This window comes from Adiantum capillus-veneris, chromosome 17, assembly GCF_014529385.1.
Source record: "Adiantum capillus-veneris isolate H3 chromosome 17, ASM1452938v2, whole genome shotgun sequence".
Classification (NCBI taxonomy): domain Eukaryota; kingdom Viridiplantae; phylum Streptophyta; class Polypodiopsida; order Polypodiales; family Pteridaceae; genus Adiantum; species Adiantum capillus-veneris.
This window is the reverse complement of record NC_140947.1, coordinates 109,704,136-109,844,757: the sequence shown is the minus strand read 5'-3', so window position 1 is coordinate 109,844,757 and position 140,622 is coordinate 109,704,136. Positions and strand designations below refer to the sequence as shown.

Here is a 140,622-nt window from a genome sequence, read left to right as displayed (position 1 = left end):
GCTGCCAATGCACATAGAAAACGCACAGTAGTCATACGACAAGTGGGAGCAAAAGTCTCTTCATAATCTATGCCTTTTTGTTGTGCATAACCCTTTGCAACAAGTCAAGCCTTATGGCGATCGATCTCACCAGCCGGCTTGCGTTTCAACTTGTAAACCCACTTCGTACCAATGGCCTTTTTGCCAGGAGGCAAATCACATAAAGTCCATGTGTCATTCTCTATAAGTGCATCATATTCTGATTTCATGGCAGCAATCCAATTTTCTGAATTCTGTGCTTCATCAAAAGACAGAGGCTCCTCAACATCATGTAAACTAGACACAGCCAAAGCATAACAATCTGATGCATAAGATGCATGGCGAGAGCCTGAACGAGTACGACTAGATAAAGGTGCATCCAATTTACTGTCACGCAAAGTGTGCACCAGCCATTTTGGCATACCTCTAGCCTGCTCATTTTCAGCCCTTTCCTCATCAAGTACATCATGTACATCTGCATCAGTAATAGGCTGTTCTAAAACATTTTCAGAAACCCCCATAGGCTGTACATTTGCCTCATTGGAACTTACATTCGTATTTCCACCACTGAAAAGAGGCAACAAAGTGTCATAAATGTCCTGTGAGCTTACATTACTGTCTCTAGTACATGACAACAAGGGCTGAACAGAGTCTTCCACAAACACTACATCCCGTGAAACCAGAATACATTTTGTTTGCGGATGATACAACCTATAACCTTTGCTTTCAGCACTATAACCAACAAAAATACATTTGACAGCCTTATCATCCAATTTTCTACGCTGCACTTGTGGCACCAAAGCATATGCCAAACAGCCAAAAACATGCATGTGCTCAATAGAAGGTTTTCTATCATGCCATGCTTCATATGGAGTAATAGACTGCAAAGCTTTCGTAGGACACCTGTTAAGTACATAAGTGGCACACATGATGGCCTCAAGCCAAAAAGAATGCGGCAAAGCTTGACTTTTGACCATACATCTTGCCATTTCCGTTAGTGACCTGTTTTTCCTCTCAGCAACACCATTTTGATGAGGTGTATAAGGCACTGTACATTGGTGTTTTATCCCACGACTAGCCAAAAATGCATTAAATTCATGAGACATATACTCCCCCCCTCGATCGGAACGGAGGGTGCCCATAGTACATTTTGAGACATTTTCAGTCATAGCCAAAAATTGTTTGAAGCACATAAAAACTTCGGACTTCGCTTTAAGCGGAAATACCCATGCATGCCTGGAGTAATCATCAATGAAAGTCACGAAGTACAGGTAATTGCCCAAAGACGGAGTTTGCATGGGCCCACAAACATCACTATGCACAAGCTGCAACCTGCATGTGGCCCTAACTGAACCATCCTTTGGAAACTTAGAACGCTGCATTTTACCTAGAATAGAGCCTTCACAAACATGTTTGACAGGTGCTTCAAGAGGCGGCAAAGAAGCAACCATATCAGATTTCTGCAAACGCAGCAAACTGGCAAAATTCAGATGACCAAAACGTGCATGCCAAAGTTTTGCATCTAAAATAGCCCTTGAATCTACAACAGCATTTGCAAAATTTTGTCCACACTTGTCATACAAAGTGAGGTTATACAGCCCACGGCACAAGAGCCCAGATGCAACAATTTCATCACCAAAACTGAGATCATGAACTGTACATCTGTCATCCACAAATTTGACTACAAGTCCAAGTCTAGCAAGTGCGGATACAGACAAGAGATTCTTCTTGATCCCAGGTACATAAAGTGCATCAACAAGTGTGAAGGAACTGCCATTAGCAGCAGTGAGCACAATCTTTCCAACTCCCTGAACTGGATAAGAGGCGTTGTTGGCACAAGTGACTGAATTCCCATGAGGGACAGACTCGAGAGAGGTAAACAATTCACGATGTGAGGTAATGTGCTTTGTAGCACCACTGTCGAAATACCACACATGTGAATCTGCAGCAACTGACAAGCATGCATCATGGACAACAGGATTGTAAGTGCACTCTGCGCTAAAAGCCCATTCTGCATCAACATCAGCATCACAATCTCCTTTCACAGAAGAATCAACAATGGCTGCATTTGTAGTGGAACCAGCATTTGCAGTGGAACCACCCTCTTTCTTCTTAGCCTCTTTGGCCTTCAACTTAGGACACGACTTGATCAAGTGATCATTGGCTTTACAATAATGGCAACGCATCTTCTTTTTGCCCTTATCACCAGAATTGCCAGACGAAGTGTTGCCACCAGAAGCATTAGGAACAGAATTTTTGCCACTCGCAGCAGAACCATAAGAAGTGGCTGCATTACTGTTACCACCCTTTCTTTGAGAAGCAATAAAAGCCTGTTCAACTGCACGCTGCCTAGTCCTGTTTTTTCTAGAAAGTGACTCTTGCAACAGCAATGTGCATAATGCATCAAACTTGACAACTTCAGGATTTCCTTGGGTCATCAGTCTCCAAGTACTAGCAAAAGTCTGGTAGGAATCTGGTAAGGCATCAAGAACAGTCTGCACAAGGGAACTGTCCGAAATGACTTCACGTGCAGAAATGAGTTTCTCATTGATATCCTTGACACTAGCAAGGAAAGTGTCCATATCATCTTCCTCATGCATAATCTTCGACTCTAGCTCTTTACGCAGCAAAGCAATTTTAGCCTCATTGCGGCTTGCATAAAGACCTGCTAGAATATCCCAAGTCTGTTTTGCAGATTTTGCTGAACGGATGTGAGGAATAATGGTGCGCTTCACAGACAACGCAATCAATGCATGAGCCTGCGCATCCTTAACATCCCAACGAGCTTGTTCTGCCGTAGGCAAAACAACTCTAACAGCTGCAATCCTTGCAGCAAGACCTGCAACATCCTCAACATCGCCTACATCTTTAGAACCAGGACGTACATCAATGCCCTGCACAATGTTCCAGACACCTTTTGACACAAGAACATGTTGCATCATATAAGCCCACATAGGGTAGTTGTCCCCATCCAACCTGTCCTCAGCAGCAAACATCTTGAACACATCTGTGTTGTTGTTGTCAGCCATGGTAAATGCTGCACCTGATGTGAAAACTGCCCGAAAATAGGAGAAATGGAGTGGGAACAACTTGTGCTATATAGCACAAACCGTAGAAGACTATAAGGCACCTGTTATGCAAAAAACGGCACTGACAGAAAATCTGCACAAAATGACGAAATAGCCTGTGCAGTACTGCTCGTAGTGGAAACGGAGGCCAAAATGAGCCCAAATCAAAATTCTGAGCAGACCGAGCTCTTCGAGCGCACCCAAAATATTTGTCGACCTGCGAACGCTCGCCAAAGCTCACTGAAATCGGAGAAAGTGAGCAGGCGTGTGCTGGAGCAGCTAGCAACTAAGCCCGGGAGGACGTGACCTGCTCTGATACCAATTGTTGGAATTAGGGTTGCAGAGAAACACACACAGCTTGGAGAAGACGAAGGAAGCTCAAGGCACACAATAGAGAGTGTGTTACTTAGTGTGCAATGGAAAGATAGATAGCCCTAGAGTGATGGGCGTATATACAATGCACGGGGGAAAAAACCTCCTAAAGAGGGAAAAAATGCCTCGGCGGTCCTAGTGTGTTCACACACATCACTACCACATGTATATGGTAACAGAGCTTGTGAGACTCGATAAGGAGATTTGTTAGGCGGTGAGGTTCCTAGAAGGAGCTCAATACGATGGTCATCATCCCCTCGTTTTGGAGGTAGGTCCATAGGGATATCATCGATGAACACATCTTGGAATCCTTTTAGAAAAGTAGACAAGTCTAACTCTTCTTGATTCCTATCATTTTCATTTGATGAAACATTATTAGCTTTTAGAGACTCTTTGACATAAATCATGTACGCAGAAACTGAGCTCTTCATTGATTTATCAAAAGAAAGAGGATTTACAAGTGGAATAGTGCGACCACGCTCACTAGCATCTATATACATGTTCTTTCCCCTGTAGGTGAAGTAAATTCTCCTTTCAGGGAACTTCATGTTGGCAGCCATGCGATCAAACCATGGTGCCCCTAGGATAACATCCTGATGTTGGAGAGGAGAGATGAAGAAGTCTTCTTTGTCGACATAGCTTTGGACATGAAGCCTCAACTTCCCAATCAAGGGAGTAACGGAGGCTTGTTGTCCCTTGAAAGCTGCATCAGCTGTTACTATATCTCCCATCTCAAAAGCTTGAATGCCCAACTTGGTGGCCAACTCTATTGATATGAAATTGAGAGTAGAGCCAGGGTCAAACAAGATGAAGGCATCATGCTCTCTTACCTTTCCCCAAGCATAGGAGAGTGATGATCCTTTGCAATGAGCATCCTCTTTTGGAGCTTCGATGGTGGAAGCCCTAGGAGTCTCATTGCGAGTATTCTTCTCGGGGCAAGAACGATAGCCATGTCCTCGCTCCCCACACTTGAAACATTTATGGTCCTTGCGAAAAGCTTCAAGCTCTTCAGGAGAGAGTTTGTTTTTACCTTTGTAAACTCCCTTCTCCTTGGACCGATTGTTGTTGTTGGAAGTGCCTTGGGAATTATTTTGTGCCTTGGATTTCCCCTTTGCATCATTTTTATCTTTGTTTTCCATGGGCTTGACATTACGTCTAGCCCCTTGATGGAAATTGATGCGTGAAGCAACCATGGTGTGATGGATTACTTCGGTAATAGTACCAGGCCGTTGAGAGTTGATGTATTCGGCCATCTCTTCAGGTAATCCCGCACAGAATTGTTGTCTTTGCTCGGCAAAGTCTATCTTTTGAAAGACAGTAGCTTTGAGATGTAAATGCCAAAACTTGTCTACATACTTGTTGATAGACTCATGAGAGAGAAGCTTCAAGCCGCGCCATTCGGTAAGAACTTTATCTTTAGTATCGCTTGGAAGAAATTGCTTCATGATGGAAACTCGTAGAGTTTTCCATGTCTTTGAGGCTTCTCCATTGCCACGAAGGCTAGCCCACCATTGACGAGCTGATTTTTGGAAGTGCATAGCTACATGGCGTAGCTTGGAGGACTCTGTGAAGCCCTCGTCCCCAAAGGCCGCATCAAATCGCTGGATGAAGGCCAACACTTTGTCGGTAGCACCAAAGGTGCCATCGTAGGTGAGAAAAGAGATACTCTTTCCTCCCTCCTTGAACTTCTTTAGCTTTTGTGACCTTCGCCATGCAGGAAATGATTTGCGATGTCCTCCCCTCTTGTATTCTCTAGGAGAATAGCCATAACTTTCATCGGAAGAGGAGGAAGGTGAAGAAGAAGGAGAAGAGGGTGACCTCTTCCTAGCCCTTTTCTTCCTTTGTTTCCTCTTTTTCCTTTCAGAGTGATGAGGAGAAGGACTATAGGTTGCTCTTTTCCTCTTGGGAGGAGTAGGCGATCGTCTAGACCGCCGTCTTCGTGGAGCCACCTCTTCAGAAGAACTTAGACTTTCATTGCTTTCTTTCTCTTTGGATTCCTCCTCTCAAATGGGAGAGAGTCTTCTTTTGGGGGTCTCTTCAAGAGGCCTCCTAAGCTCTCTCTCCTCTGGGAGAGGAAGGGAAATTTCATAAGCGCGAAGTTGTTGAGTAACTTCGGCTTGCAAAGCAGGGTTGCCCATAGCTTGCTGCAACCTAGCGACGAGATAATTCACAAACATGGGAGCATCATCATTAGCACCTTCATGTGCAAAATCAAAGCTATCAATGTTCATTCTACTCTCTTGATTATTGTCATCCATGTTAACAAAATTTATGTTTATACTTAGTGTATGCTTTGGCAGTTCAAAACCTTAGTTGCCACTCCTCTTAGCCTTTGAAAATCGGCTCTTAAGTATCTACACCCACGGCTCAAAGTGGTTAATTATAGAGAGTAGAGGAGTAGGTCTAACATAGCAGAGTTGCCAAGGGCTAGCTCCTTTCGGACTTCTTATGGCTCAATAATGGTAAAGCCGTAGGCAAGTCTAAAAAGACTCCATTATTAAGTCCAAAGCTCCCGAGGTGTGCACCATCCCCCACATAGTGGGCTTAACAAAACCGATATTAGATCCCAGTTCCACTTACTCTATTATAATTAACAACATCAACCATTTATAGGCTACTTAAGGACCTCTCTTCTTAAGCAAGAAAAGAGAAACCAAATGCTCTGATACCAATGTAATGGAATTTGCCTATTCAATTTGAGAGTAGCGGAATTTAATGAGAGTACTTTCAAGAAATGATTTTGTGAGCATAGCGGGTAGACATAATTGAAGATAGCAACATAATTATAGCAATTAGTTAACTTGGCATGGACAATACTTTTGCAAGAGAGAGAATTTAGAGAACATGACAACAGTTGAGGACCGGATTTATGTGGAGCCGGTCCCCCCTCCAATAGGCATTTGTATTATGATTTCTCCCATAAAGAGAGACTTGTTACAATACATTCTTTGTGTTCCTTGTGACCTAGGTGAAGCAATGAAGATGGAAAGCTTCATGCATCACCATCATAGCATAACCTAAACTTGAAGAAAGCTTTAACTATACCAAGCCTCAGCCCCAAGACCTCAAACACCTTCGAAGGTGGAGAGAGCTAGCAAGGAATGAGGGTAGGGAAGAGGAAGAAGAAACATTTCATACGAGAAAGAGCTAGTTCCTCACTTATCATAACTCTTGTGCTAGCATACATAATAGCATAGTAATGAAGAAGAAATAGATGGCAAGCTCAAGCATTGAAGCATGGCTCTTGGATGGATTTGCACTCCATAGCCAAGAGTGTTGGTGTAGGCTCTCAACCTCTACTTGCTTGGAGAAGGAGAGGGAGCTCTTGCACTTTGCATAGTACACAATGAGAGTGTTTGTGAGTGTGTGTGGGTGAGTATGCCCCCTAAGCACCCCCCTAGCTTGCTTGGGTCGACCCCCCCTTGTAGCTCATGCTTGAAGCTCATTGGACCCCTCCAGGTCTAGCCAATCACAAGCAGGAGCCATTACAAGCAACATGGGTAGCCTTGGGACAAGTGTCCCCCTTTCCCCTTTGAGAGAGAGGACTTGATAAATGCAAAATCAATTAATTAAATATCCTAAATTATCATTGGACCCCTTGGGTGGCCAACCAATAGGCTTCAGGCACACCATGAGGGCAACATGGGGAGGAACTTGACAAGTGTCCTTGCTGCCTCTTCAAGCTGGGGCTTCCCTTGTGTGTGTGTGTGTGTGTGTGTGTGTGTGTTCTCTCTCATCCCCCCCCCCCCCCCCCCTTGTAGGCTCGCCCCCCTCCTTGTAGGGATATTTTTGACTTTGGATGAGCAAGCCCCTTAGTCATCAAGCATGACTAAGCACTTGAAGTAGGGGGTGTTCCCACAAGCATCTCATGCAAGCTTCTCAAGGCACCTCAAGCACCTTAATCATGCACCAAGTCAAGCACCTCAAGCATGGAGCCAATCAAGTACCTCAAGCATCTTAATCAAGCACCTCAAGCATGACAAGCACCTCAAGCAGGACAAGCACCTCAAGCACGACAAACACCTCGAGCTTGGGCCGGGTTCCCACCTCAAGCTTGGTCAAAGAACTTTTACACACATTATTGGAGGTCTTCAATGAAGCTAACCCTAAGGTCTTATGCTCCATTGGTTAGCCTTGCTCTTGATAGACCATCTCCCATTTGGGCCCCTTTACTATTGGCCCCGTGTTGAGATAGATCTATAAGCACATATCTATATCTTAACACTTGTTCCCATTTATTCTCTCACATTAAGTGATCAATTTAATATGAGAAAATCATTTGGGTTGGTTAGATATTAGATTTTATGACAGACATCCTACGCGTAGGATGTCTCAAAGGGGTTCTGGAGACCAAATTTGAAAATTCTGACTGCACCAGTGTGTTCATAAGGGGGGGTTTACCCTAAGTATACATTGAAACTAGAGTTTTGACCAACTCTTGACACCCAAAAGACCAAAGACGGAGTGTCAAAAACGCGAAAACAAGAAACTTACGATTCTGAGCACAATTTTGCATAAAAACTGCTAGGAATGCTTGAAAAGTAGTGCTCAAGACTTGGGGAGGCTTGTGGATGAATTCTGCCAAAATTTTCATCAGTAGACATCCTACGCGTAGGATGTCTTCAGGGCACTTTTGGCAGGGAATTTGGGGAAACTGAGGTTGCCAGTGGGTTCAGAGGGTAGGTTTTACCCTAGTAACATATTGAATTGGGTGTTTTCCCCTATTTTTGTTGACCAAAAGCCAAAAGGTGGAGTCAGAAAACGTAAAATTTCAGCAAAGGCTTAATAGAGTGATTTTTGCATGTTTTTGCAATTGTGAAGCATACTTGCACTTGCTGAGAGCATAAGGAAGCATCAGGGACACTTCAGTCTCAAAAAAATCAGCAGTAGATATCCTACGCGTAGGATGTCTACAGAGTGATCTGGTGGAAAATTTGAAAATATGAGGTTACCAGTGTGTTTAGAAGGTAGGTTTTACCCTATTTTCACCTGGAAAGTGGAAATTTGACCAAATTTTGACAGATCAAAGCCAAAAGACTAGAATTGCCAGACATCCTATCCAAATTGTGTCCAAGGCCTAATTTTGAGACCAAACCATAGAATGACTCCATAGGCATGTTCAAAATGTTGTATTGAGTGCATGTGATAAATTTCATCTCATTTGGGTCAGTGAAAGGAAGATTGAACAGACTTTAGCATTTTTGACTGAAAAAGGCAAGGATAGCTAGTTTTGGGGTCTTTTGACATCCAAACTCAAATCTAGGCATAGCATTGGGTTTCTGACATCAAGGGGAAGCTGTGGCTCAAGTTTGGGGCAATTCTAAACACTTAGACATCCTACGCGTAGGATGTCTTCACCATGATTTAGCACTCCAAATCAACCTCTGAGCATACCACAGTGATCAGCACCTTAAGGAGAGTCTGTGATTCAAATTTGGGGCAGTTCTGAGCAGTTAGACATCCTACGCGTAGGATGTCTAATGCATGATTTAGAGACCAAAATTCAAACTGTGGACATAGCAGGGTGTTGTATAGCCTTAGGCAAGCCTCCTAGTCAATTTTGGTTCAATTTGGAGTTGATTTGACTGGTGAATTCATCAGAACGGACATCAGGCTTTTGGAATAGATTCTTGATCATTTGACCAACCTATAGGTGACAAAATCAAAAAGTAAAAATAGCTGTGAGTTTAGCACATCAAGGGGAAGCTACAGTGCAAGTTTGAGCTGAAACAGAGCAAAAAGACATCCTACGCGTAGGATGTCTCCAGGGTCATAAAGTGGTCAAAATTCTACTTTGGCCATAAAGGGAGGTTCTAAGTGTCTCAAGGATTCCAGAACTTTTTTCAAAAGTGAATTTGGACCTTGTTTGACCTATTTACCAAGCAAAGACAAGAATTGTCAGACATCCTACTCTTGGAGTGCACTAGAAGCTTATGCAACCCAAATCTTGACCTATTGGCATCCAAATTCAAATCTAAGCATACCATTGGGTTGCTGAGCCCTGGGAGAATCTTGGGATCAAGCTTGGACAAAATCTGAGCAGTTAGACATCCTACGCGTAGGATGTCTCCAGCTTGATTTAGGACTCCAAACCATTTTATAGGCACACCACTATGATCAGCACATCAAGGAGAAGCTGGGGTGAAAATTTCAAGTCATTCTAAGCAAAAAGACATCCTACACGTAGGATGTCTCAAGGCCATTTTTAAGTCCAAATGAAATTCTGAGCATACCATTGTGTTGCTGGACTTAAGGAGAGTCTTTGGACCAAATTTTGTTAAATTCTGAGTATATAGACATCCTACGCGTAGGATGTCTCTAGGCCAGTTTTAGGGTCCAACTATACTTTTGACCATACAAGAGTGTTCACAGTGTCACAGAGATCCCAAATCTTCTTTTAAAATTGAATTTGGACTTATTTTGACCAGTCTAAACTGAATTTCACTACTTTGGCCATAACTTTCACAAACGGTATCGGATCCGAAAAGTTTTTATATCAAAACGTAGCCTGAGAGCGACTCTATAGATCTTAGAGCAAAACTTGAACTGAATGTGTGCATACGGCAACTTTGAAAAAAACGTCGTTTGAGGCCTCAAAATACATCCGCAAGTTAGGGGTGTCTGAAAGCGACAATTTGCGAGAATTGTGACAAAACGGTTGCGGTTTTGGACATAGTTTCGACTTTTGCCTAACAAAAGAACTTGAGCACAGTGGACTAAGTCTACTTGAACCAAGCAAAAGCTCTTAAGCCCAGAAATCATGTCTACCCTAGATTCAAACGCAGCTTACACAAGCTTGGAGATCCCGACGATAGAGGGATATCCTCCCACAATGGATCTTCCAAACTTGCAATTGATAAAGATCCATCTTGTTGCTGCCAGGTGCTAGAATGCAGGTAGAAATGAGATACATGCCAATGATGGAAGTATCAAATAAACCAACGCCAGTACCAGCTACAATGTGGTATAGCAACCAAAGTGGGTACTACCCTTCGGAGCAACAAAATATGAGAGAAACACATGGAGTGGTGAGGCCGGTACAACCTCCACCTCCTGGGTTTCAGTCGAAAGAAAGAAGGTATGAAATGGACAAAAGGACATATTGATTCATTGCAAATAGCGGCTTATCTAAGTCAAAGCTTGCTTATAGCCAAGAGGAAATGCTAAAAGAATCTCCTCAACCAGAGACAGATTGTCACAAAAGTTGTGACAACCACTTCGTCAAACAATGTCCTCATACAAAGATCACTGAAGTAAATTCCTATTGTCTTGAGTGTGGCATCACTCACTTGATCCCCGATTGCCCGAAAAACCCAAACCAAATCAAGAAAATCACGACAAATGTATTAGGGATTGTTCAGCTACCTAGTAGCTCATAAAATGAAAATGTCGTACCAGTTCAAGTGGTTATGAGAGCACAAGCTCAAAAGAAAGCTGATGAGAATCCAGAGACAAAGAACACGGAAAGTGACACGAGTCCAAAGAGAGATGAGGGACCAAAGTCAGACGCACCTAGTTAGAGCATTTGGAGATCAAGTGTGTGCACCTTACCAATTTGATGTCATTTGTAAATGAGTGCACACTTAATTGTTAGTTGAATACCATGATAGTGTCTAATTGAAGGCATAGGGAGTCATTGGCTTTACAAAAGACTAATGAACTTCAAAAAATAGCACACATTCGGTGGTCCACTTAGTGTTGGCATCCCTAAGTTTTGTCCATACCTTAGTTGAGTCCACTCTTCAAGTAATGACAAGATGAGTGTAGTGCTTGGCTAGCTATGTTGTATCATCTTAAGACCGGCTAACAATTTGAAATAATCAATCACCATAGCGCCCCATTTTCTACACTAAAAATGTCCTCTTGGCAATATATCTCATAACAAAGAATATTGGGCTACAATCGAGTCCCTCAAATTGAGTTTTCAAAGTTCGAGAAAGGGTACATATAGCTTAGAGCTACTTAAGACAGCGCACTAAAGTGGGCCAAATTGGGCAAAGCTTTGGTATAGGTAGTAGAAAGCACAAGAACCTTCTTCTTGTTATTGCATATTGATTGCAAAGTATGTGTTAGGTTTTATTGAGAGATACAAAATAATGGTCTCTTTTACGTCCAATCACTTATTCTTGGGCTACACATGATGCATATGTATGTACCACATTGTTGAACCATAAATAGCAAGCAAGAGACATCAATGCTTGGGATTGTGTATATCTTTATGTATTTCATTGTGGCCACTGTATGTGTAGTAGCTTATGGTGGAAATGACAAATTGGCATTCCTTGTTTGACTAGCAAACACTTCCACCAACAAGAGAGAGAGAGAGAGAGAGAGAGAGAGAGAGAGAGAGAGAGAGAGAGAGAGAGAGAGAGAGAGAGAGAGAGAGAGAGAGAGAGAGAGATCACCCCCCCTCACGATGCCACCGCATGGCTTCATGGCTATGCTAACAACTCCATCACTCTCCTCTCCTTTCTTATTCAAGCCACCCCCACCTTTATGCTTGGTCAATATAGGCCAGATAAAGCACACAATTCTATATCCAACAATGATAGAAAATACATATGTAAATAATATGATGTGGTGGATGAACACTACCATGATAGGGCCTCTGTTAGCTCTGTTAGCCATGCCTCCTCTACCACCCAAGAAAATGCTATCATGAGATTATAGGGGAGGAAGAGTCCAAAGCCTCCCAAATCAAAAGTTAGGCCACATCCACCACTAGTGGAAAACACTCTTCTCTAAGCACTCTACAAAAGTTGAGGATTCATTGGCACAAATGGAAGACATTGGCCGAGCTTTGCTTAACCACCTGAAAGATAACTCCATGTGGCAAGAGGCATTTGAAAACAAGTGCTTGGATTTGTTGGCTAGCACTCATGATACCATGGATGGTTTCTTAAAGCATGCTAATAATGACAACAACTAACAAGCTACTAACTAGTGAAACATATGGTCTTCAAAGCCCATCTTGCTATTTATGGCTCAAGTTGTAATATTTATTGTGTTTTTTTCTAGTGTATGTTTGTGTCTTTGCCTCTTTTTGTTGATGAGTTAAATTGCATTGGTAAATATATAGGTTATGAGAACGATGTCCAAAGAGATGGCGCTTTAGTATGCCTGGTTTTGCTCCGTAGAAATTGCAAAATTACTAAAGGATGGTCCAAACCAAGATGATGTGGCCTTCTTGCAAACATGGCTACATTTATTCTAATGTATGGGCCGATAAGTCAACATCAACATGGGTAGAAGAAGAGGTCACAAACATAGAAAGCTTGGGCTTATGTCCAGCCCAAAATTTTATTTCTTCAAGGATCTTATAGTGATAGCATGTTTAAGAAATGAACACGAGTCAGTAAGGACACCTTTCGTTACATTTATGGGAAGGTGGCCCCTTTCATGGAAAGTGCATCACTAACATGAACAAAAACCTTTCTACACGTGTGGCCATTGCTATGTCGAGGTTAGCTTTAGGTACAATTTGGAAGTCTTGGGTGACTTGAATGGGTGTGCAAAGAGCACATCATGCGGCATCATCCTTGATTTTTGTAGGCTATCATTAAATCGGAATTGTGAGAGGTCTACATTTGTTGGCCTTCTCCTTCTCACTTTGAAAATCTAGCTAGTGAATTTGAAGCCCTCCGAAAAATACTCAATGTTGTGGGTGCCATTGATGGTTCACAAAGAACCATCATTGCGCCACAAAGAACCATGTGGATTACTTAAATTGTAAAGACTTTCATTCAATCTTATTGCAGCTAATAGTGGCAACCAATTGTTCCATTTGGAACTGTGATGTTGGATGGGCACGCTCAATCCATGACTCCTTGAACTTCACCCCTAGTGATTTGGGTGAGAAATGTGCTAGAGGTGAGATGGGCAATTATTGTTTGGTAGGAGACTGCGATCATCCAATACTACCATTTATGATGGTGCCCTTCAAAGGGTGCAAAGAAGGCTTATCGTGCGAGAAGTATCATTGGAACTTCATACAATCTAGCAACAAAATGCCGGTGGAGCGAGCTTTTGGCATGCTAAAGGCAAGGTTTCACATCTTGTTGAAGAGATGTGACATGGATCAACATCATGTGCCTGATCAAGGGGCTGTGTGCCTTATGCTACACAATATTTGTATACGATACGATGATGCTTTTGACATGGAATGGGTACCAACCAGTCTAATGGTTGGTAGATCTCTTGAGGAGAACCAACAAACTGCAGCAATCTCTAGGGTGGAAATTCAGCTCTTCATCCCACAAGGCCAGAGGATGCAATTGAGCAAGCTCAATGTGGTTATAAAGTAGGTATTCAAAGAGGAGTGGAAAATGACCTTGGGTCAGGTGCCAATCACCACAACAATCTTGCAAAGACATGTTAGGTTTCAAGCCCATGGGCACCTGGCCGATTTGGCCAGGTGTCCGCCCATTCCTTCTATTCTTTTGGTTATAATGGAGATAAGGAGTGTGAGCACAGTGGATCACTAAGCTCCACCCAAGAATGTGTTGCTCCTTCTCCTTCCCCCTTCCTCTCTTGCATCCTACACTCACCAATCCTTTTTCGCAAGTGGTATCAGAGCATAGGGAGCCCGTAAGCATCCCCTCCCCTATCCGTGTGTGCAGCAAGCCTAAAGAGGATTGAAGTCGAGATTTGAGCATGAGAGAATCAAGCAGGAAGTCAAGTTGTTGAAAATAAAATCGAAGGTCACAAGTACCTCTGCGAGTGCAATCAAAGCACTGCATGTGAGCTGAGGGAAATTGGTGAGTTGCAGGTCAAATAGCTACAACATCTGAGGAGAAGACAGGAGCCAAAGAGTGAAATTGGGGGAGCTTCGAGCTCCAACTTTTTGGAGGAAAGAAAAGGCAGGGGCATAGCATTTTAAAAAGGGAGAAAATTGAGTTGCAAAGCAGCCTGGAATCGAAAGAATTGCAAGAAATTGTAGTCAATAGAGCAAGCGTGCAGGTAGGGAAAAGTTGAGCTAGCTTTGGGTGACTGAGTGTGTGTGTGTTGTGTGTGCGTGTGTGCGCGCACACACACACACACACACACACACACACACACACACACACACACACACACACACACACACACACACACACACACACACACACACACACACACACGTGTTGCACAAGAAGATCTCCCTTCAATTGCAGCCTGTGAGCTTCCTTCTTTTTTGAATATTTTTTTTAGAATGTGCAGCGCTAGCAAATAAGAGGGAGAAGTTGCAGTCGTGTAGGCCTTGCATTTACGTCACACACACCTTGTCATTGCATCAGGGAAAACCACTGAGTTGACATATTAGAGCCACAAAAATTATTATTTTTTATTTCCTTCCAATAGCGTGTTCACGCACACTCGAGTCAAAGAGTCAGTGAGAGAGATTTTCTCACTGTGGGAGAGTAGAGTTGTGTGAGAGAGACAGAGCGAGTGAGTGAGAGCGAGAGAGAGAACATGGCTTCGACATCGACACCTCATCATCGACATCAAAGACTCCCGTTTGGCGGCAAGAGGCGGCCTTGGCATCGGTGATTCACCGGCGACATCGGCAAGAGCGGATTGACTCTCGGCTAGTCTCTGACATTAGAGCCGTTTCGACACCGACTTCATGGATTTTTGACATCGATGATTTACCCCAGTGTTCTTCTCGACACCTCTCATTATGCGGTGGATTTTTGACATCCGACCGTGACACTAGCGTTCTCGCGGACGAGTGTTTTCTCGTAGACGGCTGTGCTTGCGACATGCACAAGTGAGGTGCCTCTATCATAGAGGAGTGACACCTGACATCGGCACCGAGCGCACTGATTACGCTCTTCGGCATAGTTTTTAGCTTCAACTTCTTTGGTGGCTATTCGACTATCACATTTTTGTCCGGTGGCAAAAATCGGCCCTGACATTCCTATTTTACACTGATAAGCAGGTTTAAAGGGAGTTTTCGAGCCCACATACACTAGTTTCTCCAAGTTTTCAGACACTTGCATGCACAGTGCCTTTCAAGCAATTTTGGAAATCATTTTGACAACAGTTTCTCTGTGGAAAGATACGTTGAGAGATGCATATTTGTTTGAGCATGCATAGTGCTATTGAGCTCTTTTGAGAGCAGCAGATATCCCTACAGGGATCCTTTTTATTGCACGGAGCAGTTCTTGGCGTCTGTTCGTGCGTACATTGAGTTGCGATCACTGCCTACGTATGTTGTTTGTGGCACCGATTTGGCGTGATACTTTGGCAGTTTTCCCAATAGTTTCTGAGACTTGGACCGGAAGAGCCCTTTCAGAGACTATGGCTAGTCATTTTGAGTCTACTTTAGCCTTTTTGAGGGTCATTGCTTTCTTTGAGCTAGGGTATTCTCGAATGTTGAGATACCTTCGGTGATATAGGTAGCTAGAGTTCCCCTCTTACCGTACCCTTGCCATAGGATATGTATCTGGTCGGACTTTTTTTCTTTTGACGCCGAGTTGGCGGTCACACAACAGTTGGTTTTGAGCAGTTTATGCACCATGGTTGTTTTGAGCAGTTTATGCGCTTACTTTTGTCATGTCGGGTTTGAGAGCTTGCTCCCCGTACGTAGGAGACTCTGTCGGATTTTTTTCTCGAGTCCATTTTAGGTGTTCTTGGCACATTTGGTTGTTCTTACACAATGATTTTACTACTTTTGGTTTGTTATAGGGAAAAATGTGCCAAAATTATCCTAGGAAATTTGCCATAAATTTGTGGCCACATTCTCTTGAGTCATGGCTACAAGTAATGCCAAAAGAGAAGAGTACTACATCAAAAAGTTTGATGGCACAAACTTTGCTATTTGGTGGCAGCTTATGCAAGATGTTTTGATCAACAAAGGCTTGATAGCACCCTTGGGTGAAAGAAGAGAGAATGCGTCCGTTGATGATCAGTGGGAAGATTTCAATGAGCGTGTTATGGTGACCATTTGCATGCACCTTGGTGAATCCATTTACTTTACCATAATGGATAAGACCGATCCCAAAGATTTATGGGATGCTCTATGTGCAGCATGGGATGGCAACAATGCCTCAAACAAGGTTTTCTTGATGAAGACACTTATGCGCATGAATATGGTAGTTCTTACTTGAACGAGTTCAACAACATATTTTCATAGGTTACTTCAAAAGGTCTCAATTTTGGTGATGAAAATGAAGGCCATTTTCTTGCTATGTTTGCTACCATTGTCATGTGATACCTTCAACACATCCATAAGCAATTATGCACCTAATGGAAAGCTAGTTTTTAGTGATATTGCTAGTGCATTGCTGACTGAGGATATTTGACGTCAATCTCTTGATGCGAGTGGGCATGGTGATGCGTATGTGGATAGTGGAAATCGTGACAAGAAAAGGCAACGTGGTCGTAGCCACAATCGTTCTCAGGATCGTAGGCAACATTGTAGCAAGAGTCGCGGCAAAGACATGAAAAATGTTGAGTTTTACTACTAGGGACACTTGAAGAAAGATTGTCACACATTGCAGCATGGCAAGGGCAAGGAGAAAGCGAAGTCTGACAAACCTAAAAGCAACGTGAAAATTGAAGAGCTTAATGTGGTTGAGTCTCCAGCCATTGAGACAATTTTTGACGTGCCAGATAATGTTTTGAATGATGTGTTGATTTTCACATCGGATTTGAGTCTTGATGCATTGTTAGCCCTTGACGAGTGCTATGTGTAGAATTGGATTGTGGACTCAGTTGCTAGCTTTCACGCGATTCCTCACAAGGAGTGGTTTTCTACTACGCTGCCACGCATGGCATAGTGAAGTTAGGCAACTCTTATGAGCTTGATATATGTGGTGTGGGCAGCATCAAGTTTTCTATACGTAATGGCACGGACTTTATAATGCAAAATGTGATGCACCCAAATTGACAGAGTTTGGGACACTTGGATGATTTGGGTTATGCTACCATATTTCTCATGGTTCTTGGATTATCAAGAAGGGAAATCTAGTCATGCTTAAAGGCCAGAAGTCTGGTTTATTGTACTCACTTTATCTCTCTTCCGTGAAAGAGAATTCTATTTGTGTAGCCGGCTAGGTCATATGAGTTAGAAGGGAATGAAAGTCTTGCAGTGTTTTGGTTATATCCCTGTGTTAAATTACTCTACCTTCTCTTTATGTGAGCATTATATCTATGACAAACAAATCAGGTTGATAATAGCACCGTTAAACAAGGAGTTAGGAAGTCCTCTAGATCTCATTCATAGCGACTTGTGTAGACCTATGCTAGTCAAGTCTCTAGGGGGAGCATTATACTTCTTGACATTCATAGATTACTCTACTAAAAAGGTGTGGGTTTATCTTTTGAAGAAAAAGAGTGACTTCTTTAGTTTCTTTCAGAAGTTCTTAGCCTTGGTAGAGAACCAATTAGGTAGAAATCTTAAAGCATTGCGAAGTGACAACGGAGGCGAGTACATCTCCTTCGAGTTCAAGGATTTTTGCAGTAAACGAGGCATTAGAAGACAGTTTACCACGCCTTACACACCGGCCCAGAATGGTGTGGCTGAGAGGATGAATAGAACCATTCAAGAACGGGCCACTTCTATGTTGTCTACGACCCCCTTACCTCAAGAGTTTTCGGGCAAGACTGTCATAACGGTTGCTTATTTGATCAATCGGTCACCTAGTACCCCATTGAAGTACAAGGTTCCGCGGGAGATGTGGACGGGTGAACAACCCAATCATAACAAATTACGTGTGTTTGGGGAGATGGGATATTGTCTCTGGCATCCGAAATCTAAGAAGGTTATACGAAGCTCATAGGTGATATTCAACGAGTCTAAGATGCATAAAAGACTAGTGAAAGACATTGAGTATCACAGAGTACGGTCTGAGGAAGTTGCCTCACCACCAGTTACACAGAATGTTGGACGTGCTAGTGATTCACCTTCCACTAGTGCACACACACACACACACACACACACACACACACACACACACACACACACACACACACACACACACACACACATGTAGCTCCAGAGAGAGCGGAAATCCATCAGTCAAGGACTTTGGAGGTCTACTCGTACATCTTGTACACCTGAGCATTTTGAGCCAAGATTGGACTATTTGCTGTCACTGACTGTGGTGAGCCCACTTGCTACAAAGAGGCCATTCAAATGGACGATAGCGTGAAGTGGGAAGAGGCTACACAATCTGAGTATAACTCGATCTTAGCAAATGAAACTTGGGAATTGACAGAGTTACGAGAGGGTAAACAAGCATTTTCATGAAAATGGGTGTACAAGAAGAAGTACATGGTAGATGATTCCAAGCCGAAGTATAAGGCTAGATTGGTTGCTAAAAGGTTCAAGTAACGAAAGGCATGAATTTTGATGAAATCTTTTCTCCAATGGTCAAGATGACTACATTGCATCTTGTGCTTGGTCTAGTAGCCATCAAGGACATGGAATTGGTGCAAATGGATGTGAAGACATCGTTTCTTCATGGGGATCTTGAAGAGGATGTCTACATGAAATAACCAGAAGGTTTTGTGATAAAGCCTGAGAAGCCAACGCTTTGTATGGGTTAAAGCAAGGCTCAAGGCAATGGTACATCAAGTTCGATAAGTACATTCAGTCCGAGAGTTACGTATGAAGCCAAGAGGATCACTGCTTGTACACAAGGAGGTTGAATGATGGTTCCCTCATCATTCTGATTTTGTACGTGGATGATATGCTCATAGCCGGGAAGTTAAAAGATGACATTGCACTTCTCAAGGATGGCTTAAGCAAGCAATTTTCTATGAAAGATTTGGGTGATGCAGATCATTTTCTTAGTATGCGTATCAAGAGAGATCATAAATGTGGTATAGTTGAACTCTCACAGGAAGAGTATATCTTGCAATGTTTTATTATGCAAGGGGGGAAAGCATTGCGTACCCCAATGGTTGCATACAAAAAACTTAGCAAGCATGATTTTCCCAAATCGGATGCTGAAAAGATAGAGATGGCAAAGGTGTCGTATTCTTTGGCAGGTTGGTAGTCTCATGTTCTCCATGGTTAGCACATGACCAAACATTGCATATGCAGTGGGAGTGGTCAACATGTATGTGGACAATCTAGATAGAAAGCATTGGGAAGCGATGAATCACATCTTGAGATACATCAAAAGGGTTCAACCAACAAGTGCTTACGCTTTGGGAACAATGATGCATCCATAATGGATACACTGATTTGGATTATGCGGGTTGTGTGGACACTAGGCAATCCACATCTGGCTACGTCTCCAAAATTGCACTTCATCTTCCATCACTAAGGCAGAGTATGTTGCAGTTTTTAGTTCCAGTAAGTAACCTGTGTGGTTATCTCGTATAGTGGGAGACCTTGGTATACACCAGACTCCAATGCTACATTGCGACAGTCAGAGTGTGATTGCATTAGCAAAGAATCTCGTGTTTCACTCCAAGTCAAAACACATAAGTGGTCAGGTATCATGTGGTATTGGACATTTTGGCTAGCAAACGCATTGAGTTAGCCAAAGTTCACACGGATGAAAACCCAGCTGATGCTCTAACAAAGAGCTTAGCCTCAGAGCGGTTCACACATTGCATGGAGATGATGGGCATAGGGTGAAGCTATGGTCATGCTTCACATTTTGTACGGTTGTACATAATAGCCCATACGCTCTTTAGCCACTTGGGACATGTTGGTCTTCAAGTGGGAGATTATTAGGTTTCAGGCATGTGACCGGTCTGGTCGGGTGCCTGCCTATTCCTTCTATTCTTTTGGTTATATGGAAATAAGGAGTATGAGCACATTGGCTCACTAAGCTCCACCAAAGACTGTGCTGCTCCTTCTCCTTCCCCCTTCTATCCTTCCCTCTCTTGCATCTTGCACTCCACTGATCCTTCTCCACAACACACTGTACCAAGATATGCAAAGAGCAAAGTACAACACGCCTTTGGTGATGATATGTCAGATGAGTCATCATCATCAATGTCCAATTGAGCGATTGTAATATGGGTTGGATTTACTATATGGTGTTTTATGTTTCAATGAATGCAATTTCAAATTATGAGGTCAATTTGACTTTATTGCATTGAAGTATTCAAGCATGATCAAGCTCAATTTTTTCATGGAATTGAATGATTAGTAGTGTGTTTGTTAATAGATATCTCAAACTCGAACTTGCCGTGTGAACTTTAACTTGTTAGATCTCTTCTACTGCTTTTCTATGAATGGGAGGGGTGGAAATTTGGTCAAGCTTGCTTGTACCATGCTCGTGTGAACAAAGGGATGGTAAAAATTACCTTTTTGGATACTTCCATGCCAGAAACCCTTCGTTTTTTGTCACCATCATTTGAACCCACCCTAAGGCTTGACAAAAAATGGCACAAGTGAGGTGCCCAGCCTCGTGGGTGGGACCTTGGATGACATCATTGAGTACAACCTAGAGGCAAGCAAGAGGGGGAACATTTTCCATTTGTAAAATGGGCTTTTCTACGAGGATTAACCTTTAAAGTGTTACAAAGTTGAAATGAGAAATTATGCAAGATAATGATATCCATGGATAAGTTATACATATTGGGCATACTTAACAACTCTCTCCCCTTAAATATAGCGTAGCCAACAACCCTCTCCTTAAATATAGCATAGCCAATTAATTTCAAGGGCGAAAGGTTTCTGTTGGAGTGAAGGGTTTCTGTCGACTTGCAGCCTGCGAGGCGTTGAGAGCAGGGGGGCTCATGGGGGGTGCTATGGCAGGTTGAGGTGGAGGAGTCTTTTGGCTAGAGGTTCTCTTGTGTAGAGCCTGGGGACAATGGTTGCTCTGGGGTGGGCTACGAGGCTAGTTTGCTGCTTTGTCGACAACCCTCCCTTGCCGACGGACTCATTTTTGGAGATCCGAGAGAGGGTGCACCTCCCGCCTCCTCTTGGGGAGAATAACGGGTATCGTGGTCTTCTCTATTTTTGTGGATGCTTCTATTGGGTGGCAATCGGTGGAATCATGCTCATGATGGAAAGGGCATAGCCCTCTTTGATGGCATGGCTATATGTGTGGCCATGGCATGCTGTTGGTGGATGGATCTACGCTACCTGGTGTGACCACTTCTCATGGTCCTCTTTTTATTTTTTTGTGGGAGTATTGTGCGCATCTCTCGAGGCATGTTGGTGATTGTGACAGAGGCATATATATGGTAGCACTCCATGGTGGATCTTCTGGTGATGGGAATTATGGGCCCTACCTATACGATTAGCTTTAGTCTTGTGTTTTTTTTGGAGCAAGGGTTGCTGGTGGTAGCTGAAAACTCTTTTGTAGCAGCCGATATATATATTTAGTATGTATTGGAAAGTATGCTACTATGGTTGGTGGTCTCATTTCCGAAGGGTGGCACTTTGTTTAGCGGGTTTTTTTTTTTTTGGAGAGATCGTCTGATGTTGTCAGGTTGTGGTATGGTGGCTCCCCTATAAGTGCAAGTGTAATTGTTTTTCGTCATCTTCATCCTCCATGGCTCATTTTGAGCATGGAGTTTTTGTATCCATGGTTCTATCTAATTTTATCATCAACTCTCTTTAGTTGGAGAGAGTTACTAGAAAAAAAAGCATAGCCAAACAAGCTTACAAAAGGAAAGAGAGATATGAGTGAGGTTCCACAATAAATCCCCATTTGATAGGGTACACCCCAAAGAAAATAAAATTTCCAAAATACATAAATGACAAATGTGCTTCCTTATAGGGGTGTAGGTATAATGGCCGACCTCCAAAAAACAGTAATATGAGACAAATAAAGTGTCTCAAACCACAAAATTCATAATGAAGACTTGAAATAGATCCTTATGAAAATTTTCCTTGCCTTTATCCATTGGAAAACTTCCCTTACTAGTTAATCGACGACACTTCTCACATCGTGGACACAAAAAAGATAATTCTATTCTGAAATTTCCATATCAACCTTTTTGAGCATGTCCGAAGCTTCAACAATTAATTAGAGGACACATAATGGCAAATAGAAAGATAAAATAAATTGATTAATAGATTATGTTTAGGAAATTCAACTAGCATAGGGCCTAAACATTGTTTAGTGCAATCTAAATCATTATCTAGCAATTATTCAAATTGCTTATACCTTGGACATGCTCTTTGCTTATACCTAGAGCCACTATCCTTGCTTGGGCTAGTTATTATTGATTGGTGGCTATAATAATGCTCTCTTTAACCCAAAACTCTTTGAGATTTCTTGCCAAACAAGCGTAAATCATTTTGTTTTGTTCTACCCTCTCTTTTGTGGATACCCTTGGAAATTCCTATGAGTCCATGCCTTCATTGAGAGTTCATAGGGTAAATGTTGATGATGTGAGTAGATAAATTGACCATTTTTTGTCAAATGTTTCTCTCCCCCTAGTGTTTATCAAGCCTCATAATCTGTGTGGCAAAAGAACTTCTCGAGCTCTTTCACATGAGCATTCATACATAAGATTTGGGCTTCGTTAGCCTTTCTAATCAAATGACCCAAAACCTACAAAATAAAGACTAATTTCCTATGCTTCTCCTTTTCCTTACAAAAGGGATAAGCCTTGTTCATTAAGGTAATTGAGTAAACATAGCTTGCCCCTTGGGAGGTTGTGGGCTCAAGTAATACTTGCTTTTCAAGTAAATATGTGGCCCTCCACTTGGTTTGATCGGATTGATGGCCATCCACTTTATTGGTGGGACCATTAGTTGAATACTTGGGTAGGTAATCTTTATTGTTATCGTGCATTGTCCACATCATCCATGATTGAGCAATCCATATAACTATTCAACCATTAACAATAATTGGTTCAAGTTGTAAGGTCAATAATAGGTCAAATAAAACCATGTTTTTTGTTTCATACTTGATCTACTTCAGGGTACATCAAAAGGGTTACTAGTGCAATGCTTTAGCGTGTCTAAAAATCCACTTCCTCTAGCTATTATAGTGCATTCTTGAAGGTCCTTCCCCCTAGTTAGGTGCAATAGCTACATCTTGGAGGGGATACCAAGCACACGAAGATCTACAAGGCCTCATCATAAGGGGAGTTTCTCCTTGTGAATCCATAAAAGGTTTTTTGCACACATTAGTCAAGAATGAATAAAGATAAAAAAGAGAAGACACACCCAAGAAGAGCTATTAAAATGAAGTTTGGACATCCACAAGCAACTACAAAGGAGAGCATGATTAAGATCATCATGAAGGTAAAAGCAATAAACATAATGTTCCAATCAAGTATTTATCAATAGACTAGAGTCATTGAACTTTACGTACATGATAAACAAAATCAAGCAGATCAAAATTGCTCAATTTTCTCTCTCTAATGTAACGACAATGTAATAATCATCTTGGTAGAAGGCGAGACACTATCTTGAAGGCTAGAAAGAAGAAAGGATATTGCAAAAGGTAAACCCAAACTATATTTTAAAAAACTTAGTGGTCTTCTTTATTTTGGACTTTGCTCTTGGAGTAAGCCTAACATCTATGCATGTACAATGTAAAATATATTCTCTAGTATCATAAGCTTTGGCATCAATGGGGAGTTGTTGGAGTAGATTAAAGCTTATGCCCCTTTTGCATAGGTTATTAACTCATCGGAATGAATGTAAAATAGCTAATGAACTCTAGACCTTCAACCACTATTATATCAATAATAGTGCACGACACGGCGGGGGCGGGCGCGGGCGCGGGGAGAGAGAGAGAGAGAGAGAGAGAGAGCGTCTCCATCCCCCTAACTCCAATGCTTGGTCAATGAGAGTGCCGCGGATGTGAGTCTGTGCTAAGCTTCAGATCTCTCTAGTAAGCTGTCTCTGTGTCTGTGTAACTCTAGCAAATACAATCCAAGACATTTCTAGTGCTGATAGCTCATAATTCTTGAGAAAGGTCCAAATCCTTCTCTGAATAAACAGTGGAAGCGATCCCATATCTCGTACTGCACTGTGCTTTGACATATATAATGCATTTCCGTCTCTGGCTCTCTATGGCATAGGCGGCATATCCTGTTGGCTGTTGGTACCCCTTAAAATCTACTAGTTTCAATCTCGAGCAGGTGCGAAGATGCTTGTATCTGACCAATGTCACATTGTAACCCATGAGATAGATGTGTATCCATATAGCTAGGTCAAAACACAAATCCATCCGCCATGAGTTGGAGAAGATGCTCTCTATAGACAGCCATCTTCGTGCCCAACTTTTGTGATGGCTTTATCCATGTCCTCCCGGTGTCCAATTGGTTAGGTCGTGGAGAATGAGTCTAGTAATCTCCATTCGAGTAAGAGGCAACAATGGTGCATCAAGGGAGTACTGAAAGGGCGTTAAGTTGTACATGCTGAAACCATGTGTCTGGAACCTTGTGTGTGTGTGTGTGTGTGTGTGTGTGTGTGTGAGAGAGAGAGAGAGAGAGAGAAGAAGAAGGAGGAGGAGGAGGATTAATTATTAGTGTGTGTAGAAACTTAATCTAGCATATGATAGAGCTTGCAGTTAGTATAGAGATTAGTATGTGATTTCACACCACCATGGCTCTCTCATTGAAGGTTTAGGTTCGATTAACTAAAAAATCATTCATGATGAAAGCAAGAGGTTTTGATTGCATTACTTGAATTTAAATAAGCATAAAGAGAAGCATCTTGTTGACATCATGGGATACATCATAGGCTTATACACCATGATTCTAAGATTGCATTATTTGAAATATCTATTACATTTTTTCATCATAGAGAAGCATAAGAGATAATTGTGCAAACTAAGCTCCGACACTGTTATGAGCACCACTAAGAAGTCGGCACGGTCACACACAATACAACTTGTAGAGGTCACCAACACGTGGAAGCTAGTTGCAAGATGTGTAGATGGTGACAATTATGTCTGTTGTTGGACATGAATGGAGAGAGAGAGAGAGAGAGAGAGAGAGAGAGAGAGAGAGAGAAGAAGAAGAAGAAGAGAGTTTTAACGTCGTAGGAAACTATCCCAAGAAACCTTAAAGATCTAGCCATAGTTGATGAGAGTGTCCATGGTGCTACTTATAGCCAACATGCTACATCATTGTTCCACCATAAATGCATAAAAGCTGCAATAGACGTTGCTTCTTTACTTGTAGCTTGTGCAACTATGTTGATCCCAACATAGTTACAGAACAACATGCATAGTTGTACTATGCTACTCCACTTTCATCGTGTGACCACAACAAAGGCACAATTATCACCCAAAACAACTGTTAACAATGTGTTGTGTGACCACCCCCAAAACTATCAAGTGCATATGCTTATCCTATTGTTTATAACAAGTAAGCTTACTCGTGTGGCTTTAATGAACTACAATTTACCCCTATTAAAGATGATTTGTGCAAAACCAAATGCTTTGACTTGGTCCGAAGAGTAACTTGTAAGCTCATGACTTAATATGAAAGACAAGACAAATGATATTATGTCATCTTTTGTTTGAGCATTAAAGCATTTCATGTTGGACTTCACAATTACAATCATCTTGTAAATGAGACGAGTACGATTTCAAGTCAATAACACTTGCATTGTTGAGTTATTTTACATGTTTCGAGAAGCTCATTGGGTGATCATAATCATGGTTGCTTAACTCTTTGCTTGCATGCTCTAATGAAAGGCATGTTTTTTAAATGGACCTCATGTTTTGTAAATGCATTTTCATCTACTGTGGTTAAGTTTGTTCACCTATGGAGATGGCCCAATGAGGGAGCTCTCCTTTAAGCATGAGACAAGATCCTATTGCCTACCTACAACCGATTATCAATCCACCAATTGTCTTACCCATCTATCGATCGCATTCCAGCTCGGTGGCTTATTGCTTTTCCAATCTAATGTTCCATGTTTTCTACAACTTTTCCACCCTCATATTTTAGGTATTGAAAGAACCAGTTCACTTTGTCATTGCACAGCCTGATGCCCAAATAGGTTTTTATTCAGAGACTAGCCTTCGCTAACATTTTCCCCATATTCTCCCTAACCCAACAATCCCTAGCACGTATTTAAGGTTCTCTTGACAGGCACCTATCCTTGTTTAACTTTCAAATTACCTGGCCGCATTCTACCCCACTTCTGGTTTTTGTCAAGCTCACAAACATTTTTACCATCCTTCGTGCAAAACACCATATTATAAGCCTATTGATGCCCTTCAATGATCATGAATAGTTCATCGACTTGTCATAAACAATTTGTCTTGAAGAAAATTTGATGACATACATGCAAAATGGTATACAACTCAATTGTATGACTTGCATGCATTCGATGACAGGTATACAACTCAATATGGTATGCAGTATGGTATACAACTCAATTGCTTGCAATCTATGATACCTTTGCATCTTTCAATTGGCCAATAGCTTCTTTGTTCCCCCTCCATAGAAGCACTAGCATGTGGACAACAATAACAGTGCAGTCTCAAGTGGGAAACATACTTTTAACATTTTGAAATAGTTTGACATGCTATGTCACAATGGATTCACTTTGCAAACCCTTTTCCACTGCCGAGGATCCAAGAGGAACGATACTCCCCAGGCGAGATTAGTTTGTTTTTTGATAAGTATGGCGTCTTTTTGCAGCATGTTATTCAGTTATGTACTTTAGTCCTTGCTGTTAATGTCTATTGAATGATGATTGGCAAGCTGGGAATCCGTTTCCCATTCAATCAAGCCACGATCTTGATCTGACCTTTGTGAAACAAGCCATGATCCTAGTCGTTCTTGATCCGACCTTTGTGACACAAGCACTCTAGGCCCTAGTTTCCCATCGTAGTAAGAAAATATCAGAATGGAAACAAACTAAGCAAATCTACGCGCTGGTCGGCTGTATTCTTCTTCTTTTTGTTGGGAATATTTTTATTAATGGTGGGAAACCTCAGGACGAGGGGAAAACCCACTAAGAAGTAGACATCCCTATTCTCCGGGTACATATGCTTGCTTCTCATTTTCTTTAAAAAATCCGAGAAATTTGGCTGTATGCTTTTAAAAGAAAACTTCCATGGTCAAATACAATCTGAATAGCTGCAGTAGTGGACTAAAAGCTTAATCCGAATAGCTGCCATACAGGACTAATACTAGGAGACAAAAGGGAAGAAGTCCAAACTCTGACAGAATCGTGGCTTCAAGAATGCCTACCCCAAACCATCAGAAGCAGCCTAACATCAGTGGTCCTGAATTATTAAAACAGAGCTCGAGTCAGGTCAATATGGTCAAATTTGCAACCAGTAGGTACCCTGCGACTAGAAAAACAATCGCATATTTAAAACTGGATCCATATCGACTTTGTACTATTTTACTCAAAGAACATGACTAACTCGGCTGGGCAAACGGGACCAGAATTTTTGCTGATTGTGTGCTGTAACATTAAAACTTCGAACTTTGTTTCATTTACATTTGGCTGTCCCAGCCGCAATTACATCGTCCTAGTGGTTGTGTTTGATTCGTATGTGCTAGGTTTCAACTTCCTTCAAGCCAGCTATATTTAGCATTGTCTCGAAATCCTGCAGAAACAATACAACCACATCAAACCCAAACCACAAACGCCATTAACAGAACTATTCATGGACATAACGGTAGGACACATCTTCCATGTGTTGATATCCCTATTCATGGCTGTATATAAAGCCACAATGTTGTGAAAACTGCATGACAACACCATATTCAACCACTTGACTCCTTTTCCCAAGGGCAATCTATTCCGTCAGTCCATGATGGTCTATGCGACAAAGAAATTGTGGTTTGCCAAGCTTCCAAAAAGCCCACTGTAGCATTGTTCACAATGCACGATACATGCACATAAGGAGGTTAGGAGGGAGAAGAGCAGTCAGCATAATGACTGCCAAGTGGGATCCCTCCCGTACCAATAGGCAATGGGTAGAAGGTATCTTACATGTTGTATCAGAGTGAAATCTCACCGTAGCATTGTTCATGATGCACAATTCGTGCACAGAAGGGGTTAAGAGGGCGAACAGAGGACTACATATGCAGACTGTAATCTAATTACTGAACTTCATAACCGAATCACAGAAGCCTTGCATGACTAGAATCAAAGCACCATTTTTTCATGTACCTCATCTGCTGTTGATGGCCTGATCTCACCGGTCCACAAATCTTCTAGTCTATAGTATGCCCTTGATTCTTCATCGAGGGCATGAATAACTATATTTCCTGTGACAAAAAAAAGGCTTTCAGAGTCACTAGATTATCACTTTTGCACAAATCTAATCTACTCATGCGCACTAAGTTTTCACATCAATGGAAACCTAACTATGCCTAAACAAAATGAATAAAAAAGCTGCACCATATTTTACCGCAATCAACAACAAGCCACTTCCCTCCAAACTGTCCTTCTATGGTTGGATAGAGAGGTGATTCAACAATTCCTTTCTTCTTTATCTATAAGCATAAGCAACAATCAGGTTTTAGCCAGGATAATCTCTTTCCATCAAACTCACTCAAGATAGAACCAAAAACTCCATCTCTGAACGTCTTTCAATCAGACCACCTCAAAAGCAGAAGACACCAACCATGGATCATATTTTCCCTAAAGACGAAAAAGATGAGTAAATGTGCAATTAACCTCGTCAATATTCCCAATTTTGTTGAGCAGAGGTCACTTTCTATTCCAGTTATTCTCAAAAAGACCACAAACAGTTAATTCTGTGACCATCGATGCCTCAATGTGAGCTACACTATGATACGACACAAGAGACATTGCATTTGTGAGTGAAAATGGCAAATCAGAATCTAAACACTGAAACAAAATGAATTGAATGTTTTGCATTGGCAAAGAATCTTTCTAAATGGATCTTATCCTGCCCTTCATAGCCAGGATCTCTTGAAGCCTGGAGGAGAAAGTCGTGTCCTACCAAAAAAGAAATAAGGAACCATTCCAGAGGTTGCAGCTCTTTGATTATGACTCTTCACATCTCAAGAAAAAAATTTGCGTAGAACAACAATCATGCCAGTCAAGACATTTCCTCCTATCAAAAAAAAAACTAAGGGAAATCTGCCAAGTGGAATTTATCAAAAATTGACGCACATCAACAATCATGCCAGTCCCGACATTTCCTCCTACCAAATGAACAAAATCTGTGAAGAAAAAAATTTATGTAGATGAACAATCATGCCAGTCAAGACATTTCCTCCTATCAAGAAAAGAAATCCTGGCTAAGGGGATTCTGGCATTCTGCCAAAAGTGGAATTTATCCATATTAAACAAGTTGAATTTAGAAAGCTTCACCCCTTTCACCCAACTCCAAAATCCTATCAGTAAACAAGGATGAACATTATGCTAGAACATAACGCAAAACAACTGGAGATGAGCTAGTGTAATGCACAATTTTGTTCAGCCAAATAAGAGAAATGTAGAATATTCTCTCATGAAAGGGGATTCAAGCTTGTAACTAAAGGCAGTATGTCAGATTCTTATTTATAAGGAGCTCTTAAAAATTATGCCAGAACAGAGCCCTCTAAACAATCATTTTCTTGACTAGCATCAGCGTTTCAATTTGTATGACCTAATCTACATCTGCCTCAGCATTTCTCTACCATGGCTTCATAGATCTCACTCTGACCACTTGCGGTATGAATATGGTGTGTTGCTTTTGCTAGAGTTTTGGAGGTTTCTCTCATGTGATTTTCCATCTAGATCTTGTGAGTGAGGGCATCTTTGTAGCTATGCCCGGTCTTGTGGGGCTTTTCTAGAGTCTAGGCATCATGGGATGTCACTTGTGGCCTTTTTATTGGACGCCATATTTATAAGGCATGGTTTATTGAGATGTGGATCAGGAATTTTTGTTACCGGGAGGCAACCCCATTCTGGCAGCGTAAAGTAGAGTTGTGAGCCTTGTAGTCTCTCGTGAACTCTGCTCCCACAAGGCTTGAGCCCACATTCTCCTCGCACCAGAGGCACGCTAATTGACCGAGAGACCGAGCTAGGGAGATCCAGACGCCCACGACTGCGGAGGACTACACAGCATTGACGGAGGCTGCATCAGAGGATTCTGATCACTTTGGTCCCACATGCACGATGCCCAGTCAGACTACTGACCATGGAGGAGATTGATGAGATCCGCCAGCGACCGATGCTGGATCTCCTGTGATTTAGCTCTTTCTGAGGATACACCCACATCGTGTTGTTGTCCTAGTCCCCCAACCCACTTCACCCCCTACCTCCTACTCATATCCTACACAAGCCTAGCTAGTTGCTTAGCTCAATCTAGTAGCTTAGGATTCTATAGTATTTTTATTTTGTTACTTAGACTTTGTATCAGATCTACCACATTGTAATTTTTTGGTCTCATAGGTCACTTTGGCCTTTTGAAGACGTTAATATAACATTTCATTTCATTTCATCTCTCTCTCTCTCTCTCTCTAGACTTGGTACTAGACTCATCATTGTAATTAGTTGGTCTCATAGGTCATTTTGGCCTTTTGTAGACGTTAATATATCATTTCATTTCATTTCTCTCTCTCTCTCTCTCTCTCTCTCTCTCTCTCTCTCTCTCTCTCAACCTGTGGGCATGGCTTCTTGCTGCTCGCATTACTGAGCCCTCAGCCTGCAGCTTGCGTCACCACCCCTGCTTGCGCCATGGCTTTCTGCTGCTGCGCGCCACTTGAAGAGCTCTCTCTACACGTTGGCGAGCAGGCATGGTAGGGTGCAGCTAGAGCGTGCAAGTGGAATTGTCACGCAATAGCACAAGAAGTTTCGCATAGACAGCACGCTTCACAAACGTTTCGTGCATTGCCAACAATTCATTAAGGCTGTATGGGGCTTTGCTGCAGACCTCGGACAGTTTGCACAGCAGGTCATGACTAGGTGGGTATATTTGCAGCAGACCTGGGACAGTGTGCACAGCAGGTCGCCACCGCGTTAGCTAGTGCGGGTTGGAGCAACAGAACCCCATCAGTACTCAGCAGTGTTACTAAACACGAGCAGAACCGAGGGCCTGTGCAACATGGGCTGTTACGATGGAGGTCATGAGCGCTTCACCAGTTTGCAAGTCCCGTACGAAGGCGACCTTCATGCTTACAAACAAGCGGATAACACAAGTGGAAAGGGAGATGAAGGAATGGAAAGCCGAGATGGAAGGATGGTGGAAGGAGAAGGCCAACCTTCTTCAAATGTTCCTCAAGGAAGGCACGCAATGGAGGAAGGAGAAAGAGGACCTGCACGTAAAGATACAAGCTGTCACCAACGTGTGACTACTATCTATCCTTTTTGTTGATTCCTTTCCTATTATTTATTTATTTCCACTTTTTGGAAAACGCCCCTCGGGAAATCTAACTGCCCTGCATTGCATGGCTAGTGTGGAACTGTTCAGAGGGAGTCCAGGCCCGAGGGCAAGAGAGCACTAAGGTTGGACAAGGACTATGGTAACTGGTTAGCCAAGTGGGATCATTGACTAGCCAAACTGGAATCCTTTGTTACAGAGGCTACATTTCAGTTCTGGGTGTGGCTGCAGTGTACAAAGAGGGTCGGATGACCTAGAAAGATACAATGGCAACATCTCCTAAAATTTAGGGAACTGCTATTTTGGGACCTGAAAATGTCTTCGCGTCATTACGTGCAGTTTGACATGGGGATCATTTTGTTACTTTGTGGCCAAGTCAACAGAGGCTGTAGGTGAGATATTTTTAGACCCGAGGGTCTAAAAAGGGAAAATGCACAAATGAGTGACACTTGGCACTCTGAGGCCAGTTTACTACTTATAGAGAAGGCAAAAACGTGATTTTCAGTTGTGAGCTCATTTTCAAGTTTCCTCATAGGTTAAGAGCTATGGAGTGCTTGCTTTCCCTCCTATGTACACTGCGGTGCCAGGAGTGATGCCCTGCACGCTACGCACTGCCCTCTCTCTCCCCTATGGCAGTACAATGGCAGTATGTTATGCCCCTCTAGTGGGCTTTTCGTTTGACCAATGTACAGTTGTGTGGGTTCATGCGCGATTGCAGAGGCAAGAGCCTCTTGCACAGGTACTGGATTAGCTAGCGCTAATCCCCCGCAGGTACAGGTGAATTCGGAGAGGTTTCACGCCAGAAATCTCATCCGATTCAAAGGGCAAGTAGCCCTACAGGTGCGGGAGCTCGAGAACTTGCTACAGATGCGACCGGCACGCGAAATGGAGCCTGAAACAGTAAATTACAGCCTGTTGTGTATTTTTGCAGGTTTAGGGTTTTGGCCCTAAACGGTCCCTAATACCCCCAGGAGGTTCGGGGACGCGAAGGGACCGCTGTCCAAGTGATCTAGCGCATTTTCGGGGCTGAAAACAGAGAATTCAGCGTGCTGCAGATTCTCACCAGGTTTTGCAAAGTGCCCGTATGCGTCGGGAGAGTCTGTCAATGCGTGGGGATACTGACTGTGAAGTGTCCTAGTACAGTTATGTTGCCGAAATCGGGCCGGAACGGTTGAACGGTTTATTCCCTCTTTTAAACAATAAAGAAATACCGAAAGGGGCGCCTAAGTTAGGGGCCAATCTGGTGTCGGTCTTCTCATACAGGTGCAATCTAGCAGCCTGTATCCCTTTCCCCTTTGTTGTGTCTTGAAAGCACAGGTAAAGTGGGCGACAAATTATAATGGGTGAAAGCTAAATCAAGGTTTGAAGTAAAGTCTACTGCCCTTTTTTCAAAGTACAGGCTGGTTTCATGGTTCCATCGACGGGATTAAATCACTTTTTCCCATAGAAGTGAGCCTTGGTCAGTTTGGGCTTGAAGACACAGGGGATCATAGACGAGACACAGGAAATTGCAATCATGGCTGACAGACCAGATGATGTGACTGAAGAGGTTTCCTCTTCGCAGGGTCAATAGACACATGAAGTGGGTGAGTCTTCAAGACCGCCACAGACGGATGATGATATATTCAGGACCCAGTTGGCTACTGCTGTGGCTATGTTCACACAAGTAATGCAGAACCCGAGGTTTTTAGCCTTTTTGCAACCTCCTCTTCCGTCTCAGCAAGTTGGGTCACTGGATCACATTCAAAAGCCTGTTAAGGCTCGAGCACAAGTGATTCATACTGCAGAGTCAATGGAAACACCTGTACACTTGACGGAGAACATGCAGTCTCCACAACCTGTGCCTAAGGTACAAGAACAGGTGGCTGAGATGCCAGTCTTTCAAGCTGTACCAGTTCAGCCAGCCACTTTTCAGCAGCCTATAGCTGGTTCTAATGGGCAGGGAAGCAACCTACAGGCTATGCAACAGGTCTTCCCACCACCTTTAGTACACCCTGGCTATATCAGTATTCCAGAGCATGGCTGGTCATGCACTTGGAAATCAGTTTTACACGCCAGGAACAGTGTTCGGGGGTGCTCAAACGATGACGCCTAACCCCATGTCCAGTGTCATGGGTATGCAACCAGGGTTTCAAAGCACTCAGGGCCTATTTGGGATGCCACAAGCAAATTTTGGTATGGCTGGAATTACAAATCAGCAGCCAAATATGGCATTTCCAAGTCAACTTAATTGCGGTCAGGGAACACAAATGAACCCTAACAGTGTTCCCATGTTTCAGTCACTTCCATATGACAATTTAACGCCACTGGAGAGGCCAACTCCGTACAAAGAAGGTGGCAAAGGTGTGACATTCACGACCTTTACAGAGTTTGATGATAGGAAGAAGGCTCTCTCATTCCTCCAACAGTTTGACATGGCCTATGCAGGGGGAAACTTTATAGAGGCTTCAAAGGTCCGCAAGTCAGCCAGTTTCTTGACAGGGAATGCGGAATAATGGTGGACAACTTTATTGCTTCAAGGGCAAGCTCCGTCCACATGGATTTACTTCAAGCAGATTTTTGCAGCAGCATGGTTATCTCATGACTTTGAAGCAAATGTCATGACAGAATGGCACCAGCTTAATGCTGCTACTTGCAAGAATCTGGATGATTACAATCGGAAGTTTTGGAAAGCTCTACTTCCAGTAACTTCCTATAGGTTTGTGCCATTGACAGAAACAGATTGAAAAATACTGTTGTGGCCTACCCAAAGGATTGAGAAAGTACTGCACGAAGACCAAAGTCACTACTTTGACGCAGCTCATCGAGGTAGCAAACACTCGCAATGGTTTGCTCAAGGGAGAAGATTGTGAATTCAATACTGGCGTCAAGGAAGGATCAGCCAAGAAAAATTCAGTGAAGAAGCACGTTCCCAATGAGGTTCCTAAAGGGACTCAGGAGCCAACCAATGCAGGGAAAGACAAAGCTACGGCTGAATCAGAAAAGGGACCAGCGAAGAAATGGAAAAGACGTTTTCCTTGCAAGTCGGAAGAGCAAAAGAAGGTCCTGAGGTCAGAGAACAAATGCTTTATCTGTGAGCAGCTTGGCCACATTGCTTACAATTGTCCTTAAAAGAAAAAGCCAGCTGATTCTGAAGATAAGGAAGACAAGAAAGGAAAGAAGCCCATGGCTGGTCTAGTGCCAGATATGGTGGGCCACAAGCCAAATTCAGATGCAAGTGAGCTTTGCAGAGCATGGGGAAAGGTCAGGGATCAAACAGTGCTTATCTTCTTTGATCCAGGGGCCAAAGCCAACTTCATTTCCCCAGAATTGGCTTCAAAGTTGGGAATCAGACCTCAAGAGATGGGGTATACAACAGAGGCAGGTTTGGCATGTCCTGGCCATACAGAGGCTGTGACACCCATCATCGGAAAGTTGCGCCTACATATCTAGTCCTATGTAGATGCTGAAGAATTTTACATCATGCCACTGGACGGATGTGATGTGTTGTTAGGTATTCCTTGGTTATTTCGTGTACAGGGAATCATGGATGCCTACAACAAAAAGATCACTATACAGAGCAGGAGAAAGACTCACATTCTGGATGTAAAGCTTAAATGGGAGTCTATTCCCACTGTATCAGCTTCTGCTATTACTTTTGTAATGAAAAAGCATCTTTCTCCGTACTTGGTTTTTGCACGTGAAGTGTCAGATTGTGATGAATCAAATTTATCTGTGCTAGATAAAGAATGGTCAATGTTTTTACAACAGTATAGTGACTGTTTTTCTGATTCATTACCGTCTCAATTACCGCCAGAGAGACCCGAGGACCATGCGATAGATTTGGTGCAAGGGAGTAGCTAACCAAACAAGCCTCCGTACAGGGTTAGTGCAGCTCAGCAGAAAGAGATAATGGGCCAAGTACAAGAGCTGTTAAAAAAGGGGCTGATTCAGCCTAGTTCATCTCCATTCTGTTCTCCAATGTTGTTGGTGCAGAAAAAGGATGGCTCATGGCGTATGTGCATCGACTACCGTGCACTGAACAAGAATACCATCAAGAATAGGTTCCCTATACCTATAATTGATGATATTTTGGACAAATTAGAAGAAGCAGCTATGTTTAGCAAGATAGATCTAAAGAGTGGCTACCATCAGATCCGCATTAGATCAGAGGATGTGCACAAGACTGCTTTTAGAACAACGTTTGGCCTTTACGAATTTTTAGTGATGCCCTTTGGTCTCACAAATGCTCCTGCTACCTTCAATAGGATGATGGACAGAATTTTCCGTCCACACCAGCAGTTTGTTGGTACATTCTTTGATGACATGATAGTCTACTCAAAGAATGAAGAGGAGCATAGGCATCACTTGGCCATTGTGTTCAAAGAGCTACGCAGTCATAGGTTGCTCATCAATGCAAAGAAAAGTGAGTTTTTTCTTGAAGAGATCCACTTTCTGGGACACATTGTCTCAAAGGAAGGTGTCATAATGGATCCTGCAAAAGTTGAAGAGATCAAGTCATGGCCAAATTTGAAGACGGTGCACGATGTCCGAAGCTTCTTGGGACTATGCTCCTATTACAGAAGGTTTATCCGAAATTTCGCTGAGATTGCTTCACCTTTACATGCTCTTCAAAAGAAGGCAGTCACCTTTAAATGGACACAGAAAGAGATTTCAGCTTTTGATCTCTTAAAGGAAAAGATGACTTCAGATCCAGTCATTGAGTTGCTAGATCTTAGGAAGTCATTTGTGGTCCAGTGTGACGCCTGTGGTAGTAGCATTGGTGCAGTGCTAATGCAAGATGGCAGGGTAGTAGCCTATGAGAGCAGAATTTTGCAAGGGCCAGAGATGACCATGCAGGTCTATGAGAAAGAGTTATTGGCTGTGATTCATGCGCTCTTAAGTTGGAAACACTACCTGCTAGGTGCAGACTTTGTTGTCCAAACGGACCATCAGACCTTGCGATACTTCTTGACACGGGCAAAGTTATCTGAGAAGCATATGCAATGAGCAAATATCTTGTCCATGTTCCACTTTCAGATTGTGCATGTGGAAGGCAAGAAGAACGTTGTGACTGATGCCTTGTCAAGGAAGCCACAAAGTTCAGCTGTGTCAATTCCTTATCATCATGAACTTGATGATATGAGAGAACAGTATGCAAATGATGAAGATTTTGCAAGGGTCTTCGAGCAGCTAATGGATGGACAACGTCATGAACACTATCTTCTCAGAGATGGGTTCATGATGATGCATGGCAGATTGTGTGTCACAAAGCCATTGCGACGCAAAGTTATGGAAGAGAGTCATGTCCCACCGTATGCAGGGCATCGTGGTATCGATGCTACAGTTAAAGCGGTTGAGACATTCTTCTATTGGCCTACATTGAGAAGGGATGTGGATGCCTTTGTGCGAGAATGCCTAATTTGCCAGAAGGTCAAGTTTGATAGGCAAAAGGCATCAGGGTTATTGCAACCACTACCTATTCCAGACAAACCATGGGAAAGTATTGCTATGGATTTTATCTTTGATCTTCCGAGAACGCAGACAGGAAACGATGGTATTTGGACCATCATTTGCAGATTCAGCAAGCAGGCTCATTTTATTCCTATCAGGAAGAAGATAAAGCCAGATCAGATGGCACGCTTGTTTATGAGCAATATTTTCAAGTATCATGGCATGCCACATTCGATTGTTAGCGACCGTGATCCACGCATGACAAGTTTGTTCTGGAGAGGCTTGTTTGAGAATATGGGCACAACGCTCAAATTCTCTTCGTCATTTCATCCTCAAACAGATGGGCAGTCAGAAGAGGCAAATTCTATTGTCCTAGATCTGCTGAAGTGTTATGTGTCAGAGCATAAAGGAAAGTGGGAGCAGTATTTGCCATTGGTGGAGTATGCATACAATAATGCAGTGCATTCATTAACTGGCAAGGCACCTTTTGAGATAGTTGAAGGTGGCAAGAAAGTTTCTCCCACACTACATACACAAGACAAGATATTTGAAGCAGATAAGTATGTTCAGGACATGGATGAAATGTACAAGAAGGTCAAAGTGGCCTTAGAAAAGACTCAAGAAAAGCAAAAGAAAGCAGATGACCGTCAGCGTCGTGAAGTGATATTTTCACTTGGTGATTGGGTGCTTTTACTCTTTGAAAAGGCAACGTTAAATAAGATGAAGGGCAAGGAAAGACTTTTTCCAAAGCTCAGCATGCGTTACTATGGGCCTTTTCAAGTGTGCGACATAATCAGTGATGTTGCATATAGGTTGAAATTGCCTGACAGTTGGAAGATTCACAATGCGTTTCATGTGAGTCTTCTCAGACCCTATGTGGGTGATGTGCCAGAAGATATGCCAGTTGAAGATCAGCCGGAAGTCGAGGAACTTGACGAGATCTTGGTTCCCGAATAGATTTTGGCACACAAAGAAAGGAAAGTGAAAGGCAAGGTTGCTAGGCGTTACTTGGTAAAGTTCAGAAACTATCCACCAATGGATGCTAAGTGGATGGAAAAAGGTGAACTTGCAGAGTCACCAACTGTGTTATCACTTTACCTTGAAGCCTTTGATTTGCAACCTACCTTGACCCCTTGAGTTTCAAAGCTACATGGATTGTCAGTGTGACAATGGCTTCTGAAACAAAAGATGTACATGGTATTTAAAGTGAGCTCAAATGAAATACCTGTTACATGAATGTTAGAGCTGTACAGATTGTCAATTTGGCAATTGCTCTTATGAAATGTCCAAAAGTTTCGTTAGTGCTATAGAAGTGAGTATTTCTTGTCAGTTTGTCAAGGATACAGTAATTGCTTCTATTAAAGGGTACATGTGTAACTGCATTCTTAAACTGTTGGTTTGGGTATGCTCGAAAGTGTTACTGGGCCCAACGTGTACTATAAGACAGTGGCAAAATGTGTCGCTACCATTTTGTCATTGGAAAGTTAGTGACTCAAAGCAATGGCAGAGTGCGAAGCTACCACTATGTCATTGGGACAGGGTTCACACGCAGGCAATACATGTGTCGACGAGGTGTTGAATACACCAGGGTTGACAATGAGCATGTATGTGTCGTACATGTGTCGACAGGTGTTGAATACATCAGTGTTGACTGTGAGCATGTACGACATAGATGCAAACGAGGACGTTTGAGATTTGAAGAGGGGGGTATGTCACCAGCGTGTGACTACTATCTATCCTTTTTGTTGATTTCTTTCCTATTATTTATTTATTTCCACTTTTTGGAAAACGCCCCTCGGGAAATCTAACTGCCCTGCATTGCATAGCTAGTGTGGAACTGTTCAGAGGGAGTCCAAGCCTGAGGGCAAGAGAGCACTAAGGTTGGACAAGGACTATGGTTAGCCAAGAGAGGTCATTGACTAGCCAAACTGGAATCCTTTGTTATAGAGGCTACATTTCAGTTCTAGGTGTGGCTGCAGTGTACAAAGAGGGTCGGATGACCTAGAAAGATACAATGGCAGCATCTCCTAAAATTTAGGGAACTGCTATTTTGGGACCTGAAAATGTCTTTGCGTCATTACGTGCAATTTGACATGGGGATCATTTTGTTACTCTGTGGCCAAGTCAACAGAGGCTGTAGGTGAGATATTTTTAGACCCGAGGGTCTAAAGCGGGAAAATGCACAAATGAGTGACACTTGGCACTCTGAGGCCAGTTTACTACTTATGGAGAAGGCAAAAACGTGATTTGCAGCTGTGAGCTCATTTTCAAGTTTCCTGTCACAGGTTAAGAGCTATGGAGTGCTTGCTTTCCCTCCTATGTACAGTGCGGTGCCAAGAGTGATGCCCTGCACGCTACGCACTGCCCTCTCTCTCCTCTATGGCAGTATGTTATGCCCCTCTAGTGGGCTTTTCATTTGACCAATGTACAGTTGTGTGGGTTCATGCGCGATTGTCGAGGCAAGAGCCTCTTGCACAGGTACTGGATTAGCTAACGGCTAATCCCCCGTAGGTACAGGTGAATTCGAAGCAGTTAAGGCGGATTCACAAACACTCAAAGAAGAGGTCTCAGCCCTCAAGCGAGAGCTTGCTGATAGAGCAAGCAATGGACTAGAGGAAGGTGAATTCCAGCCCTCGGTGATAGAGGAAATAAAGGTCATCAAGGAACAGGTACGGATGATCAAAGAGGAAGAGAAACACAATGGGGCAAAGACGTCTTCCTAGGTGGATGTAATCACGAAGTCACAGAAAGAGGCGGATGAGGCCGAGAAATGGATAGAAGTCGCTAAGAAAGGGAAAGGGAAAGAAACCATGTCTATCCCCACTCCTACAATCATCAACATGACTTTAGAAGAAGAGCAATGAAGGAAGACTAGAGCTTTGCACTTATGAATAACCGGTCTAAGAGACCGAGATGATGTGGAAGGGGAAGTCAAAGAACTTCTCCGCATGATGGGTAGTGGGGCTACTCATACAAAGGCATGGAGGCCTGAGGGTAGGGAAGAAGACACAAGGAAATGGGAAGACATCAAAAGAAAGAGCTCTAATCATGCGCTTCCCATCCATGGAGGCAAGGAAGGACTTCTTGAAGAAGCGTCCCACACTAAAGAAAACGGGCATATTCCTTGGAGATGACCTCACACTCACACAACTTGCTCATATGAAAGAAGTTATGCCCAAGATAATGATAGCTCGAAGGAAGGGGAAAGTGGCCTTCTACAGGGATGGACGAGTGGTTATTCTGGAGAAGCACCCCGCATGACGGTGCGAGACCTATGGGACCACACTCAGAGTGGCTACATGGAATTGTAATGGATCTTTGCGCCTTGATGTAGGGGCCTTTTGAGGATAATTTCACAGGGAGAGACATCATTTTCTACTCTGAGACGAATCAAGCCCCGGGGCAGTCCATGCCCAATGTGAGCGGATACAGATGGGAGACAACTTGCAGACAGGAGACTCGATCAAAGCGTAGAGACGAGGTTCAGGAGGAGTGGCAGTCTTATTCAGGGAGGAGCTACAGTCTCTAATACATATAGCTCGGAGGGATGAGCATGATAGGTACATGTGGGTGAGACTAAAGGCAAAGACAGACAGATATCTCTACATCGCTATTTGCTATTTCCCTCCTAGTACGTCAGTATATGCATCACCTAGAGGACAGTCCCCCCTTCTCTATTTTAGATGATGATAAATGGGAGTTTTCCAGAGATAGCAACATTATTATCTTGGAGGATTTCAATGCTAGGACTGCCCCATCACCAGACAGATTATCACAGGATGAGGAGCACACTGAGTATGACAGATACTTGATTGATATGGGGACTGCACATGGATTGGCCATTTTGAATGGCCAAACAAAGATTCCTAGCAGCTGGTACTTTTACATGCTTTCCACATCGGCATGGCGCTAGTACAGTGGATTATGTTATGGCTCCGCCACGACTCATTCCTTCCTTTCAAGATTTCGTGGTGGGAATTAGGCCGGTTGGAGTAACAATCGATCATGCTATCTTGTCTTTAACTCTATCGGTCCAGTTCAACACAACTCCTTTGTGAGAGGCCTCCACACAAACTCGGTATACCTTCACGAGGGAGACGGATCACGTGTACACTGATGACATATACAGGCAGCTACGCACTCACGAGCCAGGATGACCACTAGATGAGCTCACCTAGATTTTGACAGAGACGCTACATGATGCAGCATCAGAGGCATATCCCCGCAGTCAACCTACACGCAGACGATCTGGGAGCATGCCTATGAACAATTGCTATGATGAGGAGTGTAAAGAGACGAGGATCAGATTACAGAGAGAGGTGCTCATGGGTACTACTACACATAGACAGTCACGGATTATCTTCCATTGCCTAGTGCGACGAAAGAAGAGTGCTTACCTATCTCAATTAGAGCGTGATCTGTATCAATTGTTTATGCGTCAGGACTCTAGTGAGGCATGGAGGTTTTTCAATGAGCACTCTCCACCGCCAACCATCACTTCCACAGAGACATGGGGAGAATATGCTACATCTCTCTATACAGCATCGGGGCAGCCACCATTGCCTGACCCTCCAGAGGCATGCCCAAAAACATGTACTTTCTTTACTGCTGAGAGGGTAAGGAAAGCCATTGACAAGATGAAGACAGGAAGAGCACAGGATCATGATGGTCTGGTAGCAAAGCACTTTATCCATGCTAGAGATATGCTTGCGGAGCCTCTTGCTATGATGTTTAATAGAGCCATGTATGAAGAGCACAGGATCATGATGGTCTGGTAGCAAAGCACTTTATCCATGCTAGAGATATGCTTGCAGAGCCTCTTGCTATGATGTTTAATAGAGCCATGTATGAGGGTTTCCCTGAGACTTGGAGTATGTCCACTATTGTGCCGACTCTTCAAGTCGGGAGATCCTATGCTTCCTGGGAATTACCGAACCATCATGGCTGGTCACACTCTGGCTAGACTATATGCATAAATTCTTGAGCATGAGTTGAGTGGATGGGCAGAGAGAGAGGGCATACGGGTAGCTAGATACGCGGTTCAGGAGAGGTTTCTCCACTCTTGACCAGATTTTGACACTCAGAGCCATTATTGAGGAGGGTAGACACCCCATGGTAGGAGGATATATTGTAGCCTTGTGGATTTCCGCAAAAGCCTTCGATACAGTGCCATGAGCCACACTCATACGCAGATTGCAAGACATGGGGGTGCCCACAAAGCTGATCTGGGGGATCTTAGCTTTATATAGGACAGTGGTAGGACAGGTACGCACTACTCAGGACATGTCCGACATGGTTCACTCCACCATTGGGGTGAAGCAGCCTGCAGGGTTGTCCCCTATCTCCGACTCTCTTTGGGATATATGTAGATGAGTTTTCAGATTATGTACATACAAAGGATGATAGAGGTGCTCAGCTTGCAGGGACATGGATTCCGTTCCTATTATATGCTGATGATATTGTGCTAATCTCCGATTCTCCAGAGGGGATGCAACGTCATTTGGATAGATTGCATGTATTTGCACGAGACAGTGGATTGTCTGTGAACCTTGGTAAGACCAAGGTAATGGTGTTTAACATCAGGGCGTAGTGGGTAAGGATGTTCGCCCCCACCTTTACATATGGTCGAGAGACTGTGGAGTATGCAGATATATACACTTATCTTGGGGCGGTTTTCAGTGGTCCAGTATTTTCCCTGAGACGTGCAGTAGATACGCGATTGACCAGAGCCTATGCAGCATTGGGGAGACTTGAGAGGACATGTTCGCAGGTTCAGTTCCAGGAACCTCGGACAAAGCTTTGGCTCTTTGACACTTTGGTCACTTCGGCCATGCTGTACGGAGTGGAGATATGGGGCCCCTCAATTGATCATCATAGCAGAGCTGGCAGTACTGATGGATGGAGTTGTATGGAGAAGCCCTTGGTGTCTATGATTTCTCGGATGATTAGGGCCAAGGCCTCAATACCACATGACATTGTTAGGGCGGAGCTCGCTGCTCCTCCATTGGTAGTGGAGGCACTCACTCGATCAGTTTCATTTATGCATAGCACTTGGGCTCTCCGGAGACACACATGCTCGATTAGCACTAGAGTCTTCGCGACAGCTGGCATTGCAGGAAGATAGATCATGTTGGTATGCAAAGATGGCATCTTGGTTTCAGTTACATGGCTTTAGTATGGACTGGCTACCCCCATTTCAGTACTCTCTGGATGCACTCTCCATCTCCCTCACAAGGGCAGAGATTACCAGGCTCATCAAACAGGACTTGATTCAGTTGGATACGAAGAGGACATGGATACAACCTACACATGAGCTAGGTACGAAGATGACTTTCTATAGAGAGCATCTTCTCCAATTCACGGAGGATGGTTTTGTGATCAGACATGGATACTCATCTATCCCACGGGATACGATGTGCTATTGGTCAGATACGCACATCCTCACATCAGCTAGAGATCGAGACAGGCAGATTTAGAGGAGTTCCCGCTGAGTCCAAGATTTGTCAGGTGTGCCAAATAGAGCCAGAGACAGCAGAGCCACATTACACATGTCACAACCCAGTATACTATGAGATATGAGGCCGCTTTCACTGTCTATTCAGAGAGGGGTTTGGGCCACTTTCTAGAGTCATGAGATACCAGGATCAGAGATGCCTCGGATTATACTTACTGGAGATTCGCAAACACAGAGAGGACCTCTTGAAGAGGGGCACAATGAGAGAGATCCAGCGACAGCGGAAGATTACAGATTTCTTTCAGTCACAGACAAAGGAGTTCGAGCAGCCCCCACAGCATAACAACACCAGAGGCACCAAAGGCATACTGCTTGATCGGGCGATAGAGTTGGGGCGGTCCCGTCGCCCACGGATGAATGGCCTTCTCGATATCGACGCAGATTGCGACAGAGGATGCATACCATACTGGCGCGACATAGGAGCCGTCCCGGATATTGATGTATATGTATATGATGCCTCAAATGTCAGAGAGCCGCATTGTATCAGCTCACCCTTTGTATTTCCTAATCCCTATGTATCAGCTTTCACCCCACCCCTACCCACTATTTTCTTTTCAGTTCTTTGTACTTTTTGTACCTAGACCTAGTATTAGATTCACCACATGTAACCTTTTGGTCTCATAGGTCACTTTGGCCTTTTGAAGACGTTAATATAACATTTCATTTCATTTCATCTCTCTCTCTCTCTCTCTCTCTCTCTCTCTCTCTCTCTCTCTCTCTCTCTCTCTCTCTCTCAATGAGAGCCTGATTTCACTTGGAAAAATCCCTCAGAACGCCCAAATGGTGCCGTTTCTGAAGGCAAGTACATCACTCAGGCCCGAAGGTGACAATCTACTGTAAAATCTGGATACAATGAGCCCATGGCAAACTGTGGAAAACCGAAAGCCAAGGTTAAAAACCTCTCCTAAAGAGAGTAAAAAGTGCCCTAGAAAGCTAAGTGGAGAGAGGATGACACCAGACTCTGAAAGATAGATACTTCCACCAAAAAGCACACCTACCTACTATATATATATATGTATATATATATATATATATATATATCAAAAACCTGAACCACCAAAAGCAACCAGCAATAAAAAGGACAAGGAACATCTACAAGAGTTCAAATGTCAGGCATTGCCCGCCAACTGATATGATCTGGTAGCATAAGGCCAAGGATAAACTAGCAATGGATGACGAAGATGAGGGAGAGAGACAACAAACATCACCAAGAGAGTGCAGGAGGATGCCACAAGTTTACCAACAAAGCATTGCAATGGAGCTGACAAGGAGCTATCAGTTAGGTTAGAAACCAAACCACTCTCTTGTTCATTGTCTTCTTCCCTAGCTCCTTAAGACCAGAGCTGGGGAGGGAACTCCAAGAAGACAATGAACGAGGCTTTGATAATAACAACCTTTGGAACCCTAATGAAGAAACTTGGTAGGTGAGTAGACAACACAACGGCAAGGCAACAACAGAAAATCCCAACAACCCAAGTGGAAGTCACCAAAAATCAAGGAAGAACAAAGAGAGGAAACAGAAAAAGAAAGGAACCAAGGAACTCAAACAAAAAACATGCACCAAACACACACTTTTTTTTTGGTAAATTGCTCCAAACACACACACACCAACTCACACACTCAAAAGTCACTCTAAAGAGCACGGGACAAACAAGGCATGCACATTCTAAACTCTATACACACCCGCCACACGCACACACGCAGAAATCCAGAATTGCAAGCTAAAAATAAAAAACAAAGAAAGCAAAAGAAAAAGGCACACACAAAAGCAGACTTGCCCATCAGCCTAAACTGGAGATTTGCTAGGTTGAAAAACTGCTACACCTCCACGAAGACTGGTAACTCCGACTCGATGCAGGGCTTTTCGCTTGCAGGGTTCACTACATGCCCGGTCAAAGTAGGACTGGGGAGCCCCTCCAAGTAGTTTCCGCTTGCCAACCAATAGGATATCCTAAGTGCCTCACCACCACATGAGGATCAAGAATCTCACTAGGCCACAGAAGATGATGCCAGTCACAAACATCAAGAGGCAAGAGTTTGAATTTCCGAAAGTTAACCTTAAGGCTTGCTTCCCGGCCAGATTTATCAAACGCATGCATAATTTCACGCACATCATCTTGGTTATCGCGGGGCATGAACAACGAATTATCAGCATAGGCCTGCCCTGCGAAGTCTTTCCCATTGGGTAATTTCAGCCTGTGAAGACGACCAAGCGAAGTCAAGTGATCCAAATACAATAACAAAGGGTGAGTGGCAATGGCATACAACAAGGCACTAAACGGGCAACCCTACCTCACACAGCAACCAAGAGGCCAAGGTTCTGTCAGCTCCCCATCAAGGAGGCCTGAAGATGTACTGTGAGCATACAAGAAGTATACCACATTGACCATCTTAGGACCAAATCCAAGGGCCCACATTGTGGCGGCAATGAAATCCCATTGTACCGTATCGAAAGCCTTTTCAATGTCTACCTACATCACAAGAACATTCTGCTGGATATACTTTGCATATTCCATTCCAATCAATACATTAGCCAGATTATCCAAAATCTGGCGACAACGAATGAAGCCATACCGCGTAGAATGGATACCAGCAATAAGAGGTTCCTTGATACGGTTCACAATGATTTTAGCCAAGATTTTATGTATAACCGGCATAAGAGTTATCGGCCACCAATGCGAGAACTGCTCACAAAGCGCTTGTTTAGGCAATAACTTCAACAAACCCTCTTTCCAAGACATCGGCAAACTTTGTTTCGCCCGCGCAATGTTCATCATATAAAGCAAAGGTTCTTTCAGAGGCTCCCAAAAGGAGATTAAAAATTCCATAGTGAGCCCATCCCAACCAGGCGAACACCATCTTCCAAGAGCAAGCAATGCTAAGTGAAATTATTTTCTGTAAAATCCCCCTTCACGGCAAAAGCATCTTGAGGCAGGACAATTGAGTGCACTGTAGATAACAAAAGTTGGCGTGCATGATATAAAGTGTGCTTGCTTGCTAAACCTGTCGACTATTGTCCATATTCCCGTATTCCCATGGATAGATTTTGGTAATCCAAAGATAAAATCCATGGATATACTCTCCCATGGTGAATTAGGAATTGGCAATGGTTGGAGTAATCCAGGTTGCTTCCCTCTATCATACTTGGTCTTTTGGCATTCTACACATTTTGAAACATACTCTTGTACGTCCACTTTCATGGTAGGCCAATAAAAGTACGTCTCTACTCCTCGAAGAGTAGGTTGAATGTCTCCATGCCCCGCATAGGGAGGAGCATGGGATTCATACATGAATTTCTCACGAAGGGAGTGGGTAACACATAGCCTATTGCCATGGAGAAGATAACCATCCTGCAAGGTGAATGGTTCCTCTTTCTTCCCCAAAGCAAGGGCTGACATTATGTCTTTAAATTCAGGGTCAGTAGCATACTCATCTGTCATAGAAGATAGATCATTGTGAGTTGCTATTGACACAGCATTAACTTTTGGTCGTCGTGAAAGTGCATCAGCCACTTGATTGTGCTTACCAGCAATGTGAGCAATGTGGAAATTAAATTGTGAAAGAAAATTTGCCCACCTCATTTGTTTGTCGGAAAGCTTTGTTTGCGTCATGAAGTACTTAAGACTTTGATGGTCTGTTCGTAAGATGAATGGAGTCCCCAATAGATAGTGCTTCCATGTGTCTAGGGCATGTAGAACAGCTAACTTCAGCGGATGCCGCAGGGGGAGCGACAAAAACATTCCTAAAATGGGACACCATGGCATCCGCAAGCTTGCGCTTTGAGGTTGTCCAAGCTTCGGATCAAAGCGTAACCCGCTTAATAGTTTGAGAAGCACTTGAATGATGCAAGTGCTTAAAAAACTGTTTCAAGGCATATCCCTTGTCCACAAATGCTCGATGGCGAGCACAAGTCTGCCATTTGTCCAATTTTCGTTTATCATTATGCTGCAAACACACCTAGGCCTGACAAAGGGCTGTCGATTCACTATCCGACAACAAACGTGTGTCAGCTAAGAGTTGGAGCTGTTGATACATATGCTTGGCGTCCTCAACATGGCCACGTAATTGAAACATGTATTGCTTGCCACAGTCCTGAATTACACTTTGCACACGTATAACAAAACGAACCCAGGCAACATCAAGATCAAGGTACATTTGGGCAACCAAAGGGGGAATAACATCATGAATAATCTCACGGAATGCTTCATGCGAAAGATAAGCATTGTTGATGTGCAACAGCCGTTTCTTAGAAAGAGACCGATAAGAATGTAGTTGCCCATAGCGCAACAACATCACAACGGGAACATGATCAGATAAAAGCAAAGAATGGTCTATACTCATTTCCCATACAAACTCATCAAATTGTTGCATGCCAAGAACATACCACCGATCTAATCTTGCACGATATGTAGAAAGAGCATTATGTTGAAAAGTGTACCCCGAAACATTGGGATGCAAGAGGGTCCACAAGTCCAATATCCATGTGCATGCAACGAGATCTCTCTAGGCCTGCAATTCTATGCTCAGCATGTGTGAACGTCCTGTGGTGTTATCCGATGAAGCGGGCGCATTGGAAAGCCATGGATAAGAAGATATCTCACGCCACAAAGCAGCTCATTGTCCCAAGGCCGTATACGCATAGACACCACCAAATTCATGAATCTGGCCATTGATCGTGCATTGGATCATTATACGCCAAAAACTGGCTACAACTCATGCCTAACCATAATCAAAACACCCGAAAAACACGACAAACCAACATATGCTATCCAGTTCCCTGCAAAATACGAACATTGCCCAGCATATTCATGTTGATTATGCTCTTGCAAAACCACAATGTCTGCCATACATGTATGTACATAGTGCCAGGTTAATCTCCATTTATCAGGGTTACATAACCCACGCATTCAAGAGGTATGTACAGAGGCAAAGTAAGAAGAGACTAAGTTGACGTGCCCATAAGCATTTCACCATAAGCAGACTGCGACTCAACCACAGTATTCTGCATGCCTGTCTCAGAGGCAACAAAGCCTGCAGGTGATTGAGAAGTCCCATGAACCACGGCATCTCTGTAAGAGTGCACCACCTTATTCCATGCATTTGCAAGAGTGCGATTATCATTACAGGGAAGAGGTTTTTGCCCCGCAGATTTTACTTCACGAGGTAATTACGAGAGGAGAGCTACCAATGCATCTTAACAGTTTTCTTGGGGGTCACCCAGGGAGATCCTTCCGCCGAGTCCACCCTTTTCCCCTTGTTTTTGGTTTCAGGAGTAGACATAGACTTTCCTTTACCCTCAGGATTGGGGAAAGCAGCAGGTTTGACCTTGCCTTTATCCACAGATAAAGCATGAGGCAACGCAAAAGCCGCAACAACAGCAGATCTGGGATTTGGGACTTCTCTCTCCGTAGACACCACAAGCAGGGGGACAGCTGAAGGAGAAGGTTGCAAAATAGGCTCAGAACATTCAGATTGCATATGTCCAAATTTTCCACAACAAAAACTTGAATTTGCAAATTTTCCCCATTTGAGCTTAAAAGGGCATTTGAATTGGCATCGAGCTTGGTAAGACAAATCACTTTCCCCAAATGAGAGGCGAGCATAGGAAGAAAGTGGAGCCAAGTGCGTGGGAATCAAGGATTTCTACCCATATCAGGCACTTATGACTAATTAGGCTTTGAGAGTCCTTGATAAGGGCCCACGGCAACCTGAGTACCAAAGAACAAAGGAGACAACTCAAGCAACATATTACAGGCATCAGTATCTCCTAGCAAAACTTCATAGAATCCTCTGGCACCGAAGTAAACACCTCGAACTGCCTGGCGTGTAAGAAGGAAGTCTCCCTACTCACCCACATCTTACGCACTAAGCATCTTGCCTGGGAAGAACAGAATAACTGCATTTAAAGCATATTGCGTTGGGTCCATCAAAGCTATGAATGAGCACTTTAGTAGCGGTGTTAGGTGCAGCGGAATGAATGTTTGCACTTTGCTCAAGATGAGTGCTCCGAACTGTGCTCAAGGTTCCTTTTGTTCTTATGGAAGGGAGAGCCTTCCGTTCTTAATGAGAGAATGCTATGATCACAAACAAAGTGAATGGACACTGTGCGTGCAAGTGTATGAGACTGAGAGATAGAGAGAGAAGAGAGATACGACACCACAGACGTTGTAAAAACCTCCTCCGAAGGCCCCACTCTCGTCGGCGAGAGTGGTCTACTTATGATTGCACAATCTGGTACAAATGGTATGCATGAGACTGATGCAAGTCTAGGCTATGTCGATGACGACGACAACCTAAGGGCTGAAATCTGCAAATATTCTATCTGCTGAATTCTGACTCTATGTCGGTAACGATGTCAATAACGACGATGCGACGACGACGCGCTTTCATCATAGTAGATCAGGGCACACATATGATTGATGGCCGCGGATCTCGTAGTATATTGTGCATTGGTACATATAGTGCATCTCTGTCTCTGGCTCTCTCTGGCAAAGCTGGCATAATCTCTCCTCTTGAGGTATACCTCTATATTGGCCAGTCTCTATCTCCAATTGGTGAAATGAGGTGCATAGCTGACCAATAACACATCTAATTCCATGAGATAGGTGGGTGTCCATACACTTGGGGCGTGAAATGAAGCCATCATTTGTCATCCGAAGAAGGTGGTCTCGATTTTTAAAAAGCCATCTTCGTCCCCAACTCATGTGATGGAGAAAGCCAAGTCCTAGTAGTATCCAGCTGATTGAGATAATGTCTGATAATCTTGCTAATCCTTGAATGTGTGAGGGTGAGGGAAGGTGCATCCATGGAATACTGAAAAGGGGGCAGCTTCAAGATGATACCTATGCAAACCAACATAGAGTCTCACCATCACTGGCCAGTTGTCGCGATGACTCAAGCGCGAGTTGTGCATATCTGTCACATGCTAGCTCCCATGTGCTATGAATAAAAGACACTTGTCTAGCAAGAGCCTCTACTACAATTGGTGGCTCACCTCAGCTCTAATAATTTCATGTGGAACTGAGGCTTTCACCCGGATCAGCCCAGATATTGGATATAAGTGGTCTCTCCATGGATCTGCGTTTTCATTGCTTATTCAGAGAGGGCTTTGGCCCCTTATCCTGCATCATGGATTACTATGATCAGAGGTGCCTAGGTCTACTTCCCCATTGTCTACTTCCCCCACTGTGCACCTCATTTTCCCTCATGTGAATGTACCCACTCGCCATATGTTTTGGAGTTGATATATTGTGTGATGAGGACATTGATGATGATGAGGATATAGGTTCAACTTACACACCTACTCACTCTAGGTATCCTCATTTCTTTTTATCTTTATGTTCCCCTCACATTGTACTAGAGTCACACATGGTTGTAACCTTTTGGTCTCATAGGTCATTTTGGCCTTTTGAAGACGTTAATATAACATTTCATTTCATTTCATCTCTCTCTCTCTCTCTCTCTCTCTCTCTCTCTCTCTCTCTCTCTCTCTCTCTCTCTCTCTCTCTCTGTGGTTATGCCATTTACCTCTTGAATAACAAGTCTTGAGTTCAACTCTCCTCGACGGAAAGATCTTTAAGGTCTCTTGGGATAGTTTCCTACGACGTTAATCTTCTCCTCTCTCTCTCTCTCTCTCTCTCTCTCTCTCTCTCTCTCTCTCTCTCTCTCTGTGTGTGTGTGTGTGTGTGTGTGTGTGTGTGTGTGTGTGTGTGTGCGGTGAAAAAAGCTATATAATGTATACAAAGAGACCTCTGGAGATGATCAAAGGCTATCACCCAGAGAAAGTACAAAACGGGGGTACAGTATGAGTGCTATTGTATACATCAAGGTGGCAAGAGATAATCTTCTACTAAAATAAATATCTCAAGGGCACAACCTCAAGATAAATGTACAACAGCCAATCACCACAAAGGTGTGATCCAAAAATATCCATACATAAACAATGAATGAACAAGTATTTCATGGTTTTCAAAGAAATTCTCTCGGATCTCTCAGACACTTGTCATTTATTAATAAGTAATTTTGACATGACAGTAGGTAGGGCAAATGGCTAAAATACCTATAAATGAAGCCCCTTGGACGCCTCTAGAAGGCAGAGGAGCAATGAGGGAGCTTCTCTAGAAGCACCAGCAGGACAAGCATTTTGGCACCCATAGTTACCGGGGAACGCTAGGAACGGCATTCCGGGGCATGGCCATGGCAGGGAACGTCCTGAAACGGCCAAGCGTTCCGGCAAGTTAGGTCATACCGGAACGGGGGAGCTGGAACGGCCAGAACGGATAGCGATCAGGCAGACAGGCCGAACGGACAACGATCAAGTAGACACGCCGAACGGCCGGATTCAGGTCAACTGTCAATTTTCCGGCCAACAGTAAAAAACGGCGAAATTTCTAGACGTTGGGTTTTTTTTCAACATGAGCAAGCCTCAAGGGCCTATATCATGCAAACCCCCTCACCCCTTCCCTTCACAACATACAAGTGAATGCTTCAATGCACCATTGCATTGTTCTACACTTCTAACCTCTACCCTCTCTCTCGAGTCTCTCTCCCTCTCTCCGCCTCTCTCTCTCTCTCTCTCTCTCTCTCTCTCTCTCTCTCTCTCTCTCTCTCTCTCTCTCTCTCTCTCTCTCTCTCTCTCTCTCTCTCTCTCTCTCTCTCTCTCTCTCTCTCTCGTCTTGGCTCTTCCCACCTCTATCTCTCAAGGCTCAAGCCTACATGATACGCGTTCGCCATTGAAGATTCAAGAAGCTCTCATTGCTACAAGGCTCACCTCTCTCTCTCTCTCTCTCTCTCTCTCTCTCTCTCTCGCATCATCCATGGCCTCTTCTTCTCGTTCAACCCCCTCCGTTCAAGCGGGCAACACTCAAAAGGCGAAGGAATGGTCGTGGTGGGATGAAGTGACCTCAGAGGGCACCTTGTCGACGGCGGGAGGTTCTCGTGCATGGGCATGCAAGTTATGCTCTTACACGCGAAAAGGGGGGCATGACAAAGTGAGGGCACACTTTCTTCGAGTGCCGGGACATGAGGTGAAATAATGCACCAACGTAAGAGTCGACAAGGGGAAGGAGCTTGAGGAAAAGGATCGGCAATTCAATCATAAATCCAAGCCCACACGCAAAGGTATCGACCGGAAGAACCTCATTTTCCCTTCTTCTTCTCTACCCAGCGTCGGTGTTGGTGTCGGTGCCGGTGCTGGTGCCGATGGATCTTCATCGGGTCTGATTCGTCGCTAAAGGACCCTTGCCACCTCTTGGGACCCAAAGAAGAAGGAAGAGGTGGATGCCGCAGTGGCCCGATTCTTCTATCATGACCATATCCCATTTGTCGCGGCGAGGTATGTTTTATCGATCTTCTCTCTCATTACTTCCATTATCGTCGTTTCCGCCACTATGATCTCTAAAGTTTAAACTATGAATAATCATACTAACTTCTTCTATGTGTGATCGAAATAGGTCGGAGTATTGGAAAGTTATGGTGCAACGAATAGGAGAGTACGGCACCGGCTATGTGCCGCCATCTTCAGAGGCTCTCCGAACCACTTTGCTCGGTCGAGAAAAGGCGATCGTGGAGCAAGCAACACTCAATATTCAACGGCTTTGGGCAAAACATGGCATTTCCCTCATTGCCGACGGGTAGAGCAATACAAGGAAGAGATCCATCCATGGCCTCGTCGCATACTCGAGTAGAGAGATGTACTTTGTGCCATCTCATGATACCACCGAGAGTGGCAAGTCTATTGATGTCCTCTTTGCAGAGTGGACAGCGGCCATAGAAACGATCGGTGAGCAACACGTGGTGGCCTTTGTCACAGATGGGGAGGCATAAAACATGGCAACAGCAGCTATTGTAGAGTGTAATCTGCCTCGACTTCAAATTTGCACAACATTTTGCTTCTGCTTGCAGGTTGGAGAATGGCATAGCCCTCTTGATCACTACTAGGGAACATTGTAGCTTGAGCCTATATGTTGTTTTTTTTGTAGTATCGAGTCACCGATGGGTGGTCTGGTCGAAGGCACTATCTCTTTGTACTTCCCATTCGTTCGTGTCTATGAAGTTGACTTGGAGCCTCCTTCCACGCTAGTAATACATAGTGCGCCTCATGAGGAGGACTGCAACCTTTACTAGTATTCGCCCACAGAGAGCCTATGGCTTTGCAGTTCCATGGAGTACATGTCTTGAGAATCTCAGTGCAGCGCCACTATCATATGCTGATGGTACATGGATGTTGCAACAATTTGTCTAAATTATTGGCTGGACTATTGGACTCTCTACATTGCTTGGTGCCGAAACGACCAGCAGATTTATGTAGGCAGCACATGGCCAATATTGCCACCTTCCTAGCCGCTGTTGCTTTTTGTAATGCAGAAGGGTTAGATCCCAACAAAAAGGAGAGAGAGAGAGAGAGAGAGAGAGAGAGAGAGAGAGAGAGTCTATCAAAAGACCAGCTTGCCTGCCAGATAATCAGATATACAGTAAATCGATGTTTGACAAAAAAACTACAAAATATATAGCGTTCAGACCTTGCTACACCACATATGTTTGCTGTCAATGGGAATTACCAGACTCCAATGTCATAATTGTAGGTTCTATGCCCATGCATCCTACATCTAAATGCTATCAACGTACAAGAATGCTATAGAGATGCGTATGCCTACCCTGAACACAGAGAGAAGTTATCAACTCCAATTTTTTTTCGAAACAACTTCCTCACATGTTGCAAAGTGATGACGTGGCTATGGAGAGCAGAAACCCTAAAACCTGCAAACCCTAATTTCTGCCAGAAACCCTAATCTGCAGAAACCCTAATTTCTGGAAACCCTAACCCTAAGTGCTGGCTGAAACCCTAAATGTGGCTGAAACCCTAAATCAGGTGGCAGAAATGCCACATGGCAATAGTACGGACTTCCGGATTTTACGGCTCTGAAAAAAAAAGCAACTTGGGCGACGCAAATTGGACTTGAGAGAGAGAGAGAGAGAGAGAGAGAGAGAGAGAGAGAGAGAGAGAGAGAGAGAGAAAGAGAGAGAATTCCCTTGCTTTATTTTAATAGAACTATCCTGTGTGAGAGAGAGAGTATTTTGCTTTTGGGAACTGAAGCTTTTGGGGCTCTGCTTTTATGCATCCCTTGTAAACTTTAAATAAGTGGTTTAGGGCTCACTCTACAGAGCATCTGGACGCATAGTTTGAGAGTGAAACCCTAACCGCTCTTTTGTACTTTGACATTGATTAATACATAAATAAATACCGAAAGGGGCGCTAGTCTTTGGGGCCAATATCTCTAGGCAACTATGGCTTCACGCAAGGATCAGTCAACTCCCTCTACATCTGGAGATGCGGGCAGGGATCACAACGAAGATTCCGGCAGAGAGTATGGCCCACCTCGGCCTACTCAAGCGGAGCAAAGAGAGATGAAGCGTCGTCAATTGATCAATGATGCAACAAAGATGATGCTGAGTTTTGCGAAGGATCCGAAATTGGCAAAGTACATGAGCGAGACTTCTTTTCAAGAAGTGCATGCGCAGTGGCAGAAAACCACTACACCATCCCCGAAACCCGCTCTCAAGAAACCTTCTGATCACAAACAATATTCAGAGAAGGAATTAGAAGAGGTGGTTGATGCACGGATTGCTCATCTTTTTGACACGCAAAAGAAAGCCAAAAAGCACGGCAAAAAGCAGAAGAAAGACACTGACTTCCCAGGTTATTTGGGTCGTCAGTCAACATTTGACAAAGCAAAGAAACAGAAGAAGCGTGTTCACTTTGAAGGAGTACCCAGTTCTTCTTCTTCTTCTTCTTCTGACCGTTCTTCTAGCTCTTCAGATTCGAGCAAAGAAGACAGAAAAGGCGAAAAGCGAAGCAAGCAACAACGCTTCGGAAAGGGCAAGAAAACGGCAAAGAAGCCTAAATCTCGCCCGGTGACTGACAGTTCTACAGAGGACTCGTCTACAAACAGTTCAAACTCCGACGAAGGAAACTTTTATGCGAACAAGAAGAATTTTTATAAAGCCAACCAGTATGACTTTCTGGAAGATAAAAGCAAGAAAATGCAAGAGTTTAAGGAAGGTGGGTAGTCCATCAAATTTGACATTTTTCAGGATACAAAGATGCTTCAAAGGATTTGTCTTTTATACAGCACTTTGACATCGCTTTCGCGGGAGGACGTTACTTAGAGCACTCCAAGATTCGGAGAGCTGCCTCTTACCTTAAGGGGAATGCTCGAACTTGGTGGGCCACGTTTCTTTTAAACAAGAGTGCGCCAGTTAAATGGCTGAAATTTAAGAAGATTTTTATTTCTTCTTGGTTGACGCAAGAGTATGAACGCGATATACGAGCTGCTTGGAACCATCTTCGGATGACCAAGAGAGATACAGTGGATGCTTACTGTGAGAGATTCTGGAGCTCTTTTCTACCCGCCTCTTCATTCAAGAAGGTCTCGTTCAAAGAAGAGATTGAGTGGTTCACCTTGGGTCTACCTACAGAGATCCAAGATCACTGCTTGGAACAGAAGTCAGCTTCTATTCAGGAGTTGATGAGTCATGCGAAGCAGGGATTTGCCATTCACTCTGGCAGTCTGACCTACCTCACCGATGAGGCCATGACACAACGAGCCGAACAGACTTCTGGGAATGAAAGTAGAAAGAGAAAGAGCAACCCCGAGAAGAAGGATGCACGACCCAACCTTACTCCTCAGGAGCGAGCTCGCCTCATCAGGGAGGGGAAGTGCTTTGGATGTGGGGAACATGGACATATCTCCGCAAACTGCCCTAAAAAGGCACAAAAAGAACAGAATGATAAGGACGACGACAGGCCTGAGAGTTCGAGAGCAGCTGTGGAACTTGGAAGAAAAGGCAAGATGAAAACAGGACTGGTACCAGATTGTGTGGGTACCGACCCCAACACCATGGACGAGAGTACAGAACCTTGCCGAGCTTGAGGCAAAGTGAAAGATCAAGAGGCCCTGATCTTCTTTAATGGAGGCGCCAAGGCCAACTTCATTTCACCAGAATTGGCGGCGTGGCTCGAGACCACTCCCAATCAGATGGGACCACTTGCGGAGGTTGTTCTAGCGGCACCCGACAGGGACGTAGCCATTACACCTGTCATTGGCAAACTTCGGTTGCATTGTTAGGGGTATTTGGGACATGAGGACTTTTTCATAATGCCTTTGGAAGGTTGTGATGTTCTCTTAGGGATTGCCTGGTACCACAAGAACAACGGAGTGGTCGATTATTGGGCGAGGAAAGCGACATTGACTACAGAGAAGGGCAGAACAATTGTACTTGATATTAAACTGAAAGACGAGTCTGTCCCTATTGTATCGGCTTCGGCCATTTCTAAATTAATGAAATCCAGTCTGTTTATTTACTCGATCTTTATGAAAGAATTGAGCGATAATGATAGGACAAATATGTCTAAACTTGATAAAGAACGCCAAGATTTTCTCCACTCTCACGCCGATTGCTTCTCAGAAGGCCTACCAGGCGAGTTACCACCTGCTCGTCCTGAAGACCATACCATTGATCTGATACCTGGAAGCACACCACCGAACCCGCCACCTTACCTTGTGAGCCGAGCACAGAATAAAGAGATTATGAACCAAGTGAAAGACCTCTTGGAAAAGGGTCTTGTCCAGCCTAGTTCTTCACCGTAGTACTCTCCAGTGTTGCTGGTTATGAAGAAAGACGGATCTTGGAGAATGTGCATCGATTATGGAGCTCTCAACAAAATCACCATCAAGAACAGATTTCCGATTCCTAGGATCGATGATATACTCAACAGATTACAGGGATTCTCGTGCTTTAGCAGGATTGGTTTGAAGAGTGGATATCATTAGATCAAGATCGCACCGGGAGACATCTACAAGACAACTTTTCGGACGACTTTTGGGTTATTTGAGTTTTTGGTGATGCCTTTTGGCTTAACCAACGCTCCTGCGACATTTAACCGGATGATGGATAGGATTTTTCGAGAGTACCGGCTATTTGTTGGCACTTTCTTTGACGACATCATTGTTTTCTCCAAGAATGAGGCAAAACACAGAGATCATCTGCTTCAGGTCTTTCAGGCATTACGAGATCACAAGTTAGTGATTAATGCAAAGAAAAGTGAATTTTTCCTACCAGAGATACACTTTTTGGGACACATGTCTCAACAGCAGGAGTGCAAATGGATCCAGCGAAGATAGAGACTATCCATGATTGGCCCAATTTGAAGAATGCCCATGAAGTTAGAAGCTTCTTGGGACTGTGTTCGTACTACACGCGGTTCATTCAAAAGTTTGTAGAGGTTGCTTCTCCTTTGCATATCTTGACACAGAAAGGAGTCCCTTCCTCGTGGGGATCCACAGAGGTGACTGCCTTTCAGACATTGAAAGAGAAATTGACTACATGACCAGTTTTGACTTTGCCGGACTTGCAGAAGTCATTTGAAGTATATTGTGATGCTTGTGGTCGTAGTCTGGGTGCGGTCTTAATGCAAGAAGGCCATGTCATTGCTTACGAGAGCCGATTGTTCTCAAGGCCGGAGATGACAGCACAGATTTATAAGAAAGAGCTTTTGGTGGTTATCCATGCTCTTACTCACTAGCGGCATTACCTACTCGGAGCGGATTTTACTGTCTTTACAGACCATCAGAGTTTGCGCTACTTCTTGTCACAGAAGCAGCTTTCGGAAAAGTAGATGCGGTGGGCGAACATCTTGTCACAGTTTCACATCCAGATTGTCCATGTTCAGGGACAGAAGAATGTGGTGGCAGATGCTTTGTCTCGGAAGCCGTTGGTTTTGGCTATTTCCGCGATACATTATAGGAGCGTCGAGGATATGGTCAACCAATATACCACAGATACAAATTTTGCAGACGTTTTCACACGGATACGGGATAGGGAAACAGTAAAGGGATATTCCATTCAGGATGGCTACTTGATGAGAAAAACCATGTAGTGCGTTACACAACCGTTGAGGGAAAAGGTTATGACTGAATGCCACTGTCCACCTTTTACGGGTCACCGCGGCATTGCTACCACCATGAAAGGGGTATAGAGATACTTCATTTGGCCGAGACTCAGAAAGGATGTGGAAGAGTTTGTGCACAGTTGCTTAGTATGCCAGAAGGTCAAGTTTGACAGGCATAAAGCACAGGGATTGTTACAGCCTTTACCCATACCCACCCGCCCCTGGGAAAGTATTGCAATGGATTTCATTTTTAATCTCCCGAGAACACAGAGTGGTCACGATGGTATCTGGACTGTTATTGACAGATTTAGCAAACAGGTTCATTTCATTACAGTGAAGAAGACAATCAAGCCACATCACTTACACATCACTTAGCGAGATTGTTTGTGGTCCAGATCTTCAGATTACATGGCATGCTTGAGACGATTGTCTCTGACAGAGACCCCAGATTTACGAGTTTGTTTTGGAAGGCAATTTGGGAGAACATTGGCACGCGGTTGCAGTTCTCGTCGTCGTTCCACCCGTAGACTGATGGACAATCTGAGATTGCAAATTCAGTGGTTCTAGATTTATTGAAGTCTTATATCTCGCATCAAAAGACAAAATGGGAAAAGTACCACCTTTGGTGGAATTTGCCTACAACAACACGATACACTCTTCGACGGGGAAGGCGCCATTTGAGATTTTTGAAGGTGCTGCGAAGGTTCCACCCTTCCTGAGCACGAAAGGTAAGATTTTTGAAGCAGATGAATATACGCTAGACTTAGATACGGCTTTTGCCAAGGTTCGCGAGACTTTGCAGAAGTCTCAAGAACGATAGAAAAAGGCAGAAGATCACCATCGTCGCAACTTGAAATTGAAGGAGGATGATTGGGTGCTCTTACGTTTTGAGAAGCCACGCCTGAAAAAGAAAAAAGGAAAAGAGAGGCTTTTTCCAAAGCTCAGTATGCGATACTACGGCCCTTTCCAGATCACTGAAAAGATAAATGATGTCTCCTTCCGACTGAAACTGCCTGATACTTGGAGGATTCACAATGCATTTCATGTGAGTCTCTTGAAACCTTTTAAAGGTGATGTGCCTGATGAAGGGGAGCCTGATGAGCAACCCGAAGTGGAAGAAAACGAACATATCCTTGTTCCTGAACAAATTTTGGCAAAGAAGGACACGAAGAATAAAGGTAAAGTCTGAAGGAGGTTCTTGGTTAAGTTCAAAAACTATCCTGCATTGGATGCAAAGTGGATGGAGGAGGAGCACCTAGCACTTACTCCTCAGATTGTGAAACTTTACCTCGATGCTTTTGGTTTAGCATAGTCTACTCCAAATGGAACCCAAAATTCAGCTTGGCCGGAGATCTGGTGCAGTGGGATGCACAGGAGAGGAGTCACTCCGCTCCTTTGTCAACAGATGCCTTGATTTAGATACTAGAGTCACTGATGTCTCTTTGAGCTTCAGGGACTGAAAGCTGACAGTATTCTGTTGTATGACCTTATGAAATGGAATTTCCGATCATGATACAGATTTGTTCTTGACTTCTTTTAAGTGTAGGAACTGATAGACGAAATGACTGCAGCATTTTGGTCTGATTGATCTCGACTAGACATGGTTGCAATAGGGGTTAGTCAATCGGACATCGATGAGGTCCCGATTGGATCTAGATGCGATTGCTAGCTACATTGCCGATAAATCATGCTCTTAAGATCCGAATGAATGTTGAATGTCCTGTGATGTCTAGTGATGTCCTAAGATGTTGTGTGATGTGACTGTCGATTGGTACATGTGCTAGATGTGTGTTCCTAGTACGAAGGTACTAACAGTCAGTGTCTGCTAAGACAGTTTATGGCTTCTGTCTGTTTTGCAGCGTAATCGAGGGCGATTACAATGGTTTCAAGAGGGGGGTGTGACACAAAGTGATGGTGTGGCTACCGAGAGCAAAAACCCTAATTTCTGCCAGAAACCCTAAAACCTACAAACCCTAATTTCTGCCAGAAACCCTAATCTGCAAAAACCCTAATTTCTAAAAACCCTAACCCTAACTGCTGGCTGAAACCCTAAATCAGGCGATAGAAATGCCACGTGGCAGCAGTACGGACTTCCGGATTTTACGATGCTGAAAACAAAAGCAGCTTGGGCGACGCACATTGGACTTGAGAGAGAGAGAGAGAGAGAGAGAGAGAGAGAGAGAGAGAGAGAGAGAGAGAGAGAGAGAGAGAGAGAAAATTCCCTTGCTTTATTTTATTAGAACTCTCCTATGTGAGAGAGAGAGAGAATTTTGCTTTTGGGAACTGAAGCTTTTGGGGCTCTGCTTTTGGGCATCCCTTGTAAACTTTAAATAAGTGGTTTAGGGTCACTCTGCAGAGCATCTAGACACAGAGTCTGAGAGTGAAACCCTAACCGCTCTCTTGTACTTTAACATTGATTAATACATAAAGAAATACCGAAAGGGGCGCCAGTCTTTGGGGCCAATACCTCTAGGCACGGAACTCCGCCGGGCCAGTGCAAATCTATTGTGATCTGTGAATTGTTTTGAAGTGGTTTGGTTTTTTGGTGCTGTCGTGATTGATTCTTGACTTGGAGTGTCCAAGTCTGTTACACTCACAACCCACTCTTTCCCCTTTCTTTATTCCTAACCCCTCTTGGCTTCCTCCCTCACCTTCTCTAGCTCTTAGTACATCCTTCAAAAACTTTTTTCTCTCTTACAATCCCTCCCTTTCTCTTTGGACTCGCACTCTTTTCACATTCAACCCGCCTTGGCTAAGGCTATACATTCGCTTAAGAGAGATAAGAATATAATCATTAAGCCGGGAAATAAGAACCTTGGACATGTCATCCTCTCTATGGATTGGTACCTACAAGAGGCTTATCGTCACCTCTAAGACCCGCTTACCTATGCCCCTATCTCCTCGGCGCCCCTCAAGTTTATACAATCCATCCTCTCCCAATTCCCTACCCTCCCCTTGAATGAGAAGAGGTTTATCTTAGCACCCTCTAAGAGCTACCCTAAACCTTGTCCTTTCTTCCTCCTTCCCAAGATTCACAAGCCTCACCTCGTAGGTCGCCCGATTGCTCCTATAAGGGTTATGTTTTGGAGAATGCCTCTAAGTGGTTGCATTTGCAGCTTTATCCTATCTTGGTTTCCAAAAGACAACACCTTAAAGATTCACAATCCCTTATTGTGGATTTGTCCTCTTTGCCCCTTCCTTCTCATGTCGTCCTCTTTACCTTTGATGTTGAGTCCTCGTATCCTAGTATCCCTATTGCCGAAGGCCTCCGTGATCTGAAATATGTCATTCAAGATCATTTCCCCCCTCCCAAGCTCAACCTCATCTTGGCTTTGGCATCGCTTGTCCTCAATCACCACTACATATCTTTTAATGGGAAAAGTTGGCACCAAGTGAAAGGCACCGCAATGGGTTCTAATTTTGTGGTTGTCTACGCTTGTCTATTTTTATGTCATCTAGAAGATAGCATCAACCTTTTGGACACTCCACCTCTACTTTACTATAAAAGATATGTGGATGATGCTTTTGGCATTTGGAAAGGCTCCCGCATTGAACTAACCAAACTTCTTGCAGTGTATGGGCATCCTTTACAAGAGCATATAAAGATTACCACAACAATTTCCTCTCATGAAGCATTTATCCTTGATATACACTTTTACAAAGGGGAGTCTTTCTCTAGTTGGAGTATCCTAGATTCCCATTGCCACCAAAAATTACTAAATTCCTACAACTACATCCCTTGGCACTCTTGGTACCCTACACATCAAAAAATTGCCTTCATTATCTCAGAGCTTAAGCCGTATATCATTAGGGAAAGCTCCCTCTCCGGCTTTCTAGACATTCGTTCCAATTTTTTCTCTAGATTGAGAGCCAAAGGGTACCCAACACCCCTCCTTTTAGCCTCCTTGAAATTTGTCTCCCATAGCTCCAGAAAATCTCTGCTTCTCAAGCCCAAGGTCTAAAAGCCCTCCCCCACTATTGTAAAAATACCTTTCTCACCTCTCACACGTAAGCTTAGGCTAGACAAATCCATCAACAAGCCTTTCTCGAAGCTCCTCCATTCTAATCCTGAGCTTGCCCATCTTCCTAAACCCATCATTTGTTGGCTTAATGCTCCAAACCTTGGTGAGTTACTTGCCTCTAACCTCAGCCACTAGTTTACGCACCCCTCATCGTTTTGAGGTAGCTTGTGTTTTCCTATTTTTTAGGCTTACTACGCCCCCCCCCCCCCCCCCCCCCCCCCCCCCCCCCCCCCCCCCTCCCCTCCCGCTTTTTTCTTAATTTGACACCTTTTCTTGGCCTTGGTGTTCCTCTTTAGTTCCAAATTTTCTTTGGATCATACTTTAGAAGGGAATTCAAAGTTAAATTTATCTGTGACAAGTATAGCCTTTTTGTACTCCCACATTCCCTTACATGATAACTTACAACTGATAAGAGACCCGCCCCCCCCCCCCCCCCTTTTATTCCCTTTCAATGATAACCTCTTGGTTAGTATCACTCTTTAATGCTTGATAATACCCCAAAGAAAACCCCTTTGTTCCTCTTTTCCCTCCCTTTATAGCTTCCCTTCCATTTGTAAGAGATACCACCACTGATGAGCTTAGTAATAGCTAAACGCATTTGGTGTATCTCTTTTGCTCATTTACACCCCCCACCCCCCACATATTAAGTTTGGTTGCTCTTTCTTTGGTTTTTTAACCCATTGGTAAGCTTCGCTCACTCAATATTTCTTACGATACGTGCGCACTGCAATTGCGCCACGCAGACAAGCTTTTGCTACAGTCTTAGCTTAGGACCTAGCCTGGCACCCCTTGTGAGCCTCTAGCAAGACGTGCATATATAGGCTGGTCATACTTGCATACCTCTTGCACAATTAAGTCTCTTAAGCATATAGACAAATGAGCAGACACTTGTCATTTATTAATAAGTAGTTTTGACATGACATTTATTGAAAGTAGGTAGGGCAAGTGGCTAAAAGACCTATAAATGAAGCCCCTTGGACGCTAATAGAAGGCAGAAGAGCAGTGACAGAGCCTCTCTACAAGCACCAGCAGAACCAACATTTTGGCACCCATAGTTACCGGGGAACGCTAGGTAGGCGGTTGGAACGCCAGAACGCCGTTCCGAGGCATGGCCATGGCAGGGAACGTCCTGAAACGGCCAAGCGTTCCGGTAGGTTAGGTCATACCGAAACGGGGGGCTGGAACGGCCAGAACGGATAGCGATCAGGCAAACAGGCCAAACGGACAGCGATCAGGTACACACGCCGAACGGCAAGATTCAGGTCAATTGTCAATTTTCCGGCCAACAATAAAAAACGGACAGATTTCTAGACGTTGGGTTTTTTTTCAACGTGAGCAAGCCTCAAGGGCCTATATAATGCAAACCCCCTCACCCCTTCCCTTCACAACATACAAGTGAATGCTTCAATGTACCATTGCATTGTTCTACACTTTTAACCTCTACCCTCTCTCTCAAGTCTCTCTCTCTCTCTCTCTCTCTCTCTCTCTCTCTCTCAAGTCTCTCTCTCTCTCTCTCTCTCTCTCTCTCTCTCTCTCTCTCTCTCTCTCTCTCTCTCTCTCGTCTTGGCTCTTCCTACCTCTATCCCTCTCGAGTCTCGAGCTCTCAAGGCTCAAGCCTGCATGATACGCATTCGCCATTAAAGATTCAAGAAGCTCTCATTGCTACAAAACTCTCTGCTCTCTCTCTCTCTCTCTCTCTCTCTCTCTCTCTCTCTCTCTCCCTCTCTCTCTCTCTCTCATCATCCATGGCCTCTTCTCGTTCAACCCCCCTCCGTTCAAGCAGACAACACTCAAAAGGCGAAGGAATGGTTGTGGTGGGATGAAGTCACCTCAAACGGCACCTTGTCGGCGGCGGGAGGTTCTCGTGCATGGGCATGCAAGGTATGCTCTTACATGCGGAAAGGGGGACATGACAAAGTGAGGGCACACCTTTTTTAAGTGCCAGTACATGAGGTGAGATTTTGCACCAACGTAAGCGTCGACAAGAGGAAGGAGCTTGAGGAAAAGGATCGGCAATTCAATCATAAATCCAAGCCCGCACGCAAAGGTATCGACCCGAAGTGTCATGAGGACGTGGCAACTGCTAACCTTAGTTGTTGGTTTCTTTCCAATGATTTTTGTTTAATTTTTGAGACCCTCTATTTGAAGTTGCAAATGGTCGGACATTGTATGGCCAATGTGAATGGTAGTTTCACCCGCAGACGGAAAGTTGGTCGGCACTGGAACTCTAAAGTAAAAGGATGTCTAGGCTCAGTTCAAGATCATGTAGGTATCCCCGTCGCACTTAGCAAGTTGGTGGATACTAGGAAGTGAACTCAATAAAGGCATAAAGTCAAGGTGGGATCAGCAACAGAAAGTATCCAACAGTTGGGCCACATTGCACTTTTGGATGCGGTCCCAATGAGGATAGATGGTCAGATGACCCGTGAGAGCCCAACGGAAGCATCTCCTAAAAATTAGGGAATTGCTATTTTGGGTCGTGAAATGTGTTTGTGTCATTACCTTCGGTATGACCAGGGGAACATTTTATTACTCTGTTGCAAAGTCAACTGATGCACAAGTTGAGAGATTTTTAAGCAGGAAGCCCAATGCGGGGAAATTGCATGCATGAGTGCCAAGTGGCACTTTTTGGTCAATTTACCAAGTTTGAGAGAACAGAACTCGTAACTGACTTTTTGGAGCAGTTTTGGAGGGTGATAACTGTGATTTTCAGCCATTTCTCTCCATTTTTGAGCTTCCCATGACTCCACCTAGGACCAAGGAGCTCATTTTCAGCATTGGAAGGCATCAGAAGCGTGTTTACAGGGTTGTTCTGCTGCGTTTTCAGCGATACGCAGGTTTTGGCAGCCATGGAAATCTTCCCTTTTTTGCCTCTATTTGTTCACAGATGTATTACAGGTCAAGGGCAAAAGAGGGTGCGCCCGATTTATGCTGGGAGGATGCTTTATTGAGAACCTCACAGGTTAAGAGCTATGGAGTGCATGCTTTCCTCTCCATGTACAGTGTGGTGCTAGGAGTGATGACCTGCACACTACACACTGCTCTCTCTCTCTCCCTTATGTGCAGTTATGTGATGCCCCACAAGAGGGCTCTTCATTTGACTGATGTACAGCTGTGTAGGTTCATGCTTTTGTGCTGAGGCAAGAGCCTCCTTGAGCAAGAACAGGGGTAGCTAATTGCTACTCCAAAGCAAGCCCCGGTGAGGGTCATAACCATACGGACGTACAAGTGCGTTGTGTATGCGCTGTAAATTGACTGTTTTTCAGCCATACGGACGCCAGAATCATTGGGAATAGTGTCCCACTGGCAGAGGACAGTTAGGGGACTGTTTGGGACTGAAAACAGGGCAAAAACCAGTAAATACAGCGAGCTGAATTTACTGTTTCTGGGCAGGAATCGGGAGGTTTACACAGTGCAAGTGAGATCCAGCAGGGGAATTGATTTCGCGCAAGTTTTGGGGCTGTTATGCTGCTGAAATTTGGCCAAATCGGGTAGTATCTAGTGTGATACAGATAAAGGATTCCCCGGACCTTACTTTGTAATTTACCCTCTCAAAGAATAAAGAAATACCGAAAGGGGCGCCAATTTGGGGCCTACAGGTTGTCGGCGTCTGCTCGGGGCATTCTAGCTTCCGAGCCGTGTGCGTATTCAAGTGTTAATCCCCGACGCAGGTTTTCTTTGCAAAGTGCTCTGTGTGTGTGTCTATAGTAAAGAATTTCGGGTGAAAGCCTATCGCCCCACCACGGGCCGGTCTCACGAAGAACTTCATTTTCCCTTCTTCTTCTCTACCCGGTGTCGGTGTCGGTGACGGTGGATCTTCATCGGGTCCGATTCGTCGCTAAAGGACCCTTGCCACCTCTTGGGACCCATAGAAGAAGGAAGAGGTGGATGCAACAGTGGCCCGATTCTTCTATCACGACCATATCCCATTTGTCGCGGCGAGGTATGTTTTATCGATCTTTTCTCTCATTTCTTCCGTTATCATCGTTTCCGCCACTATGATCTCCAAACTTTAAACTATGAATCATCATACTAACTTCTTCTATTTGTGATCGAAATAGGTCGGAGTATTGGAAAGTTATGGTGCAACGAATAGGAGAGTACAGCACCGGCTATGTGTTGCCATCTTCAGAGGCTCTCCGAAAAACTTTGCTCGATCGAGAAAAGGTGATCGTGGAGCAAGCAACACTCAATATTCAACGGCTTTGGGCAAAACATGGTGTTTCCCTCATTGCCGACCGGTGGAGCGATACAAGGAGGAGATCTCTCCATGGCCTCGTCGCATACTCGGGTATAGAGATATACTTTGTGCACTCTCATGATGCCACCGAGAGTGGCAAGTCTGTTGATGTCCTCTCTGCAGAGTGGACAGCGGCCATAGAAACGATCGGTGAGCAACACGTGGCGGCCTTTGTCACAGATGGGGAGGCATCAAACAGGGCAACAACAGCTATTGTAGAGTGTAATCTGCCTCGACTTCAAATTTGCACAACATTTTGCTTCTGCTTGCAGGTTGGAGAATGGCATAGCCCTCTTGATCATTACTAGGGAACAGAAGCTGAGAGACTCATTGTAGCTTAAGCCTATATGTTGTTTTTTTTGTAGTATCGAGTCATCGATGGGTGGTCTGGTCGAAGGCAATATCTCTTTGTACTTCCCATTCGTTCGTGTCTATGAAGTTGACTTGGAGCCTCCTTCCACGCTAGTAATACATAGTGCGCCTCATGAGGAGGACTGCAACCTTTACTAGTATTTGCCCACAGAGAGCTTGAGGCTTTGCAGTTCCATGGAGTACATGTCATGAGAATCTCAGTGCAGCGCCACTATCATATGCTGAAGGTACATGGATGTTGCAACAGTTTGTCTAAATTATTGGCTGGACTATTGGGCTCTCTACATTGCTTGGTGCCGAAACGACCAGCAGATTTATGTAGGCAGCACAGGCCAATATTGCCACCTTCATAGCCGTTGTTGCTGTTTGTAATGCAGAAGGGTTAGATCCCAACAAAAAGGAAGGGGAGAGAGAGAGAGAGAGTTTATCAAAAGACCAGCTTGCCTGCCAGACAATCAGATATACAGTAAATCGATGCTTGACAAAAAAACTACAAAATATATAGCATTCAGACCTTGATACACCACATATGTTTCCTGTCGATGGGAATTACCAGACTCCAGTGCCATAATTGTAGGTTCTATGCCCATGCATCCTACATCTAAATGCTATCAACGTACAAGAATGCTATAGAGATGCCTGTGCGTACTCTGAACACACAAAGAGAGGTCAAAATGTCACAATGTCATGTATGCAGGATTGGTGCAGTTGGTGTGTTAAGGCATCGATGTTGAAAGTAACATGCCCTTTGCATCCTATCACTATATGCAAGACCGGTGCAAAGATGCTTGGAGACGCCTATTTGAGAGAGAGAGAGAGAGAGAGAGAGAGAGAGAGAGAGAGATGAAATGAAATGTTATATTAACGTCTTCAAAAGGCCAAAATGACCGTGAGACCAAAAAGTTACAATGTGGTGGATCTGATACAAAGTCTAAGTAACAAAAATAAGAATACTACGGAATTCTGAGTTGCTAGATGTGAACTAAGTAGCTTGCTGGATTAGCTAAATCATAGGAGATCCAACATCACTCGCTGACGGATCTCATCGATCTCCTCCATGGTCAGTAGTCTGACCGAGCGTCATGCATGTCAGGCCAAAGTGATCCGAATCCTCTGATGCAGCCTCCGTCAATAGTGTGTAGTCTTTTGCAGTCGTGGGCGTCTGGATCTCCCCAGCTCGATCGCTCGGTCAATCAGCGTGCCTCTGGTGCGAGGCGAATGTGGGCTCTGTTGTGGTAGTAGCTTCTACGGGTGTCCAGTGTCTACTCTAAAGGTCTGTGATCTGTCTCTGAGACTAGGTAGCCTCTCCTCTCATCAGGCTCTCTCTCTGTGTCTGCGCAGCTCGAGCAAAAACAAAGTTGAACAAACCCAGGCATCTCTAGTCCTTGTACCCCATGATTCTGGAGAATGGTCCAAATCCCTCTCTGAACAAGCAGTGGAAGCGGCCTCATATCTCATAGTAGACTAGGCAGTGGCATGTGTAGTGCAACTCTGTCTCACGCTCTATGTGACACAGGGGGCATGTCCTGGCCTCTCTTGGTACTCCGTTGTATCTCCCAGTCTCGACCTATAGCTAGTATGAAGATGTGCGTATCTAGCCAATAGCACATCGTATCCCATGAGACAAGTGGGTATCCATGTATCTGGGACTCGTAACAAAACCGTCCTCCGTAAGCCGGAGAAGATGCTCTCTGTAGAAGGCCATCTTCGAGCCCAGCTCATGTGTTGAGCTGTATCCATGTCCTCCTGGTGTCTCGCTGGGTAAGGTCCTGGCGGATGAGCCTGGTGATCTCGGACTGTGTAAGAGTCAGAGAGGGTGCATCCAGTGATTACTGGAAGGGGGGCAATCTGTCTATGCTGAACCCATGCGCCTGAAACCATGATGTCATCTCCCCAACCAGTATGTTGTATCTCCTTGCATGGCTAACTGTCGAGAGGACTCGAGTGCAAGGAGGGCATATCTGTCCCTGGGAAGTTCCCACATGCGGTGTACGAAGGAGACTGATCTAGTGAGCGCCTCAACTACTAGTGGGGGGGCAGCTAGCTCTGCTCGGATAATGCCACATGGTACTGAAGCCTTGGCTCTAATGAGCCGCGAGATCATAGATACCAGAGGCTCCTCCATGTCCCCCCGCGCAATCTGAAAATTTGTGAATTTTCTGAATTCTACGAGTCTCTGAAAATCTGTAAAACTGAAAACCTGCTGGATGTGTGTGCGTGTTTAGGTGTGTGTGACTGTGCTGGGATTGGGGGGATGGGCTGGGGGGCAGCAGGAGTGGAGAATGTGTTGGGTGGGGGGGTGGCGGGGGGGGGATGAGCTGGGGTGCAGCGGGCTATTGGGCGTGGCGGGTGAGAGCTGGCAGAGTGGCACGAGCAGGGAAAGGGGCGCAGGCAGGGGGGCGTGAGCAGGAAATGGCTGGGCGGGGCGGCGCGATTGCATAAGGGGGGTGGTTGGTACAGCACGCGTGTGGTGTACAGCGCGTAGGCAGCGAGAGAGAAGAAGAAGAAGAGAGAGAGAGAGAGAGAGAGAGAGAGAGAGAGAGAGAGAGAGAGAGATGAAATGAAATGATATATTAACGTCTTCAAGAGGCCAAAATGACCTATGAGATCAAATCGTTACAAACTAATGAATCTGGATTCTGACACCATGTCTGGGTACAAAAAAGTGATGCTAAAATGAAACTAGGAGTGCTACTAGCTGGAACAGTGTGGGGTATTTGTGATCACTGATACAATGGGTGCCCAGTGAGGGGCGGAGGGGAGGGGACGGTGGGGGGGAGGGATTTAATGTCACTGCTGCATAAGGAAACAGATACTTGGAAATGCAAGTTCCTTTCATTCACCTTGTAAACTAAAGCATCTGCAATTCCACGAACATGTCGATCAGAAATACCAGTTGCTACAACCATTACATCTGTCCATTCGCAACGATCGTGGACAGGAAAAACGATAACATCCTTTGCACGCACTTCTTCTAACACTTGCTTCACTTCATCAAGGGTTAACAGCTCAATAGGTCCTTCTGAAGGAAAATCTTCATCAGCACTTTCACAAACATAACTATCCTCCAGCATTTCCTGGAAACAGAGAGAGCATTAGAAACAGTTTTCCATAGTGCAAAAGCCTGCACTTTGCAGATGAAGAGGACTTACAAGGGGTGAGCTAAATAATTTGAAAAGAACTAAGAAAACGACAATCCATAACTTGATATTCTAGAGGTTTCCACCTGACTGCAATTCTGTGACACAATCTCCAAAAAAATAGAGCTTTCAAGTTAGATGACCCCAGAAGATTCATAAGATTACTTTGTCCTTGTCATTTGAATCGTATGTATATGTGTATGTGTATGTGTATGTGTATGTGTATGTGTATAAGATGCATGTATGTGCATATATCACACGTCTAATGCTCACATTCACATAGACTTTCAGACACAAATTTTATCTACATATGTAATTGCTATGCCACAATTTCATTGCAAAGATATAATTCCCAAAAGCCTTTCCTTTTATTTTATGTTGCTGATCTAGCAAGTTGGCAGTTGGCAAATCTAGGAACCATCCAGTTAGCATTATTGGTTCACACCATCCGAGTTGGGGCAGCAAAGGTACTTGATTGCCGGTAACAAACAAGGGCATTGTTGATCCAAGTCGCAACCAATTGCTTGTGAGTAGAGACATCCTTACAACATCAGCCCAAAGGAGCCTCTCTATCATACTAGCCGTGGTGAACATCATCCAAGATTCATTGGAGACAATCTTGAATTGTGCACTAGAGTTTGGCATTGGTGTTTCACCTTAAGTAGCAGGGGATGTCACATTGTTCGGCACATTTTGACAAGTAGTGACATGAGAGTGTGTATAATTTTGTTTTGTGGCATTTTTTGCTTGTTTTATCTTGTACATACAAGGCAAGTCCCTTAACTAGCGCCAGCTAGCGGGCTAGTTCTAGCACATCTACTTACGTTTTTTGGTGATGCAGTTTGCATATAAGTGAGTTCTTGACATAATCAAGCAGGGGCCAGCTTATTATAAGAAATTTGCAGGTTTTGCAAATTTGGGTCATTGGGTCTCTTCCCTCCTCTTATGGAGATGACATGGGAGAGTATGGTTTTGTTTTGTGGGATTTTTAGCTTGTTTTATCAAGTACTTGTACATACAAGGCAAGTCGCTTAACTAGCCCTAATGGCGGGCTAGTTCTAGCACATCTACTTGCCTCTTTTGGTGCTGCACTTTGTATATAAGTGAGTTTTTGACACAAGTAAGTAGGGAGGCAAAGTATCTGTAACAAACTGCTGATGTGTCAAAGCCTAAAGAATGGAGCCAACTTACAGATGCCGGCCGAGGGGCCTAAACCCTAAGAAGAACAAGTAACAGAAGAAGTCCTCCCAACTTATGGTGACCCCGTCTGATGGGGCCCCAAGTGACATAAAGGAAGAAAATAAAGCAGGATCCGGACACACGCAAAAATTGATGACGTGGTAGATTTCTGAAAATTGCACTGGCATGATGACGTGGCAAGCTGTACGGATTTCCGTGTTTTGCGTTGGCTCATGACGTGGCAAGCTGTACGGATTTTCGTAAATTACGTTGACAGCTTTTGGCATTGCTTTTTGGACCAGAAGCTTTTGAGTTTTAAAGGCTTTTTACAGTAACTGCTTTTCAGGCCAAGGGCCTTTAAATATGAGGTTAGGGCTCATTCTCTAGCATGCTTCTTGGAGAAGGTGCAGAGTCTGGAGTACCGGCTTGTACTATGTTGATGCAATATAAAGAAATACCGAAAGGGGCGCCAAGGTTTGGGGCCAATACTCTCTGGGGTGGAATTCTACCACTCCGTGTCGCGTGTGGTCTCTCTCTCTTTCAGTTTAGTTGTTATTTGAAGTGCTTAAAGTTGTTCGGTCTGTTCTTTTCTATTGGCACGCGGTGCCCCGTCTTGTGACAGTGGTATTAGAGCATCAGACGTGTGCTTTTCTGAAAGCATACCAGTCCTACAAAAGAGCAGACAGAGCTATTGAACCCGGACTTATTAGCGACTCCCACCCTTACTTCATCGCACATCGGGCGCGCTCCCGTCTTCACCGCTCATGTCTTACAGGGCATAAGCCATTAAGATCACTTGCAAAAAGGATCCGATATTTGTTTCGAGTCACTGTTTTTCTCAAAAGCAGTGCCATGCAGATGTTGATGTCTATAGCTACCAAGCCGCACACTCCAAGTACTTGGCAAGCTTTCAAGAAAAAAAAAATTGTCCGAAGCTATATGGTTTCTGACATCTTCCTTCGGAGTGCAACTTCTAGCAGAGTGGGGTATCCTAAAATGCTTGCCATGGAAACCCTAGCAGATTATAACTTGAAATTTCTCGACATCTCTCAATAGATGTCTCTTCACGAGCAAATAACCTTGGAGGTCCAATGTGATTGCTATCTCTTGGGACTACCATCGCCGCCAAAGAAACATTGTCTGTCCAAGAGCTGATGGACCATGCTGTGCTCGGCTACGACCTCATGGAAGGAGCCTAACCCTAATTTCTGGTGCAGGTTTCAAGATGGAAAGTCAGTCGATTTTTCCAGCTCGACTGATGTCGAGATTGCTTTTTAAGTTTGAGTTCTGTTTGATCTTGTTTGGTGATCCTGTTTGGAATTTGTTTGAAATGGATGGTATCTGTTTTGAACCTGTTTTGGTGCCGATTTGAATTGTTTGACTCTGGTTTGATACTGGTTTCAATGATTGGTGATTTTACTCCCGGGTGGAGAAGTGAGAAATACTGTTTTGGTATTGTTTGAACCTCGAAACGACGCAGGCCGATGCCTGGGGAGCGTTTGGTTGTATGCTCTGAACCTCCAAGCGACGCAGATTACGGTCTGGGGAGCGTTTGGTTGTATAGTCTTCTCAGCTCATGGCCCGGACCTTTTTAGGTTATTTGCCGGGGGAGTGACGAGGTAGTCGTTGAGTAGCTTCATACCGCAGACCGTTTGTCTCGGGGGAGTGCTCAACGGCGCTGTTTGTTGTGTCTTGTAACATGCATATGTAAGCATTTGTGTTGCATTGTGATGTGCCAAGTACTGAATATTCCTAATTGGATGAGATTGCCTGGGTATGTAAATTTTAGTGCATCAAGACACCCGTGGAAGATCAGTACGGTCTGGGTGTGATGGCTATTACTACGCCTGAATATCAAGAGTTCCAATCTTCAAGAGTTCCAATCTTCAAGAGTTCCGATCTGGACGAAAGGAGAAGCTAACTCCTTGATCAAAACAGCCGAAAGGAGAAGCTAAGTCCTTGATCAAAAGAGCAGAAAGGAGAAGCTAACTCCTTGATCAAAAGAGCAAATTGATTGTCCCTCGGAAATTTTTTAGCTAACTTGAGTTGTTTTGCAAATATGTTGTAATCGCGGACGATTACTCTCTTTCAAGAAGGGGAGATGTAACAAACTGCTGACGTGTCAAAGCCTAAAGAATGGAGCCAACTTACAGATGCCGGCCGAGGGGCCTAAACCCTAAGAAGAACAAGTAACAGAAGAAGTCCTCCCAGCTTATGGGGACCCTGTCCGATGGGGCCCCAAGTGACATAAAGGAAGAAAATAAAGCAGGATCCGGACACACGCAAAAACTGAAGACGTGGCAGATTTCCGAAAATTGCATTGGCATGATGATGTGGCATGCTGTACAGATTTCCACGTTTTGCGCTGGTTGATGACGTGGCAAGCTATACGGATTTCCGTAAATTACGCTGGCAGCTTTTGGCATTGCTTTTTGGACCAGAAGCTTTTGAGTTTTAAAGGCTTTTTACTGTAACTGCTTTTCAAGCTTGTCCTGTGTTGATACAATATAAAGAAATACCGAAAGGGGCGCCAAGGTTTGGGGCCAATACTCTCTGGGGTGGTATTTTGTCACTCCGTGTCGCGTGTGGTCTCTCTCTCTTTCAGTTCAGTTGTTATTTGAAGTGCTTAAAGTTGTTCAGTCTGTTCTTTTCTATTGGCACGTGGTGCCCCGTCTTGTGACAGTATCACAAACTGCTGACGTGTAAAGCCACTGAAGACCCAGCGGGTTAGGGTTTCTCATACCTAACCCTAGCCGACTTGTAGATTCCAACCGAGAGGCCTAAACCCTAGAAGCAACAGAAGATGAAGAAGTTCTCACCAACTTACAAATCCTCGTCGAGTGGCCCAAGCCATTTAAAAGTTCCATTAAAATTCTCCCGACTTATGGGACCCCGTCCAATGGGGCCCAAGTTGTGGCACTTGTACGGACGCCCACGTTGTGCGCTGCACGCTACTGACATGGCAGCTATACGGATTTTGCAATGGCAACTTTTGAACAAAATGCTTTTAGACCAGGTTCTTTTAGACTGAATGTTTTTCATGTATTGCTTTTGGATGGGCCTAGGGCCTTTAAATATGACAGGTAGGCTCTCTCTCGCATTCTCGCAAGAGTGGAAGCAGAGTAGAGCTACCAATTCTATAAAGTGTTGAAGCAATATAAAGAAATACCAAAAGGGGCACCAAGGTTTGGGGCCAGTGCTCTCTTGGAGTGGAATTCCGCCACTCCACGCATCTCTTTCAATTCACTTATCTTGGAGTGCTTAGAAGTTTGTCTTGTCTGTTCTTTTCCGTTGGCACATGGTGCTCTCCCTTTACAATGGTATCAAAGCTCTACTCATGTGCTTTTCTCAAAGCATACCGGTGCTACCAAGAACAAACAGAGCACCATGGCGTTTATGGATTCGGCAGAGTAGCTACAGTTTCTTCTTGACAAGTTTCGCTACATACTTTCGTGGCATCCTCAGCAAAATCTCCTGATGCTGCAAAGTTTCCAACAATTTCTAAACTACATGTTACCCCCTCTGATGCCCCAGGTGATACCCCTTCTTCAGCACCAGAAAGTACGAGAGCTTCCAATCAGCAACCTTCTTAGTTGTCTGTTCCGATTGGGGGAGTCTTCAGGAACATGGTGCAACCGTTTGACCCTGATCCAATGCAAACCGCCTTTGTTGTCGCCGCTGTCGCTGCCGCTGCCGCTGCGGCTGCCAACACCTCCCCCACCATCACTGCCACTTGAGTACAATGATTGGAGCCCATATGGATATTCTTATTCTCTATATTCAGAATTTGAGCCTAACCAACTAAAATTTTTCAAGGATGGCGACACGATAGTAAAAATTTTCACTTTTTATGGAGTGAAAGATTGGAACAAGTCGAGAACATCTATGCTTTGGGGAATTATACGGAAGAATCAAAGATCTCTCGAGGAGCACGATTTCTTAAGGATAATGCTATGCAATGATGGAGTTCAATCACGATACAGCCGCATGCTCCAAGGACATGGCAAGCTTTCAAGACAATTTTTGCACGCAATTATTTGACCTCCCTGTTTGAAGTCTAGATTCTGACAAAATGGGGCCACTTGAAAATGCTTGCCACGGAGACCATGGAAGACTATAACCAAAGGTTTCTCGTCGTCTACCTCTTGGTGTCTTTGTCATGTGTGCACTGCAATTGCGTCACGTGGACAAGCTTCTGCTATAGTCTAGCGTCAGTTGTAGTTTAGCTTAGGATCTAGCCTAGCACTTTGTCAGCCTCTAGCAGGACATGCATGCCCAGGCAGGTCATAGGTGCATACCCTCTTCTTGCACAATAAAGTCAGTCGGCATATAGGCATGTGAACCACCTCTTAAGTCACTTTAATAATAAGGACATTTTGGCCTTTTTGTCAAACCGTGGGGCTAAAGCGATGGTTGCTCGACCAGTTTGTTGAGGGTATATGAGTGAACCTGGTAGTCTCTTCCTAGGCAAGTCAAGACCACACTACCCAACACCAAAAGTACCAACACCACTCAGCAGGACCAACGTTTTCTCACCTCAGCAAGATCAGTGTTTTCTCACCTCAACAACAGCGTTTTCAGCCCTGCCTCTCCAGTGTTCTTCATCTTCGGCATCAGTCCCTTGCACCGCAGAAGATCAGTAATTCAACCATCAGATTCAGCATTCAGCCCTTAGCGTTTTCAATATTCAGCCGTAGCCTGGCCATACCCGAAGTACCAAAGCACCAAGAGTACCAAGCACCCGAAGTACCAAGCATCTACGTCAAGTACCCATCAGCACTTCAGCATCAGTAGCATCAAGTACCCCTTAGCATCTCAGCATCTCATCAGTCAGCATTTAGGACCATTGTATCAGTATTTGTGCAAGAAATAAAGCAAGTACTTGCTCTCCCAACAGAGCAAGGGGGCTCTTGAGGGTGGTTGGGACATCGTCGTCGCATCTACGTTTTTAGCGCATCGTCGTCGCGTCATCGTCATCGCTGACACAGTGTCAAAATTCAGCAATCAGCAGATTTCAGCCCTAGCGTTTTCAGATTTCAGCCCGTCCCCTCGTCATCATTGTCATCGACATCGTCGGCAAGTCCATTGCATCTAGACCATTGTACCAGATTTGTGCAATCAATAGCATAGACCTCTCTCGCCATAGAGAGGGGGGCCCTTGGAGGAGGGTTTGAGAACCGTCTAGTGTCATATTCTTCTCTCTCTCTCTCTCTCTCTCTCTCTCTCTCTCTCTCTCTCTCTCTCTCAGCACCTTCATTCACAGTGTCATTCACTTTGTTTGTGATCATTGCACTCTCTCACTAAAGGAACAGAAGGCTCTCCCTTTCGTAAGTAAAAGGAACCCTTGAGCACAATTCGGAGCACTCATCTTGAGCAAAGTTCAACATTCACTTCCGCAGTACCTTACATTGGTATCAGAGCTTTGGCAATGTTCTGTATCACTCAAGGAAAGAACCACAAGAATTTTTTTTGCTTGTTGTGGTCGCACGTAACCCAAGTCCACTTGGGCGTGTCGATTCCTAATCGTGTTTTTGAAGAGTGACAAGTAACCCAAGAAAGAAGGGCTTGTCCAACCTCCCCTTGTTCCTCTTTTCGCTCATTGAGAGCGGACCGTGCACTTAGCGGCCGGCCAATCGACGTGAGGTGGGAAAAAGCAACTTTGGTGTGAGCACAAGGCCACTAAGGCTGCGCCCGCAAGGAAGAGTCGAGCTCGGGTAAGAGAAAAGCCTTCTCAAACACAGATTGCAAGCTAAAGAACTCAAGAACCTCAAGAACCCAAGTTCCTCGCGAACTTAAGTACCCAAGATCTCAGTGTATGGTCATCACCTGAAGCGGAATGGATACTTTGCGTGAAGGTGATGAGCATGGAGGTGGTGAAGAAGAATTTTCCCCACTAGGAGGTTTTTCCGACCCTCCCCCTTCCCCATCTACGCCACAGGTTGTACCAAATCCTATGGAGGCTTTGGTCAAAACGATGATGGACATGATGCTACAACAAGAGGCACAACGCGCCACCTTTGATCGCGAGCGCGAGCAAGCGCGCTTGGCGACCGAAGAAAGAAAGGCAGCTATTGAGTTGCGACAACTAAAAAAACAGGGAATAGCAAGGTTTTGACGATAGCCATGTACCTTGCCGGTGATGCCATTAATTGGTACGCACGGCAAAAGGCACAGTTGACCGCGCACCTAGAAGAAGCCGAAGAAGGCGAGCCACTTTCCTTCAATTAGGCCGACTTCCAAAACAAGCTCAAGGCGCGGTTTATGCCTCCTCAGTACCTAGCACGGTTGAAAGACGATTGGCGCGGTCTCAAGCAAAATGGTATGCCAGTTATGTCTTTCTCTAACTCGTGGTTTGCAACTCGGCACCCAATTATGCAAATCGGATGATGAGCGCAAAGAGGCATTCCTTAATAAATTGGACGAGTATATCAAGTTTGATGTTGAAGTACTCGATCCAATCGATCTCAACGAGGCGGGAGCGATTGCTCTTGCACAGGAGATGAAGAATAACAAAGGAAAGCCTAAGGAGAACAAGGCTTCTTAGAGTACCTCTCAGACTCCTTAGAACCCACAGAACGGTAAGAATGGTAACTCTTCTAGCCAATCTTCCTCTAATCCTTCAGAAAAGAACTCTCAAAATGAATCTAAGGGTAAAGCTAACACACCTGCTAAACCTAAGCTCACCCCAGAGGAAAAAGCAGCACAAGGAATTTTAGGAGGATACATGATGGCAAAAGAACAAGTCATTTATTATAGGGAAGATCGTTGTTATCAATGTCACGTCAAGGGTCATATAAAGAGCACATGTCCTAAGAAACCCATCCAACGAACCTAAAGAACCCACAGAACCCACATACTCTGTTAATGCCATAAATGAGAACACTAGTGCGTCCCAAGTTTCTCATGATCTTCTCATTGATGAGTCTCGCATGAAGTGTTATGGTCATGTGAATGGTCAACACATGGTGGTCTTGTTTGATTCAGGCAGTATGCATGATGTGATTGGTGCCTCTCTTGTAGAAAGAGCCCGCTTGGGGATTCGCAAGACATCTTCTCTTGAGGTGTCGGGCTTCGCTCCCGGCAAGGACTCTCTCATTACACGAGAGTGCCTTGATGTGTTATTCACTCTTCAGCAAGCGTCTTTCCTCAGAAAATTTGTAGTTTCTCCTCTTTTAGGATGTGATATGATTTTTGGCATTAGATGGTTTCGTAAGCATAACCCTCTCATTGATTGGGCAGACAATACTCTCACTCTAAATGCCAAAAGTGACTCTCCCGTCATCATTCGTGGTGAAGAGGTTGTTCATTCTTTACCTCTCATTTCTAATGTGCAGGCGAAGCTTGAAAAGAAGCAGGAGAAGGAGACTCTCTTAGTCTTTTCTTCTCCAAAGCACGACACACATGTTTTGCATGATCAAGATGTGATTGTTCACCAGGACGATGGTTTGCATGATAGAGATGTGATTGTTCACAAGGATGATAGTTTAGATAATGATTTTTCTAGTGAAGCTAACCTCATTGCAGATACGATCAATCACGAAGAACCAATCTTGGCTCTCAAGTCGAGGTCCAAACAACCCACTCAAGAAGTATTGTGTGTTTGAATGATTAGTCAGCACGCATTGTTCGAGCGTTTCATTCGTGACAATTTCTTGTATTTTCGTCACCGTCTTTATGTGCTCCCTTTTCATAGGCATGCCGTACTGTATGATGCACATGAGTCACTCACGGATGCGCACATATATATGCGGATTTCTCTCGAAAAGAAAAAAAGTTTTCATTCAAGGAATTCACATTCCATGTCTCTTCCTGGCATGACACGGTCTTAGAAAGAGCACAAGAAAGATTGTCCATCACGCATCGGCATTTCCGTTGTGATTTTCCACAGTTGATAGGCTTAAGTTGGAAAGACAAGTTTCGATTTCGTTTTTTGTGTGTGTTTGGTGAACAGTTTGGCACTCCGTCACTTTGTTCATCTGCATTGCATGCGCAATCTTTTCGGAAGAATAGTATTTTTCCACTCACTCTACATGGAATGGGTATGATTATGATTTTGTGTTGAACATGGTTTCAGGAATTTTCCTCCTCGGAGATTCTTGAAAAAGATGGATCCACAACCATAGCCAAAGTTGGAGCATTGAAGCCGAAACAGATCACTTTGTGTCGCTTTCGACGTGGCCCAAAGAAGCAGGCATTGAAAACTTTCATGAAGTTCAAGTATCCCACGACCCACACATTGGAGTGGGCCGGCGAAGAGTCCTTTCCAAGATTCCATACGTTGTTGGTGCTCTCCCTCGACGCCATACAGCTCAGTACCAGTACCTCACTTTGAAAAGGAGGGGATGGCACGTGCACATCTAACCCTATGTGCATGTGGACAAGCTACTTCAGGTCCAGGGTTCATGTCAACTTAGGTAGTGTTCTGGCAGCTTTGTGAGCCTGTGCGCACGTTGTGCATGTCTAGGCACTTAAGAATAGTTACATATCCTCTGGTTGCACACAGCATGATCATCAACATGACAGTCAGTACCCATCATGAGCATTTTACAGTGCATAGAACCCATCTTCCCAATTTATCCATTTTTCACTTATTATTTAATACGTTACTTTTGTTGGAAAACTAGGTAGGGCAATTTTGCTAAGCCACTATATAAGAAAACCGAGCGCTAGCACTTTCTCCCAGAAGAGGCAGCAGAAGTCCCAGCAACTTGCAGTGCACCTTCTCAGCAAGAACGACAGGAGGCCTAGCGTTTTCCATCCAACAAGAATCAGATCGCATTTGGGTTGCAGATCAGACCCTAGCATTTTTTAGCAGATACCAGATTCCAGCAACAGCAGATTGCGGATTAAGCCTAGTGTTTTTGCATCTTGCAGATACCTCTAGCGTTTTGCAATTTCCCGGTGATAGATCAGCCCATTGCATCAGCGTTTTCAGTTTTCAGCGCTTAAGACACAGCAGATCCTGTCCCTAGCCTCGCACATCTCACCTACCCGCAGCAGATCCTCGCCGTAGCGTCAGATCAGCCAGCTTTTCAGATTCAGCCTGCTGTCCACAGATTTCAGCATCTGCGTTTTCAGCACATCGTCGTCGTGTCGTCGCCATCATTGTCCTCACCGACACAGTGTCAAAATTCATCAGTTAGCAGATTTGCAGATTTCAGCCCGTCCTCGTCGTCGTCGTCATTGTCGTCGACATCGTGGGCAAGTCCATTGCATCTAGACCATTGTACCAGATTTGTGCAATCAATAGCATAGACCTCTCTCGCCATAGAGAGGGGGGACCATGGAGGAGGGTTTGAGAACCGTCTGGTGTCGTATTCTTTTCTCTCTCTCTCTCTCTCTCTCTCTCTCTCTCTCTCTCTCTCTCTCTCAACACCTTCATTCACAGTGTCATTCACTTTGTTTGCGATTATTGCACTCTCTCACTAAAGGAACGGAAGGCTCTCCCTTCCGTAAGTAAAAGGAACCCTTGAGCACAGTTCGGAGCACTCATCTTGAGAAAAGTTCAACATTCACTTCCGTTGCACCTTAGAGGGAAGCTGCATGTGGCAAGTGTTGTTTATTTGTATATGCACATTGAAGAATATATGTTTGATTTTGTGGGTTTTTGGTGTTGAATTGTTGAAGAGGAAGCTCTTGTCGTCGAGTGCATTGGTTGGTGTGTGCTATAAATCCATGCAAGGCAAGTATTTTTGTGTTTCCATGGTGCTCTTTTGGGTGGGCGTTTGCTAGTAATGTTCCCAAGCAGTGTGACATGAAACGTTTCGGGGTTTCGTGCGTTTCAGGGTTTCGAGGTTTCTGAAACATTTCGTTTCGGAGCTCGAAGAAAGCGAAACACAGGTTTCGTTTTATATGTATGTTCGTATAATTATACATTGAATAGACCTAAAAATTCATTTGTAAAGACATGAAATACCAAAATCTAGATGTGAGACTTGAGTCACGAGTGAACAAGGTAAGTCAGCAGCCAGCTGCAACAACGTAGAGGTAAAGACGAGGGGGCCATGCTGACGTGTAAGGTTGAGAGAGAGAGAGAGAGAGAGAGAGAGAGAGAGACATTATTCGATGTGCGTGAGGGTCAAAAAATCTATCAATATTTTGAGGCAGCCTTTGTGTATAGCTTAAAAAATCCCCAAACGGGTGGTTTGAGGTTAACTGGTCAAAAGGGAGCAAAAATCAGCTCGTTTCGTACGTTTCGCCAAAATGTTTCGGCCGTTTCGCCATTTCGGGGTTTCAGAGGGCTGAAACGGGTTTTTATGTCACTATGTTCCCAAGAGATCACATGCTTTTGTGTTTAGGGTTTTAAAAGGTTATATTGATGTGGTTTGTGGCGCTAATTCTGTGTTGAGCACTATAGGCAGACAGCTATAGAGGTGTGCCGCGCATTTTACAGTTGATTCCAAATGCAGACCACTAGTTAGACTTCTATTAGCGGGATCAATTTTTACTACGATCTGCAAAATCACTGTGCGGACCATGTGGAAGGCTCATTGTGCTCATATTCTAGGCTCACAATCTTCCCTTACATCCACCGCTTTGATAGTCATTTAGACTGAGCTGCGACATACCCTTCACAGTCAGTGGGATACTTCTACAAGCTCCTCCAAGGCACCGGAGCAATGTAGACGCTTCTTTCTTCACGCAGCCCAGAGGACTTATTTAAAGGCCCCTGGCTTGTCAAAAAGTAGAGACATGCAAAAGCAAAGCTTCTAAAATCATTTAGTCCAAAATTTGGTGCCCCAAAAGCTATCAACAAGAGTCGAGGAAATCCGTGCAATGGGTCAGCGCAAATTTCAAGATCTGCCCTACAAGCTGCCACGTCATCAGTTTTTTAAAAGTGTTTTTAGGGTTTAGGCCCCTCGGCCACTAATCTACAAGTTGTTAGGGTTAGGATTTTTAATCCTAAACCCTAAGTCTTTAGTTGGAGGTTTTAGGCCCCTCGACCAGCCTCAATAAGTTGGTTAGGACTTCTTCTTCTACATTGTCTGTTACGGTTTAGGCCCCTCGATGGGGATCTGCACGTTGGCTAGGGTTAGAATCAGGGAGTTCTAACCCCCTTGGTCTTCAGTGATTGAAACGTCAACAGTTTGTGGCATACCCCCCTCTTGAAAGAAGAGTAATCAACCAACGTTATATATGCAAAACACGATCAAGTTAGATAAAAAATATCCAAGGGTCAATCCCGAGGGTCATTCACTTTTCTCATTCCATATCGAAGCTCTTGATATTCTAGCGTAGCAAGGTTAGCCATCACACCGAGTCCGCACTGATCTTTAGAGGGGTGTCTCGATTCACTAAAATCGCATACCTAGGCAATCTCACCCAATTTGAATATATTTAGTGGTTGACACATCACAATGCAACACAGATGATTACAGATGCAAGATGCAGGACATAAAAACATACAATCACCGATGAACACCCCCCCCCATAACTAACCAAAAAGGTCCTAGCCATGAGAAATTCAACGACTCCCTCATCACTCCCCCTGTAAATAACCTAAAAAGGTCCAAGCCATGAGATATAGAGGCTTGTTACAACCAAGCACAGCAGTGTCGCTTGGAGGCTCCCCAAACCGCAGCTTGTATCGTTCAAAGGTTCTAGGAAAAACTAAACGCTCACCAAACCGCAGCTTGCGTCCTTCAAAGGTTCTAAGCACAACTAAACGCTCACCAAGCCGCAGCCTACGTCGTTCAGAGGTTCCACAACTAACATGAATACCATAGCAGCTACGGTACGGGACGGGGCATTTAATACGCGGTGTACAATATGCGTACTAAACGTATTTTTTAGAACAAAAAATAAAATACGTCAACTTTTTTAGATATGATACTTTAATAAGAACAAGTGAAGCGGACCTCCTCAATGACTCTTTAATATTTTAACCATAGCATACATAAACAAGAACCATGAAGCTCTAAAACACAACTGATGAACTAGAAAAAGACATACGTTTTGAGCAAAAAAACGTTAAAAAGAAAACGTTATGAGACGTATTGTACGTTTCAATACGGGACGTCGAGTATTCTAAATAAAATACGCGTATTTTAGCTGCTATGATTAATACTCCTCCAGAGAAACACCCAAACCATGAGATATTCAAACATTATCAAGCACAATTCTTCTCTTCAATACTCCACCCATGAGTCAATTACAGACCACAATTCTCTTGAATATTCCTCCCAAACAAAGGGCCGAACCATGAGTGATCCAAAAGGTTTTCTCAAAATCATTGCAGTTAGCATCAAAAACAGAATCAAGCAATCTCAATCGGCACCAATACAAGTTCACAACATATAAAATCCATTTTAAACAAATTCCAAACAGTATTCTCAAAGAAATCTCAACAATATCTAAAGACAAAGCAAACTTGAAAAGCATTCTCGGTGTATCTCGGTCAGTCGAGCTCGAAAGACGACTAGCCCTAAGACCTGTACCAAAGTCATGGTCAGGTTTTTTTCATAAGATTGTAGCCGACCGCAACATGGTCAAGAAGCTCTTGAATAGTCGACATTGGCCTAGACAGACAATATTCCCGTAGCGATGATGGCAGTACCAAGATTATCCGCTTGAAGAGAGACACCTACACACAAATGTCTAGGAATTTCTCGTTGTGATTTGTCACGATTTCCATGGCAAGCATTTTCACGATTCCCCACTCTGCCAAAAACAGCACTTCAAAGAAGGGTGTCATATAACTCCAAGTAAAAATTTTCTTGAAAGCTTGCCAAGTCCTTGGAGTGTGCGGCTTTATAGCTATAGACATCCTCCACTGCATGGCAATGTCTCTAGGAAAAGCGGGGGCTCCAAGGATCTTTGATTCTTTTGTGTAGTTGCCCTTGACATAGATGTTATCAAACTATTGTAGGAGTTGTAAAGCTTCCCTTGTACCTCTCTCTCTTGCAAATGGGAAAAAAATATATGTGAACTCTTGAAGCGCCATCTTACTCTGTCTGCTCTGGAAAGGACCGGTATGCTTTCTGAAAAGCGCACAACTTAAGCTTTGATACCACTAAAACGGGATGGCACCACGTGCCAATCGAAAGAGCAGAAGTTCAGCACTTCAAAACAACTGAACAAAAAGAGAGAGAATTCACACGAGACACGGAGTGGCGGAGCTCCAATCCTTGGTGGAGTTTTGCTCCCAAACGGCACTTGCCCCACACCCTAGTGCCCCTTTCGATATTTCTTTATATTGCTTCAACAAGGTACATCTCTGTGGCTCTACTCTGCCTCTCCTGCGGTTAAAATGGCAGAGAGAGAGCCCACACGACTTATTTATAGGCCCCTGGCCTGCCAAAGGCAGTGACATGAAAAGCAAAGCTTCTAAAATCATATGGTCCAAAATCTAGTGCCCCAAAAGCTATTAGTGGAAATCTGTACACAATGTGTCAATGCAAATTTCAAGATCCACTATATAACTTGCCACGTCATCAGTTTTGTGTGAGATAGGTCTTCTAGAAGTCTTTTTAGGGTTTAGATCCCTCGACCACTGATCTGCAAGTTATTAAAATTCGGATTTTTAATCCTAACCCTAACCCCTAAGTCTTAGTTGAAGGTTTTAGGCCCCTTGGCTAGCCTCAATAAGTTGGTTCGGACTACTTCTTCTGAATCTTTTGTTAGGGTTTAGGCCCCTCAGTCGAGCCTATATGTATTTGGTGCTCAATAGGCACTTCAAGCTGAGGGATTCACTAATGCAAATTGTGGTGGATCCCAAATGGAGACACATCACAATTTCCAACAGAAGACCACTTAAGTACATCCAGGGGCATGTTCTTGATGAGAGCTTTTGGACAAAAAGGTGCAGTCTCTCACAATGGCCTTGCAACCTATTCACGTGTTGTTGTGTCATGGACATGGAGGGCTCGACACTAGAGCTGGTTTACCATTTGTTCTTGCAAATGGAAAGCCACATTGTAGAGTGTTCTTCTTTATCTCTACAGCAATAAGTTTCCTCGGTTGCATCATTGACAATTGTTGGTGGATGTTTATTTACATACCTACATGAATCCAAGATAAGCCCAAATTCACCCTTAAAGGAAATACAAGGTATAGGCCCATGGTAGTCACCCGCAAGACAAAAAAACCATGAGCTTCATCATGCATAGTATTGACAAGATACTACAAGTTACAACACCCCCACTAACATCATACGTGCCCAACAGTGGGTGTAGAACTAGGTACTAACATATGCTCCCAAACACAACACACAACACACGCACGCACACATGAGCATACATCAACATAAAGTTCAACGTACTGAGTTTCTGTCATGACTCCGAAGATCAAGGGCAGACTCAGCCATAACGAAGCCTAGCACTAAAAGAAGCATTAAATGATGTCATTTTTTTATGGCTTTGTACAGACGGGATGATATACTAGCTATTATGGAGATTCGGTGGACACTCATGAGCCATCCTTTACATGGGATGGCTACATGTCTCCATCCTCTCTACAAAAAGCCACAACTATTCCATGACAGAGATCTGCTTGCACTATGCGATTCATACATCTCATTGGTGTATGACAAGGACACATAGCTGGAGATTGATGTTGAGATGGAGAGCTTCAGCTTTGGCCCATCCTTTGTGCAACCAATGGCACTAAGACAAAAGACTTCCAAGTTTCGTTTGACTTGGCGGCAGAGCTACCGGGAGGCAAGGTCTTTCAAAGCTCATTGATCTTGCGTTACACAGGTAAATACTAAACCCTAAACCATTTGCACTTTGAGAGCTTTCAACTTTGCGGTTTGCAATTTGTTTGGCCTACAATTTCACAAGCACTGGGATTTCTAAATTGAAGGATGGCTCTGCAGGTGCTTATGATCGTAGCTGGAGTGCTTACTCATTGATCCACACCAAAATACGCAATCGACTGAGCACCACTGCACAGTTAGAGAGGTTGGTTTACTGTAGAGCCAACATGAAGCTTGTGTAAGCCTATCAAGCTTTGGGGACACCAAAGCAAGTAAGCTGTGATTTTGTTCATTGTTAACTCTTCAATTTTACTCTAGGATTGAACTCTTTGTAACGCAGGTTTGGTTGGTTTTCCTATGAGCACGTAGATCCCACACAGGTGAAGATGGTGCATGATTTAACTACATAGGACATTGAGCAACAGCCGAGAGATGAGCAGGAGGAGATTCTTCGACTCCTTCACAGGGAGTTGGAGAGTGTGGATCGGCGTGTGACTAGATCACGAGCATGGGCATATAGCATTCCACTCCGGGAGTAAGTGTCAAATCCAAATAGTGCACAACATGCATGATTGCAATAGAGATCAAGAGGTATCGGTTAAGGTTATATTGGCACTGAGCTTCCTAAGTACCTTGTCAAAAGTTGCATTGAAGTTGTTCTTCCCCCTTCAAGCAAAATTGCAAACAAGGAGCATTTGCAAAGGAAAGCTTCCTCTCTACAAAGGACGGGGCCGTGTCAATGAGGTTGTTCGTCTCATCCACGGTACACAGAGAGGATCTTGAGGAGGAGGATGCAGACCAGCCAAGGTGTCTATGATGTTGGAGCCAGAATACAATGACGAGGGCAATGTCTTGTCAGGTGCAGCGAAAGAGAATAAGGATTTGCTCGGATCTAGTACTCCGCACACAAACACAAGGGACACTTTACTTTACTTGAAAGAACTGAATTGAACGAAAGAGAGAGACGAGAGAGAGAAAAGAGACAACACACGGATGTCGGGTCCCAGTCCTCAAGGGCCCACTTTCTTTATTCTTGCACAATGCTAATACAATGACTAAATGTTGAGATGCTGATGCTAATGGGTATTGATACTACTGATGTTGGGTACTGAGGTAATGATGATCTATGTCGAGGACGCAATGTCGACGACGACGAGGTACTTCTCGGGACTATGTCGAAGACGGAGATGTCTACGACGGTGAGGCCGACGACGAGGTCTATGTCGAAGACAATGAAGTCGATGACAAAACTGATGCCGAAGACCGGAAGGTCGATGACGGTTTTGTATCGAAGATCGGGAGGTTGACGACGGTTCTGATGGTGTATGTCGACGACGATGATGTCGACGACGGGTACTGCTGGTCTATGACGATGACAATGACGACGTCGACAATGGTGTCGATGATGACGATGTCAAGGCTGAAACTGAAAACGCTAGGGATTCTCCTACTATCGCACCGCGATGGGCTGATCTGAAACTACTGATGAGGGTGCGGTTTTGCAATGCAAAAACGCCAGGCTGATCTGGTTCAAAACTGCAAAGCGCTTGGCTGATCTGCTGAAAACGTTGACTGGTCTGATCTGAAAACACTCACTGGTCCAATCTGAAAACGCTGATTGGTACGATCTGAAAACGCTAACTGGTCTGATCTGAAAACGTTGGCTGGTCTGATCTGAAAACGTTGGCTGGTCTGATCTGAAAACACTGGCTTTCATGGACTGGTTCTTGTGAGAAAACGCTGGGCTAAAGCTGGTATTCTTGTGCTCCTACTGGCTCCCAAGTGATCTGCCTTCTACTGGTGCCCCAGGGGCTTCATTTATAGGTCCTTAGCAATTTGCCCTACCTACTTTTCCAACAAAAGTCAATTATTAATAAATAAGTGAAAAAATGTGTACTTTGGCAAAAAAGGGTTCAAGGCTCTGAAAAATGCTCATGCTAACTCACCGTCCTAAGCAAGAGAGGGTATGCAAGGAGTGCAATTGATGCTAGACTATGGCAGAAGCATGTCCACGTAGCGCAAGTGAACTGCGCACGTGACATCCCCCCTATTAAAAGTGAGGCACAACTGCCGAACTTCTATTTGTACTTTTGATGCTGATTGATGAATGCTTTTGATGTTGTGGATACACAAACCAATGCAGATTCCTCCAAAACCAAGGACTGCGGGTGTTGTGGGTATTGCTGGCGATGCAAACACAGTGTGAGGGTCATTGTCCAGCCTTACTATGATTGCCGAATATCAGCCTTGGCTCTATACCAAATAGTGTTGACTCTGCCTGTCGTAGCAAGAGTAGTTCCCCGAATACTGACTGTGGTGAAAACGTTACCGGTGCTGATGGACTGAGGTTTGGTTTCGGAGTCCTTTCCAAAGGTTCAACGACGAGGGAAATGGATGCACGCTACATGCAAATGCAAATGTAAATGCAGAAGAGGTTAGGGATCTTGTCTCCAACTCCTTCCATATCCGCATACAAGGCTAGGAGATCTTGGTACTCAAGATCTGGGTTTTCGTGTATCCGATGTCAATCTTCCTTCAAAGACATGACAATGAAGATGGGATATGGTAAGTCCTTGGTCGGGACTCAAAGATTCTTCAGGGAAAAAAATTTGGGCGAGGTTCCTTGGGTTCTTGGTTCAACTTGGGTTCTTGATTCTTGAGGTTATTGATACTTGAGGTTATTGATACTTGAGGTTATTGATACTTGATGATTCTTCCCTTGAGTTCGCGAAGACAAAGCACACACAGAGCTCTAATACCAATGTCAGGCGCAGCAGAAGAGAATAAGGATTTGCACGGATCTAGTACTCCGCACACAAACACAAGGAACACTTTACTTTACTTGAAAGAACTGAAAGAAAAGAGAGAGACGAGGGAGAGAGAAAAGAGACGACACAAGGATGTCGGCTCCCAACCCTCAAGGGCCCCCTTCTTGCTCTGTTGCCAGAGCAAGTACTTTCTTTATTCTTGCACAATGTTGATACAATGACTAAATGCTGAGATGTTGATGCTAATGGGTACTGATACTACTGATGATGGGTACTGAGGTACTGATGATCTATGTCGAGGACGACGAGGTACTGTTGAGGACTATGTCGAAGACGGAGACGTCGACGACGGTGAGGCCGACGATGAGGTCTATGTCGCAGACGATGAAGTCGACGACGGTTCTGTTGTCAAAGACTGAGAGGTCAACAATGGTCCTGTTGTCGAAGACCGGGAGGTCGACAACGATTCTAATTGTCTATGTCGACGACGATGCTGTCGACGACAAATACTGCTATTCTACGACGCTGATGACGTCGACGGTGTCAAGGCTGAAACTGAAAACGCTAGGGATTCTGCTACTGTGGCACCGCGACGGGCTAATCTGCAACTACTGATAAGGGTGCGGTTCTGCAATGCAAAAACGCCAGGGTGATCTGGCTCAAAACTACAAAACGCTTGGCTGATCTGCTTAAAACGCTGATTGGTCTGATCTAAGAACGCTGACTGGTCCAATCTGAAAACGTTGACTGGTCTGCTCTAAAAACGCTATTTGGTCTGATTTGAAAAAACTAACTGGTCTGATCTAAAAACGCTCACTGGTCTGATCTAAAAACACTAGCTTTCATGGACTAATTCCTGTGAGAAAACGTTGGGCTGTACTTCTTGTGCTCCTACTGGCTCCCAGGTGATCTGCCTTCTATTGGTGCCCCAAGGGCTTCATTTATAGGTCCTTAGCAATTTGCAATTTTGCCCTACCTACTTTTCCAACAAAAGTCACTTATTAATAAATAAGTGAAAAATGTGTACTTTGGCAAAAAGGGTTCAATGCTCTGAAAAATGCTCATGCTAACTGACTGTCATGTGCAAGAGAGGGTATGCAAGGAGTGCAACTGATGCTAGACTATGGCAGAAGCATGTCCACATAGCGCAAGTAAAGTGCGTTGTCACAACCCAGTGATGTGGCAGCCTGTGTACACACACATATCCTCCCCTTTGGCATGGACAATCGCGGGAAATAACAAGCTGGCTGAAATGATGACGTGGCAGCAATGTACGGAAACCCAAAAAACGCGGAGAGATACTGACATGGCATGCCGTACTGACCTTCCGCAATTTGCGACGCCAAAAGCGTTGGCAACTGTACGGAAAAGTAGGCTGCAATTTACGCAAGCTTATTGGAAGCTTTTTGGGCATTGCTTTATTTTGGGAAGAGCTTTTGATTTTCAGCTTTTGGGGCTCTGCTTTTGGCATCCCTTGTAAACCTTTATAAGTGTGGGTAGGGCTCCCACTTCTCAAAGCATTTGGATGAGAGTCTGAGAGTGAGACCCTCCCACTCCCTTGTACTTTGAGCAACAGATTTAATACAAAAAGAAATATCGAAAAGGGCGCCAGCCTTTGGGGCCAATATCTCTTGGAACGGAACTCCGTCGGGCCGGTGTCAAATCTAATTGTGAATTGTTTTGAAGTGAATTCCTGTCGTGTCGCGGTTGATTCTTGACTTAGAGTGTCCAAGTCTGTTAAACTGGTATCAGAGCGTAGAAAGATTCTTCTTCTACGGAGGATCCGATCCTTTTTATAGCGCGCACAGCTTCTGGGAACGAATATTCGCATTTGAACCTGGACTTATTAGCCACTCCCACCCTTCATACATCATGCATTGGGTGCGCTCCCGTCTTCATCGCTCTATCTTACAGGGCATAAAGCCATTAAGAATCCCAGATTACACATGGGTTCTCATGAAGAATTTGACAGAGATGACACCTCTCAGTGGGAAGGCAAAGAAAAGTTGAAGATCCGGCACCAAAAGAATGAAGATTTGGGCAAATTTTTTCGGACAAGTTTGCCAAAAAAGGAGTATAAACGTCAATGCAGATTGGCATATGTGTGAACAGATTGATTAAGTACTCCAGGGACCCGAGATTGGTAATACACCTGAAGAATTACCCGATTAATAAAATTTACTTGAGATGGCGTGTGGCCATTGCTTCTCCTCTCAGGTAGGGAGTAAAGCCGAAAAGATAGACGAGTGCCAAAAAGCAGACCCTGTACTCGTAGAAAGACATGGACAAGCGAAGCAAAAAGCAAAGCTTCGGAAAGGGCAAGAAAAAGGCAAAGAAGCCTAAGTTTTGCCCAGTTTTCTGACAGTTCTACAGAGGACTTGTCTTCGAATAGTTTGGACTCCGACGATCACACATTTTATGCAAAGAAAAAGAATTTTTATAAAGCCAACCAGTATGACTTCCTCCAAGATAAAAGCAAGAAAGTAAAAGAATTTAAAGAAGGTAGACAGTCGATTTGAATCCTTTTCTGGGTTCCACGATGCTCGAACATGGTGGTTCACTCTTCTACTAAGAAAGGAAGCTCCGGTTAAATGGTTGAAAGGCTTTTTATTTCTTCTTGGCTGACTCGAGAGTACGAACGAGATATACGAACTGCTTGGAATCATCTTCGGATGACCAAAGGAGATTCTTTGGACACTTATTGCGAGCGATTTTGGAACTATTTTCTACCAGCCTCTTCATTTACGAAGGTATTGTTTAAAAAACAGATTGAACAGTTTGCTATTGACTTTCTACAGAGATCCGAGACTCCTGCTTGGAACAGAAGTTGAATTCTTTTGAAGAATTGATGGGTCATGTGAAACGGGGTTTTGCGATACATTCGGGAAATTTGACTTACCCCACTGATGAGATCTTGACTCAGAGAACCCAATAGACCTCTCCCAATGAAAGTAGAAAGAGAAAGAGTTCCCAGAACAAATAAAAGAAAGATACATGTCCTCGACAGACTCTTAGAGAAAGGGGTATCTATCTCAAAGAGGGGAAGTGTTTTGAATGCGGGGAACATGGGCACATCTACGCAAAGTGCCCCAAAAAGGCACAGCAAGAACAGACTGCAGACAGGCCAAAGAGTTCTAGAGCAACAGAGGAATGTGGCAGAAAAGGCAAATGAAAATAGAACTGGTACCACATTACGTGGGGCCCGAACCGAATCAGATGGACGAAAGTACAAACTTTGCCGAACTTAGCGCAAAGTGAAAGAAGCGGAAGCCCTCATTTTCTTTGATGGAGGAGCCAAGGCCAAACTCCTTTTCACTTGAATTGGCTGCTCTATTTGGGATTACGCCCCACAGCAGGCTGAGGCCACAGGCGGAGGTAGTTCTAGCGACACCCGGATGGGATGACGCCATTACACCGATCATTGGCAAACTTCGTTTGCAATGTCAGGGGTGTTTAGGCACGAGGACTTCTACGTAATGCCCTTGGGACGTTGTGACGTCCTCCTCGAAATCCCTTGGTACCACAAGAACAACGCCGTGGTTGACTATCAGGCTGAGACAGCGACTTTGACAAATGAAGGGCATAGAGATTGTACTTTATGAAATTCAGCTTCTCGATTTTCTGGAGAAAACTGAATGATGATTGAAGGTCGAATATGTTTTGACCTTGATAAAGAACGCCAGGATTTTCTCCACACTCATGCCGATTGCTTTTCAGAGGGCCTGCCAGGCAAGTTGCCACCAACTCGTCCTGAGGATCATACCATTGATCTGATACATGGAAGCACACCACCGAACCGGCCACCTTACTGTGTGAGCCGAGCCCAGAATGAAGAAACTATGAACCAAGTGAAAGACCTCTTAAAAAAGGGTCTTCTCCAGCCGAGTACGTCACCTTACTGCTCTCCGGTGTTGTTGGTTTTGAAGAAAGACGGATCTTGGAGAATGTGCATCCATTATAGAGCTCTCAATAAAATCACCATCAAGAACAGATTCCCGATTCCTAGGATCGATGATATTCTTGACCAACTACAAGGATCCTCGGGTTTTAGCAGGATCGATTTGAAGAGCGAATATCATCAGATCCGAATCGCACCGGAAGATGTCTACAAGACAACTTTTCGGACGACTTTTGGGTTATTTGAGTTTTTGGTGATGCCTTTTGGCCTAACCAATGCTCCTGCGACATTTAACCGGATGATGGACAAGATTTTTTGGAAGTACAGACTATTTGTTGGCACTTTCTTTGACGACATCATTGTTTTCTCCAAGGATGAGGTAGAACATAGAGAACATCTGCTACAGGTCTATCAGGCATTACGAGATCACAAGTTGGTGATTAATGCGAAGAAAAGTGAATTTTTCCTACCTGAGATACACTTTTTGGGACACATTGTCTCAGCAACAGGAGTGCAGATGAACCTGGCCAAGATAGAGACTATCCGTGATTGGCCTGATTTGAAGAATGTCCATGAAGTTAGGAGCTTCTTGGGCTTGTGATCGTACTACAAGCGGTTCATTAGAAAGTTTGCGGAGGTTGCTTCCCCTTTGCATATGTTGACACAGAAAGGAGTCCTTTTCTCTAGGGACCCACAGAGGTGATTGCCTTTCAGAAATTGAAACAGAATTTGACTACAGGACCAGTTTTGACTTTGCCGGATTTGCAAAAGTCGTTTGAAGTATATTGTGATACTTGTGGTCATAGTCTGGATGCGGTCTTAATGCATGAAGGCCATGTCATTGCCTATGAGAGCTGATTGTTTTCAAGGCCGGAATTGACAGTACAAATCTAAGAGAACGAGCTTTTGGTGGTTATCCATGTTGTTACTCAGTGGCGCCATTACCTACTCGGAGCCGATTTTACGGTTTTCACAGATGGTTGGAGTTTACGCTACTTCTTGTCACAGAAGCAGCTATCGGAAAAGCAGATGCGGTGGGCAAACATCTAGTCACACATTTACTTTCGGATTGTCCATGTGCAAGGACAGGGTGGCACATACTTTGTCCCGGAAGACGTTGGTTCCGGCTATTTCCGCGATACATCGTAGAAGCTTCGAGGATATGGTCGGTCAGTACGCCACAGATACAGATTTTTGCAGATGTATTTAGTTGAATACAGAATGGGGAGGTAGTAGCAGAATATTCCATTCTGGATGGCTACTTGATGAAGAAAATGATGTTGTGCATTACACAACCGTTGAGGGAAAAGGTTATGACCGAATGCCACTATCCACCTTTTACGGGTCACCGCGGCATTGCTACCACCTTGAAAGGTGTGGAGAGATACTTTTGTTTGGCCGAGACTCAAGAAGGACGTGGACGATTTTGTACGCAGTTGCTTGGTATGCCAGAAGGTCAAATTTTGACAGGCATAACTTTACCCATACCCACCCGCCCCTGGAAAAGTATTGCAATGGATTTCATTTTTGATCTCCCGAAAACACAGCGTAGGCACAATTGTTTATTGCCCAAATCTTCAGATTACATGGCATGCCTTAGACAATTGTCTCCAACAGACACCCCAGCTTCACGAGTTGTTTTGGAAGGCTATGTGGCAGAACATTGGCACCCGGTTGCAGTTCTCGTCATCGTGCCACCCGCAGACTGACGCGCAATCAGAGATTGCTAATTCAGTGATACTGGATTTATTAAAGTCTTACATCTCGGATTAGAAGACTACATGGAAAGGTTTTTTTTTTTTACCTTTGGTGGAATATGCCTACAAAAACACCATTAACTCTTTTGATCGGGAAGGTGCCATTTGAGATTATTCAATTTGCTACGAAGGTTCCACCCTTCCTTAGCACGAAAGATAAGATTTTTCTTTGAAGCTGACCAGTTCACGAGGGACTTGGACTTGATCCAGATCGCTTTTGAGAAATCTCAAAAAAAAGGTAACAGATCGCCATCGTCGCGATTTGAAATTGAAGGAGAACGATTGGGTGCTCTTACATTCTGAGAAGGCACGCCTGAAAAAGAAAAAGGGAAAGGAGCGGCTTTTTCGAAAGCTTAGCATGAGATACTATGGACCTTTCCAGATTTTCCGAAAAGATAAATGATGTCTTCTTTGAACTGAAGCTGCCCGATACTTGGAGAATTCACAATGTTCTTCATGTGAGTCTCTTGAAGCCTTTTGAAGGCGATGATGGAGAGACAGGTGAGCAACCCAAAGTGGAGGAAAACGAGCAGATACTCGTTCCAGAACAAATATTGGCACAGAAAGATAGAAGGTAAAGCGATAAGACGGTTCTTGGTTAAATTCAAGACCTACTCCGCATTGGATGCGAAGTGAATGGAGGAAGAGGACCTAGCCGATACTCCTCGGATTGTGAATCTTTACCTTGAAGCATTTGGTTTAGCATAGTCTATTCCAAATGGAACCCCGAACTCAGCTTGGGCGTAATCTAGTGTAGCGGGTATGCACAAGAGGGGAGTCGCTCCGCTCCTTTGTCAACAGATTGCCTTGATTTTTGATACTAAAGTCACTGATGTCTCTTTGAGTTTCAAGGATACTGTGAGCTGACAGTATTCTGCTGTAATGACTTTATGAATTGGAATTCCCGAACATGATACTAACTTGTCCTTGACTAGTTTAAGTGCAGGAACTGATAGACGAAATGACTGCAGCATTTCGGTCTAAAAGATCTCGATAGACATGGTCGCAATAAGGATTAGTCAATCGGGCATCTATGAGGTCCCGAGTGGATCTAGATGCGATTGCTAAATACGTTGCCGATTACTCATGGTCTGGGATCCGAATGAATTTTTTAACGTGATTTGTCATGTGATGTCTTGTGATGTCAAGTGATGTCCTGTGATGTCGTGTGATGTGACTGTCGATTGGTACATGTGCTAGATGTGTATTCCTAGTGCGTCGGTACTAACACTCACTGTCTGCTAAGACAGTTTATGGCTTCTGTCTGTTTTGCAGGCGTAATCGAGGGCGATTACAATGCAATACCTCAAGTGCAAAGATTAGCAAGTTGCAAAGGCTCGTTACTACTCCTGCGCGCTCCCCTCCCCCCCCCCCGCCTGCTCCTGCTCCCCCTCGCCATAGCCCCCCTTCGCCTTCGCCCTCGCGCTGCCCCCTGACTGCGCGCTGTCTGTCCGCAAGCATTGCTGAGCTTGCACCCAGCCTGCGCACAGCGCAGCCAGAGTGCAGCCCCGCCCGCTGCCCCCCTCTTGCTCGCTGCCCGCTGCCCTCGCCTTTCCAGCCCCTTATCCTCACGCCCTTCCCCCCCCCCCCCTTTCCGAAGGCCTCGCTTGAATTGCTTGGCAGTGGATTCTCAGTTGGATTCTTCTTGCCGAGCTCTCAAGCGTTAGCCTTCTCGTCCGCCTTCTCCTTCAGAGCAGCAGACACTAATGGAGGCTCATTGAAACCGGCCTATTCAATCCAAAAAGGGCGGTAGACTTTACTTCAAACCTTGATTTAGCTTTCACCCATTATTAGTCGTCTATTTTACCTGTACTTTCAAGACACAACAAAGGGGAGAGGGATACAGGCTGCTAGGTTGCACCTGTATGAGTAGACGGACACCAGATTGGCCCCTAACTTAGGCGCCCCTTTCGGTATTTCTTTATTGTTCAAAAGAGGGAATAAACGTTGTGGTTCCCTACAAGCTGCCCCGCACAAACTCGGCTGAATTTCCACTGTTCCAGCTCGATTTCGGCAGCATAACTATACTAGAATCCTTCACAGTCAATATTCCCACGCAGTCCCCTTGCGTCCCCGAACCTCCTGGGGGTATTAGGGTCCGTTTAGGGCCAAAACCCTAAACCTGCAAAAATACACAGCAGGCTGTAATTTACTGTTTCGGGCTCCATTTCGCGTGCCGGTCGCATCCGTAGCAAGTCCTCGAGCTCCCGCACCTGTAGGGCTACTTGCCCTTTGAATCGGACGAGATTTCTGGCGTGAAACCTCTCCGAATTCACCTGTACCTGCGGGGGGATTAGCCACTAGCTAATCCAGTACCTGTGCAAGAGGCTCTTGCCTCGGCAATCACGCATGAACCCACACAACTGTACATTGGTCAAATGAAGAGCCCACTAGAGGGGCATAACATACTGCCAAAGAGGAGAGAGAGGGTAGTGCGTAGTGTGCAGGGCATCACTCCTGGCACCGCACTGTGCATAAGAGGGAAAGCAAGCACTCCATAGCTCTTAACCTGTGACAAATCTGAAAATGAGGCTCTCCCCCTCCTAAATTCAGCGCCACTTCTTGTTGCATGAGGCAAGTGCACCAGAAGGTGCCACTTGGCACATTTATAAGCATTTTCCCGTTTCGGGGTTGCCGTCTAAAAATATCCCAACCGGTTGCCCAGTTGACTTCACGGCAGAGTAAGAAAATGTTCCCCTTGTCATTCCGGAGATAATGACGTGAACACATTTTCAGGTCCCAAAATAGCAATTCCCTAAATTTTAGGAGATGCTGCCATTGTATCTTTCTAGGTCATCCGACCCTCTTTGTACACTGCGGCCACATCCAGAACTGAAATGTAGCCTCTGTAGCAAAGGATTCCACTTTGGCTAGTCAATGACCCCACTTGGCTAACCATAGTCCTTGTCCAACCTTAGTGCTCTCTTGCCCTCAGGCCTGGACTCCCTCTGAACAGTTCCACACTAGCTATGCAATGCAGGGCAGTTAGATTTCCCGAGGGGTGTTTCCAAAAAGTGAAAGTAAATAGATAATAAGAAAGAAATCAACAAAAAGGATAGATAGTAGTCACACGCTGGTGACATACCCCCCTCTTGAAATCTCAAACGTCCTCGTTTGCATCTATGTCGTTCATGCTCCCAGTCAACACTGATGTATTCAACACATGTCGACACATGTACGACACATACATGCTCATTGTCAACCCTGGTGTATTCAACACCTCGTCGACTCATGTATTGCCTGCGTGTGAACCTTGTCCCAATGACATAGTGGTAGCTTCGCACTTTGCCATTGCTTTGAGTCACTAACCTTCCAATGACAAAATGGTAGCTGCACATTTTGCCACTGTCTTATAGTACACGTTCGATCCCGTAACACTTTCGAGCATACCCAAACCGACAGTTTAAGAATGCAGTTACACATGTTCTCTTCAATAGAAGCAATCACTGTATCCTTGACAAACTGACAAGAAATAGTCACTTCTATAGCACTAACCAAACTCTTGGACATTCCATAAGAGCGATTGCCAAACTGACAATCTGTACAGCTCTAACATTCATGTAACAGGTATTTGATTTGAGCTCACTTTAAATACCTTGTACATCATTTGTTTCAGAAGCCATTGTCACACTGACAATCCATGTAGCTTTGAAACTCAAGGGGTCAAGGTAGGTTGCAAATCGAAGGCTTCCAGGTAAAGTGATAACACAGTTGGTGACTCTGCAAGTTCACCCTCTTCCATCCACTTAGCATCCATTGGTGGATAGTTTCTGAACTTTACCAAGTAACGCCTAGCAACCTTGCCTTTCACTTTCCTTTCTTTGTGTGCCAAAATCTGTTCAGGGACCAAGATCTCGTCAAGTTCCTCGACTTCCGGCTGATCTTCAGCTGGCATATCTTCTGGCACATCACCCACATAGGGTCTGAGAAGACTCACATGAAACGCATTGTGAATCTTCCAACTGTCAGGCAATTTCAGCCTATATGCAACATCACTGATTATGTCGCATACTTGAAAAGGCCCATAGTAACGCATGCTTAGCTTTGGAAACAGTCTTTCCTTGCCCTTCATCTTCTTTAACCTTGCCTTTTCAAAGCGTAAAAGCACCCAATCACCAAGTGAATATACCACTTCACGACGGTGACGATCAGCTGCTTTCTTTTGCTTTGCCTGAGTCCTTTCTAAGGCCACTTTGACCTTCTTGTACATTTCATCCATATCTTGAACATACTTATCTGCTTCAAATATCTTGTCCTTTGTATGCAGTATGGGAGGAACTTTCTTGCCACCTTCAACTATCTCAAAAGGTGCCTTGCCAGTTGATGAATGCACTGCATTATTGTATGCATACTCCACCAATGGCAAATACTGCTCCCACTTTCCTTTATGCTCTGACACATAGCACTTCAGCAGATCTAGGACAGTAGAATTTGCCTCTTCTGACAGCCCATCTGTTTGAGGATGAAATGACGAAGAGAATTTGAGCGGGGTGCCCATATTCTCAAACAAGCCTCTCCAGAACAAACTTGTCATGCGTGGATCACGGTCGCTAACAATCGACTATGGCATCCCATGATACTTGAAAATATTGCTCATAAACAAGCGTGCCATCTGATCTGGCTTTATCTTCTTCCTGACAGGAATAAAATGAGCCTGTTTGCTGAATCTGCAAATAATGGTCCAAATACCATCGTTTCCTGTCTGCGTTCTCGAAAGATCAAAGATAAAATCCATAGCAATACTTTCCCATGGTTTATCTGGAATAGGTAGTGGTTGCAATAACCCTGGTGCCTTTTGCCTGTCAAACTTGACCTTTTGGCATATTAGGCATTCTCGCACAAAGGCATCCACATCCCTTCTCAATGTAGGCCAGTAGAAGAACGTCTCAACCGCTTTAACTCTAGCATCGATACCACGATGCCTTGCATACGGTGGGACATGACTCTCTTCCATTACTTTGCGTCGCAATGGCTTTGTGACACACAATCTGCCATGCATCATCATGAACCCGTCTTTAAGAAGATAGTGTTCATGACGTTGTCCTTGCATTAGCTGCTCGAAGACCCTTGCAAAATCTTCTTCATTTTCATACTGTTCTCTCAAATCATCAAGTTCATGATGATAAGGAATCAACACAGCTGAAATTTGTGGCTTCCTTGACAAGGCATCAGCCACAACATTCTTCTTGCCTTCCACATGCACAATCTGAAAATGGAACATGGACAAGATATTTGCCCATCGCATATGCTTCTCAGATAACTTTGTTTGTGTCAAGAAGTATCGCAAGGTCTGATGATACGTTTGGACAACGAAATCTGCACCTAGCAGGTAGTGTTTCCAACTTAAGAGCGCATGAATCACAGCCAGTAACTCTTTCTCATAGACCTGCATGGTCATCTCTGGCCCTTGCAAAATTCTGCTCTCATAGGCTACTACCCTGCCATCTTGCATTAGCACTGCACCAATGCTACTACCACAGGCGTCACACTGGACCACAAATGACTTCCTAAGATCTGGCAACACAATGACTGGATCCGAAGTCATCTTTTCCTTTAAGAGATTAAAAGCTGAAATCTCTTTTTGTGTCCATCTAAAGGTGACTGCCTTCTTTTGAAGAGCATGTAAAGGTGAAGCAATCTCAGCGAAATTTCGGATAAACCTTCTGTAATAGGAGCATAGTTCCAAAAAGCTTCGGGCATCATGCACCGTCTTCAAATTTGGCCATGACATGATCGCTTCAACTTTTGCAGGATCCATTCTGACACCATCCTTTGAGACAATGTGTCCCAGAAAGTGAATCTCTTCAAGAAAAAACTCACTTTTCTTTGCATTGATGAGCAACCTATGACTGCGTAGCTCTTTGAACACAATGGCCAAGTGATGCCTATGCTCCTCTTCATTCTTTGAGTAGACTATCATGTCATCAAAGAATGTACCAACAAACTGCTGGTGTGGATGGAAAATTCTGTCCATCATCCTATTGAACGTAGCAGGAGCATTTGTGAGACCAAAGGCCATCACTAAAAATTCGTAAAGGCCAAACGTCGTTCTAAAAGCAGTCTTGTGCACATCCTCTAATCTAATGCGAATCTGATGGTACCCACTCTTCAGATCTATCCTGCTAAACATAGCTGCTCCTTCTAATTTGTCCATAATATCATCAATTCTAGGTATAGGGAACCTATTCTTGATGGTCTTCTTGTTCAGTGCACGGTAGTCGATGCACATACGCCATGAGCCATCCTTTTTCTGCACCAACAACACTGGAGAACAGAATGGAGATGAACTGGGCTGAATCAGCCCATTTTCTAACAGCTCCTGTACTTGGCCCATTATCTCTTTCTGCTGAGCCGCACTAACCCTGTACGGAGGCTTCTTTGGTGGGCTACTTCCTGGCACCAAATCTATCGCATGGTCCTCGGGTCTCTCTGGCGGTAATTGAGACGGTAATGAATCCGAAAAACAGTCACTGTACTGTTGTAAAAACATTGACCTTTCTTTATCTAGCACAGATAAATTTGATTCATCACAATCTGACACTTCACGTGCAAAAACCAAGTACGCAGAAAGATGCTTTTTCATTACAGAAGTAATAGCAGAAGCTGATACAGTAGGAATAGACTCCCCTTTAAGCTTTACATCCAAAATGTGAGTCTTTCCTCTGCTCTGTACAGTGATCTTTTTGTTGTAGGGATCCAGGATTCCCTGTACACGAAACAACCAAGGAATACCTAACAACACATCACATCCGTCCAGTGGCATGATGTAAAATTCTTCAGCATCTACATAGAACTGGATATGTAGACGCAACTTTCCAAGGATGGGTGTCACAGCCTCTGTATGGCCAGGACATGCCAGACCTGCCTCTGCTGTATACCCCATCTCTTCAGGTATGATTCCCAACTTTGAAGCCAATTCTGGGGAAAGAAAGTTGGCTTTGGCACCTAGATCAAAGAAGATAAGCACTGTTTGATCCCTGACCTTTCCCCATGCTCTGCAAAGCTCACTTGCATCTGAATTTGGCTTGTCGCCCACCATATCTGGCACTAGACCAACCATGGGCTTCTTTCCTTTCTTGTCTTCCTTGTCATCAGTCTTCCTTGTCATCAGAATCAGCTGGCCTTTTCTTTGTAGGACAATTGTAAGCAATGTGGCCAGGCTGCTCACATATAAAGCATTTGTTCTCTGTCCTCAGGACCTTCTTTTGCTCTTCTGACTTGCGAGGAAAACGTCTTTTCCATTTCTTTGCTGGTCCTTTTTCTGATTCAGCCGTAGTTTTATCTTTCTCTGCGTTGGTTGACTCCGGAGTCCCTTTAGGAGCCTCATTGGGAACGTGCTTCTTGGCTGAATTTTTCTTGCCTGATCCTACCTTGACGCCAGTGTTAAATTCACAATCTTCTCCCTTGAGCAAACCATTGCCAGTGTTTGCTACCTCGATGAGCTGCGTCAAAGTAGTGACTTTGGTCTTCGTGCAATATTTTCTCAATCCTTTGGGTAGGCCACAACAGTATTTTTCAATCTGTTCTGTCAATGGCACAAACCTATAGGAAGTTACTGGAAGTAGAGCTTTCCAAAACTTCCGATTGTAATCATCCAGATTCCTGCAAGTGGCAGCATTACGCTGGTGCCATTCTATCATGACATCTGCTTCGAAATCATCAGATAACCATGCTGCTGCAAAAATCTGCTTGAAGTAAATCCATGTGGACGGAGCTTGCCCTTGAAGCAATAAAGTTGTCCACCATTGTCCCGCATTCCCTGTCAAGAAAGTGCCTGCCTTGCGGACCTTTGAAGCCTCTGTAAAGTTTCCCCCTGCATAGGCCTTGTCAAACTGCTGGAGGAATGAAAGAGCCTTCTTCCTATCATCAAACCCTGTAAAGGTCGTGAATGTCACACCTTTGCCACCTTCTTTGTACGGAGCTGGCCTCTCCAGTGGCGTTAAATTGTCATATGGAAGTGACTAAAACATGGGAACACTATTAGGGTTCATCTGTGTTCCCTGACCGCAATTAAGTTGACTTGGAAATGCCATATTTGGCTGCTGATTTGTAATTCCAGCCATACCAAAATTTGCTTGTGGCATCCCAAATAGGCCCTGAGTGCTTTGAAACCCTGGTTGCATACCCATGACACTGGACATGGGGTTAGGCGTCATCGTTTGAGCACCCCCAAACACTGTTCCTGGCGTGTAAAACTGATTTCCAGGTGCATGACCAGCCATGCTCTGGAATACGGATCCACCTCCAAAATAGCCAAGGTGTACTGAAGGTGGTGGGAAGACCTGTTGCATAGCCTGTAGGTTGCTTCCCTGCCCATTAGAACCAGCTATAGGCTGCTGAAAGGTGGCGGGCTGAACTGGTACAGCTTGAAAGACTGGCATCTCAGCCACCTGTTCTTGCACCTTAGGCATAGGTTGTGGAGACTGCATGTTCTCCGTCAAGTGTACAGGTGTTTCCATTGACTGTGCGGTATGAATCACCTGTGCTCGAGCTTTAACAGGCTTTTGAACATGATCCAGTAACCCAACTTGCTGAGACGGAACAGGAGGTTGCAGAAAGGCTAAAAACCTCGGGTTCTGCATTACTTGTGTGAACATAGCCACAGCAGTAACCAACTGGGTCCTGAATATATCGTCATCTGTCTGTGGTGGTCTTGAGGACTCACCCACTTCATGTGTCTGTTGACCCTGTGAAGAGGAAACCTCTTCAGTCACATCATCTGGTCTGTCAGCCATAATTGCAATTCCCTGTGTCTGGTCTATGATCCCCTGTGTCTTCAAGCCCAAAACTGACCAAGGCTCACTTCTATGGGAAAAAGTGATTTAATCCCGTCGATGGAACCATAAAACGGGCCTATTCAATCCAAAAAGGGTGGTAGACTTTACTTCAAACCTTGATTTAGCTTTCACCCATTATTAGTCGTCTATTTTACCTGTACTTTCAAGACACAACAAAGGGGAGAGGGATACAGGCTGCTAGATTGCACCTGTACGAGTAGACGGACACCAGATTGGCCCCTAACTTAGGCGCCCCTTTCGGTATTTCTTTATTGTTCAAAAGAGGGAATATACGCTGTGGTTCCCTACAAGCTGCCCCGCACAAACTCGGCTCAATTTCCACTGTTCCAGCCCGATTTCGGCAGCATAATTGTACTAGAATCCTTCACAGTCAGTATTCCCACGCATTAAATGACTTTCCCGACGCATACGGGCACTTTGCAAAACCTGGCGAGAATCTGCAGCACGCTGAATTCTCTGTTTTCAGCCCTGAAAATGCGCCAGATCACCTGTACAACGGTCCCCTTGTGTCCCCGAACCTCTTGGGGGTATTAGGGTCCGTTTAGGGGCAAAACCCTAAACCTGCAAAAATACACAGCAGGCTGTAATTTACTGTTTCGGGCTCCATTTCGCGTGCCGATCGCATCCGTAGCAAGTCCTCGAGCTCCCGCACCTGTAGGGCTACTTGCCCTTTGAATCGGACGAAATTTCTGGCGTGAAACCTCTCCGAATTCACCTGTACCTGCGGGGGGATTAGCCAATAGCTAATCCAGTACTTGTGCAAGAGGCTATTGCCTCGGCAATCGCGCATGAACCCACACAACTGTACATTGGTCAAATGAAGAGCCCACTAGAGGGGCATAACATACTGCCAAAGAGGAGAGAGAGGGCAGTGCGTAGCGTGCAGGGCATCACTCCTGGCACCGCACTGTGCATAAGAGGGAAAGCAAGCACTCCATAGCTCTTAACCTGTGACAAATCTGAAAATGAGGCTCTCCCCCTCCTAAATTCAGCGCCACTTCTTGTTGCATGAGGCAAGTGCACCAGAACGTGCCACTTGGCACATTTATAAGCATTTTCCCGTTTCGGGGTTGCCGTCTAAAAATATCCCAACCGGTTGCCCAGTTGACTTCACGGCAGAGTAAGAAAATGTTCCCCTTGTCATTCCGGAGATAATGACGTGAACACATTTTCAGGTCCCAAAATAGCAATTCCCTAAATTTTAGGAGATGCTGCCATTGTATCTTTCTAGGTCATCCGACCCTCTTTGTACACTGCGGCCACATCCAAAACTGAAATGTAGCCTCTGTAGCAAAGGATTCCACTTTGGCTAGTCAATGACCCCACTTGGCTAACCATAGTCCTTGTCCAACCTTAGTGCTCTCTTGCCCTCAGGCCTGGACTCTCTCTGGACAGTTCCACACTAGCTATGCAATGCAGGGCAGTTAGATTTCCCGAGGGGTGTTTCCAAAAAGTGAAAGTAAATAGATAATAAGAAAGAAATCAACAAAAAGGATAGATAGTAGTCACACGCTGGTGACACTCATGCTCCACCTCAGAGGGACTCCTCCGAAGCCCCCTTGCCCGACTCCGCTGAGCCCACCATTCGACTTGCTCTTTCACCGACAGAGCAAGCGAGCCTAGCCGCAGAGGTAGAGCGTTTGCAGGCGACCTCGGTCATTTGCAAGATTCTCGACACCCGACCCAGCAGAGGAGAGCTGCGTGACCTTCTCCAAGCCCGTCTTCTCGCAGAGGTGGGCAAGATCTTGGATGTCCAGATTCTCGAACGGGGGTACTACCAAATCGAGTTCGAGATCTCCGAGATGGCTTCCAAGGTCATAGCTATGAGTCCACTGGCCATCCGAGCATCACGCGCCTACTTTCGAAAGTGGCGACATGGTTTTGACCCGACTTCGGATGTGCTAGTAGAGGAGGGATACATCCCCATCTCAGTCTCCTTTCCGGGTTTACAGAGGAAGTACCTACCACTTCTCTCCAAGATTGGCTCCGCCTTCGGGACTGTCCTAGAGACACCTCGTACGGCAGCATCAGCTGCCAAGGCGGCTAGCATCCCCTCAGTTCGAGTTTTGGTCAGAGATACCCACACGCTCCCGAAGGTCATCCTTCTGCCTCGGGTGAGTGGCGGTTGGTTTAGACAGAGTGTGGAGTACTCGGGTCTCCCGAACCAGTGCTTCATTTGCAGACAGATGGGCCACCTAGCGAAGGCCTGTCCACGGAGGAGGCCACGACCTGCACCTCAGCCTCAGCCCCAGCCTACCAAGGCTGGGCCGCAGCCACAGCCAATGGCACAGAGCACAGATTCAGAGTCACCCTCCGAGCCTGGGGCTCCAACGCAAGAGGGGTGGCACAGCAGGCCCGTGGCCGTCGACGCCAGGGGCCACGCGACAGCCTGACACTCAGAGTGGCCCTCAGGTGCCTACTCAGCAGCAGTGGGTTCCCACGGGGAACCGCTTTGGTCCTCTTGAGCAAGAGGAGCCCCCTACGCCAACCTCCACCTCCGCTTCACCCTCGCCAGCCACACCCCCTTCAGAGTTCCCCTCCTCCTCCTCATGCCCCCCCCCCGCCCTCTGCTCCCGTCCACTCCCCCCCACCTCACCCCTCTACCTCTTTCGCCCCACCTTGCTTTTCCTCCCCTCCGTCCCCACCAGCTCCCTCTCCCCCCCCTCCTGCTCCAGTTCCACAGTCGACTCAAGAGACTGGTCCCTCGCCGGCGGCTAGGAGATCTCTTGGCAGCGCCTTTGCCACGAGTCACCTAGCGAGAGAGGGTCAGCCCTTCTTGCGGCCCCCTCTGCAGATTCAGACATCTTCCCTTGCAACTATCCCTCGTGGTCTGACGAGCATTGACCTCCGACGCCGCTGGGATTTCTTCGACTACGAGTTCACTCGCTTTCTCGGCGATTCCGCAGCAGACCATGAGGCAGCCTGCTTCAGGGTCCATGCTTTGTTCCTCGCCACTAGGGGGACAGAGGCCTTGGACTCAGCATTTGGTTTCTCCTTCCCCCTCTGTGGTAGGACTGAGACAGAGTGGTCCCTCGACTCAGTGGTGGGATGACTGCATACACAGGTTCTCGAGTTCTCTCACCACTTGGGAGAACTTGGAGTTACAGATTTACTGCAGACTTTGTGGCCACTGGCCAAGTTTGCGGTGACACCCCCAGACTCAGCAGGATGTAGGCACATTGTGGTGTACTTTTTTGCTGATACGCAGTGTTTGCCTTGCTATGTATACATTCATGAGGACTCCTGGACAGAGGAGGTTGCTTTACGCACGGCTCGCTCTGCTTGGGCTTGGGCTAGGCACTCACTACAGTCTCGCCTATCTAGAGGACGCTCGGATGCGGATTACTCCCCATCCAAGCCAGCCTCGAAGATAGCCCGTCTTGCTGCTGCGGCAGCATCTTTTCTCTCTCGCTCCCCATGAGGATCGTCTCGTGGAACGTGCAGCGACTAGGTGGGCCCCAGGTTCAACGACAGCGGGGCCGATTGCATCACGAGCTTCAGCGTTGCCTTGTGGGAGGAGAGATTGATCTCCTTATGCTACACGAGCACCATCTGTCTGAGAGCTGCATTCGGCGATGTGGTCAGATTTTGCGTGGACAATATGATACCTTTTGGTCAGCTGCTTTTGGACTTAGTCCTATCCAGGTATCCAAGACCTTCATTTTGTAATATACGCCACATTTTATTTTTACTATTTTATTTTTTATATAAACACAGAAAAGCAGACCAACGACATCCCCAAACAACTACATGCTCATCAACTAGAAAATCAAAGGGGAGCGCCCTAGAAAAATTTCCAAAAGGCTTCAAGTTTACAGGTACACATGCAGGATGACACCCAAAGAACAAACAATACAGAGCTGCCAAGATAAAGAATTGCTGCAACAAAAAACCCTCACTCAACCTATTCACGATACAACAACCAATCGAAGGGGGAGAGCTATGGCTTCAACTACACTACATGTACAAGAAAAAGGTAACTCTACAACATACAAAGCATCTAGTAGAAGCAACTGCAACAACAAAAGCTTCAACCAACACCAAAACATGAAGTACCAGGGTGGGGTATGTATGACTATTGTGACTATTGCGGACTCATTGCAGCCGGCCATTGTGGGCAGAGGGATTATTGTGCCAGGCAGGGCTAAGTGGATTACTATGCAGGTTCAGGGTGGCCTTGTGGGCTTTCTGAACATCTATGCGCCCAATGTGGCGAGTGCTCGTGCAGAGTTTTGGTCACAGATTGTTGAGTCTTTGCCACAGGCTGACCATTGGTGTGTAGGAGGGGACTTCAACATGTTGGAGGACCCTTCTGACAGGATTGGAGGCAGCCATGCTACTGTGCATGGAGTCGAGTTAGCAGCCTGGGAGAGGTTGTGTATGACTTTGAGGATCTCGCATACATGGCAGCACTCTGGCTTTGTGAGGCCTCCAGAGAGTCTTGCCTTCTCTAGGTCGGACCGCAGAGTGGGAGGAGTGAATCTATCGCGGATAGATCGCTTCTACACTAGTGACCACTTCAGTGACTTGGGGGGATTAGTGGGCATCCTGGCAGGGACATCCTTCTCGGACCATGCACCAGTGATCCTCACAGTGGCAGACAGGCAGAGGAGTGGGAGCACGATGCTTCGCATCCCAGAACGGGTCTTGTTGGACTCAGCACTCAGAGAGAGGGTAGAGGCTCTTTGGACAGAGGGCATGGACAGCCAAGCTCTACCTGCAGACTGCAGACAGAGTGGCCTTAGGCCTAGCTCAGCTTAGCCACTTTTTTCTCCAGGAGTCTCTAGCTCGACAGGCTGCAGCGACAGAGGAGGAGCAGCGTCTCAGACGAGGCATTGCTTCACTACAGAGGATGCAGGAGCAGCATCTAGACAGTCATGGTTGGAGGAGCAGTTACAGCAGGCTCGACAGGAGCTTGCTTGCACAGAGGAGAGGCGTCATGAGTTTGCCTTTCACCGACAGGCATCTCAGTGGACTCAGGTGGGAGACAGAGTGACAGGTGCTTTTTTTGAGACAGTGGGACCTCAGCACTCGCATGCCAACGTCAATCAGTTGAGGACACCCGACGGGTCAGTTGTTTGTGAGCCCAAGGATATGCGTGCAGTTGCTACTGACTTACCGTGAGTTATTGTCGGCTTAGCCCCAGTCTGAGCGGCAGGATGCATGCAAGGAGCAGGTTTGGGCACAGATGCCTTGTCTTGTGACTGAGGATATGCGCCAGAGGCTAGAGATGTCTCTTCAGCTTGAGGAGCTGCACACGGCTCTTAGGGCCCTCCCTCGTGGTAGCTGTCCAGGTGAGGATGGGCTGACTCCCAGCTTCTTCTTGGAGTACTGGGACCTGCTTGGCCCAGATCTTTGTAGTGCCTTTCAGTACATTCTGCACACAGGAGTGATGCCGGATAGCATGAGTGAGGGCCTGATTTATCTCATTCCAAAGGAGGGTGGCTCCTTGGATGAGATTCGACGGTGATGCCCCATCACCATCCTCAACTCAGCCTACAAAATTCTTGCCAAGGCTCTGAGTTTGAGGATTCAGCCACTTTTGGAGAGCCTTATACATGAGACTCAGACAGGTTTTGTCAAGGAACGCAGTATCCTTGACAACATCTTCACTTTCTGGGAGGCTTCTGCCCTGGCACGGCTCCGTGGGGAGGACCTTGTGATTCTTCTTCTCGATTTTGAGAAGGCATACAACAGAGTTGACTGGGACTTTCTAGAGGGCACTCTACGCAGGATGGGCTTCTCAGATGCTTGGATCAGAGGGGTGTCAGCTTTGTACAGACAGGCTCACAGTCGGGTGCTTTTGGCAGGAGGTAGAGGTGAGCGCTTCATGCTCACACGATCGGTCAGACAGGGTTGTCCTCTTGCCCCCTTTCTCTTTCTGTTCTATGCGGAGGCGATGAGCAGATTTTTGGTGTCACAGCAGGTTGGCCTGAGGGGCTTAGCACTCCCTATACGGGGAGATGAGCTTCTAGACGCTGAGTTTGCCGACGACTCAGCCTTGTACTTAGAGGGCCAGGAGGCCAATCTACACAGATGTGAGCAGGCTTTGGAGACCTTCTGTTGTGCATCGGGCACATTGATCAACTGAAGAAAGACAGTGGCTTTCTCGGTTGGCAGTGCTCCTGTGCCAGATTGGATGCCAAGAGAGGGTTTCAAGTGGATTCCTCCAGGGACTGCAGTTCGGTACTTGGGTTGTCAGGTTGGTGTGGACTTGTCCCCCGAGCAGCAGATTGCTCCTCTTCTCTTGTCCATCAGGAGAAAGCTGTTACATTGGAGCTCAGCACGACTTTCGCTGGCTGGTAGAGTAGTAGTTGCCAACCAGGTGTTGTTGGCAACTATGTGGTACATCACTTCTTGTTGGATCTTCTCGAGTTCTTGTATCAGCCAGGTAGAGAGGCTGATCAGGAACTTCCTTTGGTCAGGTCGTGACACTCAAATTGCCCGAGCCAAGGTGGCTTGGTCGGTCATCACACTTCCTTGTTCTCAGGGAGGGCTTGGGATCATTGATCCAGCAGAGCAGAGCAGAGCCCTTCTTGGGAAGTTCGTCGTCAGAGGACTTCTTCCAAGCGAGGAGCCCTGGAAGGAGTTCTTGCTGCAGAGGCTTCGTGCCAAGGTGCCTCAGTCAGGAGGCCCTTGGCAACCTTCGACCAGATGGATCTTTACAGAGTTGCGCCGAGTTGGTTTGAGTAGGAGACTGGAGGACCGATTCGCTGTGAGTTTGCTTCGATCTTGGGAGCTCTTACGGCGTGGCCTAGAGCAAACAGCCGACTTGCACGGAGGAACGCCTGCGACAGCCCCTCGTCTGGAACCCCATGGTTAGCACTCAGAGAGGCCACTTGGTTGGGAGTCGGCCTCATGTTTCTTGGGGTCCCATGGCAGCAGGTCCAGCGCGCTCTCTAGGTGACTGGCTAGAGTTCACAGGTTTGTCAGAGGAGGTGCAGGGTGTCCAGCTACAGGGCATGCGAGGGGTGCAGAGCATGTGTCAGGACATCTCAGAGTCAGTTCCAGTTGAGTGGCTCACGCCTCTCGAGTCGGTAGCACCCCGGTGGATGGGAGCCTTCACACGACTCGAGGTTCTCATTTCAGTCAGGGCCTGCTCAGAGACTGTCCCAGCCCTGTTGTTCGAGCTTCAGGGTGGGGGACGATTACAGCGAGTTGCAGTAGAGGCCCCGCAAGTAGCAGAGTGCTATTTCCATAGGATCCGAGTTGTGGGCATCTGTGGAAGGATTTGCGTCATAGACCCTGACCCAGCAGCTCTTGAGACTGGACACTGGAGGCTATGGGCTTGGGAGTGTTGTCCACTAGCACGAGTACAGTGGGATCCTAGTGAGTGGCTATGGAGGGACCCTTTCTCTTCTGCAGACCGCCCAGAAGTCCCCTTCTTTCAATACACTGTTCGGCTTGGACGTCATATACTTGCAGCTAAGAGAGAGGCCCGCCCCGCTGCAGCACGTCATTGGCAGGAGGAGGGCCTCACAGTCGAGTTCTTGGCAGCCTTTTGGCAGAGGCTGTGAGACTCCAGACAACCGTAGACAGTCGAGGCGCATCACTTTGTTCCAGTGGCTGGTTGCACACAGAGCCACAGCAGTAGGGAGCTGGCTTGTGCATTGTGGTCTTTCGGCCGCATGTGCAGCCTGTGACCAGTTGGTGGAGAGTCAGCGTCACTGTCTTTGGAACTGTCCCTCGGCCCTCTCCACGGCTCGATAGTACACTTGGGGGGGAGCGGCTTGGTCCACCCTCACGGGCCCGGCACTTCAGTTTGAGCTATCTTCCACCAGCAGGATGATAGTGATGCAGGGGGGGCAACCTACACTCCAGCCTGCTACAGAGCTTACTCCACAAGAGTGGTGCAGTGAGAGAGAGGAGTGTTGGGAGCTCATCAGTGGCCTAGCTCTCTGGTTCATCTGGCGGGCCCGCTGTTTTCGCATCTTTGAGGCTCGCCCTGTGCCACCAGCAGAGACTGTTCGTGACTTTTGGCTTGAGCTGATCCATACTCTCAGAGGACAGCTTGAGGGACTACAGGGCAGCTCCGACCGCATGCGGGAGCGCCGCGAGGCTTTCCTTCGACTCTGGCGCCCTGGACCTTTCTACACCATAGTCCAGGGGGTGCTCAGATGGCACTACTGTCCACCTGTGTGGCTCTTCCCTCCTCCCATCTCTTGATTTAGCTTCATTGTATATATGCTGCTTTTTCATTTGGAGAGTCTCCCCATCATGCTTGTTGTAGCCCTCTCTTGCAGAGGTGGATGTAGCCCTATGGGCAGTTTTCATTAACTAATAGAAGGATCTTTTTCTCGGAAAAAAAAAAATCGAGGGCGATTACAATGCTTTCAAGAGGGGGGTATGTCACAACCCAGTGAAGTGGCAACCCGTGTACACACACACATCCTCCCCTTTGGCATGGACAGTCCTGGGAAATAACAGGCTGGCTGAAATGATGACGTGGCAGCAATGTACGGAAACCCGGAAAACGCGGAGAGATGCTGACGTGGCATGCCGTACGGACCTTCCGCAATTTGCAACACCAAAAGCGCTGGCAGCTGTACGGAAAAGCAGGCTGCAATTTATGCAAGCCTATTGGAAGCTTTTTGGGCATTGCTTTATTTTGGGAAGAGCTTTTGATTTTCAGCTTTTGGGGCTCTGCTTTTGGCATCCCTTGTAAACCTTTATAAGTGTGGGCGGGGCTCCCACTTCTCAGAGCATCTGGACGCAGAGTCTGAGAGTCAGACCCTCCCACTCCCTTGCACTTTGAGCAATAGATTTAATACAAAAAGAAATACCGAAAGGGGCGCCAGTCTTTGGTGCCAATATCTCTTGGCATGGAACTCCGTCGGGCGGTGTCGAATCTAATTGTGAACTGTTTTGAAGTGAATTCCTATCGTGTCGCGGTTGATTCTTGACTTGGAGTGTCAAAGTCTATAACATGCGCACGTGACATGTCTTGAAAAATGGAGCCATTCCCTCTTCTAGACAAAGCACATCTTCATCCAATAATGAGTTCTAAACCACGGCAGCTTTTGGACCAAATGCTTTCGGACGCAATGTTTTTCCTGTATCTGCTTTTGTATAGGCCAAGGGCCTTTAAATAGGCAGTGTGGGCTCTCTCTCTTGCATTCTACACACGGGAGAAGCAGAGCAGAGCCACATGGCTGTACCTTGTTAAAGCAATATAAAGAAATACCGAAAGAGAAACCAGGGTTTGGGCCAAGTGCCGTCTAGGAGTGGAACTCCGCCACTCCGTGTCTCGTGTGGATTCTCCGTCTCTTTCATTTCAATTGTTTAAAGTGCTAAATGTTTGTTCAAGTCTATTCTTTCAGTTGGCATGTGGTGCTGTCCTGTTACACTCTCTCCCTCCCATAGTCGGCTATTGGTCGCTCAGACCGCCATGGCTGCCCTCACTATGTAATCCCTCTTAGACTCCATACGAAATCCCATGAACATGAGGATTATGGTCCTCAAAGAGAAAGAAAGAATACAGTCACAATCTTCGTGACCTCAACAATTCGGCTAAGACCATGAGCATTTGCACTCCATGAGGCTACACTCTTTTGAGAATGAACTCTTGCATAAGTTCAATCCATCTTGCCATGCAACCATAAAGGTTATGCGGGGCATAGAGATACATGAAAGAGGAAACCTATTATGTTCCCATCACAAGAGGGGACCTAGTCTATGACATCCTCGGGATGGGTGTCCAATGTCTGGACGGACATGGTGGGAACTCACCCTATGGGTAGGTAGTCCATCAGTTATGCTACAACCTCAGACGTTGGCCCGAGCTTGGGGGGTTTGCAAGAACATAGCTACAGTTGGATGGTTCGTCCAACGCATGTCTATAGTGTCACGATTGTGACTATGTTAACAGCAATACATCTACTCCTAGTTGCAGATACGCGAAGTGCCATGCCAAGGAGGATCCCTACGCTTGGATGGTCACGACCCTTCGCTCAAGAGACGTGCCTCTTCACCAAAAGCCACACTCCTTCGACAACTAGTCACCCCCCTTCGCTCTACGGGTGCGACTCTTCGCCCAATGGTTGCAACTCTTCGCCGAAAGGATGTGTCTTTACGTCTAAAGTCATGTCTCTTCACCAAGAGACGTGTCTTTTCATTTGTCTTTTCGTCTCCTATATAAGGAACCCTTGTATCACACATTCAATAAATCAACACAGAGTCTTCTAAGTCTTGTTTTCGAGTTTTGTTCAAGTTTCTTAAGTCTTAATCATGAGTTTAAGTACTTAATAAAGGATCAGTACCTAGAATCCTTACAATGGTATCAGAGCAAATTTTTTTCGTCCTCCTGTGGGTTATGCAGACCCTCAGCATACCCCCCTCGACAACTCGTACGTGTGTTGTATGGAAAAAGGAGAACGAATGAACTCCCCAAGTTTTTTCCCTCTTTCCCCCCCGCACATGTGTTAAATTACCACTTTCGGGCAACACTAGTGCAATGAAAGATGCTCTCTTAAAGTCTCGGAGGTTCGACATGATAGTGATGGCGGTGCCCTGTCCCGCGTGACACGTGGAGGTACTCAAACTAGCCCCCCCATGTCCCTTTTACCCTCTCGGAGCCTCTCCGAGTGATGCACCCCTTCGAAAGGACTTATCTTTTAAAACATGCCCTTTCACATACAAATGACCTTTTTCTTTAAAAAGAAGTGACCCTAGACTTTTTTTAAAAAACCTAACCATTGGGCACTCTCTCCTACCTCAAAAAACGGAAAAAAAATACTAGTATTTTCTCAGTCCCCCCTCTTTGACGCTCGAGCATATCAGCCCCCCTCTCTTCGATTGCGCGCAAGAAACCAACCCCCCGTCCCTTCCTTGGGTGCGCCTAATCACCGGCCAGCCCCCCCCCTCCTTGCGCGTGACGTGGGCTCCCGGTGTGCTCTCGACAGCGGATTTGCATGGCTGTCCAGAAATTACAGCAGCAAAATACTTCAATTTTCAGCACCGAATGATTTCTTCTTCGCCACTTTTACCTCCTAGGAGTGATGGTTATCAATCTCCCTTTTTAATGCATGCTTTTTCAGCCCCCTCTGTGGTGAACAGTTTTCATTCCCCTCAACAAGAAGGAACCCCTTTCATTGGCGTCCAAGCAAAGCCTTCCTATTCATCAACGGTTCATGCTCGAGTATGGACTCTCGCCTCTCATTGTGGAAGCAGCGGGTAGCCGCATTGGAACAAGACATCTCCTCACTTACAGTGAAATTGGAGGCTCTCCGGCGACACTGCAACAACCTTTTGGTATCAAACAGTTTTCGACGGTTTCTCAGCAATCTATTTCTCACCCTCAACATGTTTCTTCAGAGACAACCCAACACAAACTCACTTTGCTTGAGCAACAACGTGCTCAGAAGCAACATTCTTTGCAGCATGACTGCTATAACAAGCCTCAACCTCAAAATGATCATCGGTAAAAGCAGCAACATGAAGCTTTCAGAAGATCTCCCCTTGAAGAGCATTCAATCTCTTCGAAGTTGGGCTCACATAGTGGCACATATTTCCGACCCTAGTCAAGTATTCGGTCGTGAACGCCGCAACGCTCAACAAGTTCCCCCTTGCGAGCCATGCCATGTTCTTCCTACTCTGGAAGCATTAATACCCGCTGATAAAGCTGAAGATTCAGAAGATTCCAGTTCTTATGTGACAACCAACAAGCACATAAACCCTTCTTTGACCGTGATCCAGGCAAGAAAATTCGCCTCGTCACCGCCCTTGAAGAATACACTCTTTGTCTCTAAACAGATACCAGATGCTATGGTAAATGATAATTTTTTAAACTTGAATATTCCAGTCCTTACCTTAAGCGGTGCAAAGGATAAAGCAGATACAGAATCTTGCAGCATGATTTTAGTCGCTGCAAATGAATCTTTGGACACAATTTGTTCTATTGATAAACCTTTATAGATGGATATACCTCCAAACACTACTCTGTCTCAGTCTACAATATCCCTTCAGGAGAATTTTACTGTTCCATATGGAATACCTTACAAATATCCAGCCAATGGTCATCACTCAACAAAAAACTCAAGTCAGTTTATCAATAATTTCACTCGAAGCAGATACAGATTCAATCTTTTATTGGACAAAGCTCAAAGTTACAAATAACTTTGACAAAGGCACTTATCAAGTTGAAAATATGATAAGTTTTCAATTTGGCAAAATAGTCATGGTCAATAACAGTGCCATGACATGGGACTTAACAAAAAGAGCTTTGGATGCAAAAGCACTACAACAATACATTTCCTTCTCCCGGAGTTTCTACAACTACCCTGGGTTTTATTTAAAGAGGGAGGGAATGTCACGATTGTGACTATGTTAACAGCAATACATCTACTCCTAGCTACAGATACGCGAAGTGCCATGCCAAGGAGGACCCCTACGCTTGGATGGTCACGACCCTTCGCTCAAGACGTGCCTCTTCGCCAAAAACCATACTCCTTCGACGACTGGTCACACCCCTTCGCTCTACGGGTGCGACTCTTCGCCCAATGGTTGCAGCTCTTCGCCGAAAGGATGTGTCTTTACGTCTAAAGTCATGTCTCTTCACCAAGAGACGTGTCTTCTCATTTGTGTCTTTTCGTCTCCTATATAAGGAACCCTTGTATCACACATTCAATAAATCAACACAAAGTCTTCTAAGTCTTGTTTCTGAGTTCAGTTCAAGTTTCTTAAGTCTTAATCATGAGTTTAAGTACTTAATAAAGGATTAGTACCTAGAATCCTTACATATAGACAGTCTAGGTAGCCAGGAAATCCACTATCTTTAGTTCGTTTCATAGCATCAGAGCCCGCTTGACTGCGGAATGGATTCGTGCACACCTATGGATTGGGACTCGTCTAACTACCCGGTCATTAATCCTTGAGCTTGTGGCGCATTCACATCAACAAAACGTACAGACAATGGTGGCCATGAACTCTCGCCAACCTCGCACACTAGGGAAACAATCTGTCTGTCCTGTGAAGAGGAATCCTCTTCTCTTGTGTCATTCGTCCTGTCAGCCATAATGGAATTCCAAGTTCCTGTACTTTGTGTCTTCTTTGAAAACCAACCAAGGCTCACTTCTTGAGGAAAAAGTGATACTGTCTCAGCAACAGAACCAGGAAACCGGCCAATAGCCTCGCTAAAGGGCAATAACTTTGGCTTTCACCCAATCTTTACATTGATTAACTCTACCTGTACTTTACGACACAAAATAACTTCACAGATAGACTTGGTACTGGAATTCAACACTTCAAAACAAAACACAATTTGGTAGCTAGAGTGCTTCCAAGTAGACAGTGACACCCAATTGGCCCCAAAGGTTCGCACCCCTTTTAGTATTTCTTTATTCCAATTAAACTTGGAGAAAACCAGTAAACTTCTACGAGTTGTCCCATTTCTATTGGGCTGAAAATGGCCTGCTCTAGCCCAATTTCGGTAACGTAACCACAGTAGAAGGCAAAATCCGCATGTACTAGATGACTTTCCACGCGAATTAGAGCACTTTTGCAAACCTGGCGAGAAAATACATCGCGTTGAATTCTCTGTTTTCAGCCTCTAAAACGCTCTAGAACAACTGTTTGACAGTCCCCTGGGACCTTTAGGTATCAGAAAGGGCCAAAACCCTAAACCTGCAAAAAAATTTACAAGAAGCTGTGATTCTCTATTTGCACTCCGTTTTGCGTGCCAATCACATCCGTAGCAAGCCCTCGAATTCCCGCACCAGTAGGGCTACTTGCTCTTTGATTTGGGCGAGATTTCTCGTGAGAAAACTATCCAAATCAATCTGTACCTGCTGTGGATTAGCAGTTAGCTAATCCGGTACCTATGCAAGAGGCTCTTGCCTCGGCAATCCCACATAAACCCACAGAACTGTACATACATATGAATAGCCCTTGAGCTGGACATCACCATTCTATATTCAAAAGGGGAGAGAGGTGCATGAGAGCGGAATCATCATGCTACATAAGATTGAGGAGAAGGCAAGCTTTCCATTAAAGCTGTGATCACCTACACCAACTACTCACACACACGGTAGTCAATGAAGTCAAATCAGCTCCTCTCTCGATCTCTTGATCGATTTGGGACGCCCAAATTGCTGACTGGGCCTTGCAAATTGCTCACAGGCCGCCATGTATCCCTTATGCCCTATCGAGTTAATTTCTTAGTAAATGACTTTAATTGAGTCTAGCCACCCTTTTACTACTCGGATTTCAATGCCGATTGGCCCAACCAACTCGTGGTTGCTTGGCCTTCATTGTTGCAGGTGACAATCTCGGCCGCCGACCGTTTCACAGTGGCCATACAATGTCCGGCATTTGTGACATCAAAAAGGAGTCCCAAAAAATACATAAAAATCAAGGGAAGGAAACCAACAAATAACGTTAATGTTTGTCACAGTCTCGTGACATCGACCACCATGTCTCGGCATTGCCTTCCATATAGGAAGATGCTCTTTGTACTTTACACTGTTCGGAAAAGCGTCCTCCCGAGAAAACATGTATGCGCTATTGTGGGCGTCTTTAATATCGAAAATAGTGCTTGCCCACCCTCTTTAAAGTCCTTGGTGAAATCGGCCTATAGCCTTACTAAAGGCCGGTAAACTTTAGCTTTCACTCGTAACTATGTCAATTTTATAGTTGGTTTGCCAAAGATAAATCGTGGCAATGATGTCATTTAGGTCGTCATTGAGACAGACTCACAAAAATGGCAAAGTTTATGCTTACGAATTTATGAAAAAAAAGCCATGAATTGGCAATTTTATTTGTCGATGAACTTTATAAGCTATATACACAATACTTGAAGAAATTGAAAGAGGAATTTCCAGCTTTGCCTCAACAAGGTAAGCATGTTATGTCTTTTGCTAACCGTGTGGCTCATTTGGGTTGTGTGCAATCAACGAAGTTTGAAGCCTTTAGACCACTCTATCACGTTGGGATTTGGAGGCCAATGATCTGAAGACAAAGCACAAAGCTATCCGCTTGGGACATGTAAGGTGCAACGGAATGAATGTTGTATTTTCTCAAGATTAGTGATCTTTACTGCTCAAGGTTCCTTTTAGTTCTTAGGGAAAGAGAGAGCTTTCCGTCTTATAGAGAGTGCTGTGATCACGAACAAAGTGAGTGGATCTTGTGCGTGCAAGTGAATGAGACTAAGAGAAGGAGACAGAAAAGATACGACACCCGAGAGGTTGTAAAACCCTCCTCCAAAGGCCCCACTCTCGTCGGCGAGAGTGGTCTACTTGATTGCACGAAAGTGTACAATGCGAATGCAATGGACTGATGCAATTTGGACTATGCCGATGACGACGATGGTGTTTGCTTTAGGGCTGATCTGGATCTCTTGGTATCTGCTGTCCACAAAGGCTTAAAGGCTGAAAATCCGGTGACTTCTTGGGGGCTGAAATTCCCTGTTTTGCTGATGGTTTAAGGCTGAATAAAACGCTGATTCCAAGGTGTTCAAGCTGCATTTTTGGAGGCTGTTACCGGCTGAAAAACGCTGATGATCTGCTGCGTTTTCCAAGGTCTGGAACTGATAATAAAACGCTGAATTTCCTGCAGGCTGAAGGCTGAACCCTGGCTGCGTTTTGGTGCTTGGAATCGCTGCTGATTTGCAAGGCAATGCTAGCAATAATAGGATCTAGGTACTGTTGCCCGTTGAAGGTGAAAACCTCCACACTTGGTGATGGCTGACTGGTGTTAGTGATGCTGAAAAACGCTGATGAGGATCAGGGAGAAAACGCTAGGTTCACTGCTTTGCCGGCGATGGTTGCTGGATGAGGAAACGCCAGATAGGGGAGGTGCAAGCGGTGGAGAAAACGCTGGCTAATGGAGTGGCCTCGCCAAGGGATTGGGGAGGGTCTTGCTGAGAGAGGGAGGGACACTTGTTGCTTGGAGAAGCCTGTTGTGCCTTTGCTCATCTGCCAATTTGTGCTTACTTGGGTTTGCTTATATATTAACTTACCCAATTTGCCCTACTGAGTACCCAACAAAAGTCACTTAATAAATAAGTGAAAAATGTCAAAAATAGGAAAAAATGGAATAAAGTCATCTGAAAAATCCCCAAACTGACTCTGATGGAATCTGATGGAAATGCTTATGCTTATGCAATGTGCAACCACAGGATATGCATCTACACTGAGTGACTGGGCATGCACGGTCTACGAATAGACTCACAAAAGTGCCAGATCACTTCTAATCTAACTTGACTGGACTTGACGGAAACACTGCTATGGTGTAGGCTGTAGCTTGTCCACGGACACATCGGGTTGGGATGTGTCACGTGACATCCCCTCCTTTTTAAAGTGAGGTACTGGTACCGAGCTACATGGCTTCCTTGTAATCTGCCAACAACTCTGGATAATCCTTGAAGAACTCTTCGTCTACCCACACCGCTTCATGGGTTCCTCGATCTTTGAACTTCAAAAAATATTGTCGTACTTGTTTCTTCGAACCATGGAGAAACCGATGCAACAAGACTTGCTCCGGCTCCATGACTTCTGCTTCATCGATGATCTCCGATTCTTCTTCTTCCGAAACGTCCTTTGGAGGTGTTCCCTAAAACACTTTCAACCAAGAAACATGGAAAATGTTGTGCATTGACCATGAGTTAGGAAACTTCAATTTCATTGAAACCTCATTAATCTTTTTGATGACTGAAAATGGACCATACATACGAAAAGATAACTTAGGACATTTCTTTCCAACTTACTTAAGACGCTGTTTCATAATTCGTAGATACACCCAATCTCCTTCCTTGATCGAGACCTCCTGACGATGCTTGTTAGCTTGTCGAGAATAAGATTCCTCAGCCTTGCTTAGCCGAAGCTTCACACTCTCAGAAATCTCATCCAATGACTGACTCTCAGCATTGGCATCAGGCATTTGACTGACCGATCGAGTCAACAGTGACAGGAGTCTCTAGCCAAAAGCTGTCTCATACAGAGTTCGACCAATAGCAGAAGAGAAGGAATCATTGAGAATAGCCTGAACCAATGGTAGATAGAGCTCCCATTGAGACTGCTGATCATGAACATAAGACTTCAACGCATCAAAAGCCAACTGTTTATAAATTTCCGTTTGACCATCTAACTGTGGATGAAAAGCGGATGAAAAATTCAATTTTCAAAGAGTGCACGCCAAAAGTTGGACGTAAACTTAACATCCCTATCTGAAACAATGGACTTTGGCAAACCACAGAGGGGATACCAATGCTTTATGAACAATCGTGCAACATCTTGTGCAGTAACTGTGGCCTTACAAGGAATCAACATGCAGAATTTGCTGAAACGATCAACAATAGTTAAACACTGAGTGTTCTTTGAATGCTGACTTGGTGGTAAGTTAGTCACAAAATCCATAGAGATATCCTGAAAAGGTCCCTCGGAAATAGGCAGCGGAAGCAAGAGGCCTTGCTGCTTACCCCGAGGAGCTTTCACTTTTTGACATATAGTGCAATGTGTGACATAACTAAACACATCTTTTCGCATTTTAGGCCAATAGAAAAATCGTTCAATCTTTTTCAATGTGGTGTTCATACCCCTGTGCCCACCCGTGAGAGAGTCATGTGCATCATGCAATATGGTTGGCCTGAGAGAGGGCAACACACATAGACGCTGACGAAAAAACAACAATCCATCACGAATGAGATAGTTGCTGGGTCCTTGGGAAGCAAGAGCCTGCAACCAATACTTACCAAACTCCGAATCTGCATACTGATTCTTCATGCTCTCAAAAGACTCACCCTGTATAGAAAATGTGGTTCTTGACTCGAGCCAAAATCTGTCCTTTGCGACTCAACGCATCTGCAACAGGGTTAGCTTTTCCAGGCACATACTCAATCAGACCTCCAAATTGCTCAAAACATTGTGACCACCGCGCTTGGCGATCACTCCAATGTGCACTGGGCATAGACTGTAGCCACTTGAGGGCTTGATGATATGTGCGCACTGTAAACTCTCTACCATACAAAAAATGCCTCCAATGCTTAAGAGAGTGAATGACAGACAAAAGTTCTTTATCATAAACTGAATAATTCTTTTCCGCACTATTGAGCTTCCGGCTAAGGAAAGCTACTGGGCGACCATGCTGCTGGAGCACAGCGCCTATGGCGACATTGCTCGCATCCGTCCATACCTCAAAGGGATCATCCCAAGAGGCAAGGATAAGACACGGTGCTTCTGTCACCGCAACCTTGAGAGTTGTGAAAGCCTCAATGGCTGCCTCGGACAAGTCTACGCACTGACGGCGAGTCTTTACCCCTTTCAAAACATCAATCATAGGTGCAGCAATGCGTGCAAAATTCTCTATGTGCGAACTATATGCTTGACATAAACCAAGAAAAGAACGCACATCATATGCAGTTTTGGGCAAATCCCAATTACGAACCTATTCCACCTTCGCGGGGTCTAGCCTAACGCCTTCTGCAGCAATGATATAACCCAGATAAGTGACTTCAGTAAGAAAAAATTCAAACTTCTTAGCTGCAATGTACAGCTGACACTCATCCAAACGAGTTAATACCCTTTCAACATCTCTTTCATGTTGTTCCCACGATGCAGAAAAAATGAGAATATCATCTAAAAAGATGAACACACATACACCTACCATGTCGCCGAAACGACCTACCATGAGACGATTGAACGTACCAACGATTCCTGTCAATCCAAAAGGCATAACAATATACTCCCATTGCCCTCGCTCGGTGCGAAAGGCAGTCTTGAAAATGTCGCCTTTGAATACCCGTACCTAATGGTATCCACTTTTGAGATCGACCTTGCTGAAAACCTTTGCCCCATTGAGCCTATCCAGGATATACTCAATGCGAGGCATCGGAAACTTGTTCTTGACGGTCATCTTGTTTAATGCCTTGTATTCAACACACAAACGAGACGAACCATCCTTCTTGCGAACGAACAAAATAGGGGCAGCAAAAGGACTTACACTAGGACGTATGAATCCTCTAGCCACCAACTCCGTGAGTTGTCGCTCTAACTCTTCCTCCTGTGACTTGTTCAAACGGTAGGGAGTCTCCCTCCATAAGCTCGATGCGATGGTCCTCCGGCCGCTCCGCTGGGAGACGAGGTGGAAGATCATCCTGCAAAAAGAGATGCTTAAATTTCGTAAACAACTCCGAATACTTACCTGGAGTCTGAATGCTCTGGGAAACTGGGGCAGCATAGATGAATGCCACTTGTACTCCTCGTCGTAATTCACGCTTTACCTGCACATGCGAGATGAGAGGCAAAGAATGCAAGCCCTCCTCAGCACAAATGATGAGGGGGAAATCAGTATCGGAATGTAAAGTGATCGTGTTAGCACTAAATTTGATGTCAGGATCAAGTTCACGAAACCATTTAATGCCTAAAATCATATCACATCCTGAGAGAGGAGACACAAGAAATTTCCTACGAAAAGAAGCTTGCTGAATGGTAAACATCACATCAAGGCACTCCTTCGTGATGAGAGTCCATACCAGGAGCGAAGCCAGAAACCTAGAGAGGAGATTTCTGACTAACCTCTAGGCGGGCTCTCTCAACAAGAGGGGGACTAATCACATCATGCATACTGCCTGGATCAAACAATATGACAAAACGTTGGCCTTTTACATGACCATAACACTTCATGAGAGATTCATCAATGTGTGATGCAGGTTGTGTTGTGACAGAGTTTGTGGTAGTTGTGGGTGCCTTCGGTTCTTTAGGTGGGACTATCTTAGGACAGGCCTTCTTAATGTGACCCTTGACATGACATTGAAAACATCTACCTTCTTTAACATAAATCACTTGTTCTTCAGCCGTGATGTATCCTCCTATAATTCCTTGTGAAGCTTTTTCATCAAGGGTTAGCTTAGGTTTTATAAGTGCTTTAGCTTTACCCTTAGATTCATTGTTAGAGTTCTTTTCCGAGGAATTAGAGGAAGAAGGGCTAGAAGAATTACCATTCTTACCATTCTTACCGTTCTTACCATTCTGTGTGGTCTGAGAATTCTGAGATGTCCTTTGAGAAGACTTGTTCTCCTTAGGCTTTCCCTTATTGTGCTTCATCTCTTGGGCGAGAGCGATTGCTACCGCCTTGTTGAGATCCGCGGGGTCAAAGACTTCAACATCAAACTTGATGTATTCGTCTAATTCAAAGAGAAAAGCCTCTTTGCGCTCATCATCCAACTTGCGTAGTTGAGTGCCTAGCTGCAAAACACGGTTAGAAAAAGACATGACTGGCATACCATGTTGCTTGAGATTACGCCAATCCTCTTTCAATCGTGCGAGGTACTGAGGTGGCATAAACCGCGCCTTGAGCTTGTCTTAGAAATCAGCCCAACTGAAAGAGGAGCGTGAAATCGTCGGCTGCCTCTAGGTGCGCGGCTAGCTGTGCCTCTTGCCATGCATGGTACCAATTGATGGCATCATCGGCAAGGTACATAGCTGCCGTCAAAACTTTGCTATTTCCTGTTTTCTTAGTTGTCGCAAAATAAGCATTAAATTGATGCAACCAAGAATGAATAATTGTAGCATCTATCTTACCGTCATACTTACTGAAAGTCAACTTTTCTGTAACTGGATGGTTGGAATCCGCATCGTGGCTTGCGCCACTTGACGAACTTCCACGATCTTTGGGTGGATCAGTCTTTGAGGCTAGGACTTGAGCAATAAATTCTTGATTGCGAAGCTCCCTTTGAGCTTCACGCTCGGCCTCCATAGCCAATCTATGCGCAGCACGATCGGCCTCCAATGCTGCGTTTCTTGTTACCGCTTCTTCCTTCATTAGTTCTTTTCTTTCTTTTCTTGCGTCACGCTCGCGTTCTAAAGCAAGGCGCTTGTCTTCCTGTCTATCCATCATGGCCATCATTTGCTTCATCATTGCCTCCCTAGGGTCTGGCATAGATGGCGAAGAGGGAGGGTTGGAAAAATCTCCCGATGGGGAAAATCCTTCGTCGCCTCTCTCATGCTCATCACCTGAATGCGAAGTATCCATGCCGCTTCGGGTGACGACCGTGCACTATGATCTTGGGGTCTGAAGCTCGAGAGGAACTTGGGTTCTTGAGGGTCTTGAGGTTCTTGAGGTCCTTGATTCGTGAGAATCTTGGGTTCTTGAGGTTCTTGAGGGGTTCTTTCGCTTGCAAATCGCGTTGGAGAAGGATCTTCTCTTTACCCGAGTTCTACTCCTTTCTGCGGGCGCAACCCTTGGCGGCCTTGCGCTCACACCAAGGTTGCTTTTTCCCACCTCACGTCGATTGGCCGGCCACTAAGTGCACGGTCCGCTCTCAATGAGTGAAAAGAGACACAAGGGGAGGCTAGACAAGCCCTTCTTTCTTGGGATTCCTGTCACTCTTCAACAAAACACGATTAGGAATCGCCACGCCCAAGTAAACTTGGGTTCGTGCGATCACAACAGCAAAAAAAATTCGTGTGGTTCTTATGGTTCTTTCCTTGAGTAATGTAGAACACTTCCAAAGCTCTGATACCAATGTAAGGTGCAGCGGAATGAATGTTGTATTTTCTCAAGATTAGTGATCTTTACTGCTCAACGTTCCTTTTAGTTCTTAGGGAAAGAGAGAGCTTTCCGTCTTATAAAGAGTGTTGTGATCACGAACAAAGTGAGTGGATCTTGTGCGTGCAAGTGAATGAGACTGAGAGAAGGAGACTGAAAAGATACGACACCCGAGAGGTTGTAAAACCCTCCTCCGAAGGCAACACTCTCGTCGGCGAGAGTGGTCTACTTGATTGCACGAAAGTGTACAATGCGAATACAATGGACTGATGCAATTTGGACTATGCCGATGACGACGATGGTGTTTGCTTTAGGGCTGATCTGGATCTCTTGGTATCTGCTGTCCACAAAGGCTTAAAGGCTGAAAATCCGGTGACTTCTTGGGGGCTGAAATTCCCTGTTTTGCTGATGGTTTAGGGCTGAATAAAACGCTGGTTCCAAGGTGTTCAAGCTGCGTTTTTGGAGGCTGTTACCGGCTGAAAAACGCTGATGATCTGCTGCGTTTTCCAAGGTCTGGAACTGATGATAAAACGCTGAATTTCCTGCAGGCTGAAGGCTGAACCCTGGCTGCGTTTTGGTGCTTGGAATCGTTGCTGATTTGCAAGGCAATGCTAGCGATAATAGGATCTAGGTATTGTTGCCCGTTGAAGGTGAAAACCTCCACACTTGGTGATGGCTGGCTGGCGTTAGTGATGCTGAAAAACGCTGATGAGGATCAGGGAGAAAACGCTAGGTTCACTGCTTTGCTGGCGATGGTTGCTGGATGAGGAAACGCCAGATAGGGGAGGTGCAAGCAGTGGAGAAAGCGGTGGAGAAAACGCTGGCTGATGGAGTGGCCTCGCCAAGGGATTGGGGAGGGTCTTGCTGAGAGAAGGAGGGACACCTGTTGCTTGGAGAAGCCTGTTGTGCCTTTGCTTATCTGCCAATATGTGCTAACTTTGGTTTGCTTCTATATTAACTTATCCAATTTTCCCTACTGAGTACCCAACAAAAGTCACTTAATAAATAAGTGAAAAATGTCAAAAATAGAGAAAAATGGGATAAAGTCATCTGAAAAATCCCCAAACTGACTCTGATGGAATTTGATGGAAATGCTTATGCTTATGCAATGTGCAACCAGAGGATATGCATCTACACTGAGTGATTCGGCATGCACGGTCTACGAATAGACTCACAAAAGTGCGAGATCACTTCTAATCTAACTTGACTGGACTTGACGGAAACCGTGCTATGGTGTAGCTTGTCCACGGACACATAGGGTTGGGATGTGTCACGTGACAAGACACCTTCAAGAGAAGAAGCACAAAAGGGTAAGCTTAAAACACCATTCGGTAATGGTAACTCTTCCTCTCAAGACTCCTCTAGAGACAAGGAAAAGAACTCTAACAAGAATGATAATAATAAGAGGCCTTTCGCATGAGCGGGGGTTACTGTACACTCAAACCCCCCCCCCCAAAGCATCGTTGACCCCTCCCACCTAGCTAACCGTTTGCATGCACTGACCCGCTATGCCAAATGCGAACTTTGCTTCTACTTTCATAACGCTGCCAGTTTTGGCAGATTTGAGTTAGTAGGGAAGGTTTACGAACTCCACTAGCACGTGCAAAAGCAAGTATAACACATTGGCAGGGGTTAACACCTGCTTGTGTGAAAAGCCTCTAAAACAAACTCTCCAAATTCATCTTCTTTTGAATTTAGGTCTCCACCTAGTTCTAAGAATGATAAGGAAAAAGAAATTGGTAAAAGAAAATCTGAAAAACCTAGACTAACTTCGTGGACTCTCAACCTCATATCTACAATCTTCAAGCATTGAGAGTCATCAATAAGCTTAAAATACAGCATGCAACATGTTTCATTTCGTTCCATAGGTCATATTTGACCTTCCAGGATGACAAGACTCTCTCTCTCTCTCTCTCTCTCTCTCTCTCTCTCTCTCTCTACCTTAAGGTCCTCTGGCACTTTACTCATGTCAATGGCACAATCTTCTTCAGATTCAGCAACAAAATCAGAGGTCGAGTCCTTGCTAGCTTCCACACTGAGGTCCTCTTCATGTTCGTCTGCATCTGTGTGCGCATAGTCAGACGCTGACACAGCTTCGTTTCCCTGTCCAGCAGACATTGGAGGGTCTGCATTTTCACGGAACTCCAATTCTTCATCAAAGTCTTCATCTGGTTTCGTATGAAGGTCCTCTTCCTCTACGTACATGCTCGCAGAACAAGATGCTGAGAGAGCTTCACACTCGGAGGCACCTGTAAGCTGCTCAGTCATCAAGGTTTCATCATGCTCATGATCATGGGTTTCTGGTATCACAGAGCCAGGTACCTCGGGTACACTATCTAGCTTTGCTTCCGGTGTCAAAGAGCAGGATGGCCCGGAAGCACTGGGAGCGTTTCCATCCTGGCGCTGCTGTGAGCTACTGGAAGAGCTGAAATTGCGCAGAAAGGAGGAAGAGTCCCCTGGGATCGAGTGAGCGTGAGGGGCTCTCTCTGCTACAGCTGTTAAAGCTGGAAGAATGGCTGCCCCACTCGGATTCCTGGTGGAGAAGAACGACAAAGAGGCACGCGAGGTCCGCGCTGCTGTTGCTCGTAAGACACGAAGCATCGCCCGCTGCTGTATGAGGGCTACTTAGTTGCGAACCGCCAGGTAATAGTCTAATCTAGATTTCCTATTCCTAGCCTATATGGCAGTGCTAGCCTTGGTAGCTTGGTTGAATTTTTGTTCTTCCGTGACCCGATCATCGATTCGATTTGCACAGTGTCGTGTTGCTTTGCGGGCACGAGATGAAAAACAAAGTTTTGTGTGTAGTTTTGAACCTTTGACAAATCTATGTTAGAACTGCTTACGGCATCAGATTGGTAGGAATGTATGCATTGTGTGGTTTTTTTAAGACTAAAAGTGCTTCAAAGTGAACCAATTGGGTTGACAGGTGAAGATTGTATTGAGGGCTGGTTTTTGCTTGAAAAGGTAGAGCTTGATGTGCTGAGTAAATCGGTCAGACAGCTCATCAAGAGAGCCCCGTGAGAAAGTTATTGAAGTTTGAAGCTGGAGGCGATTGCACATCCGAGACAGACTGGGCAAATGGGGGCAGATTGTCAAAGGAGGTTTGAAGTGGCAAATGCATAGAGCTTGAATTATGGAGCATGTCGATTTTTTCAGATCGTCAATCGGAGCCAGCATGAGAGAGATATTGCCATGTGAAGTTTTGTCTCGACGCCAGTTTGGCCGCATTGGAAAGCCTACCATTTGGGAGTTTTTGAAGCTTGACAAGGTTTGAAGAGTAGAATATTCTGTGTGAAGCTAGCAGGAACAAATAGCAAGTTGATCGGAGTTACAGATGCAAAGTTAAAGTCGATTGAGTTTTGACGATCGTGCTGACCGAAAAAGAAAGGATTTTTAAGTGGATTTTGGAGTACCTTGGGGGACATTGTTTTTGGGGCTGACACGTGGCTCACCCCTTAATCCCACATGGAGTATTTGGGGCTGGGGGTTGAGCCTATTTGGGATGGGGCGTGAAGCTCGTTAAAGCAAGGAGGTGGAGAGGTTGGAGCCGCACGAGCTCAGCAATGGCGGATTGTGATCTTGTTGCTCGTAGCCGCAAGGTGGCAATTTGGGAGGTTTTGGCGAGAGAGAGAGAGAGAGAGAGAGAGAGAGAGAGAGAGAGAGAGAGGGGGGAGGGGGGGGGGGGGAGAGAGACGGCCAAAGGGCACCTCGCATGCAGGGAAGAAGAAAGAGAAGTCGAAGGAAAATTAAGGGGCAGTTTGTATATAGAATCTCCAAGTTAACTCAAACAAGTGTTTGTCCCTCAGTCACTTGCTAAAACGAGATGGTGGAGCTCTGTTTATTCACCATTTTAGAGGCTTTTTTGCCATTTTGAAGTTCTTCTTGGCAATTTTTATGAGGGAAATCGGAAGAGGCTTTTGGGAAACTGACTGCAGCAAGCCATTTGTTGTTCTTGAGAGCAGTTGGAGAGTATCAAGAAAGGTCTGAAGAAGCGCCAAGAGCACGGGAGGACTCCACGACGGTGCTACTCAGGGAAATTTTTTGATCCGAGGGTTGCAATTCAAAGGGCATATCGAAGCGGGCGTATACAACGAAATTGTAAAAGAGAAATCAGAAATCTTAAGTTGTATCACTTGCCAAACAAAAAAAAATGTTGGGTAAGTTAGTCGGGATGAATACTGGTGTGGAAGAAAAAGAAGAAGAGATCCATGTGCTATTAAAGGAGAAGACCCCAAAGCTAGAGGAGTCCTTCATGGATGAGCTTGTGAGGGAATTCAAGCGTTAATCAATTTGAAATTTGTGAAACTTGAAGAAAAAGGTTCAACATCTTGATAAAACAAGGCAGTCCACAGAGGGGAAGTGGAAATCAAAACTGCATATGGTGCGACAATCTTGACCATGTAAGGAGTGAGTGCGATGAATTTGCAAAAGCCAAGCGTAAAGACGTGGTTTTTTTGGAAGGATGGGCTAATACACCTATGGGAAACATGTTTGCCTCTAAAGACAAAATATGGGAAAGGTGGTATGAAGAAGAATATGGAAGAGATGTTGCAGGAACATCATGCAAGTGTAGCTGAAGCATTGACTTATGGAGTGCAAATTGAAAGCAAATTACAGGAAAAACCTATTACAGAAAAGGAACTTTCTGGCCATATGCTATGACAGCGTCACAAATGGGAAAGGTCGGATATTAGTAGTTGTGTCAAGTGGGAAACTACATTAGAAAGACTACTGGGTGGGAAGATCACGTAGACTTACTCTCAATATATGCATATATAGCAAGGTCTCAAAACAATGAGGCTTTTGTAGAAGAAAAGCGAAAAAGGGAAGAGAATCTGACAAGAACTTTGAAAAAACAACTAGGTTAGCAGTATCAAAGGAAAAATAATATGCGCCTTCTACCCCACCTAATGTTCCAGTGGATGAAGCCGAGAAGGAGAAGAAGACAGGAAAAGCTCGGTGTCCATCATATAAAACTAAGATTTGATATTGAACATGCAACTAATGTGAAGAGAGTACTTGAGGAGCGGATTCTGAACAGTCGGGTGGAGTTCACCCTAGCTGAAATCCTAGGAATTGCAAAGGGGGAATTTCATGATAGCATCATTGATCTTATGAAGAGGAAGTGCCAAATATTATACAGGCTTGAAAATGACCCAACCAGGACACAGGGGGTGCAGAGCATTTATGAAAAAATTGAAGCCATATTGAGCACTCTTAATGAAGAACAATTTGGGGATGATGAATGCGGAAGCATTGTGGACAACGGCGAGCTTCCAAGGCAGGTAAAGCATGTCAAATTTCATGAGGATGAGTATCATGAAGACATACCTCGCAGTCATTTTACATGGAATCGTTGGGCCAGCGCTACTACTGAAACTTTGGTGAAGATGGGCGATTTAGAGGAGCCGGTTGTCGCATTGGTAGATCATGGTTCAAAAGTAAACCTTATGTCAAAGAGCTTATATTTGAAAGGTAAGTGGCACGTTGATGTCGAACATGGGTGGCGTATCCGAGCTGCCAATGGACAATCAAGTGATTTGTATGGTGCATGTCCTAATGTTAAAATAACTATAGGGGATTTGAGAGACGAACGAAATTTCTTTGTGCAAGAGCACTCAACTTATCCAGTTATATTAGGACAACCTTATATTACTGCAGTGCGAATGGAAACAAAAGTTTTGGATGATGGATTTGCATATGCCAGGATCCGAAAATGGTAATGGGAAGAAAGCGGTACAATTTCTAATTGTTTCTGTAGACCATGCCAGGAACAGAGACACCTTAAGGGATTATCCATTGCCGAAGTTGACAAAAGAATTTAAAGAGAACAGGGTTTTCCAAGATTTTTTCCATGTGCCCCATTGTAAAGCGAGACTATCATGGTGCTTTAAAGGAGAAGTTCTCGCTGACAATGGACGTTTACAGAGAGGATTTTTCTTCAGGTTTTCTGGGTTTATCTTCAAAGGGGTCATTATCTTACAGGAAATCCAATGACTTATGCAAATGGGAGAAGCAACATGTTTGCAATGCCCAAGGTATGTGTCAGGAATGTGAGATATTGGATCCAAATGAAGCAATTTCAGGGATTTTTGAAGAATATGCATTTGTGGACACAATGGGGAAATTGGATGCAGCCATGCAATCCAATGATCAAGCTGGGATTGAGATTGTTAAGGTAAACTCTCTTGATATGTATGACTTTCTTTTTCAATTCAAAGAAGAGTTGGATGCAGAGGAGGTACATGTAAATACAAAATACAAAACAATGGCAAAGAAGGTCACACCTGTGGCTATTTTATTGTCAAAAGAGAGTGATACAGTTATGGACAAAGCATCTTGGCATCCTGTTCTCCAAGATTGAGGTAAAATTGGGCATTCATTTATTGAAGAAACTTTGCTTGAATCGAAGATTGGTGATGCAAATTTTCTAAATCAAGAAGAGATAGAATGTCTTCAAGAAATGTTAAAGAAACATTGCAAGGCCCATCGGTTGTGTGGATTCTAGTGTTGTGGCTTATATTCATTGTTCCACACCTCCCTTGGAATCTACAATCTATTCCTGTTCTGAAAGCTCATCTTCCTAGTTGGTCGATCTATTAAATGAGAAGGTTAAGATGGGCATTTTGGAACCCTCTTGTGCTCCTTACTCTAACATGTGGTACGATCCCCAAGAAGAATGGTACATTGAGGTTTATACAGGATATGCAACCAGTAAATAAGGTAACTATTAGAAATGTAGGAACAGGTCGAGTGGTTGATGATTTTGTAGAGGCTTTTGCACGTAGAGCCATCTATTACATGGGAGACTTGTATTCAAGCTATGATCAATTTCAACTAGCTATAGAAAGCAGGGATTTGACAACCATGCGTACTCATGTTGGATTAGTAAGAATCTGCACATTGCCACAGTGTGCAACTAATTCAGTTGCTCACATGATGAATGGGATGAACAAAGTGCTATGGGATTGCATTCCTTAGATCACCATGCCTTTTTTTGACGACGTGCCGATAAAAGGGTGTGAAGAGGGTAAAAAAGATGAAGTCAAAGATAAGAGGGGGTGCAAACAGTTTGTGTCTAACCATATTGTTGATTGTGACAGGATATGATCAAGGTTTGAAGAGGTCAACCTTACACTCTCAGGCCAAAAGTTTATGTTCGGGGTCAAAGAAGTTTTAATTGTGGGACACTTATGTGGACCATCTGGTAGAAGACCAAGCCCTATCAAAGTGGATGTTATTCAAAGGATGAAGGAGACATGCAATTCAATTACAAAAGTGTGAATATTTTTAGGTGCATTTTTTTTATACTTGATATGGTTACCCCATTTTTCACATGTTGCAAAGGTTTTATACCAATTTCTTAGGAAGGGACATAAATTTATTTCGAAAGAAGAACACTCGAAGATTGTTCGTAAACTAAAGAAGATGTTACAAGAGGCTCCTACATTAAGGAAACAAGACTACAAAAGTGGAAAGCCAATTATTGTGACGGTTGACACGAGTCCTACAAGTATTGGGTGGGCTATTGGACAAGATGACGAGTAGGGAAAAAGGTATACTATTAGATTTGGTGCTAAAGTATTAAGTGCTCGGTAGAGAGCATATCCGCAGGTAAAAAGAGAACTTTGGGGTGTAGCAACTGCCCTATGGTGTGACAAGGAGTACTTTATTGGTGCTTCTATAATAGTAGAGACAGATTGCTTACCATTACTTGGGATGATCACAAGTTGTTCTACACCAGCCATGCTATGTTGGATAGCATATATTAAGTCATTAAATATCGAGTTTCATCATATTGCAGGGAAGGATAATCCAATAGCTGACATGTTGTCCCAGGGCTAGGTTTGAAGACAAAGAGACTATGATTTTTGAAGCTGAAGATGTGGGATTGAGGTTCTTTTCCTCTTCAAAACTCCATGTAGAATGTAAAAACACAGTTTTTGCATTATAGCCTTTTGATGAGGACAAATATGAAGGTGAACGGTTGCTGATTGCGAAATATTTGAGTACACAGAAGAAGCAGGAGGACTGGACCGAACAAGAGTTTAAGCGTATCCGGAAGAAGGCTTATGGGTATTTCTTACAGGATGGGTTTCTATGGAAGCATACAAAGAAGCGAAGAGGAACCCCTCAACGAGTTGTTTGTGACAAAATAACACAATTTCAAGTACTTAAAGAATTCCATGAGTCGTTATGGGCAGGACACAAGGGAGTTTGGGCCACTTTTGCTAAAATCAAAGATCGATATTGGTGGAAGGGTATGTATAAATATGTGGAGCACTTTGTTGAAACTTGTACTGTATGTCAAATGTACTCAAATGTAAAGCATCGTGATGGGTTACATCCAACGTATCCATTGTGCATGCATTTCAAATGGGTAGTTGATTTGAATACAATGCCCACAGGGTTATGAAAAATGAGATACATTGTGCTTGCCAGGGAAGATTTGACAAACCAGGTTGAAGGGAGGGCTTTGCAAACCAAAGCTACAAGTATGGTATGCAAGTTTTTGCTAGAAGATGTAATATGTAGATATGGTTGTGCTGGAAGAATTATTGCAGATGGAGGAGAGTTGGATGCTAACAAAGCCATAGACTTTTTTGCTCGTATGGGTGTCAATTTAACACTCACTACTTCATACAATCCAAAAGGGAATGGGAAAAGTGAGAGAGAGCATCCTCCCATTGTCAAGGCATTGGCTAAAGCATGTAAGGGTCGTATTGGTGATTGGCCTTTACTTACTTAGGCTTTATGGGTGGATCGTACTATACACAACACAGTTACAGGTTTCATGCTATCAGAGCTTATGTATGGACATGATCCTATTATGCCTCTAGAAGAGGCAGTGACTACGTATGTGGTTAACCATGTTTTTCCTAATGCTACCTACAAGTTATGCGAGATAGATGGTACGGATTTGAAACTCCCAGTTGCAAATAAACATGTTAAGGTATATAAAAGGAGAAATGAAGAGCTTCAATTTGAAGATAAAGACTTCAATGTGGACGAAGATAAGGATTTAGATGATGAAGATGTGACTTCCAAAGAAGATGTTGCATTGGACAACCTGTAAAGATTGGCACATACCAAAGGATGTGCAGGTTTAGAGGGGGTGAATGTCGTGCCACTTTGCGGGCACAAGATGAAAAACAAAGTTTTGTTTGTATTTTTGAACTTTGACACATCTATGTTAGAACTGCTTATGGCATCAAATTGGCAGGAATGTATGCATTATGTGGTTTTTTTAAGATTGAAAGTGCTTCAAGGTGGACCAATTCGGTTGACAGGTGAAGATTGTATGAAGGGTTGGTTTTCTGCTTGAAAAGGTAGAGCTTGATGTGCTTCTAGACGGCTCATCAAACGGAGCCCCGATGAGAAAGTTATTGAAGTTTAAAGCCAGAGGCAGTTGCATATCCGAGACGGACAGGGCAAATGGGGACAAATGGTCAAGGGTGGTTTTTAGTGACAGATGCATAGAGCTTGAATTATGGAGCATGTCGGTCTTTTCAGATCATCAATCAGAGCCACCATGAGAGAGATATTTTCAGGTGAAGTTTTGTCGGGGATCTCTACAGTCCAGAGGGAAGTCCACGTGGACTGCCTCTATTGGTCTGCAATCCCCCTTGATCGTTAGGAGGCCTCTTTCTCTCTCATATCCTTTGTTCTTTTTCTCTCACACTCTCACTCTTAAGCTTCTTACTCTCCCTGTCACTCTCACTCTTAAGCCTCTCACACTCACACTTACAAGCCTCTCACTCTCACTCTCACTCATAGAATAACCTTCCACCCTCTCTCCCATTACTTTCTATCCTTCTTTCCCTCCCTTCCTACCCTCCCTGCCATTCCTCTTTTTTCATCTCTCCCACTTTCTCTCAATCATCTATTCTATCGTCTCTTCCACCCTCCCTCCAATTACACTCTATCTATCTTCCCTCTCCTTCCTACCCTCCCTCCCATTCCTCTCTTCTCATCTCCCACTCTTCCACCCACTTTATCACTCTTTTTCTCTCCCATTATTTATCTCTATCTCTCACATCCACCTTTATCATTCTCCCTCTCTTACCCGACGCATTTTCACTCCCTTGTTTCCACCCTCAGTTAAAAAAAAAAACCAATTTATATGATAAACTGATTCAACAAAATCAACCCTCAAGAAGAAATCCCAATCCACATGACTCAATAAAGTGGTTCTTCCCTTGCAATGATATATGTGGCTACTCCTTTTAGGGTGATGGTGGCACATGTAGCTCCATTGAAGGGTGCAACAACTTTGATGACCATAGAGTTAAAAAAACCCGATAATGACCCATTGAGTGATCTCTTTGGATCCGTGGTTGATAGTCACATTTCCTCAAGGTGGATTGATGCACATAATGTGCTATACAATCATCTCTTGCCAATAATTCCTCTTTGTCCTCTTTTGGCCAATCTGACCATTAGAACAAACAATGATTGTGTGATAGAACTCATGACCTCTATATAGTTGAAAGAGGCTGTCAATCCATGATGGCTTGTTTCATTGTGTCGGAAGCTTTCCTTGGGAAAAATTTTGTACTTTCGATAAGCATGGTACTTTTGGGAGAGAATTGGTGATATTTGCCATGTTTGATTATCAAATTAGAGCCATTTTAGAGATCAACCGCATGGAGGAGAAAATGTTCGTCGTGTGGGATGGGAATCATAGGCTCCACACATGGAAAGATTGGACAGTGCACAAGAAACTGGATGAATTTTCAAACCCAAAGGTTAAGTGCATGACTATGATGCTCGACCCTAAGGAGATGAATAAATTTCTATTAGTGCTCGGCATAATCAACAAGTAAGGTTTCTTACAATATTTTGGTTGCACTTGAATTTCAAATTGTTGCTAAATTATTATTATAACAATTAGGATCACAGGAGTCCAAGTGTCTCACACCACCACCCACGACATCTTCATAATGCAAAAGTTGGCACTTGCGGACCCACATTCCTCGTTGAACAAGTTCAATGAGGAGGACAAGGGAAAAGCTCAGAGGGCACCCTATCGCATTTGGAAGATGAGTATAATTTATAATACACATGCATTGGATGACTTCATGGTATTTTATTTGAAATTTAGTTTGTCATTACGTCATGTACTCTAGCAAGAATTTAATGTAGTATATCGGCTCAAAATGCAAATTTTTTCTTCGAAGGACACTAGAGAGTACCTTTCAAGAGAAGCAGAGTACAAAGCAAGCCATGTCATAACAGCAAGGGAGAGAACTTCTCTGTTCAAAAGGCATGGAGATAATAGTCATCACCAATCTAGAGAACATCACAGACTTCTTTTGAAAGTGTATTTCATTTGTGGGTTGGGGAGAGAAGGGATGCAAAATGACTCCCTTCAGAGTGTCCAAGGTTGCAAGTGCACGCATCAGCCTTGTGGAGTAAGTATTATTTGCTTTTGATTGTTTTGGTTTTTTTCATGATTATCTAAGATTATATCCAATGAAACATTGTAGGAAATGTTGTTTGGTTGACATATCGGCCAAGAGCAAAGTTTCCATGACCAAGGAATCTATTCCAACTTGAGAGAATCCATTCTCACAGTGACTGAGAGTGCACATCTATTGGTAGCAACTGGGAATGTGGGTGTAACATTAGAGTACATGATCATATAAATGAGTGCAATGTTGCTAATGCTTGAAGTGCACGGGTGTATTGAGCTTGGCAGAGAAGATGGAGACCGAGAACTCAACGATGAAGAAGCTCCATGTACGTGCCACACGCGATTGTGGCCTATCTCTTCAAGAGGCAATGCAATCTTTTCAAGAAGACCACTACGGCATGGCATTTGTGTGGTGGAGAAAAACCATACAAGCCACACACAACGGAGAGGAGCAGTTGCACTTTGCATGCACTGTGCGATGCCTACTATACATGTATTCAACTATTGAGTTTTATCGGGGTGTATGATTCATATTGTCAAATTTGGTAAATGGACTCAAAATTGTAATTTGTAGATGGTGGTTGGGAGCCCTCAAGAAAGGTTTGTGTGGTCCATATCCTGAGCATTCCAATGATGCATGGGTGGAGTTTGAGAGGGAGGAGAGTGGGATATATACCAACAAGTGGATAGAAAAACTCCATGGTAAGGATGCATGGAGAGATTGTCCATGGTCCTTAGACTATATCGATGGCAAGTTCCCCGAAAACAAAGCGGAAGCATACCATAGTAAGTTATCTCCTTCTTATGCAAACAACGTGATACTCAATTGTGTATAGTGTCCTCACTATTGTTTTGACTAGCAACATTTTATTGTATCAATCTACATTGGGCCCTAAAAAATCAATTCTAAAGATTGCATGGTTTGGACTTTATGAGGTTGACTAGGTCTTTTCTAATATGAAAATAAGGCTCAAAGACTTGTCAGAGTTAATGTTTCTTCGAGTTTACAATGGGACAAAGATCAAGTTATAATATTCAACCCTGGAGAAACTTCAAGCATAGTCCACTATTCCATCTAAGTCCGAAAATCCACCACTAGATTCATTTTTAGTAAGACACGATGTGGATAAAAGCACACAAGATATTCTGACTTCAAATGTTTTGGAATATAGCAGATAAAAGTTTCAGCAACCAGACAATCTAAAGACTCAAACCAAATATTCATACAACATTTGAAGTGATCAAGGAGGGCCACACTTTTAATAGTCACTAGCGGTGTATTGAGTATCCACTTTATAAGGGAGCTAAAAAGATGATCATTAGAAGGATCAACTAATGCATGATTGCCACATCAATAAGGAGTGACCTTTCCTTGAAGTCCCAAAGGAGTGGTGCATTCATGGCTTGAATTAGAACTATAATGCAATGTATTGATGAACCTAGTTCATTATCCTTACACACATCTACAAACACACAATGCTTCCATACAACATCGTCTTCAGAAGTGCACACATGTATTTCAATGATTACATTGAGCATCGCAACTATTGCCACCCTACTTCCCTCTTCAAGCAGTTCAAGCCACGCTTTCTTCTCCAACCAAGGTACCCTCACACTCCTACCATAGGTAAGACAAAAGCTACCAAATCTATGAAGTAAGTTGCAAAAGAAGAGAAGGGTGCCATATCTTACCAAGCCATTGGTAAACATGTCTTCAAGGATGACGAAAAGGAGTTGTTAGCAAAATGGCATATGTAGAAGTTTATTGAGGTCTCTAAGATCCCCATAGCAATGTCTATCATCTAGCAAGTAGTGTCAATTTTGATGCAGAGATCACTATCACCTTCAATGAGCATGAAATGTAGTTTACCCTAGCTATGATTGCAATTGTATTTGCATTACCTCAGAATAAGAAGTCCAAAGTTTCAATAGTTGAGGAGGTCAACATTTTTCTAAATGAAACAACAAAAATGAAACGCAAAAAGAAATCTAGAGAATAGGGCATCTCGGTATTAGCCCTACCAAACAAGGCATCATACAAGTTTTCTACAAAGGCATTAAGTCTAAAGAATAATATAACTTATGTTTCTGAAAAAGTGTTCAGTATCCTATTGGCCAGAGCTTTGGATAAAAATTATTCTAGTCATCTAGGCACCATTTTGTATAAAAATGTGGTACACGCAGAGTTTAAACCCAACATCTCTTTAAGGCATGGTATGTATGACAATTTTCCCACTGGTAAACTTTGCAACGAGATCACCCTAGCGTTACAACACTTTTAGTGAAGAGGAAAGAGGACTCAAAAGGCCCTTCTAAACCAACCACAAAGAAACAAAAAGTTTTGATTGACCAAAAAGATGTCTAGGAAATGATAAAAGGCAAAGTAAAGATTACATATGGGAAACCTAAAGATAAGCATATTGGAGGGTTAGATGCCCTGGCAAGGAAGGTTCCAAATAACACTGCCATAGTGCCCCTACCATGTAACACACTTTGGAAATCGCTATTGAACTTTATCAGGACCCAATAAATTGATCTAGATGAAGGCCACAAAGCAAGTAGAGACAGACCAAGGTGCACCTAGCACCAACACACTGCAAGAAGGCACAAAAACCACAACTACCCTTTTTAGACGATTGCTTGATAGGCTGCAGGCTTTGCAGAAGAAGCCCCCTCATGGAAAAATACACATTGACACCTCAACCCAATTGCTGCAATTGCACTATCCAACCCCTATTATGCAATTTGATAGTACTTTGAAGGATGTTAATTCATTAATAAATGGCTACATTTCCACTATTTAAACAGGTTGGAACACCATTCTCAATGCAATAGCCCAGATGGTGGAAGATTAAGCAAATAGGGATTTGATTGAACTTAACTAGGTAAAGAAGTAGTTAGCATAAGAGGTTAGCAATAAAGATAAAAGAAAACAAGAGGTTCAAAAGTTACAAAATCTATTCAGAGAAAAACATGACAATGGAGAGCAGCACATAAAGTCGATCAAGGAGATGCAAGAAGACTATGATGAGTTGAAACCTATAAATTCCAATCTGGTTGCTCATAATAAGAATCTCATGAGTGAACTTCAATAGAAAAACTCTGAAGATGAGTCAACGCTCACTTAGAAGTAGGCCACCATTGATAGCCTGAAAGCAACTGATGGCGTTATGAAAGAAGCAATTTTGTATAAAATATGTCTACCAATATTTGATATATATTATCAATTCTGAAGGGAACATCACTCTAAACCTGGGAGAGTTTCAGTATTTGGTCAATAACATGGAGCAAAACTTAGGTGTTGCTTTGTTGAATATAATTTCACATTGGCCAACCAAGTGCTCATTGAACAACTTCAAGCAGGGTAAGAAACAGACAATTCATCAGATGAAGATGAAGATAAGGATGAGAAAGATGAATAAGAGCAAGATGACAAGGAGGATGAAGAGGGAAAAGACAATGATGCCATAGAGCTAGATCAAGACTCTTTTTCCAAGTCAATGATGATGATGACATAGACACTCCTAGTCCAAGACGATTAACTAGCCTTGCTAAACAAACTCCAAATTAGGTTAAGGAGTAGTCACAACCAAATTTAGACAATCATGACTGCTTACATGGATCTAAAAAGTTTCAAGATGCTCTATGTGGGAGCTAGATGAATGGTAGCCAAATGGAAATTTTAGAATTTCCATGATCAAGCAGAATGCCAACTGCCAGAACATCCCAATGTAGAAATTTTTTGAACATGATCCTTGAGTACATGATCCCAAAGGTAGATATCAATGGGAGTCCTTAGATAAGGAAAGTGACTACAATGAATTCACAATGTATGGGAATCCAATTAGAAATGTTATTAGGAAATTGACCTGCTTACAAATGTATGCATGTATTTAGACATGAGATCAAGTCAAAACTTAAAACACTGTAGTTTGCTAGGAAGATACTTGATCGCAAAGTACATATCATAGTGGAGTGTAATTCATTAAGCAGCAGAGGTAGAATCACCAAGATGATAGTAAGGGAATAAGAATAGTCTCTCAAATGACTATTCCATCTGGTCAGAGTAACCCAAAAAATGATGCATTCTAAAAATTAAATTGTGATTCATTATGTTGAAACTATGCCAGATTCCATGTATGCCTTGCCTATGCAAGAGGATGAACTAACAAGGCCCAAGGTTCTATCTAGTTATCTACCTAGTATATAATGAACCTTTTGATTAGATGGCTTATGTCAAGATTGCCTACTAGCTTCAAGACTGGCATGAGCACACCAATGCTTTATGGTTGGCTTGGACCACAATTCTTGACACCACAAAAAAAGGGAT

The 140,622-nt window shown here is 44.5% G+C and overlaps 1 protein-coding gene across 1 annotated transcript; it reads right to left on the bottom strand.

Moving 5' to 3' along the window:
- Positions 1-27,486: 27,486 nt before the first annotated feature.
- Positions 27,487-127,524, bottom strand: LOC147437863 (Lojap-related protein). The gene is made up of 5 exons (XM_086487298.1): positions 126,818-127,524; positions 70,008-70,241; positions 28,709-28,793; positions 28,468-28,565; positions 27,487-27,898 (listed from the first exon to the last, which is right to left on the bottom strand). The coding sequence occupies exons 1-5, from the start codon at positions 127,475-127,477 to the stop codon at positions 27,848-27,850; spliced, it is 1,128 nt and encodes a 375-aa protein (XP_086343424.1). The 5' UTR covers positions 127,478-127,524; the 3' UTR covers positions 27,487-27,847.
- Positions 127,525-140,622: the final 13,098 nt, after the last annotated feature.

What these genes read in the sequence shown, in the direction of transcription:
- LOC147437863 (XM_086487298.1), bottom strand. Translation starts at nt 127,477, where the DNA reads ATGCTTCGTGTCTTACGAGCAACAGCAGCGCGGACCTCGCGTGCCTCT. An exon ending in AAGTGCCAGAGGACCTTAAG is followed by an intron (nt 70,242 to 126,817) that starts GTAGAGAGAGAG and finishes CTCTGTTTCCAG; the next exon opens with GAAATGCTGGAGGATAGTTA. An exon ending in CAGATGCTTTAGTTTACAAG is followed by an intron (nt 28,794 to 70,007) that starts GTGAATGAAAGG and finishes TTATGCTTATAG; the next exon opens with ATAAAGAAGAAAGGAATTGT.